The sequence below is a fragment of the Glycine max genome, chromosome 18 (genome assembly GCF_000004515.6).
Source record: "Glycine max cultivar Williams 82 chromosome 18, Glycine_max_v4.0, whole genome shotgun sequence".
Lineage (NCBI taxonomy): Eukaryota > Viridiplantae > Streptophyta > Magnoliopsida > Fabales > Fabaceae > Glycine > Glycine max.
Window position 1 is genome coordinate 56,224,438 of NC_038254.2, and position 139,707 is coordinate 56,364,144.

The following is a 139,707-nucleotide window of genomic DNA, read 5'->3' on the forward strand; positions in this document are numbered from 1 at the left end:
AATCGTCCATGTAAGAGTTGAGTCACTGATATAGATTTATAAATTTGATCAAAATTGTATTGAATCGATCAAAAAATTTAAAGTTGTTTGGTTTGACTTTAACCAAGTATTGAGATTTCAAGTGTTGAAATTGTACGTGTTTGAACTACTAGTGTAATTTCTTACGATATTACTTTCAATTACATTTTTATTTATTTCACCTTTCTTCATATTTATTTTTGCTGTCATATTTGTAATATTAATAAATCATATTTTATTTATTTATTTCAACAAAGCTTATTGCAAGAAATTGATTTGTAAGAAATAATTGTGATTTAAACTATTGTAGTAAATTTCATTGAAGAATATTTTATTTTCATTTGTATTGGCCTATTTTAGAATATTATATTGATGATATTAAATGAATTAATTTTATTACTTTCAGACATTTAATAATATTGTATTAATTATATTGAATATTTGCATGAATCATAATATAAAATAATAGTTCTAAGAAAAAAAAAGATAAAATATAAATGGATAACCGTTGACTCAAACCGAATCAAACTATTTATGAATAAGTTGAATTGGGCTTAAAAAAAATTATAAAAACTAGATCGAACCGATCAAATTTGATTGAATTGGGTGTTGAATTCGGCCAAAACTGACCCGAACCGGCCCATTAACACTCCTAATTTTAAAGTGTTATATGTAGAATTGAAGGCTCATGCTCACGTTATTTTTTAATTTTTACTTTTAAAGTAACTGAATAAAAAAAAAATTAATGATGATTAAGTGTTTTCAGAAATGAATTAAAAAGGCAATATTAAAAATATTTCGGTAAATAATTCTAAGAAAATAAATGAAGTTACTCTTTTTTATGTAAATTAATCTCTTTTTTTGTCTATACAACGTGTATACTACACTGAAAGGTAATCCCAAATTAATCTAAATATGTTATGCAAATGTTTTTTTTTTATTTTCTAATAATTTAAATTTATAGAATCACCAACACTGTGAAAGAGGAAACATGAAGATCTTTAGCTAAAATGACGGTGTATATATTCATCCAAATAATGATTGAACACAACGATTGTTACAAGAAATTTACAGTAGGCCATGCTTTAAGATAAAAACACCTTTTCATAATTCAGTGTGAAGAGGGAACACGAAGATCTTTCGCCTAAAACAACGGCGGGGCACCTATTCACACTAATAATGATTATTGATTAAACACAATAAACGTTACAATAAAATGTTTGATTTTCAGCTGAAAAAGTATTTTCGAATCAAAATATTAAAAGGATCACGATCCTTATTCTTATTTTTATTTTACTTTTATTTGTTGGATTTGCATTGAAACGAACGTATAATATTTTTAACTTTAATCCAAACAAGCATGAATTTGTAGAAATCCATGCTTTAAGATGATAAAAGCAGCAATTACATATTCAATGTATCAAAGATACTGTTCTAACAAGTGTATGTCAGCAAATTAAGAACTTCAATTATTATGCTATGCCATTACAAAACAATGGACAAACACATGATGGGTTGTTTTTTTAATCGAATCAGCTAGTTAAGTGCTTTAATTATGTGATCTATGGTGCTCTAACATGACAAAACTGTGGTCTAACACATAATGGATTTGGTGCGTTATTAATGGAGATACGTGGAAAATAGAATGAAGATGGAATTAATGGTCACTCACAAGGTGGATTAAGGTGAGGAAAAAGAAAAACTTGTGTGGGGTAAATTGGTATAAAATAACTCAGTGGGAGTGGTTGATGGAGGGGTTCTTGTCCTTAAGACTTATGAACAGATGGGGTGAAGAAATTTGTTGGAGGGCCACACAGCACTCACATATTTTAAGTCCACATAAAAATATTTAAATATATGTGACAATGGTGTGATGATAAGATGTCTCAGTTCATGTCTTCAACCAAATACAACCAATTGGAACAAAAAAGGCAAAGATGAGATGGTGATCGGATTTTTTGGTTTGAGTTAAAATTGGAATATGTTCTGTTCCTTTTGGAGTTACGTGAGGCCAGCATTTATTTTATGACCGTGACTTTAAGTGCTTACCAAAGACTACTCTTCCAGAAAATTGATTCACATAAAAAATTTGAGATCAAATCAGAGATTATAACTCATTATTGATGTGTATCATATCTATTGATCTAGCTAAAGGACACAAATGTTATGCTAAAAGTTGAGATTCACAATTAATGGGGAATGTGCACATAACAGACTCAGATTCCATTAAGAAATCATATAACATTACCGTATTGGATACTAAAGCATATTGAATTATTGAAGTACGAATTTCCATGAATCAAGAGTTTTGTAGAATCCTATAGCTTGGTGGAATTTATTTTTGGTCCACATGTGAACCTTAGATTAAAAAAAAAGTGATGCAAATCCTGGATTTCGTCATACATGATCCCAAGGTATTCATTGGAAGTGTTTGCCTTTGTATAACTGAACCTTTGAGCTTATGCAATCTCTGCTATTCTTTTCAATTTCTTTTCTGGTATATTTCTATTCTTTATCCCAATGTAAATATAATGTTGTTAAGTTGTTTGGAGTGTAGAGCCGAGTTATAAATCAAAGTGACATGTTTTGGATTTTGTTGTTGCAGGATAACCAGCGGGACATGCTGCATTTATTATCTCTAAAATGTAATGCTACAGACAAGACTCTTGGTGAGTTGGTGGTGTATCAGACAAAGATCATATAAAAATATTCATGATTAACAATTGTTTATATTACTAAGCAACAACACCAAAGCTTTGTTTCCCTTGATGAGATTAGTTACATGAATTACACAATATTACACAATATCATTTGGTATGATTAAAATTTAACATTTTAAAAATATTATGTAGTTTGATATCTTGCTTAAAAAATCCTTTGACTTCCTTTTTGGTCTCTTTTTCTTTTTACATGACTAAAAATATATGATCTAATATATTTTTTTTAAACTTTGTCGTTGCGTGTTCAAATCATCTTAATCAATTTTTGATATCTTTTCTCAATAAGTACTGAAACATTAATCTTTTCTTGTATATAATAATTTCATATTTTATCTTTTCTTACATGAACATATATTTATCTTAATATTTTCATATCTGTTATTCATACTTTTTTTTATGTTGTCTCTTTAAAATCTACCATTCACTATCATTTTTTTTTTTACATTTACTATCATAAAATTAACTCATTACTGGTATAATAATTTTTTTTGACATTACTTTTTCCTGAGTTACATCCCATTAATATTTTTTTATTTCTAAATAATGCCAATATTTTTTAAATTCACTCAAATGAAAAAAAGAACATTTTCACATTCAAATTTGCTATCGGTATTTGTTAAAATAGTAAACTTATTAGAATATGCAAGAAAAAGTTTATTGACAAAGGTTTGCCAATAAAAAATGAAGAAATTTTCTTTTCCTTTTTCTTTTTCGAGGAAATTTTTGCAAAAAAATCTTTCATTTGCAGTGTACATAAAAAGTGAAATGCTTTGTACGCGAAATATCATATCTATAGGTTTTAAATTCTGATTAATCATATTGATAAAAGCATCTTATTATTTTTTGTAAATTCTTTATATCGAAGTATAAGATTGCTTTAATTCAATGTTTTAAATGGTTAATTTTATGGAAATATTTTTAATTTTGAACTGGGCCATTTTATACTAAAATTAGACGTTTTTATGCAAGTATTCTCTACACAGTGATATATAGGGAATTAGTTAGTTGTCCTGTGAAATAAAGAGAAAAAACGGCAGCTGACTACAGGGGGGAAAAACTCACAACAAAAATCACATCTAAGATGAAAGCATCTTTAAAAATGAGACTTGAGTCTGTTTGGATACAAGACTAGAAGTACTCTACTGAAAAAAAACTCTATATTTCCCGTAGAAAAAATCTCAAAAGCACTTGTGACTTGTATCCAAACAGGTCCTAAAATAAAGTTAAAATAATCCTCGGTTAATATACTAGTAGCATATCAGTCAGACCCAACACTGAAATCTTCTCGGCCAAAATTTAATTTCCACCAGTTCAATGCATGATAAGAGAATAACCAGCCCCCACAAGGATTACAAAAAATAACACTATAGATCACAAAAATCTTCCTTTCATGTTAAGGAATATAATGCGAGGATAAACAGAACTACAGCCTATATCATATAAAGCAATTCACATCACAAGCTGCTGCAAAGCTTGAGTTACCACCAACTAAAATGAACCATTTCATGATGTATAAAATCAATCTTTCCACATATCTGCAAACTCATCAGGCTCCAGAGGATTGGACATCTCGTGCATTTTCCTCCTTGTCTTTGCTTTGACCTTCTTTGCAAACTTTCCGGCCTTCTTCTTTTTCTCCAAAGCTCGAATCTATAAGAACCAGCAACCAATGATGATACATAGTTAGAAAGTGGAAAGCTTGGGAAATTATAAATATAGATGGAAAATATATTGGTAAGTACCTGATTCGGTGACACATAGAGTGGATTCTCGTATAAAGTTGGGCCTCCAAAACTGCCACCAAATATTTTAATTGGGTTCAAGCAGAATCGCGGGCCGACCTAAACAAGTAGTTTACACACAGGTTAAATGAAGATTAGAAATTGACAGATCAAAATATAAATCATTAACCAATAACAATTTTCGGACCTCGATCAATGTCATTTTATCAAGGCCACCTCTAGGTAATTTGTCCGCTTCATTATGATGAACAGAGATCTGCAAGGGAATAAAGATGTTTCATTGCTCAGTAGGCATCAGCAACAGGAAGAAAATGAGACAACACTATGGCGTGGCAAAGTCAGATTCACATGGGGCTGAAACAAGCCTCACAACTCGAAGAATAACAATTGTCCACTAATAACTATTTCACAAGTACAATACAAATGACCCAATCTGATGATTTAGTGTCCTACAAGAACATCAATTGCAGGCTCACACGGCAACCAATCCAAAATCAAGACTTGATACAATCATCACCGATTTGGTAAGACAGACATAATTAAACAAATAAAGTGTCGTAGTAAAATGAAACATTAGTTAGCGGGTTTTGGCGTGCCAACATAGTTGGGATGTCAAAACCTGTCTAACTGCAGTTTAAGAATAAGAAAAAAAAAATGTAACATTACTTGTATTGGATATTACAATAAGGGCTAATGCTACTTCTGGGTGCTTTGCACTATCAGTGAACCATATGGAGCCAGTTATTCAAAACAGAGAATTGGTTGAAAGCTTACCCACAACTCACAAGCTTAGTAAAAAAATCCATAGTGGAACATCTTAATTCATTTATAAGTAAAATGTTTTACGTTGGTAGAAGATCAAATTTAAACTCTTATCATAATGGCCAATTATCCTCCGTGTTCAAAGTTGTGTTGTGTTTAAGCATTCTTATTTAATACTGAAGACTATTGTTAAGAAACCCAAAAAGCTAATCCTTCAAGTTGAAATGTAAAGAATATAAACTTTGATTCTTCAGTAATGTTCATAACAAAGAAAAAGTTTCAAATTTTCAACTCAAACTTCACTTCAATCATTAAGCCATGGTTACCAAAACCAAACATAATTACATTCACAATGTACACACTTTTAGTTTGTTTGGAAGTAGTTGGATTGGATGCCAAAACAACAAATCTCCAGATTTTAATCCATAAATTAATGCAATAGGTTAAGGACATTCTTTAAATACTAAACAAATATAAACCTGGTAATTCCGGAACCATATATGGTCATCAACTATTGAGAAAACAAAAACGTGATCATGGAAAGGCTTAGCCTTTCTGTGGTCCTTTGGTGTTTCAAATATCTGAATAAAAGAAAGAAATAGTATATCAGTAATAATCAAATACAGTACTTGGACAAGAGCATCAGAAATAGAGAAAATTGTAGACAGGAAAACATGCATGGAACATATCTCCACATCTTACTCAATTTAAACTGTCAATAGATGGAATAAAAATAACATTAATTGAATTCTCTCTGATCAATAACAACAAATTAAGAAAATACTCCTAGGCAGATATATGGCAACCATAGTATAAGATCTCAAATACACATCAGGAAAGAGCATGTGAAACAATTTTTAATTAGGCTAGCAAATTCAGAGTGTACAACACCATGAAGCAACAAACTAAGATGAAATAATTAAACTATCCTTTACTATTTATGAAATGGTACATATAAGAGTAAACGAGTAATCAACATGAGGTTTGTTGATTTCCTAACTTTTTTTCATAAGAAACTAGGTGGACAATACTGAAATACCTTACGAGGAAAGAAACCAACCACATACCTGTAACAACATCTCCTTTAATAGTTTCCAATGTGCATCTTTTTCAAAATTTGCTGAAAATGTCAAAATTGGACGGGAACCCTGTAGGTGATTTCCCGTAAGCTTCAATTCCTCCATTGTGTGAACTGGAAAGCAGTGGAGGAAACACAGAAATCAGTAAAAGTACATCAGAAATAGTTGAGAGAGTGAGAGAAACACAAAAAATCATAATCCAACAAGAAAAATGCCGATTAGAGTATACACAAATCAGAACACTAAATCATCATAGCAAGAAAAATGATATTGTATTAACCTTATGACTATAATCAGATGAAACTATTACCAGCACTAACTAGAAATTTTACAGATGGGCCATTGGGGCATTTTGCCATCCAGAGATAAAGATCTTTATGCTTCCTGCACTTGAAAGGGGAGAAGACACAAATCAGAATATAAGATGACAGGACTCGGTGATGACAAAGAATTAGAGTGTCAAATATTACTATACTCAACAGTCATTGTTCAAATTATAACAAGCATGAATCTATAAAATAAAATAAAAATTTAAAACAATCACATTTAATCCAATCAGAAAAAGGAAGTGATCATGCCGATATGAAACTAAAGATGGCCAACAATAACATATCACATAGAAATAACATCAACGACATTTGTGACCAACAAAAGAATTCCTTAAACTATAAGCATGCTTTAAAATTTTCTAATCCAAGAATACAACAAACATAATGCATATACTAATCTAGCAAACAACATCATAACACATCAAACCTAATTTGTAGTAAGAAGGTAAACAAAATACCTCAAAAAATAAACAAGAGGAACAATTTTTTAGCTCAACAAGCTCGTTGAGGGTGGCTCCTTTAGTTTCCTTTGATTCAACTTTGTTATCCTTCTTGCAATGGGGCAAAAGTGTCACCAAATTCAACATCAAATGCCGGTACCTATAAATTTAATGGAAAAGAAAACACTTCACTCCATGAATATCATATACAAAAACAAAACCACAAAACAAGACAAAATTTCTCTATTCTTAAATTTTACACACCAAGAAAGCATTTTGATTATAATTTTAAATTTGTAACAGAAAATAAAGTAATTAAGTAATCGAAACTCGAAACGATTACCTGTAATTGATGCGCCTAGAGCAAGTGACCAATAGCTTCTCTTTGTTCCTAAATATTGGTGAATCAGCATTATTATTATCCTCAACTTGATTCTTATCCTTCCACCCCAAAAGGGTCCTAGCTGGTCTCTCTGGAGCAGCATCTTCCTTTTTGGGCTGTGCCACACTTTGAGTAGTCTCACTGTGTTTTCTCTTCTTCCCCATTATTTTTGCTTCAAAATCTGCCACACCAAAGAACCAAAATTTACAATTAAAAAAAATGGCACTGACCCATTTACCCTCCTTAGTTCCCATAAACACAAACACACATGAAATCACAAGGCTCGTACCTGCGAACCCTTGCTCTGTGGAGTTCAAGTGAAGACAAGAGAAGAAGAATGACTTACGTACGACAATGAGTGGCGGCAAAGGTTTTTTCTCCTTCTCAGAATCCCAAAGAGTTAAGTTGGGTCGGGCCCTTTAATAACCCAGTTAAGATGGGCTTATATCTATTGGGCTTCTTCTGTTTTACTTTGGGCTTAAGCCTCGCTCCAATTGTGTCTTGGGACCTGCTATTCTCACCACCCTCTTGAATGGTTTTTTCTTTATTCCAAGACGCTCTTCCCACTAAATCATGATTTTGTTGACAAAATAAATAAAATCATGTTTCGATTGTGTAAAGGATATAAAAGAAATGCATAACAGAATCAAGTTTTGGTTGTACATTTTTTTTGCGCTCACTCTTACTCAACGAAAACATGTTTCTGTCGTATGAATTAAGCTATATATGTTTTTATCAATTTTATTCCCATTTAATCATAACGTCAATAATTTTTTTTATTATACATAGTTACTGGTACTTTTTTAACTACAAAAACAAAGTTCTTTCTTTTTTACTAAAAGTGATAAAATTCAATAATTAGACTATCAAGTAGGGTATCAATAACATGATGTGATTATCAGCAAAGGTCCACTCAAAGGATTACATAGATGTGATTGGTAAATAATTTTATTCGGTAGGATTACTAGTACTTTAGGAATTTTACAAGTTATTTTAGTACTTCTATTTAAATATATACAAAGACTATAATAACTAGTACTTAAAAATATATACAAAGATTATAATGCAAACTTACTTTTATACTCGTTATTTATGCATTCTTATATACACTTTTTTGTGTAATTAAGTTGTTGCTCCTGGCTGGAGGATGAGTGGGTACTGTCAAAAGCGTAAAGATCAAACCGGGAATAGATAGACCAGCTATTCTGAATAACTAAGATACTATCATAAATGACTTAAGGACTTAATTTGAAATGTGCTAACGGGAATTAATTACACTTGCATTTGCATGTGTTGCTTTTTAAAGTAAGACAATAACCCCCTTTGTCGGCATGTTTTTCTTTGTGCCTTCATATATGGTGGAAACGTGTACCATATTTCATCAATAATATTTGGGACACTTTTGTCACTGTTTTTATGCTACTTTTTTGCTAGAGTAGAAGCTATCTATACACTAAAAATTGTGGACACATATATTTTGTCACATGTTTTTCTTTGCTGCCGGCTTGACCAATTAGCAAGCCGGAAGAGTTTGTGGATCTTAAGAGCAAAAGCAACATATATTTTGGCCATCTTTCACTGTAATTTGAGGCCACGCACATGTTTGCTTTTCTAGGTTGAAGTAACTCTTTCATCTAAAGAACCATTTTCCCCCTTAATGCTATGTACCATGATTATATATATATATATATATATATATATATATATATATATATATATAGTCTATTCTGAGTAGCACAGATGATATGTATATTAAAAATATTTAAAATGAAATACAAGCCTGCCTACTCTATTCTGCGGTATTGAACAATCTGGTTATGCCATTACCAAACATTTGATCTAAAACTTCCAAGATGTTTGGCAAGTAATTCATGATCTTTCAAGGCATGAAACTTTTTTCTCAAAAAAAAAAAAAGTGGAACGAGAATCAGTGTGCTTTTCGTCTTTAGAATCAATTTGGATGGTGCATGTACCTGTCTGAGTGAAGTTTGAAGTTTGAGTGACATGCAAGATCAAACGAAGGGTATCAATCCTTGTACATATGTAACAATAGCCTCCACGAGTTCTACTATGTTCTACTTGTATGTCATGCCTTTCATAAAATAAACAAGTGCAACCACTTTTAAATTGAGGATCACTATATGACTGAGTATAGTGAAGCTATTTAAACTTACAAATTTTATGAAGAAAACTTACCGAGATATAAAACAAGGTTATTTCTGTTATTTTTCTTTTAATAGGATCATCCTAACAAGTATATCCTAAGGGTGCTTTTAAATCTTAAGAAGGTGAAAAATATAGTTGCATAAAGAATATAAAAGAGTAAAGTGACACTACTATAAATACTTGTTACCTGCATTTATGAAGAAAACTTTCTCAAGGTTTCGTTCAATGAGTATTGGTATCTTTCTTTTTCATTGGTGAGGCTTACTCTTAACGTGAATATCAAATTTTTTTACTGAATCTAATATTCCGCGAATGATTCCAACATAAATTTATTTAACAGAGAGTACAAAATTAAAATAAGTGGTATTCTAATTTTTCAGAAAAAAGAGTTATATTAGTGGATTTTAGTGCTGATTTGTCTTGATTCATTGAAAGATGAGTATACTTTACATTAAAATAGTAACGATACTACTTACTATGGAAACACTTACCACTTGAGAAACTTCTGACATAGTAGTGAAAGAATATTCTAATCAGTAACCCTTTGCTTTGCAGTCATGAAATGTGGGAAAGAATGGTGGCTGATATTGATTATTTAAATATTTATGGACCATGTGTCAACCTGAAACTTAAAGCAAAAAGAATCACTTTGATTCAGGATTTCTGATCATTGGGTATATAGCATTCTCATGGTCATGGATGACTCTCCCATAGATTCATTTACTTCTACTTTTTGTCAAATATTCACTCGATCTCCCACGAGGGCCAAAAGTGCAAGGGAACATTGTTATAGCACTTTCAATTTACTGTACGAAATATACCACTTGGGAAGGGGACAAAACATTACCTTTTCACTACGTGGAAGTGCAGGATCATATATATTGATTCCTCTAGAGCTCACTCCTATTGAAAGAAAATCTTATATTACATGTCTTCTATATTTCATTTCAGATGGAATTTCCATCATGGAAATTAAGTGCATGTTTGTTTCACCGCTCCACCAACGTTTTGAGAAACATCTCGTGTTACTTATGCGGTGAAAAGAATGGGAATTCACGCTGCCACAATTAGAACTGCAAAACAAACATAGCTTAAAGCGTTAGCATGATATTTCGTCAACCCAACCTGTAGCCACGGTTTCACTGTAAAAAAAATATTTATTTGTTTCTTCAATCTCTTCTCATTCAACCTCTAGACTAAAATAAAGCTGAAGTTTTAAAAGTAAGTTCATGCATTCTGTATGTGATAAAACCGTCAACAATTGTGCAGAACTTTTCAGAAAGTAATTTGGCATATATGGTCAGAAGACAATCATCTCTTTTCTTCTGTTAGAATATGCTATATTGCTATGAAAGCATATTTGACTTCTCCAATTAAGCATTTACTTAAAGGATAAAGTACACTTACAACAGTTAATTAGAAAATCAACTTTTGAGATTAAATGAAATGAGTCCATTTATAACAACCTCTAAAGCTGTTGCAATCTTAATCATTAATTTTCTAATCAATGAATATAAATGCATCTTTTTCTCCAAAGTAGAACTCTCACATTCATCTAAATCTGCCAAAAACCCTCATGATCACTCGATGATATAGGTGAATTATATGCAGAGGAAAGATGAGCAGTGGAAACATAGATGGTAAGAGAAGAGAAACATAGATATAATTAACATGCTTTGGCCTTTGACCTTCTTCCAAGGGGAAAAAATGATTAAGGAATTATATGCCTTATGATTAATTTCTTCAGTTTTCTGTCCTCTTTTTTACTGTAGTCAGATCAGGATCGTGAGTATATCAACCAAAACTCAAACAACAGTCAAGTTCAGTGTACCAGAATGATGTTTAATGAAGATAATTAGTTTTGGTCCCTTAATGTCAGTTCAATACTTAATTTGATTGAAGTGATTTTACCTAAATGAAATGAACAAATAACGCAAACAGAAGTTTATTAGTTGCTTATCATTCTAGCAATTACACACCATGATAGAAATTGAGAAAATGAAAAATTTTCGAGATATGATTGACTTGACTGTAATTTAATAATTTAATACAAGGACTGTATTTACAAATACAAGTTTCATTCAAAAGACAATAAACAAAATAATAAAGCATCCGATTAGTACAACTGCAAGCAATTAGATTACATAAAAAATACATTATCAGCAGAATAACTTAGTACACAAGTGGTTTCCATTTCTATTAATCATGATCCTCTAGCATCTTCAATGTCTTCTGGCCATTTGTTCTACACAGCATATTCAGAAAGAGGGAACAATTCCATATCCAACTTCTGTAATTAGTGTTGTCGAGAACATCTGATCCACTTCAGCTTCTACATCTGTTCTCTTGGCAAATCGACCTTTTATACGAGGTCTAGTCTCTGCATAGGCCTTCCTTGAGGCATACCTGATTGTCTTCTCAAATTTTCTCATCTTCTTTTTCTCCCTGTACCTTAGGACTCTGGCCTCCCTGTCCATTGGAGAAAAATGGGAAGGCACCTGAATTGGAGGTCCAGAAAATAGGTCAATTGTCCCTTTGGGGGGTCTTGTATGGGCAATTGAGACATCCCTCATTGGTGATTCAGGTACAACACCAATATCCATTGATGAAACTGAAACCTGATTTCAATGAAAAAGGAAACAGATACTAGTTAATAAATATTCCCGAGATCACAAGTTCAAGATAAATTTTCTGAGCAGTACTAGTAGTCATATCCATGATGCTGATGAGACCAATAATTGACATTTTTTTTATATGATTCTAGGTTCTGGTTTGTATATTGGGTACTGAAAATTCTAGCTAAATAAACGACTGATGGAATCAGCTGAACAGGTTGAGGAATTTCTTGACAAAGAAAGAACATATATAGAAGTCAATTTTTGGGGAATCCAATCATGGAGGCTAAAAAATTGATGAATATTTCCCTGACAGATAACTATTCCTATATTTATCACTGCTTGAGATAACAAAAGTATGAGAATCTAGTGGGAAAGCTTTTAAGGCTTTGGAGCAAGTCAGTGACACAACTTGTTAGCTCCTTGGTAAACTAAAAAGCACACAAATTAAGGAATATACTACAGAATAAATTTTAATGAAGGAAAAGCAACTGCATCCATATCAGATATAGAAAAATGATCAAATCTCACTTTGACATTTGGAAAAACAAAAACAAAAAAAGTTTTCAAAGCAAGAAAGCATGATACTTAATTTCCCCATAGATTCCTTCCACTAAAGAGAAAAAGTGAAAAGAAAAAAGGGTAAAGAGAGCAAAAAAGTTGGAGAACGAACCGAGACACCATTTCTGAACAAATTAAACCAAACATGAAACACGAGCTCGGAACAAGTCAAATTAATGGAAAACAATCCAATAAAGACAGATTATGTAGATAAACCCGGCCAAAAACAAGGTAAATAGAAAGTTCAAGTTGGCATTGAACATGCCACGAATGGAAACTACTTAATTGTGAATCCATCTTTGGCAAAAACATGTCATGGGAAGACCAAAAGCAAGAAAACCACCACCCCAAAAGAAGAAACATGTAGTTCATAGTATATAATATTTTCCACATCCCGAGTCAAACCGAAATAAAATGAAAACCACCAATTTCCCCACTTAAGAGCTTGATGCGTGTTTGGTTACATAATACTGATGAATTCAAAATTAATTTTGAATATATTTTGATATGTTTGATTTCATGTTAAAAAATAATTTAAAATTGATTGAGTTAGAAACTTGAAAAAGTTTAAGTAACTTCTGCCGTTGTTGGATCCAAAATTTATACTGATTTTATTTTATTGTAAAAACATCCAATTAGAGTTGAGTGTAGTGAGAAAAATGTTCTCATTTAGAGTTCCCAGTGTTTTGAAAAGATAGAAAAGAGAGAGAGTAAAATGGAATTTGGAAGGCTTACACTTTGACTAACAGAACCATTGTAACTGAAGGCAGGTTTGGAGTTGTCAAACTCCAACCCAAGCTGAAAATGCTGGTGTTGCTGAACCGGAACAACACTGTCCCCAGCATAACTCTTCTGAGAAACACCAGCGAAATGTTGGTGCTGAGCGTAATGATCAGTAGTAGCAGCAGCTGAAGCGAAGTGATTATTATCACCACAAGAGTTACAATTATCAACAAGGTCCAAATACTCATCAACCTCACCGTTATACAAGAACCCGTTATTATTGTTATTGTTATTGGTGTTAGGGACAGTAGCACTCTTGATAGGGTTGAGCAAGAGCCATGAAGCGGTTTCGTCTTCGTCGTCAACGTCAGCAACGTCGTCGTCGTCGTTGTTGTTGTTGTTGGCGGCGGCGATGGGGAGGATGGGGACGCGGTGGTGGCGGCTGGCGAGGGGGTTGGCGGCGTGGATGTCGGCGTCGCAGGAGGCGCAGAGGGAGGCGGCGTCGGCCTTGCAGAGGAACGCCGCCGGGGCGCGCTCGCACGCCTCGCACACCCACACGCGCTCGTGCCACGTGAGAGAGACGTGGAGGCGAGTGTCGCACGTGGCGCAGAGAAAGGCGGTGTGGGAGCGGCAGAAGACGGTGGAGGGGACGGAGCGGCACGTGTCGCACATGCGCGGCCACGTGGGCGTTGTTGCTTGGCCCTCCAACATTGGGGGAGTTAGTGTTCTGAGAGTGAAGAGAAGAAACTCAAGAAAGAAAATGGAACTAAGTTTCTGACTTTGTACTGTTACTTACTTGTGCCAGCGGGAGAATCTCTCTGCGACACGTGGCGGATACTTAGTGGTGTCGGAAAGTTGGGACATTATCTATCTTCTGGGTGGCTGTGCTTTAAGGTGGGCCCTGACTTAGGATTGGAGAATTTTTTTTTTTTAACTAAGGTATGTTTCGACCAAAAGAGTTAAAAATTAATCTCTTTTAGTAGAGAAATAATCTAATCATTTGAAATTTTCTCATGTGAAATAATCTAATCATTTTACCCTAGTCTCTCATTTCCTTTGTCTTTTGGAGATGGAACATTACTGGCCAGTAGTAACAACTAGTTCCTCCCTTAGGTTAACACTAACACGTGTTATATCAAATCTATGTTTCTTAACTTACGAAAGGAATGATAGCAATATAGGATTATTTAATATAGTATTTTTATCAGATGGTTTTTTCTAATAAATATATTAGGAAAAGTGTGTTAAAACTGATAAAGAGGCAGGATTGTTGTTTGTTTGGAAGAGAATGTAAAGTAGGCATGTGTGAGAGTATGTCACTGGTACTTGAATAGAGTTGGAATATTGAAGAAATGGGTCATATCTTCGCTTAGATGCACTGTTCATTGGTCAATCTCAGCATCACGTACCTCCTACGTCACCGGCTTTGTTTTCGATCATTTTTGCCTATCACAATTCCTTATAGTTTTTTTTCATCGGAATAAATTGATGTGATATGAATTTTTTTTGAAAAAAAAATAAGATTTATATATTTTTTCAAAGAAACGATAAAAGTTTTTTCTTAATAATAAAAAATAATATTTATCTGACACATAATAATATTATAATTAAGTAAAAATAAAAATATAAAAATGTAAATTTTTAAATTTTTTTAGAATTTTTTATTATTAAAATAAAATTATGTATGGATTTCTTATAATAGCATGATATTATGAGGACCAAAAAAATATTATATAAACAACAAAAATTAATTTAAAAATTCACTTAAGAAATTCTCAATTAAATATGCTATTACAGCTATGCAACTTTCTTTTTACATGCTATTCATGGTCTAAATTATAAAAAATAAAACTGATTTACGTTAAAAAAAAGTTAGTTAATTGCATTAATTATATCAGTCTTGATTAAAATTTAATTTTTTTTCAACTTATATTTTTTAAAACTTGATATTAGAAATAAAAAGAAATCATTGGAACTAAAACCTCAAGAAGAATATTTTAAAGATAATAATATCAAATAAAATAAAGTTAACTAAAAAAATTTATCTTTAAGAAAAAAAATATTTTTTTATATATTTGAGACCAGATAAGTACATTATAGACTTTTAGCCTTGGTTTGGTTGAAATGAAATTGATGAGAAAGGAGAAACTTTTTTCACTATTTAATGATCTCACACTTTTATTATATTACATTAATTTAAATATTTCTTGTTAATTTTTTTTATTTCATTCTACACAACCAAATAATACTTTTTAGTTTTGTATATATCCGTGTAAATCTAACATTGAAAAGTAGTATTTAAGAACACTAATTAAAAAACTAAAAAAAATCTTGTAGTTTTGGATACTTAAAACATCTCTAATACACATTGCTTTCTGAGTTTCTTATTTTAAACTGTTGCTGCTTAGTTTTTTTTTTTTTTTATCATTGGAGAATATTTATATGTTATGTTGAATTACTTAAAATTAATCTCCAGTTGTTACACTAAATATGATAATTGGTGGTGCTCTTAGCATCTATTTAAAAGAAAGCTTTAATTAAATCCTATAACTTGGTGCATTTATATGTTCCCTTAATTACTATTAATATAGTTCAATTTAATGTCTAAGAGGGGAAATTTCTTAAATGAAAATAAGGGACAGCTGAAAACGTACCTCTTGAGAATTTGTTTTGAAAGTGCTAACGTTGGGTGGGGATGGATTTAATTACATCCAGAAATGAAGATCGTGATGAGACCATAACATATCAGAAGGCTAAAGGGGACGAAGTTTTGCATGGGATGTACGTAGGTTTAAATTTATAATATTTATTTTCCTGATTATAGGTAGGATCTTGGATCTACTTTTATTTATTCAGTAAATCAGCTATAGTGTATATTATTTGCTTTGATTGGGTTTAGAAAAGGATTTGAATCCTGGCCTAGGTTTCATTTTTTTAATTAACCCATACAACTTGGTTGACTACTTTTTGTTGACTTCCATTTTTTTAATGACGCGAGAAGTGAACTTTGTGTGTGTGTAACTTGAGAGGTTCAACACTCTCACTTCACAAATTTTATATTATTTTTCTTGATTGAGTTTTATACTCTGTTGGAGTTCTGCCGTCTTCTTATATTATATTGCTAGAACAGTAGTAAGGCTAGATTATTTTGACGTTTTATAAAGTCGGGCAAATTGATAGGGAAGTGGAATAATGATTTGTAGCATAGTCCATACATTGGGTGACTGCAACACAAGTAGAAGATGATGTTTGGGGCTTGCAAGAGATAACGTCTTATCCAGGGTATGGATAAATGGAGTTGGGAGTTAGTGGTTGGGCTAATTGATATGAAAAATGATCCTAATTTTTTGTAAATAGGTAAGTATATATGTGTGTGTGTGTTAGGTTAAGTGTAGGTATGTATATGTATTACTATATACTACATAGAGTATTGAAATATGTATAGTTTTTTGGTCAAAACACTGAAATGTGGCAAAGATTAATTATGAGGCAGATCCACATGCATGCTGAAAATGTTGATAAAATGTGTAGGTAATTTCAATGACAGAAAGGGATTGAAACAGCACCTACGAAGAAAATGTGGATTACATGTTGTGGAGCTAGCATATAGTGTGAGGCACCTAGGTAAACATAAAAAAATGTGGTGGGGCAACAATTCATACTGAATGTCTTTGCACCCTCAATGGCTAGTTACGTTCAGGAATGAGGGAGGACTAATTGGCGTATTGAAACATAAGTCTGGTGAGGCACACTGTTACTTAATTTTTTTATGTTAGTAATGTAAGACAGTAAGTGTCCAAGATGTGACATAGTTAGGAGCATTCAATGGGAGAATAGAATATTAAATAGTCATCAACTAATAATTTCTATGATTCACTGGGGAGTAATAGTTTATTGGTATTTTGCTTTCTATGTTACAATGACTACTATTGAATTAATTGGAGACACTTGATAAACCATATATAAACTACTTCCCTCCCACGTATTGATTTAGGTTGGTCGTACGTAGTTAGGTACAGTGGAATTAATGAGAAGGAAAAAACCAAGATTTAATAGAAATTGGGTTTGCCAGGTTAGTAGGTGGCCTGAGGGCGTCGCCTGTGGTAGGGCAATTGATTAAGTAGGAGAGGGAAGACACAATTGACAACACAAGTTGGTAGTATTGCAAGATAGAAACTTGCTGGATGTTGTGTAACTATTTTCTTGCCTATCGATGGAGATTAATGTGTGGGAAATAATGAACTTGTGTGACAAAAGGAAAGAGAAATTAAGGCTTAAAATTTTAAATAACCTTTTAATCTTTGTGTAAAATGAAAAAGAAATATATTTTAATGCTTTAAAGATTTTTTTTTATGATTATATTCTTTTGAAGATTTATTTTGTTTTATTTTTGTGTTATGAGGATCTTGTTAGACTTCTAGAAATCACAACTCAGTAAGTTTTTAATATTGTTATTATGTCATCAATTAATATTATTATTGATATGAAAGATTAAATGAATAAATTTTTAAAGGATTAAAACAAAAAAATGCTATTTTATAGGGACAAAAATTCATTTAAACTTACTATTATTTTTTCTTTTAAAAGGGAAACACTTTGTTAAAATAATTTGTTAGTGACATAGTATTTTAACTTATGTACCATTTAAGTTTATTTTTACATAAATTTTTTTTATAATAAATAAATATTTATAAATTATATTATAATAAATAAGTTTAAATATATAATTTTATTTTTAATTTACAATAAAAAATTTAAATTGTGATATAAGGATATTTTTAATTATTGACAATCTCTTCTTTAAAAAACTATAAAAATTCATTTGAAAACAGGGATAGAGGAGGGTAAATAAAAAGAGACTGTTAAAAAAATCAAATATAAAGATAAAGATAAATGAGAGTTGTTTAAGATGGTTGAGTGAGATTTTTTTTTGTTAGTCATGGGAGTAATATATAAAATTCACATCTAGAAGAGAAAATGGAGAGAGTAACTCACTCTGCAAATTGTGTATTTTAATTTTTAATATAGAAGTATACTAATATTTTAGCTTGTACGTACAAGGATAAATACATGAATGATAACAAAATTTTATCTCACTAGATTTAGTCTACTAGCTACCTGGTAGGAATCTCAAATTGTAAAACCAACTCACCTTTAACCTATAAAAAAATGGATCAAATTAGATTGATTATGTTTGATATTGGGTTTAAAATCTCAACTCAAACCAGTTTTGGTTGGATTGTTAGTTGGGTTGACAAAGTTATAAGAACAAAATGATTTGTTAGTTAACCAAACAAATAAATAAATACATATAATTATAATGTCACAATCATATAAATATTATCTTATTAAATTGTTTTGACATAAATGTTTTTTTAGAAGCTATATATCATCACAAGTTAAATATAGGTAGAACAAAATAATAAAATAACAAAATTCATAATAGTTTATAAATTAAATATTATGTCGTCTAAATGAAATAATATTTAACCAAATCAATCCGTCAAAACAACCAAGAGATTTTTTTTAAAACTCAATGGTTAATCCAGCCTAACTTACTAGCTGAGTTGGCGGAATATGTGAATTAAAAGATGAAATCACAAAGTTAACTCTTTTTACATGTGAAATGAGTTAGCTTGATGATTTTAATCCGTTTTGAGATTCCTAATACATGTAACACACACTGTTTTTAATAATTTTTTTGTTTTTTATTTTCTTAATTAATTAGTATATATTTTTAAGAAATTTATTAACGAGTTTCATAAAAAAAAATAGTTTAATTTAAAATTTAAATGATGCCACACCATAAAGAAGTAAATCTCAGTTACTTTATGTTAGTGGATGTAATCTCTTTGATAAAGTGCATCTTGGTTTAAGTGGAAAAAAGTGACAAAAGAAGAAAACTAGTGGTAGCAATTTGCCGTAAATATCTGGGAGTAAATATATATAGTAAAGACACGGTATCTAGCTAGCACATAACAAGGAACAAGGTATCAACTTGAACTTAAGCACAGTACAACACGTCAGCATCCCCAATGCTGACATGTTTCAACTTATTTACCGTAGTTGTCACATGTCAGAGTCTATGATGACGTGGAAGCAACTAAATGCATCGACCACAACAGCATAAGAGATGAGTCAAATAAACTTAGGGAAATTTATAATATCGAATATTAAGGTGCCACGTAGGAAGCCATTAGATTAGGATGCATGTACACCACAAAGGGTTGGTGGTCCTAGCTAGGACGCTGACCCTTATCTATTCTCCTCACATGGCCTGTGGGTCACTCAAGAGGTTGTGTTTTTCGTCAATTGCTGCTCCAACAAAAATATAAAAAAAATAAAAAAATGGACCTTCCTTTCCCTAGTGATCCCAATCACACTCAAATATTTAACTTTGTGGGAAGAGGGGGACTAATTCAAATTTGCTTTGCCTTCAAGTTTCAATCATGCATGATAGACTCTTCAAAGAGATTCAAGTATACACAGAAGTAACACTCCTCATTTTGTATGTGTTTCTTTACTTTCTTTGTATTCTTTTTTCTTCCCTTTCTCCTTTGTTGTTGACTAGAGACTACTCATTTTGTTACCACAGATCACATGCAGCGACGTTTGGCAACTTGGACTAGAAATTCGATCTAAACTAATATCGGTAATTCAAAGTGATTATATATATATAAGTATTACGAACAAATGAGATTAATTTAATTTCATTTGTAAGTTCAAATATAGCTTGCATATATGTGTAAGTAAAATTCGAATGAAGGATTATTTCGTTATATAAAAGTATATAGGAGAAGGTTAGTTCCTAAAATGTAAGAGATAGGATAAAATTCCCCTTACTTTCCTACTTAATTACGAAAAATGTTGTCTCCGGTAGATCAACCATAAATCTTTGGATTTGTAGGAAGATTAGTCTAGAGCATCATGATTCTGAGGACCACATACCAAACCGATCATAGAATTTTACATATGGGAACTTTAATGCTGTAATTTGTCAAATTAAACCTGTTAAAGGAAAAGATTTTCGAAGGTACTCAGTCACGCGTCGTTTAATTTTGACAAAGAAAGCCAAGATAAAATGTTAGTACATGGATATGATGTGATGCTCATATAGGAATATTTTTAACTTTAGAAATTACTAAAAATACAATTTATCAATGTAAAAAGATATTATGTAATTTAAAAAGAGTTAAATTATTAGTATAAACTATAAATGTACACTAAGTATTAATATTTTGCACGAATATTAATTATATATCAATAACTTATACTAGTGAATTATATATTGTTAATTATACTTACAATCCTTATATATACTATCAAATATTTTTTGTTAAATGAAGATTTTTAAAATGGGGAATAGACAAATAGTTTAATACTAAATTATTAGTATTTTTTGTAGTATATACAACGATGTTTGTCCGTGCATGTGCATATATATGTTATGCATAAAAATAAAAATAAAATCATAAATTTGATCAATGTTAATATTTTATAAATTAGTAAATTAATAATATTTTGATATATATTTTACTCTAAAGTATCTGAAAGTATTCAACACTTTCGGACCTCACTCAATAGATGGCAGTTAATCTGAAGTACTGGTGCTTAGGGTTTAATCGATGTCTGCTAGTAATACTTAAACTAGATCGAGATCTTTATTACTATTTTTAATTAAAAATAAATAAATACAAGCAGCGGAAATCCTAGTACGTAAAATATTTTATTTTATAGATAAACAAATACGAATTACTATTAATTAGGATCAGCATCTCATGTCATAGCATCTTGGACTTTAGATAGAGCATGTACGCGGTTCCTATTGTCACTAAAGGAATATTTTATAATGGTTTCTTATTAAGCTGCTTAAATATTTATTTTAAAGTACTAGTATTTAATATTTGATAAGATGCATCGCTAATTGTAAGTCCACACTAAGTGGCTCAATGCCTTTTATATCTGAAAAATACATATCATTTCCAAATTCCAATTATGTGTTTATTATGAGGTTCTGTTTGCATTGTCTGGCACTAAGCACTTGAACAATAAAAGCCATGGATTTGTGTTACTTAATTTCTTTTCAACGCGATAATCATGCATAGCAATTACTACAACGAAAGAAAAACTAGCCATGAAACAATATAAACTTGACCAGTGCAGAATATTATATGAATTGCATGTGAAAATATTGTGGCCCATACATACATGCATGTGATGGGTCCATATAATATCCTTCTTCATGAAAATGAGCCAAAACTTAAGAGCCTGTCTTATTAAGTTGGTGCTACAAAATTAATTTTGAATTTAAAATTGATTTTAAATACATTTTCATATATTTAATTTCACATTAGAAAATAATTCAGAATTAATTTTAGGCTCATAATAGATTGTAAATTAAAATAATTTTGAATATTTTTTGTGTTATATTTAAAATTTTATTCTTAATATAATTTTATACTATAAAATTAATTTCATTTAAAAAATATTTTATCAACTTTGATCGAAACAAACATAAGAAGGCCTGCACCTGCACTTTGAGAGGAATGCAATTAAGATAAGCACTGACAAGTTATTTCTGGGGTTGGGGACAATAAAGACATGCACAGCACGGTCACTGTGTAGATCAACGTGACATGAAATTACAATGACCCTTTTGATAGGAATAGTTGTGAGGACAAAACATGTGGCTCAAAACTCACGAAATGCTATGAAACGTTGAAAGATTGTGGAGATCACACTATTGGACATCGTTTGCAGCTAGATTTGCTTGCTAGACTAAACTTGGTTTTCAATTAAACATACTGCTTTGTTATGTTATCCCACATCAAATCAGAGCCACACACTAACACCAACCATTCCCACTAGTTAGGGATAGAGGGGCTCAATTTTTATCACTGAATATCAGAATTCAATTTTGTAGCTGTTAATTGACATTATGACTGGTCCTTATCTACCTCCTCCTGGGTCGCCTAAATATGAATGTCCCCAACCCCACAAATTGAGGGGGGGAAACAAAATCATATTCTAAAACAGAAGAATTTCACACCAAGTGTATTGCTAATTATGGTATTTCCCTTGTAGACATAATGCAAAACTCTCTCTCTAACGATTATGAAAAAAATTCTATACTATCATGAATCAATTAAAAATAATTTTAAATATGTTAATTAAAACCAATAACAATAACTTATTGGTTAAAATGATACTAAACCCAATCCTAACCTAATCCTCTTGTTAATAAAGTCTTGAATTTGAGTCATCTAAATTTATTAAATTTTTTTTTTTATAAATATTAGTTATCAACAAAGTTAATGAATATTTTACATCAAAATTATAGATAAAAAAATATGTTAATTAAAGTATTTATTATAAAAAGTTAATAATTTTACAATATACTAAAAATATATATTTTTTATTTTGACATTGATAGATTCTCAAGTGAAAACTTTTTAGATACCCTAGCATGTATAGCTTTTTTTTTCTTCTTCTATAAGTATATTTTGGAAACATAACGAAACATTAAATGTGAGCCGCTTCTTTAGTCGAGAAAAAAATACATAGAGCGACTTCAATGGATGATTGAGATGTTTTAAATTTGATTGTGATAGCCTAAAAGACTTATTTTCTATTTTATTAATAATGAATTGTCCAACATATTTTTGTAATTTCTGTAAAGAAAACATATTTTTTGTAATTCATTACATCAAGTGGTTCAGAATTCATGAACTGGCTGTAGGTCTTTAAAAGGAAAATCTTGAACTCTATAATGATTGCGTAAAAGAATTTGATAAGTATTGAACTTCATTTTATGAAAATAACTTTTTCAAAAAAAAGGATACATGTACTTTAAATGGATCAGTTGAATATCTATCTAGCCAATAAATTATATTACTTTTATTGATGAATTATGACTATAAATGAATTAAAATTTTCAATATATTTTTAACAAATAATAATTAATTTATAAATTGTTTTTAACTTATCCATTACAATTGGGTTCCAAATACCCAATCATGCTGCTCAATATAGCTTAATTATTTTGTTTCCGGGTTCTTTCATTTGCCAAGCCTAACTGATATGGGTAAAAATCCAAGAAAGGTGGCCCATTTCCTAACGGGTTATCCGTGTGCAAAATTACCTCAATTCTGGATCCAGAAAAGCCCATGGGCCATGAGGCTGCACCGATTCAATTATCTGTCTCCCTTTCATATAAAAAGATTAAACCATCAATTAAATACTTAAAGTATTACTTTCTTTTCTAAATAGTCTTGAAATAAAATAATTTTTAAATTAATAGAATTAAATAATGTTTATAAAGTTAGAAAAAGTATTAAAATATTGAGTTTATACTAACATGAGAAATGTTTGAACTATTCTTTTTTATATTCTCTTTTTACGCTCTCTTTATAATTATTGATTAAAAATAATTAAAAATCACAAATTTTAGCTGAAATTTATTGACAGAGAAAGTGTGACTACTTTTTTATATTATTATATTTTAAAGGGTTTCAAATTAAATAATATTAATTAGAAATAAATATTCTGTTCTTCCTTTCCTTTCTTTCTAAAAGCCAACTCTAGAACATGCCCTAAGATGTTCTCTTAAGCTGTAAGTTTTGACGCATCTAACTTTGTCCCTAATAATAACCCTACATAATAGCATTACAAACACGTTATATTCCACGAATTTGGGTGAAATGTTATAAGCATCTATAATAATATTGTTTTTTAATCGAAATTGAAGTTTTACGTTGAAAATATACTCTAACTATCCTTTATCAGTTTATCGTATAGATTATTATGATGAAACATTAATTTTAACTGAAGAATAACATTGAAAACATCCATAATATCACACTTAAGCTTTTTCCATGTTTCATTTGAGTTTTGACAGACCTCGTACAATAATACTCTTGAATGCAAAACTAGTCAAAATGTTGTGTCAAGTCTATTATTAATATGATTCATCATTTAATACCTAAAAAAATAGCTAAGTGCATAGAAAATATTCCATATTTTTTAAGAGATTTTCTTTCCTTGGCGCACGAAAATACTTTCTATCAAAGTTGATGATTTTGGGTTCATATGAGAATCAAAGATGGTGGTTGCCTGGTTGGTGTTCTTATGGTTGTCCCCATCCGTAAGGAAGAGATGTGCGTTTGGATTAATTTATTTATATTTAAATTAACTTATAATCAATATCTTATTAATCGAACCTTTGGAAGAAAAAAATAAAGTAAATCTAAACATGTACTCGGCTAAAGGCATTACTCTAGTACTAACATGTATCCATCACATCCTACATTGGAGGATTGGCAAAGAACCAATATTTTGTTGGAAAGTAAAGTAAGTAAAAGGGTGCGTCAAACAAGTTATTTGACAGTCAATTGAAACATGCATGTAACCCAAATCATATTAAGCTTGATTTAACGCATGTTTGAATTGTGGTTCAAACAATTCCAACCACGTTTCCAAAAGCATGACCTTTGATGGCTTTTTTATCCATCATCAGGTGTAATTTTTTTTCTTCAAAATTATCAGAATAGATAATTTTGAATTAATTATGGAAATTGGTAAGTTTACAATGAAAGCATGATTTTACATACGAAAGAAATCGTGCTTAGAGATGAAGAAATCGTGCTTGACGATTTCTGTTATTTAGATTTTTTTACATGATTAAATTTAAATCATGCTTGTATTGGCGAGTTCATTTTATTTCATATTAAAGTAAAATCGTGATTACATTCACGATTTATTTAATTTTAGTTACTAAAGGAGACAGTAAATGTTATTTAACTAAAAAGTATTTTTTAGTACTTGATTTTATGTCATTTATACTCTTTAAATTAGTGGATTTGCCTGCTTAACTAAATATATTATTATCATCATTATTATTGATTTTTTAGTTAATGTCTTAAAATTATATTCTTGTTAACCTATTAACTTATATAAAGAATTAAGGCCATTAAAAATGTAGCTTCATATATTTATTTAAAGACTGTTATAGTAAACCTGAAAAAATAAAAAATAGTAAACCTTTATATAAACTTTTAGATCAAGTAAAAAAAACTATTCCAAATAAATGGGGTTTTTTTTTTTTGGGTGAAATTCCAAATAAGTATGTTAAACCCAAGTATTATATTCAAAATATAGATTAAAGTTATGAATACCTGTTCAGCTAGGTTAAATATTTCGTGACAATGTTAATATTATTTCCCATTCTCTTGTTAAACATAGAATAACTTGAGCCAAGATAAAAGAATGAACATTTTGTTGGGTGGTGTTGGTTAGGGAAATGAGAAAAGAGGTGTGGGTTAACTATGAGAAATTGAACTCACCTCCTACCTATTCTTGTATATATTCTTGTTAGGTAACGTGGTATACCCCTTATCCCAGGCTTTATACGGAAAGCATGACCACTTAAGAAAAGATATTTGGCCATTAATAGAGGACCATTGCACCTTCCCATGGCCATGGGACAAATCTAAATGGATCAGCTACCAAACAGAAAAGGACCGTTGCACCTTATCATGGGACCACTTAAGTGGATCACATCTTCATAAACATGGATTATGAATTTATGATCGTGTCTAATTATTGTTAATGTAGTTTGAATTTTGAAAACCGGGATGTATAGCCGAATTCAACACATATAGCTAAAGAAAACATCATAAGTAACATTGTAAATTTTGAGGTAAGACTCTCGAGTTGTTCACTTTACTCAACCTCTGTATCATTTCCATTTGGGGCATTTAATTTGCATCTTGTTAGCAAAATTTGATTGACTATGGTGGGAATGATTTAAATGGAATAATAATTGCTTAGACTCATCCGAAAAATTTCGTGGTAAGTCGTTAATGATGTTGGGAAGAATCCCAATAAGACGTAGTTGATGACCTTAGCATTCTTCCTCCAATGTTAGGAACATGTCGTCTGGTGATGTTATAGCTTGTTGTGGCACCGTCATGGTATTGGCCCTTGACAGAGCGAGAGCACGGAGATGAAGAACAGATGAGAAAAGAGAAAAAAAAAAAAGAATAAATAATGAAAGAAGGGAAGAAAAAAAATGTTTGTGAGAGTTTTTAGCCATTAATATTTCTATTTGATTGGTGTCATTAGTTTTAGATGGAAGAAATGATTATTTTGAATCAATTAAAAATGAGTATTATAACAATGTTAATATGTTCTAACAAATAGAGAAAATGTAACAAAAAAAACTAGTAGAAAAAACTAGTTGCTTTATACAGAGACATACTAATTTGTTGAATGGTTCACAAATTGGAATCGAGTATATGGACATCAAATATCATGTCCCTAATGAAAATAAGAGGTTTTTTTTAATGTCTTTGGTAAGATTTTTAAGCCAGTATTTAGCTTATTTGTCTAACTTAATTAGGCCTATTTGGTAAAACATCTTATTTTATTAGCTTGTAATATTCAGGTAGCATTCTTTAAAATGTGACTTCACGGGTATTTGATCAAATGGCCTATTTGGTAAAAACAACTTATTTTATTAGCTTGTAATAGTTAGGTAGCATTCTTTAAAATGTAACTTCACGGGTATTTGAGCTTACAAGCACCTAATTATTTGCCCCTTTTTTTATCCTCAAAATTTTATATTTTTTTGATGTCATTTTGTACCAACTAATTTAATAATTAGTTAATTAGTTTTCAGCTTTTAACTTTTAACTAACTTATATGCTAGTTTTGTAAAAAAAAAAAAAAAAAAAAACTCTTTGAACTCACTGATGCTTTGACCTTGTCTTCCAAAATTATAAGAAACTCTTGGTCCAAGTCCAAGGTAATAAATGTGTACCCAAAACAAATTCCAAGGAAGTAAATAATTGAACATTTTAGTCATGATTGCTCTATTTTTACGCGGGATATGTCGTTAATTCAATTTTGACACTCAAACTAGCGTGTCTGGATTATATGCTTGCTCTATTACTATTTGCATTTTAAATAACCAATCAATTAAAATATCACATTGAAGTAAGGTGGGAAATGGAAAAAAGACAAATAGCATTAACAAATTTTTGTAGTGCTTAAGATGTAAGAAGGAAAAATAGAAAACAAAATAAGGCAAGTTGAGATCAATGTTAACACAATCACAGAATGTTTCAGTGCAAAACCAATACAGGCTTCATTCATTTTCAACAATATTACAAAATTTGCATTACAAAATTAACATTCAACGAATCAGATTCTGTACATTTGAAAGTAAACATTACCAAAGCCGTTTTTTTTATCAGCTTCGGTAGATCTCTATCATACAACATTATAATCTTCTTCAAGGGATTTATAACAAAGATTCAACTATCATATGCTCTTGAATTTCATATGCTTTCTTTTAAAAACCTTTAAAACAAAAATAAAAATGTTCTACTAGACAATTAATTCACCTGGGTCCTGATAGTTCCATGGCTTGGACTAACAACAAAGAGTCATCAGTGAGATCAGAATACCTATCTGATGAAGAGGACTCTTGTGGTTTGCACTTTGTTGTGTCAACTCTTTGAGAAGCTTCCCATTTTTCTGCTAGTCCATCACCTTCAAGCATGCGTACCACTTCAGACATTTTTGGTCTATGGCCGGGAAGATATTGAGTACACAAGAGAGCCACTTGAACCATTTCCTCAAGCTCAATTCTGTCATAGTTGTTCTTGAGATCCTTGTCTACTAGCATATCAAGCTTTTTCTCCTGATGAATTTTCTTTACCTGAATAATGTCAATAATATGAGGACTTAGTGACTTAGACTTACCATTTGGTTTGAGATAAAGGGTAAGAGTTTTGGTGAATTAAGGGAAACAAACTCACCCAATCAAGCATGGCTCCTTTGTTGTTAGCTGATTTTCCAAACTCTAGAGCCCTTTGGCCTGTGATCAATTCAAGGAGGAGAATGCCAAATCCAAAAACATCAGTCTTCTCAGAGGATTGTCCTGTGGATAAGTACTCTGGGGCAATATGCCCCACAGTGCCCCTCACTGCAGTTGTGACATGTGAATCTTGGTGATCCAAAAGCTTTGCCAACCCAAAATCTCCAACTACAGCTTCATAATAGTCATCAAGCAATATGTTGGCAGCTTTCACATCCCTATGGATTATCTTTGGATCACACTGCTCATGAAGGTAAAGTAGTCCTCTTCCTGCTCCTAAAGCAATGTGCTTCCTTGTGCCCCAGTCCAGCACTGGCTTACCTGATAATCACCAAATTGGTATTAGAATCAAATCACCGTAGGTGCAATTTGGCTTGAGAAAATGTTTTCTATTTTTATTTCACAAATAATATTAAAAAATGTCGCATTGGGTTTATTTTTGAATATTTGTTACATGGAAAACACTATTTGAAAACATAAGGGTGACATTTTCAATATTCTTTATGAGAAGTGAAAATACATCTCTCAAACTTTGATCTTTAAATGAGCTGAATGGTGTTGTGAGATCCATGTACCTGATCTCACATAGTAGGATAAAACTTTGTTGTTGATGTTAATGAAAAGTTAAAACATAATATGTTTTCCAAAATAACACTAAGTGCATGTTTGGATTTTTGGTCCAAACCTAGGTTTGGGCCAACCTCCGTTTTCAAGAAGCATCCAAATCCTTCCTTTTGTAAAACAGAGCTTGTGGACCATTAGATTTACCTTGAAATTTGTGCATGGCATTTTGAACTGACATCCAAACATACCTTAAATAAGGTAGGCTAAATTTGAGTATGAAACTTTAAAAATGATCTTACCCTTGAGACGGGAAGCAACACTGCCATTGGACATGTATGGATAAACCAAGAGCCTTTCCGTTGGTGTCATGCAAAATCCATACAGTCTGAGGAGGTTTCGGTGCACTGCTAGGCTGATCATTTCAACTTCGGTCTGAAATTGAATCTCTCCTCCAATGGCATTACCATCTTTAAGCCTCTTGACAGCCACAAGAGTGCCATCAGGGAAAACTCCTTTGTAGACATTTCCAAAACCACCCTTTCCCAGTATGTTTTTGCTGCTGAAGTTGTTAGTAGCAATCTGGAGTTCTCTGAATTGGAACCTCTTCAAGTTTCCAAGGTAGACTTCTTCATGGTGCCGGTCTGAAACAGTTAAGAATATGGCATAACTTTGAGGAACTATACCATACTTGAACCAAAATTGTTAACCTTTGTTGCACATGAACATTCTTGTATAATTATGTATATTTGATCTCAAGTTAAAGGTTTGTTAATTGGAAAGTACCTTTAACATCAAAGAATGCTTGTTGATTGTGTTTGTGCCTCCACCAAAGAACAAGTCCAAAACCAAGAACTATGAGGCAGAGACATCCCAAACTCAAGCCAAAGGCAATTGCCATTTTATGAGTTTTTGGTCTGCCTGATTGTAAAGCATCTAGGGAAGCAAAGACATTGCTGTCAGCATCAAAACAATGACTATGCAGTATGTATCAGAGTACACTAGTACATGGGAAAATGACACAAGGCATGAATGAGAAACCAATTTTTAAAAAAAGAAAAGAAAAAAGAGCAACACTGACAAGATCTTACCTTCAGTGTTGTTTAAGTTCATGGACATAGGCATCAATGTCATCCCATGGCAGTTTGGCTCTTTTCCCGTGGCACAAACAAGGGGGTTTCCAATAATGCTGAAACAATAAAAAAGGAATGGGAATAAGAATAATCCTTCAGTTAGTACCCAATTTTCAGTTTTCCAGTCAAGCAGAAATGCACATACACCACTGAGAGAGACAGAGAATTACCTGAATGATTTGGCTAAAATTCTAGGCACCGGACCACTAAGATTGTTGTATGACAAATCACTGAATTACAATCACAAAACAAGAAATATCTTTAGGAATACTTAAACTGGAAAAATATAAACTGGAATAAAGCATAAGACACAATTATACAAAAGAAGAGTTCATGCGTATTACAGAAAATTAAGCTGAGTCATGTTAGCCAGTGACTCTGGGCATTCACCAACAAGACTGTTATTATTGAATCTCCTGAAACATTTTTAGTAACTTCTTAGCATTAGACATCACAACAGATTGATACTGAAAATTGCTTCAGCTCAAGACTCCAAATCTTAGCTCATATATGCTTACAGGTACTGGAGGCTTCTTAGGTGACCAAGAGAGGGAGGAATCCCCCCACTGAAGAAGTTGTTAGAGAGATCAAGCGTTTGAAGCTTTGAAAGTTTGCCTAACTCTGAAGGGATTGGTCCACTTATGTTGTTATTCTGTAGCAGCCTGAAAAGTAGTCCAAAAAACCCTTCTTAGTGAACAAAGAAGCATCCATCTTGAGCGTGGTAAATTAAATTGCATAGAGCTTTGCAATTACTTACACAATCTGAAGGTTGGTTAAGTTGCCTATGCTTGGAGATAGAGTACCAGATAAACTTTGACTTGGAGTGCCCCTGCACCAAAACAACACAACACAAGTTTCAACCAAAGCTTGAAGCAATTTGTACCACAAACTGGTACACCTGCTGAGTGTTTAATGACCAAGTTTAATTAGAAGAATGAAGGAAGACTTACAGTCCAATGACCAAGTTTTCAGAAGAACAAGTGACCATAGTCCAGCTACATGGATCAACTGCATCCCCATCCCAATTATCTAGAACACCATGTGGATCCTCTAAAGAATCTTTTATGCCCATTAAGGCTTGCACTGCAATAAGAGTGAGACCAAATTCAAAACTCTTGAAAAGATATGAAGCTAAAGAATAAACAAAATTTCAAGTTTACCTTCAAAGTTCACTCCCTTAGGAGAAAGCAAAGCATTTGCTGAGCTCAACAACAAGAAGAATGTGAAACTGAGAAGAGCTATTCCTCTTTGAGTCCCCATTCAACTGAACTTTTCCAAGAACAAGATGCAAGTACACTTCACTTGAGGCTTCTAACTTCAAGTGTAACCAACAAAGATGTTAATATGGAACGTTAACAGTCCTCAAATGGGTGTTCGTTCATCACTGTGGTGTTCAAAATAAGAAAAGAAACTCACTTCCTTCTTTCCATGCTAGAGTCTCATTCACCGAAAAATCTTGTGTCAGACCAAGGGGGAGAAAAAAGACATGTTTTTGAACAGCATAAAGGGAACTAGCATGCCTGTCACTGAGTCAGGAAGTTGTAAACAAAATATTATATATAATGGCCTTAATCTTAGAACACAACGGATGAATAATAAACCATATGAAGGTAAAAAAAATTCGATGGCATATGCGGCAGGGAGAGAATGGGAAATTCAATTTGAGTGTGGCTTAATCATGCACATGCACATAAAGCATAAAGAAGTTTTCATGAAACTATATATGCATCAGCAAAGTAGTATATAAAGCAAAATAAAAATGAAAAAAGAAAAAATAAAAGTACTGGCGCATGAGAGATATTATTAGAATTTTTTTAATGAATATTATGTAGACACATTTAGAATAAAAGAAAAATGCCGTAGTGCTTCTATTTCCTTTTTGGGTGCAAAGAACCAAAATCCTACGTGTCAATAGTAGTACTGGTACAACTGTAGAAGAGTATTTTCTTTATACTTTGTTGAATTAGCAAAAGCTTGACATGAGTTAATATAATTTAAGTATGAAAGGGTTATGCTTGCGTGGAGAATCCAAAACTCTCGAGTTTGGCCATTTAGTAAAGTCCTAAAGTTAATTTTTATAATATTAAGGTATTGAGAATGTGAGAATCTCGAGGACATTGGGTGTTCTGGGGGCTCAAGATTGATGATGGATTTGGTGACCCACTATAGATGAACCATGAAAATCTATGTTAGCTTATATAAATAAATTAATAATAATAATAATATAAGATAAGTTGATATCTTTTGTGCTGTAAATGTTGGGTGATGGCATGGGGTGTGTGCTTTTTAGATTCCATAAACCACTATGAGCTAACGATCACACTTGGGTCTCTTTGGTCTATTCCCACAGCAGACAGTCATTACCCTAAAATTGTTCAAAAAGAGTAAAACTTTGAAAAGCAAAAGCTGCCAGTGCCATTCCCCTCTCTCTTTCTGTGACCCACACCATCTTCTTTATGCAAATTATATACGTTTCTTTCTTTCTTTCTTTCTTTTTCTTATGTGTTTATTATATTGTAGTGTGAACATTTAGTAGTTTAACACTAACACTACTATAGTACTAATACTATTGTCCTATATTCTAACTCAACAAACAAAAGCGCGTGCTCCATTATATATATTGCTTTGCTTTGATTCTTGTAGTTGTTACCAAGAAAAAACAACCTTTTACATGCAAGAGAAAGATCATTTATCAAGGAGTACGCTTGTGTTACTGTTGAGGTTAACTTTAGATCTTTGGGAAATTTCTTTTAAAGGATGCGGATTCTTTGCATTTTCAAAAGAATTGTGTGCAATTCCACGTCCAAATTTAAAACATTATGTTTCTTCTTGATTTTTTTTATTGTTTAATAAAACGTTTTAAAGACTGGGGTTTCAAGGATCCTTGTCTTTTCTATTAAATGGATTAAACCAGCATGGAGATATATGTTTTAAATTTTTTAGAAGATTTTAATGGAGAAGTTTAAAAGTTACATTTTTATGTGTTATTCTTTTATAAGGATACTATTATCTCTTATTGATTTATTATGATATTTGTCAATACTCAATACCCACTTATATAAAACATGTGATAAAATATCAATCATTAGTTATTAAGAATATCAATATTTTTAAGAAAAACAAAAATATTGAATGATATATTTTTTATGCAAATAAGATTAAAAAGATTATCTAGAATTTCAATATTTTTTTTATCTACAATCTAATAGCCTTAAATTATCAATTGGAGTGAGATATAACAGAAGAGACTAATTTCCTATAACTTAACAAATCAAGATTCAAATTTTTACAGAAAGAAACTTTCATTATTATTGTCCGACCTTATCTCTCGAACATTATCATTTATGACGGAAGAAGATACACATGAGAAAAAAAACCCTAAAATTTAATAGCCTTATATTTCATTTAAATATTAACTTTATAAGTTTTTCTCCATTTGCAAATTTAAGTTATTATGAAATAAAAAATATTCTATATTTTAATTTTGTTGTTTATACAATTTATAATATTTTCATTAGAAAACTACTTACCCTTACTTCACAAAGCAATTGCAATAAGAATGTGCGTTCATATATTACCTCTGCAATTAACCAAAAGATATTTCTCTCAATTATCTCAAATTACTTTGTTTTTATCTTTATTTGTATATTTCATTTTTTAATTATTTATCTCTTTCAATCTATTTTTTTCTCTAAATTAAATTTCAAAAAAAATTCTTAAAGAAATTTTTAATGATTAAAAATAACTCCTTCGCATATTTTGTTTTGATTTTTTTTTTCTAGCGAACTTTATTCTAAACAGTGGACCTGAATCCAAAATTTAAAGATAACTCGTGCATATACAACCTATTACATAAGTCAAACATTCACTAATAATATAAATGATGCTTTTGAAAGTAGTAATTAAGTTTTGCAAATAATTAAAAACCAATAATTTTTTAAAAATAATAATAATAATAATAAGATTAAGATTGATAACTTTTGTAATAATTATTTTGAAATTCATATATTTAGAGGACTTTCTAATTATTTAAGAGCGTAAGTTTTTTTTTTTTTTTTACATTACCAAGATATGAAAGTTAAATTCTAATTATATTGCCTTAGATCACATTTAGGGTGGTCTTAAGTTTCCAATTTTTGTTTTTAAACTTAAATTTGAAAACAAAACTTGTTTAGATAAAAGAGAGTAAAAAATCATTTTAAATCACTTTTGAGAAGAAAAAAAGTTTTCTAATTATAGTTTTAAGTTTTCAGAATTTGTCTGTCTTTTTTGAAATTTTTCTTTCACTTTTCATCATGTCTTCCCCACCTTTCATTCATTTTTCACTAAAAGTAAATAAATAAGACAAGCTAATTGATTCGATACAAACCTATTTGATGAGTTTTTTTTAGCCGAATTTGATCATACCTTAATCTAGTCTTAGTTGGCAAAAATCCACAAAACTTATAAAAATCAGGTTTTCATCGATCTTGGGATTCATTCTAGAAGCTAAATTGAATTTGACCCTTTTGACTTGTCTCGTTATAGCTATCGACTCAAATTGAGCTGATGTGTGCATCAGGTCTGTTATCATTATTTGCCACCTCTTGTTTTCACCTCTACCACCGTAGGCCGTCATTGCTCCGTTAGTGAATTCAGCTCCCCTTCCCTAACATTCCACCACTTGCATATAGAGCTAGCAGACCCACTAGCTAGTCCTACTTAGTCTACTTGATAAACTGTAGGGTTTGAGATTTAAATTTTCAAAATTAAATCTGAACCTTTTTAGTTCATAATATGTCTTAGCCCAGAGAAAAAAGATTTTCACTGGGTTTGGGATTATTTTGCCTAACTTGTTATAACTCGTAACTTGCATCAAATTCAAGTATTCAACCATTACTTACAATTTTTTTTTTTGGTGAATCCACCATTACTTACATGAACAACTTTCCATAATTTTCTTGATTTTTTTCAATATAAAATTGATAATAAACTTTTAAAACTAAGGAAAAAATAACCCCTAAAACTATATACACGCTAAAAGCTTAAAATCACTAGTTTTATGTATAATAAAAATACATCGTCCATAAATTCCGGGCAACATACATGCCTCATAATTGAAGAATATGTAATAAATAAACTCGACTTACGTTTCTATATATATATTAAACCGACCAATATCAATATTACATTTTTCTTATAGAGTTTTAAATCGAATGTGACATATTTGCGCATCACAAGTCCCACAATAGATTCGTTGCAGACTAGATGCGGATATATTCTACATAAATATTAAGCAGAAAATTCGGGTGGAAGACACGTCATCTAGATTTGTTAAAGACTAGATCATAATACATATATTGCGCATGGTAGTTTACTAATAAGATAATTTTAATGGGTGAATCGCCATTGATCCTGATATGGCAAAGACTAGATGATAATATATTAGCATTAATTAATAGCTTACTAATAAGATAATTTGCATAGGTGATGACACGCCATCTATCCAGTAATGAGAATGTTTGCCACTGGAGTGAAAGATTATGATATGACAAAAAAGTCGTGTTGTATACATGTTTATATATAAATATTGTATCTATAATGAATTGGATGATAGCAATGTATTTGGATGTGTATATGGTTTATATCAAGGGGGATGTGACACACTGCCAATGGTGCTCTCAAACGAAGAATTAATGTTAGGCTATATATAGCTTCGTGAACTGGAGTCTACCTATAAGAGTGGTCGATCAATGAATCTTTCTCCCAAGAGAAAAGTTTTGATATGGTAGATATGTTATATACTTGCATTGATGAACCTTCTGTTATATAGAGATCAATAAGTGTAACGACAAGAAGTAACAATTATTGATCAATGAAACCTACACAAATATCTCAAATTCTCAAACCTTAGTTCTGTTTTTACTATCATGAAATTGTATATGTTAGGAAAGCCAGCAGAATTAAGAATATAAATATGCTTTAAATTGCATGAACTCTGCCTCGTGCACACCACGAGAGGCACGCTCAACATGCGTAAATTCCAATTACTGAAAAATTTCTCCAACATCTTCACCAAGTTGCCCTTGAAGCTATGCTTTACATGTTCTAGCAAAGTCTAAATCCCACTTAGTGTCGTATTTGCCAGGAATATTTTAGTTAGACTTCATTTGCATGTCCTACTGGAAAATCATACTGTATATATTTAGTATGGCAAATTATTTATTGATCTATAAAAATAAATGTATGTACAAGACATGTCTTACCATATTAAATTCAACTGTTATATATATTTGATGTGATAATCTAAAATTTAAAATATAATTGAATTTAGTAAAATATTATTATTTACTTTGAGTTAATAAATTATTTTTAACATATTACACACACACAAAAAATCATGAGGGATCATAACTATCAAAACACATAAATCAATTAATATGGTCAGTTTAACTATTGATATAATGATATCAAGTTCAATTCTTGGGTATACAACAACTAAATATTTAAAGAAAAAATTTATCTCTTATAATCGTCCTAAAAATTAAGATAAGTAAAGAGAATCATTTTTAGTGAAGGATACATATTAGGCGGAAATTACAAAAAAAATGTTCAAAACCAATATTATCAATCTTATGTTTTTCTTACTGCAAACCAATACCAATCATAGAAAGGCATATACAAGAATGGCATCGCAGAATACATTAATGATTTATTAGGTATTAGTCTCATCAAATGTATTATATAATAATTTTTACCATCATGCATGCATATGTCAGATTGATGTCACAAACAATCAGCAAATTTTGTGTAAATAGTACAATTTGAAATACATGCAGCGATATGATGATGATGATCAAAATGTTGAATTCATATTTCCAATAAAGAGTTCATACATATGGTGTCATTAATTAAGCTTATACTCATCTCGATCACGGTTTGCAGGGTGCATTTCAATATAGTTATGGGTGTGGAAAAACAACGTACGATGCAGTCAATTACTAACCGGCATGCTTGATTAAAAATTGAAATAATCGACCCGCATGCATGATATCCCTGATTTCACAAAAAGACAGCTAAATATAAAAATAATAATAAGAAGAAGAAGAAATAGTGTTACATGCAGATAAGGCCTATCTGTATGGTGGATGTTGAGGGCATTGGCCAATTATATAACGCAATAAAGAAAATAAAATTGACCCAACATAAGAAAAGAACACAACACTTAAATAATATAAAATGACAAAAATATCCACGAATTAAGGACCAATGCAAAGTGATAACAGCTAGGATGATATTGTCCTTTGTTCACAAATCACAACTACAGGGAATAATGGCCCTCTCATATCTTAGGACCATATATGTGTAACCTTTGATCAAGTTTAAGTTAACTCTCCATTCGTCTGCATTTTCTCTGTCTTTTCTACTAGTTTTGTCTTTGGCTACAGATATCACCCTGTGGTGACAATGCAGTCACGGACATCCAAACATGACAAACAATCAAAGTATGCCAAGTGTACGTCTTGCTTGGACTTAAGACAGTGGCCTCTTCTAATGAGAAAACTTCTTTACATTAAATTGGACAAGGATGTTACCAGCTGGTTGGTCTAATGCAATGGTAAAGCTTCTTGAAATTAATTTGCACGAGGCCATTACATAGTTGGTAGGAGGTATATTGCAAATGTTATGTATATAAAAGTATTATTATGAGGGATTTTTTCCTTATATATATATATATATATATATATATATATATATATATATATATAAAATATGTATCTTCCATGAAGATAATTCATATCCAATCATATAAAATTATTGTAAATAACAAAATTTTCTTTCAAATTATTCAACTGCATATTTATGACTCAAATTTAAAATTAAGCTCAAATAACTCATATAAGTTGAGTCATATGCGCTTCATAGTAAAAATTTATTTATTTTTCCTTTAAAATAAGTATATATATTAATTACAAGTTGTAATTATATTTATTAAATGATATAAAAATAAGTATATTTGTTTATTTTAAAATAAATTCATTCAAGGTTTTTTTTTTAATTTTTTTCTCTATATGAGAATGCATATATCCGTGCTTAGACCTTTTTACTTTTCTCCCTACCAATTTTCTCAGAGTGAGGCAAATATTAGTTATTTGTAAGTGTTCTTTAAATTCATATGTTTTTCTTATCTTGAACCGAGGTATAATCTTTCCCTTAAAAATTTTGAAACAAAAAAGATCATTTTTCATTTGAAAGGATGCATGCATTTGATTGGAGATGACGTTGCCACTGACTAAACAAGATTTGTTACCATTTGTGTGAAAATTAGGCTATGTATGTTCCACCCCTTTATCATGGTACCCTTGAATAGCTTAGATCCCGATCAGAATTAGTGCACTGCAGGTTTAGCTAGTAGTGAAGTACCTATAAATTTTAGGTATGTTGGTTTGTAACTTTGTGTAAATGAATATAATATAAAAGATACACAGCACAAACATGAAAACCAAATGAGGTAAAACTGTTTTGATAATTTCCAACCTATTTTTATGTTATACAATAGTTGTCAAAGTTTAATTTTTAAAAACAATTTATAATTTATAACAAAGTATTTTTCTGTTTAAGCCTAAAAATGAAATGAACATATAAATTAAGTTGGTTAAACCTTTTATTCATCTAGATAGAATATAAGCTTAATATATTATTCGTTTTATCTCCACTCTCTTGGGACACTTGAAAAACTGAATAAATTTGTGAATATAATTTTTACACTTGATTAAGTTTACAGAACATTGAGTTGGGGAGATTAGAAAAAAAGTGCTATATTTGCATCAAGTTCTTGTTGTCTGTAAGTTGATTTCTTTTGAAAAACTTCTAGTACTCACTCATGGTCACGTGATACTAATTTGACAGTGTTGTTCAGTTAGAAGACAATGCAGAACATCCAAGCTCAAGTTCAGATTTATTGGACCCTATCTGTTTAGACCGAATTTCAAAACCCATTCTGAGAGTCTTTACACTCCTCTCATTGTAGGTACTTGCAATTGCATCACAAACACCACCTCTAGTACTAATTAATTGCCCTTTTCTGATCCCTTCAAATTAATGCCTTCCCACCTTTCTCTTTTCTATAATCTTCTTTGCTTCTTCTCATTCATTTGATTGAAGCTGTTTCCATCATGAAAATGGACCACTTCCTCATCAACTAATGATGCTGCCAAAGTGGATCTAATGGCATGATCACACAATGTCCATTTTAGAGTATTGAAAATGTCTACATTCCCATTGTACTTGTACACATGGTCTTTTGGTTCCACATACATCTAATATACAGTAATAAAATGGTAAACTGTGTATATTCTTCATTGAAATGTATGTTGGATAAATTACACACCTTATTCCTGTAGTTTATTTTTTAAAAAAAATATTGAACTTTTATGCTACTCAGCCTTCCTCAACTTATTTGTCAGTTCCTTTTAAAAAAACTTTAATGTCAGTTTAAAACATTAATTTATCAATTAAATCTAATGGTAATTTAGCATATATATACTTTTTTTCAATTTACCCCAAACTTCATTTTTAGGTTAATAATGTGTAAATGACTAATGAGTTTGTGACTAAAATAGTATTAAATTTAGATTTTTCTTAAGAATAATTTTAGATTTAAGCTTGTAAATAAAAAAAAATGTGATTAAAATGGGAAGCACCATTTTAAAGTTGATGAACCAAATTTTTCAAAAAAATTAATTATTGACAATGAAAAATATCTGCTTAATTTGCTGCCTTTCCGGTGGGAAAAAGAAAGAGTTTTGTTCAAACTTTAATTTTCATTTTAAAAGCATATATACACTGGTGTCTCTTTAGTATATTAAAAATCATTGTAAGTGACTGTTGTATGCAGAGATTTGTCTTCTAAAACATGTTGACGGGTATATTATCCATTCTGTATAACTATATACCATGTATTGGTAAACTTTTGGGAAACAAAATGATTACAATCATGATTGACGATTTTTCAGTCTGTTGGTTTTAAAAATAAGTTATCCATAGTTCCAGTATTTCTCAATCTTTATCAAAGTAAAATATAATTTTCTAATCTAAAGATTTGTTTTTTGAAGATAACGTATAGAAATTAAAGGTAATTCATAGAGATAATTTAGAAGGCACAAAAACCTTTCTGCGGCACATGGGCATCATTTCTTTGCCCACCATTATTGAGCTTCGGCTCCTTTAAGACTTGAATCAGAACTTTTTGACAAGGTGATATACTGTTATCTATGACCCTAATCAAGGGCATTTGAGAGCATGTGAATAATTTACTTCTTTTACTCTTATATTTTTTTCTTAACTAATTTATCTTCCTTTTCTATGTTGGCATTGCAGGTGGCTACATGATTTGATACACTAATGTCAGGTTCAAAAGTCAACCATGTTTCTCATTATCCCTGTATGAAGATCATTAGGGATGTCTGGAAGCCATTGATAACGTAACAACTCAAATAAGTGATACAAATCCATAGCATTGTGTGATAATTTTTTTAAAACACTATCAGCCCTCAATTTGTTTAGTAGCATATAGCTATTGCAATTTGGTTATTTCAATTGATATATAATATTGAGTGTGGTTGAGTAAAAATAATTTAATTAAACGTTTCATTAATAATTTTTTATTATATGAGTGTTGACATCATAAATTTAATAATAAAAATAATTTATTGAAGTTATAAGTCATTTTTATAAGCTTAAATAAGTTCCGTTGAAATTTTTGCACTATCAAGATGGACAGCCCAATTGTTGAAGTAACTAAGTAGGAATTTTGCATTAAATTTTTTCCTATGACAGTCTATAATATATTTTTCATTGTTGATTCAGCAAAAAAAATAAAAAAAAGATTGTTCATTGTTGTACAACCTTGAAATTAATATAATGTATAAATAAAGTCTAGGTCCATTGAATCCCTGTTATAGTTGATTTTATCACCCCCAAGTGTTAATTAATTGAGTAACTGCGGAGAGAAGAAACAAGAGAGCTAAAAACAGAGAAAATTGCCATTATTTTGTGGTTGAAGAGCAGGGAAAATGTGACAAAGGGAGTCTTTGACAGGAAAGTAAAAGTGATTCATATGTCCCCAAGATGAAAGACAGTGATGGAGCTAACATGGTTAGGGGAAGGTTGATTGTGGGAACAACTTGTCCTATTTTCTACTTTTGCTTTTTCCGCTCTCTACTACAAAGTGTCCCATTTTCTTCTTACTTTGTGAGAATGATGTTTTAACATCTTGAAAAGATTGCAAAAACTAATAACCCCACTTTATATTATACCTGTGCACTCCCCCCACAATAATTCACTCTTTGGTCCTTTGCATTATTCATCTTTCACTTCTTACCACATCCAAACAATGATTTTCTCTCCCTAATCCAAATTCACCTTTTTCTTTTTTGCCCCCCTTTGTAAAATAAAGAAAAAAACATCGCCGTCCAAATGTTGATCAGCATAAACATTTTAAGGCCTGCTTAGTGAGTACTAATCATTTTTACAAGAATAATAACTAACACATTACCAAGAGTTGGAACTATAAGAAGGGGTTCATTTCTCATAACGTGTTGAACTATAGTTTGAATTATGGTTGGGAGAGATATCCCAACATGTCTCGAACAAAATTGTTTGTAACAGAAAACACTTACCAGTGAGGAAAATAAAATAAAACTAGGGCATTTGTAGCCTTAGCTTTTTCAAATAAAGACTATGCTATTGTGACTTGGTAAGAGTGTCAAAAGACACATATTCATTGCCTATAGAATCATATTGTATTGTAGTAAAGCAGTTATACAAGAAGCCGTTATCTATAATTATATATGAAGCAATTAAAGTTCTAAAATGCTTTCCACCCACAAAGAAAACTCAAAACCTTTGGTCTCAGGCGACAAGGTTTGAATAGAGATATGATTAAAATTATTACATGAATTCCATTCCAGCAGCACTGCACAAAAGTTGTTAGTGGTCATCTAATCCTAAATCTAGCAGCACGGGTGACATGAATAGAAGGTAATAAATTGACTTTTCTAAATCCAATTAAAGACTGAATGTAATTTTCAGTTATTACAAGAGACTTAACTAGATAAGGTAGCCAAAACCTTGAGTCACATGTATGTACTGTCATTTAGAGTCACATGAAAGTAATATATATTGCCCATTATGTTATTCATAATGTACATTATTAATTAGTTTTTGGTAACATAAACCATCAGTTATCAGTAGTCATGTCAATTGCACCATAGAGTGAACCAAATCTAAAAAGGGGCACTGATAATTGATTAGTTAGCCTTTAGCTGAAATTGAGCCTAACCGTTATTAATATCATTAGTTCAGTTCAATTTATGATGCACGCATTCTTTCTTCTCAGGTTTGGTCCCATTTTGGCTTTGAACTGATGCGCATTAGATTTGGGGGAAGCAATAGCTACTAATCATCACGAGATGATGGTATTTTTTGTCACATTATGTGTAAGAATATAATTGTCTTTTGTTTCTTTTCTATGGTTCTGTAAGTCTTCCCAAAGGACTAAAGGTGCCACTGCACAAAGCTCCAAGAAACATTTCCACTTGGAAAATACCTTCAAAGAAGCACTTGATGCCAAGGTAAATAATTTTGAGGAATAAAAAAATATAAAATGTAATAAGACAGCATTGTGCTGCTTCTTTGGTCACATTCAACTCTTCAGTCATCACGCTTTGTTTGTTGATAAGTCTCATTCAACTTCTTTGGCTATCAGACTGGCAACGCTGTCACGGATTGAGAAATGAAAATGATGTTATGTTTAGCCAAACAATCCAGAAGAATGAGGTATTTTTGAGCAAATGAAGAATATGTTACTTGAAGTATCATTTTCTATATGCTTCTCAAAACACAATAAACCACCTAATATTCATACATCTTCTGTGTGTCACTTAGTCAGGGGTGTGACACATCTTAAAATTGAAATCTCTAGTTGCATATTATTAGGCTAATGATGAGTGTGCAACTAGATGTTGTAATTTAAAGTGCAAAGGAACATACCAATTGCTTTGTCTTTCACTTTTTCGTACTTTCTTTTTGGCAAGCTCTGGCACAATGGTAAAATTATGCCTTGGTGACCGGTTAGTCATGAGTTCAAATCTAAAAACAGTCTTTTTGCATAGACAAGGATAAGGTTGTGTACAGTGACCATCTTCCGTACTTTTGCATAGCTAGGAGTCTTATGACACTAGGGTACGTAAGAATGATATCCTCTGGCCAACAACCAAAGGCTAATCAATCAATGTACTAAGATTCATTTAATGGACTAACCCATTTTCTATACTTCAAATCTTTAATTAGCTACAAAGTTACCTTGTGTGCAGAAAAGAAGATAGTGTTATAAGGCAAAGAGCATCAACAAGCCCTCATGGGATATATTGCAATGAATGAAGCAGCAAATGGGTAGCCAAATGGCATTCAAAGAGCAGATAAAGACCACACGCATGCTTGTTGCAAAGGCAAAATGGAAATAAAAGCGAAGTTTTAAAAATTCCTTCCCTCCCCATGACAGTCACTTTAGCAGTATCAAAGCATGCATGTATAGAACAACAAAAAGTATATGCATGCTTTGGTCCCCCCCCACACACAAACCTTATCTTTCTCTTTCACTTCCTTGGAGGCTTTGATGCAGATAGGAACCAAAATGACCTCCGTGTCTCAAGCAGCATTGTTGTGATCTCCTTTAGGAGAACAAACCCCTACATTTTCATTGTCGACTCTAGAATCATAGTTATTATACACATCATAATAATACATTACAGAATGTTTCATAAGGAATACATCAAAGTTTGAACTTAAAGAACATTGTTTAGAACTATCCCATAAGTCTTTATCAATATGATGACAAATAAATTAAATTTTGATTGAAAGTTAGGGAACTTCTTTCCAGCCACATTATTATTATTATTATTCCATTTGTTTGATTATTGTTACATTTTATTTTTTTATGTTAGGGGAGGGTGCAATGGCCAACCACATTATGCCTTTTATTTTTCTTTCTTGAGAAACATAAAAACACGGTTTCTGAGGCAATGTTGGAGGAAAGTTAAAAAACGAAAAAAAGTGTCACATTATAAACGTTAGTTTTAGACGCAGTGATTAATTGTACTATCTATATATCATACCGAGCCTCAATTTCTGCTAAAAGTATTGGCTACCATATAAAGGGAAGAGTCTTACTTTGCTTTCAAAGAAAGGAAGAATGTGGTTGTGGTTATAACTTAGAACATAGTTTAGGGCCATTGATTTTGGAACTACAAGAAACAGGGTGGTCCGTGGTTGGGAATAAAACAATTAACCACCGAGGAAAAGACACACATATTCACGTCTCTCTTAGTTGGCATTTGACAATAGCTTGTTGATATTTTCATTTTTCTTTTTAAGCTATTTTTTTTTTCTTAAAGGAAATATGGTTGGGGACATAAAAATGGAATTCATTTCGCTTTCTATATTTTTTTTTTTTTTTGTCTAGCTGATGTTCCTAATTAAAGTTCTCTCTTTTGCTTCGTCTAACAATTAATTATCTCTCAAATTCATCTTTCATTTAAGTTAAAAAAAACGCTTCTTGTTACATAAAAAGAAAAAAGTGGAATTGAATACTTCAAATATCGAGACGTGTGGATACACGACCGTGAGATGCCTTCAGTAAATAGGGCAACTATAAAAAAAATATTTATTTCTTAATTAAAAAGCTTATAAAAAAATTTGTTAGGAAATTCTTTATTAAAAATAATTTCTTATTATGTTTTCTTTGTCACCTTAAAGTTATAAATCTATCATCAAAATAATAATTGCTATTATTTGCTACAATCAATTTCTAATTTTATATTTAAACTTTTTTGACATTAATTTATATAACTTTTTATCCCCTCAAAAATATTAATTTTCTAATATTCAAGTTATCTTCATTCTTTCACCATTTTATTTCATTGTTAAAACTCCTATCTGTGTTTAGCTTTCTATTCTTTTGTTGTTAATTTGTCATCTTCCTCCTTAAATCAAATTTAGTATTCACCTTGTTCAATAAGGCTTGATTGTTATTGTAATCAACATTAGTATTTCATATTATTGTCCTATTGATTAGAAAAATTGAACTGGACCATAGAATTAATCAAGTGCATCATATAAGTATTGGAAGTTATGAAGAGTTGAGTGATTTTTTTTGTTAGTCGGAATTAAAGACAAACATGGGAGGATTTACAGTAAGATTTCCAATACATATATTACTCATAATAACTTCCAAAAAATAATACTCAATATTATTCACAATACTACAGCTTTTGCTATAGCTAAACGAAATTTCCAAAATTAAAATTACTAAAATTATATATTAAAATATATTAATTGAAAATGTTGGTAATCATAAAACATTGATAAATGATTTTACAACTCAAATTAAAAAAGAAAAATAAAATTTTATAAACTAAAAATCGACTCCACCTCAAATAGTTTCCACTTTAATGCAAATTGGCATATGATATGACCTTTCTATTACTTGTATGAGTTGTTTCAGTGTCATTCCATATCGGCAAATTCAATAAAAGGGAAAAATTCTTGCTTCCTCCTCAAGAATGTGCTTTTATGTACCCCGTCCCCAACGAGCCGGATTACATCCACCTGATTTTGAGGGATCTACCAATGGGGCCTATTTTTGTGAAGCCCAACATAAAACTTTAACATGAGGACCCGGGAAACCATCTCAATTATTGTAACTAGAATATACAAAAGCAATGGTTAGAAAAAGACATACCCAAAGGTATATTTAAAGTAATGTTCCTAAATCTTAAATAGAATATAAAACGCAAACATCATGAATGTTTTTTTATCAACCCTAATGACAGTTAATAGTTTCGGAGCTGGATGAAAATGAGAGGTAATTTAATTATTTGGTTAACGACTGGGTATCATAAGAAATAACTTTTCCCCTTAAAAGTATAAGCCGTCTTCTCCTGACTTGAGCAAGAATTCAGCCTCTCTTGTCCTCACATCCACCATTAAAATGAATTGGAAATTTTCATGTCGTCTATGATCACGTAACGTTACATAAACCAAATCCTCTTTGGCAATTTGGCATGAAGTTGCATTCATAAAATCCGCGATAGACGATAGTTAGAAGACAGGAATGTTGTCCAATAGTAAAGGCCCATTTGGAAGTTAACGCTAGATCGACCACTATCAAATATCTTGGGCAAAGTGTGGATTTAGAGGAACACGTCATAATTAGGAGTGTAAAGAATGGCCCAGGGCAAGAGAAAAAGGAATCAAGACAGCCCGGAATGAAATTCCATTAATATAACAACTCATAAGCACAGCATGGACATCAGTGATTTCAAAGGACGACGACGACATTGTAATTATTAGAAAATGATCCACAAACTATCGAGTAAAACACAAACAATTTCTATTGTCTTGGTTTAAACAGTACCATACTCTTGTCATCCTCGAATCCATATACGGTTGTGACTCCTCATGGACCAATGTGAATGGTCAAGAAACACAAAAACCAAGCTTAGCAACTACTCTTGATCTTGTTGCATTATCGTAATCCCGACTAGAAACATATTAGTATCATCCCACTATCCTATATGAAAAGGGTTCAGTCCAAGAACAAATGATGAAGCTTGCATAGTATATTAAAGGTGTTACTCTACTAATAATGTTGTTCAAACAACATTGAAGGAAACAAGTATGCCATACTGAAGAGCTGCATGTGCATTTGTGCAAAAAGAATGTGAGATAACACTGAACAGATCCGGAAGTAAATCTAATGCGGAAGGAATTGCAAGTTTGTTGTGTGTAAAATGTTTGCTAATATAGCATCACTTTAATCTACAATGTATATTAATTAAGACAGTGTAAACCAGGATGCATCGAACTACAAAGTCTACTAATTTCAAACAACCAACCAAAGCATTCGATTGGTGTCCATCAATCAATAATGATGCTGTAGAGAAGAATTATGAGGTACATATGTCAAAAATCATAGAATGTCAAAAATTTTGGTTTGTTTGGCATTATTCAAAGCAAAATTCAACTCTCTTTTTTCAATAAATTAGATGAAGGAAAAAAGAATAAGCACTCACCAAAATTTCTGAACAAATGCAATTGCAGATACTTCTGAAGAGTACAACATGAGCCATATTCTGAAAGCTTAAGCAGCCAACATACTAGAAGAAGCAGCTTCTTTAGAGTTCAAGGAACAAAAGAGATTCAAGACATCAGCATGATTGCGGATGTAGCGTGGACATTTCGAGAGGAAATTTTGTGCTTCTTCATGCCTTCTGTGCTTGAAAAAGGCTTCAAACATACGGAGAAACATGGATGTAGATGGAAACCTCTTTGATGTCATTGCCTTGAGAAACAGTACAGCATCATCGCCACTTCCACTCTTTGACAAGTGTTCAATAAATGGATCAGTAAAAGGTGGAAATCCGTGGGTTCTCATTAATCCCAAAATATTCAATGCATCTGTAAATCCTCCTTGAACCAGTAACTTGGTTACCAGTAGCTTGTAAGTAGAATGCCAGGGCTTTAACTGTTTCTCATTCACCAGTCGGCAAAGAATCTTGCTTGCATCTACCGCCCTATTCATTTGGCAATATGAATTCATTAACACATTAAAAGAATAGCCTGCAGAAGCAACCCCCTCTTTCTCAACAATCTCTTTAAAAGATTCAAAAGCTTTATCAAGGTTCCCAGCTACACAGTACCCCTGAATTAAAGATTCCCATGTCTTGCGATATGGATTGGATCCAGACACCTCAATTCTATTCATGAACTCATGAGCTTGTTCCTTGTTACCCGCTGCACCAAGTCTATAGGCAATTTTACTCTGTAAACTACCACCAGCAACAAACCCACAATCTTCCATTTCTTTCAAAACCTTGTTCCACTCCCCAGTCCTACCAACACTGGTCAAAGACTTCAGCACAGCATTAGCCACAGAATCAGTCAACACATTCCCATTTCCAGTAAAAACCTTCAAAACCCTTGAAAACAAATCCGTATCCAACTCTTTCCCAGCAGCAACCTTCCTCAACAGAAAGACACAGCACTGTACCGTAGGCTTATTTGCACCGGCCATAGCAAACTCGTAAAGCTCAACAGCATCCTTCACCATTCTCCTCTTACAAAACCGCCCTAATACCTTAACAAACGTCTCAGCTTCCATCTCAAACCCGGCACTCCTCATGTCACCAACAAGCTTCCAAAACCGATCAATCAAATCCTCCCTCCCCAACACCCTCGCCATCGCATTGTAAGTTCTCCCATCATGCTTAAACAGACCACTCTCCTCCAACCACCGGAAAAATATCAACGCCTTCACAGGTTCCAAAACCAAACTCTCCAAAACTGTCTTAACGACTTCGCTGGAGAACCCAACATTCAAGTCCTCAATCTGCTTCTCAACATCATCACCCCACACATTGTTCCTCACAATCCTACACACTATAGCAATATTCTTCTCTTTGGAGTTATCAAACAAACCCTTCAACTTCGCCACATCACCATCCATTCCACCTTTTTCAAAAGACTCCAACACTCTCTCCTTCACACCCTTGGAAACTCCATACCCTTTTTTCTTCATCACATTAACCAAGTCCCAAAACTCGTCAACGAAACCATTGGTCCCCAAAACGCACAGCATCGAGTTGTAGCACTTGGAGCTCAACCTCTCGGGGTGGTTCTCCGAAACCCATTGGAAGAACCTCCGCGCCGCGTCGACGTTGGAATCGAACTTCCCCAGAACCGCGAGGACCGCGTCGTGGGTAATGGAGACGCGATTCGACCCGAGGAGGGTTTTGAAGTCCTCGGAATCCACAGGCTTGGAGAAAATGTCGGCAACGAGGAGGTGGTCAGTGTCGGCTTGTGCGAGAACGGGTTCGGAGGAAAAACGACGGAAACTAGGGTTTAACGGGAACGTGGAATTGGCGGCGAAACGACGAGGGATGGAAGAGGAATAGGGAAGTACCTGAGAGTGATAGGTAATGCGGGGGCGAGAGCGAAGAAGGTGGTGGAGAAGACGCCATTGATGCCTCATTGCTGCAACACGAACGAATCGAGGGATTGGGATTTGACACGAAATGAATCGAGATTTTGAGTGTGAGAAAGAAAGGTATAGAAACAGTAACTAGGGTTTTAGGGAGATGAAGGTTTTTTTTTTCTTATTGTAGTTTTGGGTTTTGATTTGGGCTTACTAATTTGGGAGAAACAGTATGGTCTGTTGTCCATGCCATTGGGCTTCAGCCTTTTAAGGTAAAATAAAATTAAAAGGAGAATATGTTTTTTAATTTATTTTTGCAAATATTAATACGTTTATTTTTGTTGAGAAGGAGCGTAAAAATCTCTATATAACTCTTAAAATAATTATTGTAAAGCTTATTCCTCAGAAAAACTAAATGTTATAAAACTTAATAATTTTATCACACATAACAATAAATATATGATCATATGATATATATAACACCTAAATTTTAAATAAAAAAAATTATCCTATTCTCTAAATATTAGAAATACCAATTTTATGAGTCTTTCCCATGAACCGACTTATGATTAACCTTTATAGTTCTTGGAAATATATTATCACCGTTGATGATACTTTGGAAATAAGACGAGTTTTTTGCATTTTAAGATATTAATTTATTCATAAAAAAATTCAAAGATAAATTTTGGGATTAAATTGTTTGATGTTTGAAAAAAAATTGTGCTTATAAATAAATATTTTAATAAAAGGAAAGAGAATGTTTTCTCCTTTGCTTTATTTTAATTATTTTCCATGAAATAAATGGAGCAATTGCCGTTTTTGAAGGTTAAAATAAATTGCACTATATTGTTTTTCCTTCGTTTGATGTTATTATATTTAGTTTCAGAAGTTTTTGTCATGAGATTTGGATGAAATTACATAAACCAAGAACATGGGATGAATAGAATAAAATATAAACAAACAAAAAGGAGTTGAGTAGTAGTTACAAGGCACCTTAAGCATGTTTACACAAAGGAATGAGGCTTTTCTATGCAGCACTCAAATTGATCAATATATAATTGCTTAATACAATGATGCATAAAAAGAATACAATAAAATGGAGCCACAACATGTGACTGATCAGAATATAGAAACTCAAAAATCATCAACAAAAAGGTTAGTACTATCTATATCATACATTTTCCTGCAAATCAATATATAATCATATGATATGCAAAAGAAATTTCAACTGAATAATAACATTTGTTGTGTAATTGAATCATCTTTCTAATATCTTCTTGTTAAGGCTAGCTGATAAGGTGGCAGTTATAACTGGTGGTGCAAGAGGAATTGGTGCAGCTGCAGCTAAACTGTTTGCTGAAAATGGAGCACATGTGGTCATTGCTGATGTGCTTGATGAACTAGGCACCACCGTGGCCAAGTCCATCGGCGGCCACTACATACACTGCGATGTGTCGAAGGAAGATGATGTTGAATCAGCCATAAACCTTGCACTATCATGGAAGGGCCATCTAGACATCATGCTCAGCAATGCTGGAATTGGAGGCCCTGAGGGAAGAAGCATCACAACCCTTGAAATGGACCGAGTGAGGCACTTGTTCTCCATCAATCTTTATGGAACAATACATGGAATCAAGCATGCTGCAAGGGCAATGATCAAAGGTAACAACAAAGGAGGATCCATCATATGTACTTCAAGTGCTGCATCCATCATGGGTGGATTGGCCTTGCATGGATATACCATGACAAAAGCAGCAATTGATGGGTTGGTGAGAAGTGCTGCTTGTGAGTTGGGAGAGCATTTGATTCGTGTTAACTGCATTTCCCCACATGGAGTCCCCTCTGAGATGCTTCTCAGTGCTTGTAGAAGATTTGGACATGATGATATTACCCCTCAAGGGGTGAAGGAAATGATTGGGAGCAGGGCAAGTTTGCTTAAGGGGAAAGGTGCAACCATTGAAGATGTGGCACATGCTGCTTTGTTCTTGGCTAGTGATGAGTCTGGCTTCATTACAGCACACAATCTTCTTATTGATGGGGGACACACATCTGCTGATAGCAGAATGAGTTACATGTACCAAGACCCAAAATGATGAGAATTATGTAACTATCGTTTGTAGAGGAAACACAAGAACTTGATGATAGAATATAAAAGATTTACAATAATTACATATATTCTATCACTTGATACTCTTAACTTTATCTACTATAGTTCTTTAATTTCCATTCGAGAATAATATATCGTTTCTTCTTTGGGCCTTAGCATGTCTTTACATTTCTGATCAATTCTTTTGTAGTGTTTTTGGTAACATCATAGGATATGTTTGTGTAACTCTTGTAAACAGACATTGGTAGGAAAAGGATGTTAGCAAAAACATCTTCCCCTCCTTTTGGGTTCAGTTGCTATAGCAAAAACATCGTACAAGACAAGTTGAATGGTAAACCAAACTTGCATTTAATTAGTACATTTTAGTTCTCCAATTTTCAATTGTGACTTCAAATATTATTTATGGCAAACTTTTCATCCATTAAACTTTTTATATATGCAAGTGCACTTTAAAATATAAAAAGTTTCATTCCTTTTATTTTCAGCATTTGTTTGACTCTCCCGCACAATACATAAAGGGCAGAGGTGATTAATCGTGTTAATTTATCAAGTTTCCACTATGCATCAAATTAAGTCACAAAAACACACCTAAACCACAATGAATGCTAAAACCTACCCAACCAACTGGCCACATGCGGATTTAACTTGTGCTTCTCCTTTATTCGTGATGAATTTTTGCTAAGCTCATCCTTCAAGCTTAAAGTGAACATAAAAATGTTTGAACATGGAACTTTTCCTACAACCATAACCATCCCATTACTCAAATACGAAATTTACCACATAAAAATGTAAGCCTTGCTTGCACATTGATGAAATAATTAGATAGCCATTTTCATGATAAAATATATATTCTCATTTTTACAATTATCCCCGGTCATCTCCCTCTCGGCCCTTAAACAAATTAGCATTTAGCACTGTGCTTATACAATTAGATTGATTTATAATGTTAAGAATGTTTTCTAAGGTACAACAGCTTTATCCCTAAGCTGAATGCCATCTGGTGTGGGGTCGTGTGGTCCCTGTGGACTCATGGAAATGCTATTGATGAGAAAGAAGGAAAAGCAAACTCAAATAAGTATGAGCTTTGTTTTCAATCAATCACTGCAATCTGATTTACTTTGGCTACAATGGTCCAAAATATATATATTGACATAAGAAGAGGATTTAAGAGAACGTGTTGATCATCATAATTTAGTAATCTGAGATAAATAGTGATTGATTTTGTAGGAGGCCTTGGCTTTTAATATTAGTTTTTTCGAGTACGATCAAAATGGTTTTTTCGAGTACGATCAAAATGATTCCATTAGTCTTCTCACTGTATGATCAAGGATCGGAATAATTAAACACATCTTTGATTTAGTTTAATTAACTTTAAAAAAGTTATTCATGAATCATGATTGAAATCTGGAGAGTATTAAATTATTCTAAGATAAATTTCATTGATTAATGAAATGAGAGCTACAGCATAGAGTGCTCCTAAAAAGGAGCACCACTCAAAACAAAAACCAAATTAGAGCATGTTCTTACACAATGCCCTGGCAACAACAAGAAATTTGCAAAACAAATAAGGAAAAACAAAAATTAATTGAAACTGAATGATCAGGATCCATCCCTCTTCATTCAATTTTTGTTCATGCCAGTTGCATTCTTCACAGCATCAGCTGCTCCTTGTGCTGATGCCATCACTGTTTGACCAGCCTACATATAACAAGAAAAAAAAAACATATATATAAATGTATCGACTATATAATAAATCAAATTTAGATCTAGTCTAGTAGTCTGGTCTATATATAACTAAACATGCAATTATATTCACACATTATTTCACAGATTAACACAATAACAAAGCAATCAATTTGATGAATTAAAAATTGGAACCTGCTGTGCGGTTTCCTTAGCAGACTGAGCAGCATTGCCAGCCATGTCCATCAAGTTGTTAGTCTTTTCCTGTAATACATATATATATATTGCATATAAAATTTGGAACACCCGAAAAGAAGTACTAAATTTGAGTGAAGAGTAAGAAAACCTGAGCTTGGCCCTGAGCCTGACCAGCCTGGTAGTTCATCTTCTGGGGATCCATATCTTCTGAAACTGTTAAGAACTGAATGTGATGAATTGAATGTATTGAAGATGATCAAGAATGAATGGTTATAGTTTGAGATGAAGATTAATTTCCCTGCACTCTTGTTATTTATATGCAAGTTTCGTAGAGAATTTCATTGCTGGAACTTTTGGCCACCACATGTTTAAGGGGACACGTGGAATTAATCCTAACATTTTCCTTATACTTTGAGGAGTTCTTAGGTTATGCTGGTTTTCAGGAGAGGCTTCAAACCGGTTGACCAGGAGAGCTTTGGAGAACTCATTAGTCATTACTATTTTTTAGGAAGATGGTTGCTGATTTCATGCATGGACAAATTCTTCTTTCTTGTGAAATAGCAAATACACATATACATTATAATGGATGAATTGAAATTTTTGTATAGACTTAATTTAATTATATTCACTAGTCATTATATATATTGACTCAAATGATTTAAATAATTTTCAGCACTCGGGGTTGGCACGTGGTATATTACATGACTTTTTGGAATCCATGAATCCCCTGTATTAGGAAGAAGATCTATGATTTCACTCGAGTTAAAAAGAGACAAAAATTATTCAGATAATGAGCATGGACTTTAAATAAAATTAATATTATATATATTCTACAATAGGAGAACAACTTTGGGATGGATTCAAAGGCAAGCATAACGATGTCTCTCCGTTTTTTTCTTAAAAAAAAGTCATATATGTAGTTTATTTTTTATTAATGAAATGGGATTGATTAATTAACATTAAGTATAAATTATATGAAATTACACAATGTATAACATTTTTTAAAAGGTATATTTTAGTAATTCAAGTTTTAAATCACGTGATAATATTCTGATATATATATATATATATATATATTATTTAGCCATTTATAAACATTTAATCTAATAATAAATAGTATTCTATTTTAAATAACATTATACATGTTAAAATAAAGGGTTAATAAATTTTTAAATCTTATAAAGTTTTATAGATTTAATTTATTTTACAGAAAAAGTAAATTTAGCAATTGAACGAATAAAATTATTTGCACTTAATCCTATTTCATAAAAGTATTTAGATTTAAAATTTATTAATTAATATAATTATGTGTGTTAAAATTTGTTGGTTATACATGATCTGAACTGTTTGAACATAAAATAAGTGTGAAGTAAGTTGATAAAAAAAAAATTGCCATACGTGAGGCTCTCCAATCTTTTGTTCTGTTTTCTAGTTTATTTTCTTATTTCTTTAACAAAAAATTATTATAATGGACAATGCTTAGACTTATATTTTTCCTTTCTTATGTCAGACTTCTTACTATTTTTTCTTTAACTAAAAAAACTTGTAAGGGTCTGTTTGTATGATCTAAATTATGACATTTGTTCTATGTACATCATGAATTCGATATAGGGGCCGAGCCTCTGAACAATTGTGATATTTTGGCTTTATGATATCATTTGTTCGTCTTACTTTCCTACTTGGCTATTTTTGTTTGTGTCATATGTTGAGAATTGAGATCACTATTTATATTTGTTAGTAAGGTTGCAGAGTGTTACTTGTTAGTAAGATAACAAGTTCAGTTCTGCAGCTGAATTAGAAAAAGTTTAGAAGATAGGTACGCCTCTGCTTATAAAAGCAGAGTGAATCTTTCATGAGAAAATTTACTGGTTATTAAGGATAAATAAAGTCAAAAAGAATAATATAAAGCACTTATATTTATATATAGATCATCTTTATTTATGTAGTTTTTATCATTCGAATCAAACTTGAGAATTCAGCCGCTATCTTTTATCGTTAGTTTGTGTCTGTTGCTTGGCCTATAGGCCCTTCAGTCAGCTAAAAATAATAATTTAAAGATTGTGACTTATAAGTAATTCAATACTCACTCCATAACCTTCATAAACAACTCATTAAAGAAAAAATATTCACTTTTTTTATAAACCCCAATAAAATTCATTAATAAAATTGTAGTATTGTAAACCAAACAAATTCATGAATAAAATTTTAGTACAAAAGGTACTCAAAGAAATGCAACCACCATCAGATTTAGACCATAACGCAAAGATCCAACAAAGATAACTCATGATGACCATGTTTGCAAAAGATTTTCCGTAAGCATTTATAAGAAGAAGAAAAAATGAAATGACATTTTTTCATAAGTTAAACTATAACTATAAGGATGCTAGAAGATTCATAACCCAGTTAGCATATAGCTGTAAAAAAAAGTCATTTTGCCTTGTTATAAAACCACAGCCACGGTTGAACTTCAATTCATGCTTGAACCTCTAAAAAGGCCAAATTGTTGCAAACCAAATAACATGTCACTGGAACTTTTTTATCTCCTTAACACCAATATCAATTCAACAATTGTGTGAAGTGCCATTATGCACAACTAGCAGACAATCCAAAATTGAGACGTCACTTTACTTAATTTCAAATAAAATGTGCTTAGTTTAGTGTCTTCCAACTCTGCTTGCATTGGCACTCCTTGCAGCCGCCATCGTGTGAACTCAGAATATATACCTCTATGCATATTTTATACATTCTGCATTTGAACAACTTATTTTTCCAATTCATTAGACCCAAATGAAGTGATTTGTACAGCTGTGTTGATTTCATTAAAGAATGAGGGAGTTGAGAGTGTTACTTTTAGGTCAAAATCATCCAGTCCATATATTTCTTTCAGGTCAATTTTTGCATCAGCGGAGACTATTGAATTCATATGATCATTTGTGTAATTTGAAGTTAACGTTCTCAGGGATATCGATAAATTGGAATTTGAAACTAGATACCCACAAATGAATTTAATTTCACTAGACTTATGGGTGACTTAATGATTACATTTGCTATAAAATGAAATCAACTTATGAAAATGCCCGAGATTAACTTGAGCATATATATATAAAAATCTACAATTGAATCAACCAGGCATGTAGCAATGTCAAGGGAAAACAAATCCAATAAAATGATCCACTCTTCTTCACTTGTTCACTGCATCCTTCACAGCATCAGCAGCTCCTTGTGCCTTGGCCTTCAACTGTTGACCAGTCTACACAAAATAAAATAAACATCTTAGTTTTTTGGTCCATTTTATGCACAAAACTCAAATATAAATGATGTTCACAAAGATGCTAGCATTAGTACACTCTTAATAACAATCTAATAATGTTTCAAAAAGGATACATGTTCACACAAATAAAATTTATAGAACCTCTTGCATGGAGTCTTTTGCTGACTGAGCAGTATTAGAAGCTTTGTCCATCATGTTGCTGGCCTTTTCCTGTAAGCATCTACAATTGTAAGCACTACAACAATATCAACAAGTAATACAAAATCTTGTCTCATTAGATGAGGTACACGAATCACACAGTATCATTTGATTTGGTTAAAGACCAAAAGTTAAAAAAGATTGTCAAATCAAGATTGATCACACTTAAGAGACAAAAAGAGGCAAAATAAGAGAAAGGAAACCTGAGTTTGGCCCTTGGTCACTCCAGCGTTGTAGCTTGCCTTCTGAGAATCCATATCTTACTTTTCTGAAGTGTAACTGAATTGAACTAATGATGTCAATTATGTTTGAGATGCAGATTACTTTCCAAAATCTGTTTAGATTTATTTAGCTTCTCAAACCATTGCATTGCCCAACACGTGTTTTCCTTAATTCTTGGCTGTAAATTAAGATTGAAAATTTCAATGTAGCTCCTTAATTTCCATTATTATAGGACACACACGTCATACCAACAAAGGGGAGTAGAGGAATAAGATTCAGCACTTGTTGACATGCAGAGTGTAGCTCATGTCTTTTTATATCTGAAGGTCTAATGTAAGAACAAACCCAGTCAAAAAAAATTATTTATACGAATTTCAAGAATGATGCTAACCACAATTTATTTTCCTTATTCTTTAATTTATCAAAACCGTGTATTAATCCCACTTATGTGCCTTACTTGTGGTTGGTAAAGTACAGTCAACAGTTTGACAATATGTAATAATTTTATTTTCATGAGTTATGTTTTGTGGTTGTGGCCATGGATGAATGAGTTAGGGATTGAATTTAATCCTAATTCAACCTTATAAACCAACACTTACAAAGTGAGAATTGTTTTTCGCTCCTATAATCTATGTTGGTATTGTTTTTAATTAATGTGAGATTTCATTAATGTAAAAAGGAAGTTGTAAATTTCATTCCTTGGATATTAAACTAAATTAGTGTTTGAATTCTTGCAAATCACAGGATCAGTTAAGAATTAAACAACAAAAACAATGTAATATATAAAATGATTTTGTTGAACAAAAAGTTTATAAAAAATTATTTAAATAAAACTATATGCTTTCTTAATATATTAACTAATGTTTACACATCCATTTTTTATGGTGTTCTTACGTATAATATTTTATTGATTTAATATAAATTTAAATTTATCCCTGCATACTATAACTAAATGTTAGGCCATTCAATCCAGTGCTATAAAATAAGTTATTTGCTATATTCCTAATCCATTCATCACATCTTGAGAAATAAATAAAATATTAAAAGAGCTATAAAAAAGTGTAAAATAAGTCAATGATTGGATGGGTTTCAAAATCACTTTTTATTTCTATTCATCCCCTATATTAATATTTAAAAAATCCATCCACGTCTCACTTGTGTTTGTGTGTGTGTGTTTCCTTTTTTGGCATTTGACACGAAAAGAGCAGAAGACATGAATTAGGAACCCATGTCCAAGCACAATTATTGTTTAAAAACAAATAAATAAAATCCTAAAAACAGCAGGCACCATTGGCTTAAGAAATATCACCGCCAGCATTTGTCACTAATAACTTTTACATTATAATATAATTATATTCATATTTATTTATATAAAATGAAATACAAGTGCAACAGCCTCATATAAGAGTTTCCCATATGAGTTGGCAGTAGAAACGAAATAACATCTGCATAATCACACAAGTGAAGTGAAGCTACACAACAAGTTCATTGCTTCACTCACATCATAACCCCCATATTTATTTATTTAGGTAATAACACACTCGACAGTAAAGATAAATAACAACAGAACATAAAAACCAGAAGTACTTATATCTCCCTCACTTCATCTTCGTTCTCGTCCTCACTCCAGCAGCATTTCAGAATAGACCTAGGAGATGCACTACCATCGCAGCCTTGAACAAATGTTTGGTACACAACTGCACCACCTACTCCAAGCTCTTCAGTGCTCCTCTCACCACAGTAGTATCCTTTGATGTCTAAGGGAAATTTATTAAGTTTCTCACCATGCATGTCAATGTGCAAAGCAACAGAAAACTCTGCTGGACAAAAGCAAGCTAAAATCCTTTCCACAAGTTCACCTAGAGCCATGTCATTAAAGTCATAACCAACAGCTTCAAAACTTGCGTAACTGAAACCATCTTCAGGAGTGACATGGATGGTGGATATAGCACTCCCTTCTATTCCATTCATTGAATATCCGCAAGGGTCAAATTCAAAATCAGATATATCAGACTGTGGAAGGATCTTCCTAATTCCAGAATTTTCGGTCATTGAAGCTGCTGAAGATGTATTCTCCTTGAAAAACACAGAAGCACTTTCCTTGTCTAAACCGGTCATGCACATCTCTAGGCCATAGACAGCTTCAGATGATCCTTTGGTCTGTGCACTTGCAGAGTAGATGTGCCAAATCTGTGACTTTGAAGGGTCACCCATAACATATGCTTTGCTACCAGAACCAAGGTTGCTGAAATAGCTGTCAAGAACAGAAACCTCCTCGGAAAAACTGCGGTGAGGAAAAGACTGTGCCCCAGGGAAAATGAAGCTTCCACGAGTGTACCTCACAGATTTCACAGCTATGTCAAGAGCATCAGCCAACTTGAGAATGACAGGGATGGACAGAAGCAATTTGGTAGTCCCACAAGTTTTGATGATAATTTTATAAGGATAGACGAACAGGCTTGACTCTGACAGAACATAAGAGTCAACATAATCATTTGAAAGTGATGCAACAATAGTGCACTCTGCTGGTTTAAGAATCTCGTCCAATTGGTCTTTGGACAATGCTCGGAGGCCTAATCCTCCGGGGTCAGCAAACACACCATTTTCAAAAAATGATATCTCAAGTCTTTTTTCGTAGCCTTCGAAACCAATAGCTGAGCCAGCCATCTTGACTCAAAAAGAAACAAAGTCTTGCTGTATAGGTAGAGAGAACAAAAGGGCAAGGAAGAGAACAAGAAAAGGGAAAAGAAGAGACTAGAATAATATAGCAGATGCAAGACTACGGGGGCTATGTCGTCACACAACCTAGGGAATCTCAGGATGGCTTGCGGATGCACTGCACCAGGAAAAATATTCAGTGTTAAACAACAACAACGTTGGATACAAAATGTCTCCATTTAATCATCAGAAAGAAATGAAACAGAAACTTACGTTGGAGTAAGCAGCAGATCTGAACTTCTTAATTCCACCGTGTGGTCGAACGTCTTCAATGGTGTAATCGAGAGGAGCTTCGTACAAAAGGGACTTACTACTAGACGACTTCTTCTTCCCAACTTTAGACTCCATCAGATCATTCAGACCTGCCTGACAAAAGAACAAAGCAAAATCAATGACAGAATAGGCTAATAATCGCAATACAAACATGAATTATTGGTTCTTATAGTGTCAGAGGAACAAAAACATAAAAAATTATTAAGGCAAAATGCAATTCTGAAAAAAATCACCATGTAGTGTAACCTCTCAACATCTTGAACAAATAAATACATCACTATTGTCATATTATCATACCAATTCCATAATCAGTTGATACAAATGCGATCAATAAGGATCACAAAAAAAAATGCGATCAATAGGGAAAAATGAAGTATGTTGGCATGCCTACATTGAGTATGTAATGTAAATCAACAGTACTAAAAAGTAAAAAATGTACCCTGCAGACAGAAGCATCATCTTTTCAAGGATAAAATAAATTTTTATCCCTCAAAATATCTCAATTGGGTTTTAAATCCTATAAAAAAAAGTTAATAGGAATTTCATCTCAATATTTTAACTGAAACATCAAACATGAGTCTTTAGTCTGTGATGAGAACTAAAACCACGTCAATTTTATAAGACTAAAACCGTTTCTTGAGATATTTTGAGATGCCAAAAACATACTGAATCATTTTTTTTTTCAAAAACAAATTCCAGAAACATTGAGCATTCTGAAACGGTTATAAAATTGGAGTGAAAACAAATCAAATTTCATGATCAATATTAAAAATCATAACCCGAAATTGTTCATAAACCCTAACAAAATTGACGAACAATAGCAGAACCATTTCAAACCAGGAAAAAGCTTGGAAATAATGCAACAAAGGCCCAGAAAAGAAATTTGAATTCTCTCTCTCTTTCAATTCATTAGTTCATTTAAAAATCGAATCATATTCATATGTATTCCTCCAAAACATAAACAAGAATCTTTAAAAAAAAAAAAAACTGGTACTTACAATTAATGGGAGGCCAATCAACTTCTCCGATATCCCCTCTCGCAATTAAGCTTCGAATCGAAATTAACCCAAATGAATAACAGAAACAGAGCAAAAAATTGAAATAAAGAAAAGGGCAAAATCGCAATGCACTTACAACGATTCAAGGAAGGGAAAGGAATGTACAAATGCTAAAAGGGTGAAATTGAAGAGAGAGAGAAAAGGGCTTCGTTTGAGATTTGCAAATTCGTGGGGTTGTTATGGGGAGGAGAGGGCGACGATTATATAGGCGCCTAGGTAAACTTTGTAATTACGATAACGCCCTCGTAGTTTTCTCCTCCTCCTATAAATTTGGCAAGGATTCTCTCGTCTTTCGTGCCAAACAAGTAAATTAATAGAATGGATTACATTTTTTTAATTGGAAATCGAGAAAAAAGAGGAAAGCAACAATAGCATGAAACAATAAATGTCTATATCTATATGAAATGATAAACCTCGTTTAAAGATGGATAAGAACGTAGTATTTGATTTTAAATTTTCAAATTTAATAAATTGATACTATGATTCTTTTTATTATCTTATTTGAGGAGATTATCAAGTATCACTCGAATCATTAATTTATTGGTATATTTATTTAAGATAATAATAAATATAAGTTTATTTCTTCCTAGAGATATATTCAATATCAATAAAAAAAAATTCTCTCTGTTTTTTGTCAAAATGAAATAAAGGAGAGCAATAATAAACATTGACAATAATGCCTCTACTCATAAAAAAGAATACGTAAGAAAGTATTAATAAATAGAAAAAAGAAAAGAAGAGGTAAGATGCGATTTGGAAAGAGGTGTGGCGGGGGTACGTGTGCGTTTTTGGGAACGATATTCGAAATAATGAAAGTGAATTTGTTTTGGTTCCCTTCGTTTTGAATTTGATCTTTTTTTTATTCTTTGTTCTGAATTGTTTGCATCACAACACAAGGAATCGTCTTTTTCAGTTCTACTTGGATTGGATCCATTCTCCTGTTCACATCTCATGCATTATAGTCCCCATAGTCCACTAGGGCTGAATTTTTTTAAATTTTAGCAAATTATTTTGTCTTTAAATAAATAATAAATCATCAACTATATATGCAAATCAATTGATATACGAATACGAATACTCCACATCTTAATCAATAGTCCTAATTTCAAGTCATAAGAATATTTTGCGTTAAAAATTTGTAGAAAAAGTTTTGTCTATCATCTCCAGTGATGTTACGTAATTGGTGGGACATGAAGAATACAGTATAAAAGTACAAAATTAACTAAATCTTAAAACTATAATAAACATAAACATATTTTCCTCTACATGTTCTTTTATGTTATTTTATAGTTCAGTAACTAATTTATCAAAGATTTTAAATTTAATAAGTTAGCTAAATAAATTTCCAGATTTCAATTACTAATAGCTAGTAGTAACAGTTTTCAATAACTTTCAATAAACTTACTAGCTATTTTGCCAAATATAACCGTTAGTATACTAATACTTAAGAAAATTGGTATATATGCTAAGCATTTTCTACGATAATATTATAGTGACATTTTTATACATTGTTTTAATAACTTTTTTTAAAAATTAACAATCACGAAGGGGGGAAAAATACATAGTCTCTATTTAGTTTACAAAATGTTCTTGTGCTATCTAGCTAGTAAAAATCTATTAATTCTATGGGATTATACAATAAATTTTTATGTTATGACAAACCGTAAGATTTTTTTATTTTATTTTTGTCCAAAAGCAATTGAGGAATTTTTAAACATCATAAAATAATGATAAGCTCTGGGGTGAAAATAGTGTTTAGCATAATATTTGCCTAGTTCTACTTTTCTTTATTATATATTTTGTGAATTAAAATATGTTCTTTTATATTCTTATGCCCTGTTTTGTTTATAAAGAAAATATAAAATAATTTCTTTACGTTATATTCTGTCATATTTTAACACGTTTATCAAATGCAATCTTAAAACAACTAACCAAAGATTATCTAAACTAAATGAAATGGAGGAGAAAATGGAATAAAAAACTGAAGGAATCTACATACAATATATATATATATATATATTGTATATATATATATATATATATAGTTAAGTCATTTTAGTTTCACATGATGGAATTTTGAAGAAAAGATTGATTAATATCTAATATTTTTATACAAAGTGTGTATAACCCACAATTTCAAATGAATATAGAATCTGTATGAGTGTTGGAATGACTTATGATCCTGGTTCAGTTTCCCCGGACGCATAGAATGAAAGTTTTTACTTTTAAAATTCTCCCTGATCAAACCATCTTTTTCAACTTATAATTATAATATTCTTTTTTTTCTTTCGATATACATATTTATCATATTCTTCTTTGAGTTCCTTTAATTTTTGGAAATATATATCTACCAAAAACCAAAGACATATAAGCATGCAACACTACCTCACATAAAACAAATATTACTATTAGATTATACGGGCACTTAATTTTGTCGTGTAAGTTACAGTTTAATCCCATCATGCATTATTGGCCGGGATGTGCATTAATTAATTCCATCGTGCTTTCTTTTATTCGCTATCCAAATTCCCCCATTTTTCAGGGCTCCTTTACGTGTTGGGCAATTTTTATTTTTTTATTTTTTGTGGCAATTGGGGAATATTGTTTAGGATTTCTCAGGCACCCAAATATATAATTTTAACTTTGGGCCGGGGGTGCCAAATAGAGGGAAAGAACAAAAACAAAATGTAGCAATAAATATAAAAAAATCATATTGACGTTGAAAAATGTTGTACAAATGACTGAACTTTTTTTTAATTGTTGGCGTTTCTTTTCGCATTTTGTTTACAGAAAAAACACGTTTTGATTTTCCAGGTTCCACATTGCTGTATTACTTAAGCAGGCCTATTCATTTGTATTAATGGGCCCTCTTTTTATTAAACGGGCAGCCAGATGGCAATTACTTCGTGCACCCATCAATTTTTCTTGTGCACCCAACAAATTTTGTTAAATTTTGAAAGTATCCCTGCTAATAAACATATAGATTCACAATTTGTATGATTTATACAGATTCACAATTTGTATGACTTATACAGATTGACAATCCATATTCCCAAATTTTTTTATAAAAAAATAAAAAAATATATTTTTAATGTTTTTTCAATAAATATAATTATAGTTTTTATAATTATTACATTAACTAGAGTTCTGATTTTGGTCTTATTAAAATTAATTTTGATCTAATAATATTTTTTTTACACATATAAATTTTAAATAAAAATCAGAGGTTTAATAAAAATTTATATATATCAAAAAATTAATTATTAAATCAAAATTAATTGTCATAAAATTTATTATGTAAATTTATATATGAATTAAAGATACATTAAAAATTTTAGTATTATATATAACAATATTAATTATTTTATAATATAATTGATCTATTAATTACTTTTTAAAATGTTGGATGCACCAAGCAATTCTCCAGCAACATCAATGAACAAGCCCATGGGCAATCCTAATAGACTGTTTTACAGGTCTGAGCCCATCAATGCAAACATTTTCTTTGGCAATAACTATAAATTTGACGTAAAAATAATACTAACGTGAGTTAAAAACATGTCCATTGACACACTATTAATTTCTGTCTACAAAATTCGACCAAACATATCAAGTAATATTTATGGAATGAGAACAGTTAGTTAACACCCTTTCTAATATATATTTTTATGATTAACTAAAATTTATTAAAGATAAAAAAAATGTGGGTTAGACTTCTTTTACTTATGATTTTATGACTTTTAATAAATTTTAACTATAATTATGAAAATAGGTTAGAAATAGTACTATGTTAATATAATATATGGCAAGCACTCCTTTATATGAAAATAACATCCCAAATTCTCTAGCTCTATTCTGTTCCTTGTATTTTCAAACTTTCAGTAAGATGGTACATTTTCTAGAGCACTACCAAAATTTATGGCTCGCTTCTCATGCAAATTATTTGCACAGAACTTGATGATAAGTAGAAGTGTCAAAAGAGGGTTGAACTTTCTTGGTCAACCTATCTAACCGGACAAAAATGGAAAGATAGATTAAGTAATTCATCTCACCAACTAATTCTAACTTGTTGCGCATAACTTGTCAATCCAACATGTTAAAGATAGGACGAACTTATCTATTGTATTGACCCATTAGATTGACTTAGCTAATCCAATAGCACGAAGGGTATTCTCAAATAAATTTATACTTCTATATAATTAAAAAAAATATTGTTAATATATCTGTGCATAAAATAAAATAAGCGATTTATTAAAAGAAATCTGTACTTCTCAACCCACTTTCTGCTGGCGAGATAAGTTAAAATGGATTGAAAACATGTTAATGTAGTTCGGAACTACTTATCCCATCTACAAAGAAGAAAGATATCGGTTGTATATTTTAATTTATCGATTAATTGCAACATGTAACTTTTGCATTAGTATTTTTTTGTTCAAATTCAAGAGGACTATACCTATATATATAATTACTAAGATCTATTTTGCTTCCCGGGATGAGTGGTAAGATTTGTAAGGTATATATATATTTTTTTTCTTTAAAAAGTTCAAGAGGACTATACCTATATCTATAATTACTAAGAGGACTTTACCTACATATATAATTACTTATTATTCAAGTAAATACAACTAGAAATATTATTTCAATAAATATTTAATCTTTTATCTAACTCCCACTAAAGATGTATGCTCTTGGTAGGTAGACTCTCTCAAAATTCGCATGTTTTTTTACGTGTCAAAAATCACATGGTTAAACATTGGAAATTTAGAATTTCCTAGGACGTCGGATTCACATAATAAATAAGAACCGCATTCTAAAAATATGTTTCTTGAGCAATTTTAAGGAACAAATTTTAGGTTGTTTCCTTTGCTTTTTCAGTATATTTTTTAGATACGTGGATTTTAAGTTATTCAAATAACAAAATTCCAGCAGGTTAACAGGAGACCGTGTTTTTTTTTTTTTCTTTCTTTCTCTGTTTCACCTTTGGGTGGTTCTCTTTTAATTGTGGGTGTTCTACGTTCAGTTCAGTACTGTCTGCGCCAAAGGCAAAAAATCTGTGGAATCCAACTAAGTAATAGTTGGGATTGAATCTTTAACTTTGAATTCAATTTTAAATTTTATCCTTGGAATTAATAATTAATATGTGTGTATAATTTTGATTGCTTTTGGGCTCGGGTCACTTTCCATGTTAGGAATTGCCGCACTTTTGGCCTTTCCAACCCGAAAATTGGTGTGAATTGAATTTGATACTTGCCCAGTTGTGTTAAATGCTGGTCTATAGCTATTAGCTACCACATAATTATTGTCATGACTTCTGTGATGAAGAAAAGCACGTTTGGACTCTTCCTAGCAAATGGAACTAGTAATTAGCAAATGGAACTAGTAATTATCTTATTTATCTCATCAGCACTTTTTTAAATGAACTGGACAAAATTGATTTGAAAATGATAAGATTAGTATACAAAATTGAATCTGCAACTTGGACAATTGGCTATAGCGATGGCTGATGATAACTATGAATCCATGTTTTAGCTGCTATCTTATTTTTATGTATTTATAATTTTCTAGTGAAATTCACTTGAAATTACCTATTTACTGTATAATTTTTTTAAGGGAAAAAAAGAAGTTAACTGCACTCTTCCTACACAAGGGGAATATGTAAGAGTTAAAACAACGGACACATTTCATTGATTTGAATGCACCATTCAAAGAGATCACAGGATACTCTAATTTTGTACAAAAAATTGCCTAGTGTTGCCTAAAAGACATTATTACATCTCATTAACTCGTCCCATAAAAAAAATTAAAAGAAAGCAGCTTTTAGTCTCCTTCCCAACTCCTTCCTGCACACACAGAAGAACAAAACATCAACATCATGTGCATGATGCCACAATGAAAAGTAGTTAAAATAATTAAAATGTTTGTTTTTGGTTTAGTTTACCTCATCAGTTGCCTGTCAAAGCCCGAGGCAGCCAACATTCCTCTATTCTCCTCAGCCCTTCTCAAAAGATATGGCATAACAGTCTCCACAGGTCCAAATGGCATATACTTGCTCACCTGAAACCCTGCATTGCTCAATCCAAAGGAAAGTGCCTCTGACATTCCATGAAGCTGTGCAAATTCAAGCTTGTGGTTCACCTTTCCAACCCCTAGTTCATGTGCTTTTGCAGCAGCCAGTTTCCCTAATCACACAAACATCAAACACAAAGATATAAGATTGGTCTGATGATTAATAAGAAAGAAAGGAAGAAATGGCCGTGGATTCGATCCCTCCTGCTAATAATAATCTAACGATTAATAAAAACATACATCCTTTCATAATTCATCACATGAGAAAAGGAATACTAACATCCTTTCATGCATTCACTAATTAACTCAAAAATCATAAACTCAGCATGTACAAGGATGGATGTACGTACCTGACTCAACATTATGAGTTGCAAGAACAACTCCACCAGGGCCATTAGCAACCTTCTCAAGCATGAAAGAAGAGCAGTCATTGAAGCACTTGTGAGTGTCCTCAATGGTGTTGTGAATTGGGGACGAATACCCCAAAGACTCAGCCAATTTTGTTTCACTTGACATATAAGCACCCCTCACAAGTTTGAACCCCATTGGGATTCCCATGTTGTCTGCAGCCTCTGCTGCCAGCACCAGTCTCTCCTTGGCATCCTTGAGATAGGTCTGAATGGTCCCAAACACAATGGGGTTATCACCTTTGTTGTGCAAGATGGCAGAGGAGTATGTGAAGTAGTCAATAGCAGGCTGAACAGAAGTGTGTTCTGCATCAACCAGCAAAGGAATGTTGGCTTGCACACACTTTTGACAAAGCTCAAGGAATCTTTGCATGGCAAGTTGAAGGTCACTCTCTTCCTCTCGGGTGAGGGGCTCGGGTCTCTTGCTTGTGTGGTACAAAGGGCTTGACTCGGAGAATATGGGGAAGCAATCTTGCTTCCATGGCAAACTGAAAGAAGGGTCCTTGTGCTGCCATCTAAGCAGGTCACTCATTCTTTCAAGCAGGCTCATGGGACATATTGCAGTGATTTTCACGATCACAAAGCTCACCTGTAACATCAAAACAAATTCATTTGGAACCATTAGTTGCCATCATCATTGCCACTCAAAATAACAACCACTCTCCCACATGAAAAGAAAAGGAAAAAAAGCACAAGCAGCCACGGAATTTGCGTGGTTTACTAGCTAGTGCGGTAGTACCAAAAGGAAATCCACAAGGGAATCACGATGGTTCTAGTAGTAGCAGTAGTAGTAGTAGTCAAGTCCTTGCAAGCTGGTGTTGGAGAAAAAAAACAACACTCCACGGGTCCACCCTACCCCATTTCAAGCACCGTGCAACCGTGACACCAATGAAATGACCAATCTTTGTCCCTCCCTAGCTAGCTAGCTAGTGACATCATTTAATGGTAGTACTAGATTTTTCATTCCTATTCCATGTACGTGGCCACAGGGCTGGCTAGCTCCAAAGCAAAGGTGGGTCCCCAATGATAGATTGCATCTAATCCAAGCCAGCGTTTTTGTTTTCTCATTTCAACAATGCCATTAAGGTAGGTCCCCAATGAAAGCTCGCACCATTCTTTGCCGTCTGTTACATGCAAAAACCCAAGAACAAACAAACAAAAAAACAGACAACAGAAGAAGAAAAAAAAACATTGTTCTTATGCACATGCACACCAAACACTTTGTTAAACAATCTATTGTATAAGAATGGTGCAATAAAAACTGTGGATGTGCTTATTTTATGATCTGAAATCACCAAATGTTTATGATCTCAATCATTCTCCACTCGGACATACAATTAACAGAGTCTTTAACATAACATTTATTAATATAAAGATTCTGCTACATGTCATGTGAAGATTTATTGAGATCATGCAAACATTGCAGAGTTTTAAGATGTCAAGTGGAGATTGGTTAAGATCATACACATGTGATAACATTTTATTTTTTATATATTCTTTCTGAGAAGGGATTTTGATTTAGAAAAGTAAAGGGGGAGAAGGATGAGGAAGGGGTTACCGAAGAAGGGGGAAGCGATCTGCTGACGTCGATGGTGTGAAGAAAGCCCTTGAAGTTGCGGTGGCACGCGTCGTTGTTGTTGGCGTCTTCGACGCCGTAGACGAGCATGCCGCGGAGGCCGGCCTTGTTGAGGTGGCGGACGCTGTCGGCGGTGGTGGTGGCGTCCTCGCCGGCGCAGAAGTGGTCAAAGAAGGTGTTGCGGACGGTGGCGAGGATGAGGTCACTGAGGCCAGGCACTTGCATGAGGTTGGATCGCATGAGCCACGTGCCGAAGTCAACCATGGGCTCGAGGGCAGTGGCGTGGAGCACGGCGGTGGAGCGGAGGAGGGTGGTGGTGGGGACGGAGGAGAAGAGCTTTTCGACGTCGCGGAAGCTGAGGTCGTCGGAGGGAGGAAGCACGGCGGAGATCGGCGGGGGAGCTGGGATGCAGAGAGAAGGAGAGAGAGACGGGGAGAGAGGAGGGTGGGAGGAGTTGAGGGGCTTTGTGGCGGTGTTGTAGCGAAGGTTCCTTAGAATTCTTGGTGGGATAACACGAGTGGCCATGTAACAACGTAAGACGTACGTTGTTGGTGGCGGCGGTGTTAGAATTGTTGGTTGGTTTCTCCCTTGGTTTGGTTTTCCTCTCTCTGGAGAAGGGGTTTTTATAGGCGTGATCACCACGTAGGGTGCACGTGATATTCATAGTCATGATGATGATGGGATTGAAGTAACTAATTAACGTGGTGCATGATCTTTGTCTTGGTTCCTTGATAATAGGTCATGTTAGTTGTGTATTTTTTTTTCTTAGTCTCATGAGCTGAGCGAGAATTCAGCAACTTATCACAACAAACCAAAGCATCATATCTAAGACACATTCGGATCGAACTGAGACACACCTTACTTACGTGTTAATCTTAGTCATGTTTCGGATCATTAATTGCTTTGTGTCATGAGATTATGGTAAAAGATGCTGAGATATGTGATCTCTTGTCTCGCATCATTTAACACCTGGCTACTGTGTTAAGTGTAAATTAATTGTGTATGTCAAATATGGTTATCTAACAAATCAATCTAATAGCTAAAAAAAATTAGGATGTTATGATATATATATATCAGTGCTTTAGTTTAAACTTAGTTCATCATCACTTCCTTTTTTATGACCGATATTTATATTTGAATTGATAGAATGTTTTGTTGCTTTAATTAATTCATTTCTTCCTACTTAATTAGGGTGCTCAATATGTATAAAAACTTTATCAAGCACCATGCTTACATATGATTTCTTTACTTTTCGGCTAGGGTCACTAAATTCCAGCTTAGGAATAGCAACACTTGCCTTTCTACTTTTTATATAGATACACTTTTTATATAGATGTATCTTTTATAAATTTGAGGGCTGTTTATTATTATGCTTGTTTTTTTTTATTTTTAAGTATTTATATTAATGTTATATTTATGTGTGTGGTTTTTTTTTTTTCTCTATCATGTGTTAATGGAAACAAGAGATGCCCATAGCAATCAACACTGATAAGCCATAAAAAAACCAAAGACTTTTCATAAAATAAATAAGAGTAAAATTCTTTTTAAAATTTTATTAAACCCAATCATTTTATATTTGTTAAGTTTTTTATTATCAATATTTTATAATACCTACCGTAATGATATTGTAACATTCAGTATTAACTTAAATTCTAAATAATTAATTACGCTTTAATAAATCAATAAAAGCATTCTATTAATATATCAAGAACAAGAGGTAATCTTCGGCTTTCGCTTGAGCTCATGGTGGCGGTTGGAGTTACCGTGGTGGTCAGAGTTATGAGGAGCGGCATTGACAGCGGAGACACAACCCACAGCTAGAGCGTCCTGTTATTGTTGTTGACATCGAGAAAGGGGAGGAGTGTGAATAAGAGAGGTGGAGTGTCACATGAAATTTCATTTGGGTTTGATCGGGAAATTTTTTAGTGTTTGTTGTGCATTATATGCTATTGTCGAACATTTACGTTTTTAACAAAAATTAAAAGAAATTATCAAAATAAAACTTCAAAAACATAAAGGATAAATTTCAATCACAGTTGCACAATATTCCTTCATCATCAGTGACACCATCCATAATCTTAATCTTAGAGTTCGATTACAATTGGATAATCATTCTGTAAAAGAAATATTTTCCTAATCTACATCTTTGGGTTCATGCAAATAAAGTACTAAAAAATAATATATCTGGAGAGCGAGAAGGCCTATAGTTATTCATCTCAATATCCAACACATAAAAGCAATCTGTGAGAGAGAAAAAGCCCATGTATAACTACTTTCCAAAGTTAACAACCAAAAAAAATCACCAAGTGCTTTTAAGTACAGTGTAAATGCTGTCACTCTATATTAGCCAATTGACAGTAATGTTTCCAAGCCATGTGAACAATGGGAACTGAGCCAAAGCAATGAAGAGCAAGAGATAGTGGTGTTTGCTTGAATCATAACTCCTGACTTCCGCAAAAAGAACTCTCTTCATCGTTTTAACCAAGAACACTGCCATACATATGCAGGTCCACAGCATCAGAAAGTAGTAGGAGTAACTCCATATCATTCTTCCACAAACAGCCAAACACAAGCCAGCAAAAGTGTACCCGGCGTTCGCTATAATGTCCAATAGAGGTGCTTCCCCACTGCCCAATGAAAGTAAGGTGACTTTAAGCAGTGCTGTTTGCATAAACCAACCAACCAATCCCTTAATAAACAACCAGTTCAAAGCTTCAGGACTAAACCTGCCCACAACAAATACAGCATGCATAAGAAATATGACAAACTAGAATGCATGTGGAGATGGAACAAAAATGAGAACTATAAATCAAACTCAATTCTTAGTGAAACTTCCCAAAGTTAAGCTATGGAATTATCAAAATAACAATCATGAAAATGAAACTAGCAATCTTCTAACGTATAAGATCATTACTTGTCTGACTTCCAATTAGGTTTCATATATTTTAGTTGTAAACACAAGAAAAAAATAATTGAATTTTTTTAAAAGAAGACTCATTATAAACACCCATACAAAAAGGGAGGTGCCATTGTTCAACTTTGTTAATATATACAGTAGCATGTTTTTTATAGCACAAGGTAAATAACCATTTGTATTTGCCTTGCCACCACCAGTCCACCACACAGAGAAGCACAAATCCTTTTTACAAATGATTTACAACTCTTCATCACAGAGCAAATAAACTTCATAGCAAAGCACTGTGTTAGGATCAAATTGCAAAGAATGGGATAGTCTCACATTGAAAGTATGGGATTTCATTGATAAGTATGGGTTTATTATATGGCCTTGGGCTCTCCAGCAGTCCAGCTACAATAACTAGCTTTTGTGACATGGTTCCCCAAAGGTTCTTATCAATTGATATCAAATCTTTTCACCAGGTCTCTCAATTGCAAACAAATGGCATGGTTGGTGACGTTAGATTGCAGTGTTCACCTAGGACTAGTGCACAGCCAACCTGCATGGGCATTAGGGATGTAGAGCATGGTTGGGATATTAGGATCTAATTGCAAGGCATGGGACTTGAGTTTCACATTGAAAGTATGGGATTCTAGTGTGAGGATTTTAAGGCCTTAGGCTTTCCAACTACATCAACTAACTTTTGTGATGTGTTTCTCCCAAGGTTCTTATCATGCTGACAAATTAGAAAGAGGAAAATAGCTTTATCTATTCCTTTGCAATTTCTCCAGATCAAGGACAGTAACTTAGTTACTACAAATAGCATTTTCCCGATCCTTAAGTCACTTTTGCAACTCTCAATAACATGTTTTATCATGAAAAGGAAATTTATTCAGCTAAAAATTTATGGTAAGTACCAATCATGATGAGAAAGTATGGAAATCTAGGATGCATCCAATATAAGAAAAAAAAAATATAAGGTAAGCTGAAAAGTTCCCTGATATGCAATGCAACTTACTGATCCCCAAAAGAAAAAGTAATAAAAAAACTGTACAGAAAAGGGGAATATTTTTATACAAACTTTAAATTTGAGGAAAATAACTATAATAACCTCAGTACTACACTGTAGAATTAAGATTAAGGAAATAATAAACTTACATTCCACGAAGACCCAATGAGATGCCAGCAAGAACAACATAGGTACCAAATGCCATTAATGGAATGTACAAGTCAGGAGCATTTATGTCGTAAATTGGTGGTTTATAAGAGAGCCTACCTCCCACTGGTTCAGTAATCCTAGTCCAATGACCCTGAACACGAGAATAAAAAGACAAGGGAAAGCAAGAAGATACAATAAGATAATGAAATGAAAAAATTCAACTAGAAAAATGTGAAAAAGGGTGACATTATTGTTGCTTACCCGGTGCAAGAATGGGAACAACACAACCTTTAATTTGTTCTTAACATAGTGGTCATTCACTTGAAAGTAGTATTGGGGATCAGAGAAATACCGGCTTATCTGTTGTTGAAAAGATAAAGTTATTTTATAATAAAGGAAAAAATTGAATTGACACCTAGGGATAATATCTATAATGAAGTTAAACAAGATAATGAAAGCAATTTAAGATTATCTTTCAGCTGTATGGGTTTTCCCCTCCAAAATCAGTGGAACCTGACCTTATTGACATTAGCATTATTGAAGGGAACGTATAAGCCATATATGAAATAGATTCAAAAGTGAACTACAGAACATTTCAAATTTTCTAAGAAAAAAATTAAATGAGAACACCAAATATTAAAATGCTAAGTTGTATGGTACAATAGTTTCTGATAATCAATAGATCAGCATTGTTCAAATGATATACCAAACAGCTTAGAAACATGGGACTGAAGAGGTTATAAGCTTTCTCATAATAAGCAGTTTTCCACACACAATTTAAACATCACAAGTAAGACAATGTAAAAAAAAAATAACAATACAAAAAAGAAAAAGAGAAACAGAAAAAGATCTAATATTATCAGCCAAGAATTTGCATGTTAAATTAAATGATCCAATAAAAAAAATTATAGAATGATACATACATTGCTTTGGACATACTCGGAGCTTGATCCTAATATTTTTTCTCCATACGCACCCAATCCACCTCGAATGAGTCCAGAACCAGCAGAATTGAATGCATTCCCGAACAGATTAGGTTGTGAGCTCGTTGGAGGTTGAGGATGATGCTGAGGTACCCCCGGTGGCATACCAATATTAGTATACATTCTTACTGCCACATAAAAAGACGTATAATCAATCAGAACTCAGAAATAACGTTTTCTAGGTTCTCGGGAGATTTTAAAAAAAATACTACAACCATGATTTTGGCCACAACATCAAGGTTTTTAGACTCTGCGACCGCAATTGTGGTTGCATCAGCCTTGTCCAAAATTTCCCACAGTATGACGAAACTGCGATTGCAACCGCAATTTAAAACCATGATTGGACTTAAGGGGAAAGTAAAAATGGGAATGTGGGGATTGAAGTTAAACTCCACTACATAACCAGAGCCGCCTAAAGAGTACGAGATATAACCACTTGATTCACTATGGTGTAATCAGAAACAACTTAAATAGGCAGAGAAATCAACAAAATTGAGATAAATAAAGCTCTCATCACATGAAGGAATCATCCAACTAAAACATAATCAGCCAAAGTGATACCAAGATTCATTTCAGTTGACATGTAAAGATGACAATGCACTAATTCCACGGGGGTGACCTTACTCCTCCCAGTCCCAACCCTACCAAGTTCCCAATTTTGTTGATGCTATATAAACCCTGTCTCACCCTAGTTTGCATCATGCAAATAAATAGCGATGCTTAAAAGGTAATAACGATAAAAAAAAAAAATCATTCACTTTATTTAGTCAATTCTTCACGGGGGTTAAGAAAGAACAACACGAACTTCTAATTGCTTCACTAAAACATTCAAACATAAACAAGGTAGAGAAAATGGGGATTATTGATACCCGTTTGAAAAAAAAAATTACTTAAACCAGCACGCTAAGCAATCATCAACAATGAGAAGAACACACGGAGAAGAAAGAGAGGTTCGTTTTTATTTTCATGATAACATAGGGTTGAAGAAAACCAAATAGAAAAAGCAGTGAGATATTGGAGATGCGCGCAAATCAGGGAACAACCCAATAGCAAAGAGGTGTAACGGAGCCAAAATTTCTAAGCTTTAAAGCAAACAAAGGCGCGCAGAAAAAAATAAAAGAAAAAAAAAACGATCTATGATTGAAATGAGGAGAAGGAAGAAAAAAAAATAGAAGAAAGTTAAGAAAGAAGGAACCTGAGTAGAGAGAGAGAGTCAAAAATAGAAACGCGGTTCGGAGATGAATTGAAGAAGGAAGCAAGAGAAGAGACGAAGATCTCACACTGAAAGTGAAAGCTAACTCAACTGCAATCAAATTCAAAGCCTTTGTTCCCTTTCTCTGTTCGCACCGTTTTGCTGCACCCTTCTCCAACTTCTTGCCCAAAATACTACTTACTATCTTTTCTTATTTTGTATAAATAAATAAATAAATATTAACAAACAACATGAATTGAAATTTTTCATAAATTTAAAAAACTAATAGAGGTAATAATATTTTTTCACTAATGATTTTTTTTAATTTATGTACATTAATCTTAAATAACAGTAATTTTGAGGTTAAGGAGTATATTATAAAAACATTAAAGACAAAGTGTAATATATTTCACACTCTTTTGTTTGCTAAATGCTTACTTCAAGTTGTCAAAATGTCATTTTCATCAAAGGAGTTGATAAAAAATAAATTTAAAATATACTAAATTTAGGACTTACCATAAGAATCAAAATAAATTGGACTGTTTATTGCACATTGTTTAATAGTATTAGTTTTATTTTTTTGTGTTGACTTGATTTATATAAAAAAAAGATTGAGAGAGAAAGAGAGACCAAGATGAAGGAGAAAAAAATAAAGAAATTATCATTTCAAAGGTAAATAGAAATAAGATATTCAAAGATGTATAATAATTAAACCATAAATTAAAAATTGTCTCAAGAGATATACATCATTTTCAAGTAATATAATTATTATATAGATCCACAAGTAAAAGAATGACATGTTTGATATATTACTCCTTAAAAATCAAATAAAAAATTACAAATCTAAGTTAATAGAAAAATATCCTATCAATCATGAATGTTTTGCTAAAATTTGCAGCTAATTTGTAAGAGGTAATAACAACCAATACCAATAAATAAGTAATTATCTTATGCAAATAAATAAGATATCTAAAGGTGTAACAAAATTAAACCAAACATTAAACATTTGCTTCAATGGTATTAATATGGAAAACATATTCAATACAATTTGCAAATGAACCATTACAATAATTGATTAACTATAAAGATAAAACTACCATCAACATTGTATTAGGTAATTAATAAAAAAAATAACATGTGATCTAGCATTAAAACATATCACCATAGCAAGTATAATAGTAGGCTAATCCAATTAAAATATGCTGCAAAATTGGTGAATGCCAAATTTTTATATTTCTAGATTCTGAAGCATATTCGTTCATATGAAAATTATCAATCAAGTTCTCTTTTTCTTCTAAAAAATTTAAGTATCATTATAATCTAAATTAAAATATGTTAAAAATAGAAATAAGAATGGACAAGTTTAGTAAGTGTAAGAGAGAAAAAAGTCAAAGACTAAACATGAATTTATTGAAATTAGGTTAAAGTTAGAAACAATCATAAATATTCTCAAACCAACATTGAAGAAACAAAAATCTAAAAGAATGAAGAACAAGAGAAAACAAAAAATAAAGGGACCCTTACCGCAATGATCAAGAGGAGGGTTGGAGCGTATACGATCAAGGATTTCTTTTTAGGCTTTCGAAAAGTCATGATATTCATATTTAATGACCTTGTTTAAAGTAATGGTGCAAGGGACACGAACATAGAAAAGTAATAATTATTTTATATTATTTATTCATAGTTATTTTTTTCTCTACAATGAAAAATATTTTTTTAAAATAATAATAATTATAAAATGTAATATATTTTTAAAATTTTCTAAACCTAAATATAAGTTATATACAAATACAAATATATTCATAATGATAATAATTTTAGAAAAATATTTATTAATCAAAATAATATAATATATACATTAATATTCTAACTATGTTAATATATCTTTTAAATATTTATATGCATATAAACTAATATATACGTATATATAAAATTTTAAAATATAAATTATATAGGGCAGAACACGAGTTATTATATTAGTAAAATACGTTATACAGTTACAATAAATAAATATAAGTGTTAACTAAGTATTTAGTATTAAATATTTTTAAAATTCAATTTTTAGTGTTTAAATAAAAGTTTAATCAGTCAAGAATCTTAACTTTATTTTGTTAAAAATTTTAGTACTAAAAAAATTTGTTCGTTCAAAGTTTTTAAATTTTTTACAAATTTAATTTTTAATTCCTGAAATTTTATTAAATAAATAAAAATAATGAGATTCTAACCTTATAAATGTTTAAAAAAAGTTTAAAAACTTTAATCGATCAAATTTTTATTCTAAGATTAAAATTCTTAACAAAATAAAGTTGAAAAACAAACTTTTATTCAGAAACTAACAACCAAATTTTGTAAAGGTTTATAACTAAAAACTTAGTTCATACAATATAGATAAACTTGAATATCATTTTCTGCATTTTCACTTTCCGTTGATGCAGAGAAGTGACCTCGCTCGTCAAAGCAGGTAATGAAAGAAACCACCTTAGCCAACCATATTTTCACTATTTTTTGTGTACTACTTGCTTCTTGTTGATGAATTTCTAAAAGAGCGTCATAAACTGCTTCATATAATCGCTGCTTTTTTAATGTGTTTTCTGTGGTTTCTTGAGTTGCAAGAGCCCCAGGGGGAAGCCCCACTTTGCTGAATTCCTCAATTTTTCAGGTTTATCTTCATTCTTGTTTGTGTTTTGGTAGATTAGATGGTTGGAATAAGTAGCAAACATTTTTTTTTGCCTAACACTCTCAAATCACTGGACTCTTTCCACATTCCCAATTGAGCCAATCAACTATCCACTCTTAGCTTTTCATGTTTTATGTATTATTTTTTTATACTGCTCTATATGAATTGTAGTTGGTCAAATGCAATATTTTCCCCCCCTTATATAACTACTTTCTGCTAAATTTTCTTTAATTTAATGTCTTGGGTTGCATTGGACTATTTTCATTCACAATATGAGGTCTTCATTTCAAGTTAAAGGATGTGGGAGGTGTAAAGTTCTTAGGATGATCCTATATTATGACACATCATGAGTGTGATTAGTCCAGCCAAATTGTAGCTTCATAGTTATAAGAGGCAAACATTTCTTTGTTATTCAATCATGATTCATGGGCATTGGGGATTTTAGTTAAAGGATTCTAGTCAAAATATCTCTTTTAGTATTGCCTGGAAAAAAAACTACTTGACAGATGCCTTATCAGGAATTTATTCTGCTGCTTGGAGTTGTAATAGTGACCTATGTTGTTAGAGATCCTATACTATCTAGTGATATGACCAAAATAGTGTGTATAAGAGGGGGAGAACCTTCACTTTAAAAGCTAACTTTTGGGGTTGAGATGTTGACTTAGGCTAAAACTCAAATTATAAGATGGTATCAAAACCTATCATATCGGGCCACTCCTTATTTGACCATTATTGGATCACCCTCACATGTATAGTTTTGCAAACTTCATGTTTGAGTTGAGAGGTCCAGTCCTCTGCATGAGGGGGTGTTGGAGATCCTATATCAACTAGTGATATGTTTAAAATAGTATATATAAGTGAGTGGTAATCTTCACCTCAAGAGCTAGTTTGTGGAGTTGAGTTAGGCTCAAACCCTAATTTTAAGAGATGTCATTTTGGTTACAAATTATATATTGATTTTCCTGCAGTGCTTATTAACTTTTTATTATTGTTGGAAACTGATCATCGATTGGGAAGTACTGCTTTAAAAGTCTAGCTTCATGGTTTTTCAGATCACGAGTAGTGCTTATATTTATGGAATTGCATTTTTATTTACTCTTCTTAAATGTAGTTGACTCTGATATGTGTGTGTGCGCGTGTGTATGAAATTTACTGAGTGATTTCTTACTCAAGCAACTCATCAAATCTCAAGTCTTTAACTGTTATGTTAAAAAATTTAGATGGATCAGCATTTTAACATCCTCTGTCATAATTCATGCAACATTTTAATTTATAATTTGATCTTCTGAAAAGTATTATTCATTTCAAAATGTTAACTACTTTCATTTTTCGATGAACCATTTGAGTAATATAGTTACTGACATCATGCTTGGCAATTTTCTCTTGTAAGGAATGAGTCATTTGCAAGGATCTTCTTCACTTAAACGGAAACGACAAGACCTGGCTTTAGTGACGGGGTCTTTGACAGATGGTGAAAGGGTATTGTATAATCTCATCCATAGCAAGAAAGACATGGGAATCTGGACAGGAGACATGAAACGAGAAACAAACCTGCCTGACAGCATAGTAAAAAAGTCCCTGAAGTTGCTTCAATCCAAGAATCTGATAAAGGAGGTTGTTAACATTCAAAACAAAGGGAGAAAGCACTACATGGCAGCAGAGTTTGAACCTTCTAAGGAAATCACTGGTGGGGTTTGGTATAATCAAGGGAGACTTGATACAGATTTCATAAACCTTGTAAAGGACGTGTGCTTGAAGTACATTTTCAGGCAGAAAGTTGCCACACGTGATGGAGTTATGGAGTGGAGCAGAAAGAGTGGTGTCTTCAATGTTGAAGTCACAACACAGCAAATTGATGAGATTTTGCGAACTTTGGTTTTGGATGATGAGATTGTAGAGGTGAAGAGCACTGGATTTGGGGATTTTTCATCTGTTCCTGTTGGAAGAATTTGTTACAGATGCAAAAGCAAAGGTGGCAATAGAGGGGAACAGAAACCTGGTGCCATGGCTTCCATTCCATGTGGAGTTTGTCCACGAATAAACTTCTGTACACCAGATGGCATTATCTCTCCAAGAACTTGTGTATATTATCAGAAATGGTTGGACTTCTGAAGGATTCTGGATTAAAAAAAAATCATAGGTTTGATACGACCCTCCAAGTGTTCACTCTCAGCTTGCAGCTGTTGTGTTTGTATTGTAAACTCATGTATCAAAGCTCCTGTATTAAAATCAAGTGCACTGGTTGGAACTCTCTAGTCAGTATTGCCGGTTGGTGTTCATCCTTATTAGAGAAATCCATCTTTACTAGACTAGAATTTTATGAATCCGTGAAAAAGACGAAAGGAATGAAAAATGAAAAGTTACTCATTCTGACCATCAGACAGATTAAAGACGTATGTTGTCTCTGTAGATTCGTGTTGCTTTAGAATATATTGTAGTACTTGTACATAATCTTTTGTTGAACTTGTTCTCGTTGCCATGAGAGTGAATGTCACTGGATATTCCTTGTAGTACCTTGACCAATTATTAGAGTTTTAATGTGGGATATAGATATATGCTGTAATCATATCATTGAATCCCTGCCTGCAAGAGGGCAGTACATGTAGTAAAAGTACTTAGTTTTGTTCCTATATCCAAATACATGTTTGATTGAGATTGCTTCCTCCGGTCTTGATTACAAGAAAAAAAAAAAATACGTACTTCACACTTATTAACAGAATTGACTAAGTTGATTAAATTGTGTCATTTTCAATAAAAAAAATATTTTTTTCTAAATTAACCTTGTAACTTGATACCAAATATAAAAAGTCTTTTGATCTTATTAAATGAAGATTATTTTGAAGAAAGTCTCATTAAATAAGATATATGTAATTGAGATTTGCTTATATTTAAGGGGAAAAAAATAAAAGACTTTTATTGTTTATATTCGAGACCAATGAGAATATTTTGGAAGAATCAATTACTTGCTTTCAAAAGTTCTCTCTAAAAGTTAATAAAAGTATTATTATTTTGCTTAAATAAATTAAACCAAGGAAATGATTCAAGAATCAAGATCCAGCAATTTTGAGACTGGAAATTGCTAGTTCCTGCTCTGGATCCAGTGTTGAGAGTAGGCATATCAACTATCAAGCAAGCTGATATCTCCCCTGCTTGATGCCTCTTCATGCATGGCCTATTTCTTCAATTAACTTGACCATTGAACAGCAAAAACTCTCACATTTTAACTAGAGAGAGAGAGAGAGTAAAGAAAATAAATAAAAATACGGAGATTTTTTCTCTCACTTGAATAAAAACTTCCTAGAGTTGCACCTAAAAGATTTTGATTTGAGGCAATTTAATTCTTAAATGTTTTAACAAAGTTTCTTCAGCTAATTAAATGGTTAATATTTTTCTATTTTCTTGATTAAATTTCATTTTAGCATAGGATAAGACGGGCTTAAACTTTGTTCTTCAAGTCCTAATTAAACCTAATTAAGAATGAAGTTTATGTACTAGTTAACTGGCATATCTTAAGGAGATACACTCTTTTCCTTTTTAATACCTTTGGATAAACAGTTAGGTGCTTTCTATTTTTAGCAGGATGGATCCATTCCAATTAGCCTAAGTTTTAGGCTTCTAACTAGTAGTGGTTTAACAGTCAATTTCACAAGCAAATAGTAACAGAAGTGCCAGGTCTTAAGCCCAAAATCCTCTCACATAAATGGTGCATATCATTACATGTGTCACCCAGCTGATTAATTTGGTCCACTATATATATGCACCCTACAATGAAGAGTTACATACTTACATTTCACATTAAGTAGTGCTTGCTAAACTGTCTTCTGCCTTTTCAAGACCAAAACAAGGAAACTAAAAATGGATCAATCCCAGAATGCGAGCCATCAAGCTGGCCAAGCCATGGGACAAGCTCGGGTGAGTTGTAGCACTTATACACATGTCTTTAATATATTCATGCCCTTTAATTTTTTGCACATTATCCTCAATTATAGTGGCATAATAGCTAGAAATAATGTTATTACTGATTTAGGAGAAGGCAAGCAACATGATGAACAGTGCAGGCAATGCTGCTCAAAATGTCAAAGAATCCTGCCAAGAGGTTAGATCATATTTATTTGAACAAAATTTAGCTATGCTATGTTGACTTAGATTCCATAGAACAATAATTAAGCTCAAAATTATGGAGAACTTTGCTGATTGATGAAAACTGTTTTGCTGTTGTAGACTGGCCAGCAAATGCAGCAAAAGGCACAAGGGGCTGCTGATGCTGCCAAGAATGCAGTTGGGGCTAACAAATGAATCTAGTTGACTGGATATCCCTCAAAGTGGCTATTTATGTCTTTCAATTTTTGGTTTTTGGGCTTTATTTATGCATTGATATGCTTTTGCTTTTGGCATTTTTTCCCTTTTCATCAGACGGATTAATGTGACTGGTTGTGTACCAGCCACTTGAGGGCCTTGTTTGTTACTAGTAGTATATGTTATTGAAAATCTATTTTCACATTATCAATAAAAATTACACGTTTCCATGAAATTTCTTTCTCGTTTTTTTCCCTCCAAAGTTGATCCTATATAACTATACTCCAATGCTATTAAGAGGAGATTGCAGATTTTATCCCAAACATATGTCAGAAATTATTTGGTTGCAAAGTGTTGGGTCATAAGAAATTTAAATGGTAATATATGTGATGAATAAGTTAATAGCTCATGGATTGAACCTGGAATGACAACAACACACATCGTTCGCAAAGAAAAATCCCTTAATATAATAAATGTTGTTGCCAACATGTGCTATAGTTCATTGAGTTATATAAAAAAAGTTTACAATGGTCCGAGATAAGGCTTATATATATATATATATATATATATATATATATATATATATATATATATATATATTTGAGACTCCATTGTTGCCAATAATAAGAAAATGAATTTAATTAAAAAACTGACGCTGTTTTTTTTTTTACAGAAAAATACTGACACCGTATTCAAATATAAATTGAGATTATTGGTTTCTATAATAATTATTATAAAATTCATATTTAAAGTAATTTTTAATTGGTTGATAATATAAAAATATTTATATTGACATGACTTTTTTTAAAAGAAAATAAGAGTGAAAAAGAATTTTAAAAACATTTATTTTTATACATAAGTAAGTCTTCCCTTAAAAATAAATTTGATTAGATAGAAAAAGTTTAAGAAATAAAATAGCATTTTAATATAGAGATATTTCTATCCTTATATAAAATAATAAATAATATAATAAATTGTTCAAAAATATTATTAAATATTACAACACTTAAATTAGAAATCTATTATCAAAATTAAATAAATAACTTAGTTTATAATCATATTATGAAAAAAGATCTAAATAAAAAACAAACCAGTTATTAGGCTGAATGACAATTTTAATCTATAAATAAGAAAAAATTTAATCACAACTATAAAAAAATGTGAGAATTATGAAGTCAATCTTACAATGTGTGATTGAGTTTGTTTACAAGAATAGTCAATCATATTCTTAAAAGATAACTGATCATTAGATATAATAATATCTAAAAACTTAGTTAACACAATAAAAAATATATTATCATCCAAAAAAATATTTATAGATATATTCCATTCTAAATAAGATGGTTAAATTTATTATATAAAATGAATTATTGATATATTTAAAGTTTTTCAATTATTTATCCGTTAATTTTATAATGACAATTATCTCTAAAATTAGTACATTTTTTTGAGTTTTATATTTTGGTAAGTTAAAACGATAATATATTTTAAATTAATTTGACTATAACTATATTATTATTATTTATACATAAAGCAATTTTAAAAGGAGTCCTTTCTCTCTTTTGAAAGAAAAAGAGAGAAATTATTTTTAAAAATGTTTTTTTTCTTCTGAAAGCAGAGGGCTAAAACACCCCATTAAACACAATGATTATGCACACTACATTGAATCCTTAAATAATACAGTAAGCATGTTTTATTAATCCATTATCAAAGAGTTTGATGTATTCTAATTTTTTACGGCTAGAGGGGTTAGTTAATTAAAAATTATCTTTGAATATGAATTTTAATGTAATAATTAAAAAATAAAATGATGCTAATTAACATTTAATTTAAGTACACTAATAAATAATTTTTATACCATTATTTAATGATATATTATTTTATAATTAAAACTTATTATTGACAAAAACAATTAATTTTTGTAATGATTTCTTGAATGGTATATTTAAAATAAATTTTAATTAATTAAAAATATAAATATCATTACATTACGGGCTTTAAATTTTAATTATATAATATATCAATTATTAAACGTTTTGCTTATAGTTTATTTTGCCATCATGGTTAGTGTATAGAAATATTTCACCAAGGAATAAAAAGATAAAATTCTGATTTATACTATGATTTCATATTTTCATGAAGAGAATAAAGGTTGAAGAATAAAGCGAGCCTCTGAAACTGATTAAATTGCGTTGTCTGTCTTCATTCCTCCATCTTCGTCCCCTGTCATTTGCAGATTCTTCTCTCTGGATCGCTGATATTCATTCATCTACTTTGTAAGGTTACATTTTTATTTTAAATATTATTTTCCATGTTCCTCTTCCTTATTAATTTTGTTGCAAATTCATTTCTGTGCATGTTCACTACGCTAAGTTCAAAAATGGGAGATCGATGCAATTGCACATGTTAAGGTTTGAAACAAATTGTGATTGCACCCAAGTTTCCAATTTGAATATTGAACACAAAACTGAAACAAAGTTCCGATTTTTGTTGATGGGTTTATTTTTTTTTTATTTTTGGCTTGGATTTTATTCCTGTTTTTTAAATTTCAATAGCAGATTTCATAGTTTTTTTTCCCCTTTTGAAAGAAAAAAAAATCATGGTTGAATGTTATTGGTTGTGTCTATATAAGCTGTGAAGCCAAATTGCTGAAAGATAAAATGTTTGTGTGTATGATACTTATTATGCATGCAGGGATTTGGTAGTGAAGACATCATTAGAGTGATTTGTTATTCGCTTTTTAACCCTACCATTTATAACCTGCGGGAAGCAAGGAAAAAAGCAGCAGAATGAGTAGTACACAGGTGCCAAAGAAAAGAGTGGCATTTGTGCTGATTGATGGGTTGGCTGATGTGTCACTGCCAAGGCTTGGATACAAGACTCCTCTTCAGGCTGCAAAACTGCCCAACTTGGATGCCATAGCATCTGCTGGAGTTAATGGACTAATGGACCCTGTTGAGGTTGGCTTAGCTTGTGGAAGTGACACTGCTCATCTTTCCTTGTTGGGTTATGATCCTAGAGTTTATTATCGTGGCCGAGGAGCATTTGAATCCATGGGGGCAGGATTGGCCATGTCACCTGGTGATATTGCTTTTAAGGTTGGTTAAGAATTTTTGTTTTTTCAAAGCTTACTTTTGTTTGGAGCTTTTATACTTTTTTATCAAGTAATTAATGCATGCTACAGAATCATCCCCTTCCTAGATGGTTTAGGGTATTGGTTTGTTTCAGTTGATGCAAATTTGAGATTGAACCTGCATAGATATTTTTCTCAAATGTTGGTACTTGGTATAGTATAGAAAGATTTTTAGCATATACTAAGCCCTATTGACATGTTTGTTGTCTTCTTTCCTTGCTTTCGTGGATGTGATGACTTAAGATCACAATGATCACAACTCCTCATTTCATAAGTTGTGTAAAGGATTCCATGCTCAATTCTAAGATTTAAGCCATTTAGTATGTCAACTGCTCTCTGTTGTAGAAAAAGAAAAACAAGTGGAAAGAAAATTGATCAGATATTTCAGATTTCTGCCAGAAGGTGATTAGCTCTTTCTGTTGATCTCAAATTTTGGACTTAAAGATAGTCACTTTTGGCACATGTATTTATCATTCAATCACCGTTCACTCATTCCTTCATTCAATTTGGGTTTTATGTCTTTTCTCTGTAATTTATGTAGGGGACTGTTTGATGTTGTGGTTTCTTTTTTAATTGAAAATTTAATCATGGTTTCTTTTGGAATATGATGGTGTGCACAATCCTCTAAATTCTTAGGATAGATAGGAAGCCTAACTTTTCATATTGATAATGCTACTTCAAAAGCTAGTCTTTTTGGTACATAATGGTGCTTCTTGTCTTTCCAAAATTATTCTAGGGGAGACTTGAATAGTCTGGACTTTTGCAGCTTTATTGCAATGCTCTGCCAATACAACTCTGTGACTGGGTGGCATCCGTATTCTGACCTAGTGACTAACATTACAGATAAATTTGTTACATAGATTGTGCTTTCTATCTATGTTATATTTAACTTATTACTTCCTAACCTTTTCTACAAGGGGTATATCTCAAAGTTAGGTCTGCATAGTTAATGTTAATCACTCAATAAAATGATTTCCTGCAGTCAAACTTCGCAACTCTTGATGAGAAAACTGGAATAGTCACCAGTAGGAGAGCCGACAGGCACTTTGAAGAAGAAGGTCCCCTACTTTGTGCTGCCCTGGATGGAATGAAGCTGCCATCTTTCCCTCAATATGAAGTCAGAGTCAGGTGAAGATGCCTAAGGTTGCTATAACATTTAAGGGTTAATCGTTAATGTAGGTAACTGCTTATTATGGGTAATGTTAAGTTTTTAAGGGTTAATTGTTGAGCTCTATCTGGCTTAAAGATTTCATTCCAAAATTTTGAAATTCAGCACTCAAGTAAAATTGACTACTAAAAAAATTTACTAGTTTGGGAACTCAAGATTTATGCAGAGTATATTAACAATTCTTCTCTACCAAAAGAATTAGAAGTACTTCATACGTTTTGGCTATTTTTTTATTAGGTATGCAACAGAACATAGATGTGGAGTGGTTGTTAAAGGACCAAATCTGAGTGGAAATATATCAGGAACAGACCCATTAAAGGACAACCGCTTACTTTTGAAAGCAGAAGCTTTAGATGATTCTCATGAAGCAAGGAACACTGCTGCTGTTGTTAACGAGCTGTCCAAGGAAATAACAAAAATTTTGGTTTCTCATCCTGTGAATGCTAAACGTGCTGCAGAAGGGAAGAACATAGCAAATGTAGTCCTTTTAAGAGGCTGTGGCATTCGAATTGAGGTCTGTTTTTTCAGTTTATTTCTTAATTGATACATTTATGTTTCAAGCAGTGAAGTGATGCTTAAAGGAAAAACCAAACTTTGATACTTCTTAACCCATTTATGTATTCTGCTACTTAAAAGGAAAACACATCAAATATATAGCAATCATTTAAGAATCATTAGAAATAAAATAATATAAACTTGTATCTTTTGCAGTTGAGTTTCCTATCTTTTTAGTATCACAGTATGTTGCTTTTTTATTTTTTAATATTGTTGACTTTCAAAAGGAGGCGACTGTGAGGTTTTGAATTTGGCCACAATAGTGGTTTTTCTGTAACTTCAGCTCTCTCTAAAGACTCCCTAAATACTTGGATAAAAAGTTAAATGGCAGTTGGTCTGTTAATTATATGCTCTGTCTGAGCCAATAAGAATAAACTATAATATGATGAACTGCAGTCAGGGTTATAAATGCCAATGTTTGTCCATGTATTAGCTGAATGCATTTATCTTTATAAACTGTATATTACAGGTTACACCATTTATAAATAGACATGGTTTGCGGCCATGCATGGTAGCTCCAACGAAAATAATTGCTGGCCTGGGCTTATCACTTGGTATTGATATTCTAGATGCTCCTGGAGCAACTGGGGACTATCGAACTTTACTAACATCAAAAGCATCAGCAATAGCTAAGGCACTCTCAGCTCCTTTACAGTCCTGTCCCAGAGTTTTTGTTCCTGGAGAGGATGAGCTTAAAGCAGGCCGGTCAGATGGCTATGACTTTGGATTTCTTCATATTAAGGTCATAATTTTATGACTTTTGGTTTCGTTATCTGCTTTACTATTTGCCTCCTAGCTGTTCCAGAATCCCATTTTTAGATGGACAGTTTTCTACCATCTTTTGGTTGCAATACAGAAATTGAGAAATGTTAAATTGTAAATGAATCTCTGGCCTAATGTAAAGGATATGATGCATATTTCAAACAAATGCCTCCTGTTTAGTGCTGCTGTTGCATGCTCCTCTTGAAGAATGGAAGAATAAAACAGTCAAACGATGATATTGAATCCAGGAAAATTAAAATGGACATACAAAAATTAAGCATTTCTAGACTTAGAATACGACACACTGCAATACAATATTAGAGTTAATTCTTCCATCTTTTACTTAGAATGCTGCTCCTTCATATCTCCTTATCCTGTTCTTGCCTTCTAGGCTATAATTATTTATAAATTTTTGGATTATTTAATTCTGATGAGACCTTATATGGTTTTGCAGGCAATAGATGATGCTGGCCATGACAAGGCGAGCATCCTCAAGGTCAAAGCATTAGAAGCTGTAGATAAAGCCTTGGGGCAGTTGGCAAGGCTTCTCTGGGAGGCAGAATCAACAGGAAAGTTTCAGTTTTTCCTTTGTGTCACAGGAGATCACTCTACTCCAGTAGAATATGGAGATCATAGCTTTGAATCGGTCCCGTTCACAATTTGCCGGTTGAAAGACTTTGTTGGTGCAATTGGGGAATCCACCATTTCCAAAACTTCTCTTGACCCATTTCCTATTCCGAGTGTTAAGTCGGGTGAAGACTTGCTTGATGATTTGGAAACAGAAGAGAGAAGAGACAAATGTTGTCAAGCTTATAGTGGTGATTCGGTTTATGAGCTAAATGAAGTGGCAGCTGCAAAGGGATGTCTGGGGCGTTTCCCTGGGGGAGAAATGATGGGAATTGTAAAGAAATTCCTTAACTTAGATGCGGGAACTGCTTAGCTAGGAAGAGGGAGTGTTATGGCAGTTAATATTTTTCTTTTCTCACTCTGAAATCAAGTGATTTCAAGGTACAAAAATCAAATTTTGATTTTCTGTACTATTTGTAGAATAAGAAGCCTTGTTCTGAAAATAACAATGTAAACTCAACTTAAATAAATTTTTCTCTGTTGTTTTTGCACTCTCGTAGGAGAGTCCTAAAGCTTGATATGAATTCAAAAAATTCATTCTATTATGTGTGGCTTGACATGAAAGAAGTGATTATGCCTATTTAATGAATGTGTTCTTTAGAAATCATTATATTATCTTATAAAGAAAAAAGAAATCATTATATTGGGTTCAAGGATTAGAGGTTTTCTCGTCCTCAATCAAACTATTTACAACTCCCCAAGCGTCATACTTAAAAGACAGGCACAAACGTAAGACATGAGTGGTACAAGGAGTTACTTTGATTATGCAAGACAAAAAAAAAACCAAAAAAAGAGTTTTTGTGAAATTAAATGTATTAGTTTTTGGTTATTAAATTTTCTTTATTAATATTATCTCAAAAGATTTATGCATTTGAATGATGGCATCATTCATGTTTCCCATATAAGCCTGTAAATAAGTACATTTAATATGGAGATTTCCCATTCTTTCCACTTCCAATCTTCTATCATCATTCCCATATAAAAAAATTGATCAATAATAAAAATTGTGACATCATTCAAATTGACCTTAATAAATGTAAATCTACTCCAAAGGTATCATCCATGATGATGTTGAATCTTTTTTATCTTATCAAAATGTTATAAGTGATGAACGAAGTCTATTTTATTATTATTATTTTATTTTATACTTGATCAAATTTATATTTTTAAGTAACTCTACCCAAACCAATTTTTATTACTACGTTTATGTGTTTTGTATTAACACGCAAACAACAATATTATTCCGTTTATCAGTTTATTTCCTTATATTCAATTTCTCTGATTATATTTATGGCCGTTAATTTATATATATGGAAATTGCAACGGAACATTTGAGAATTGAGATGCATCGCATGACATGACCAACAACATCACGTGACCTATTTTGAAATCGGAGACAAGGCACGTGCCACCACACTCATGTCGTATTTTCATTTGATTTGATTTGATTTTTAAACCGGAACCGAAACCGAAACCAAAATCCTCTCTTTTTCAATTTTCCCCTTAGTTTTCTTCTTCTTCTTTTCTGAAATCGAATTCGAAAGTAGCAGCCATGGAAGCGATACTCGTGGATTGTGTGCAGAAGAGTCTTCGGCATTTCATGCACGCCAACGCCATCTTCCTCTGCCAGCGTCTCTGCGCCGAGTTCCCCACCGAGGTATTCAATTTCCTTCAATTTGATTCCTCTGAAACTTCCAGAAAATGGAAATAGAAATGGAAGATTCTCTCCCTCCGTTATAAGCTCCGCAAACTGCACCGTCGTGAGCTCCGAGATCGGTTGCTCTCGGCTTCACCTACTATTTTATTTGATTTAAGTCCATTTCCAAGTTTATGTAGTGGTAGTTGAATTTTTTTTAGAGGATTTGGATTTGGATTCAATTTCCTCTTTTAGCTTCTTGTTTTATCTGGACTTCTCAGATTTCTCCCTCTTTCGTAGTTCATGGTGTAGTAGTACGATTAAATTGGGTTCCTGATGGTAATTTGAAGGTCCAAGTTTATTTTTGGCTCTTTGTTAGTTTTGTAAGAGTAGTGGATTTATACGTGATGGTTTTCCCTCTTCCAAGGTTTGAAGTTGCGTGTGTGCACTGCGTGGTAACAGTGAAAATGTTTCTTTTCATGTGAGTGAGGACTATTTACTACGAGGTGTAGTTGTTTTTGCAAAGAGTTGGAAGATATTTTTGTGCTGCTTTATGAAGAGACTTGTACCTTAAATTGCTTGTACCATACAACAAGTTTGAAGCAGAAATCAATTAAATAAAAAATGTCAATATGAAGTTTGGTCTTGGTTCTTGTAATTTATTATGTTTATTTATATTTTATATTTATGTTTATGTGTGTAAGTGTGAAGTCTAGACTTTGTCTGTTCTTCTAATTTATTATAGATGTTGGCTCAATATTTTTAGGCTAAACAATATTTCTGATACTTTGTTTTAACCTGTTCCGAATGGCGTGGTGTGATCCATGTAGTTGACCTCACCTAGTGGGATAAGGCTTTGTTGTTGTTGTTGGCTCAATATTTTTGAATTGATGTGTATTCTTCTCATTTTTTTATCCTTGTTAGTTGGTTCTTCTTGTTCATTAGTGGTCCTTTCTTTAGCTATATATTGAACATCACTTTCTGAAGGATATCTTTACACTCTTCATAGTATTGTTTGATGACTATTTTTCTTGGATATTATACAGACAAATCTCCAATTGTTGGCTGGATGTTACTTGCAGAATAATCAAGCTTATTGTGCATATCATATCTTAAAGGGTAAGTTTCTTTCAATATTTATGTACCAATCAGTTTGGAATCACATTTCCAATCCTGTTAGTTTTAAATATCACCATTCCTCATCTTCTTCCTGAATTTCTTTTGAATAGACAATGTTTTCTTTCCTTTGTTTGCTATTATCTCATTGCTGTGCCTCTCATTATGTATCTTGTTCTTTTTGTCTTTAATGCTTGAAGGAGCGCAAATGGCTCAATCTCGATACTTGTTTGCGATATCATGCTTTCAGATGGATCTTCTTAGTGAAGCTGAAGCAGCACTGTGTCCTGTTAATGAGCCTAGTGTAGAGGTACAAAGTGTAATTCAAAATATATTTTAAATTAAGAATGATTTTCCAAACTTTTTTAATGGTCTCTAGGTGACCCTAGCATTTTTGTCTCAAATCATTGGTTTATGTTTTTATCTTTCTTATTTTTGTGTATTCTTTCTCAAATTTACTATTGTTGAATGCATTATTCTTGTATGACTTAGTTCTAGCATGATGCTCTGCATTAAGTTGTTCTTTATTATAACTTGTCAATACATTTGCTCGGAGAAGTGGAATGACTACTTAAGTTTTGTTGCTTTCTTCTCTATGTAGGTTCCAAATGGTGCAGCTGGTCATTATCTGTTAGGGCTGATTTACAGGTTGCTAATCAGTCTTACTTACCGTCAAGGGTTAATTGGTTTATCTGAAATTTGCTTATAATATTGTTTGAAAGGGAATGATCTGATCCTGGCTAGATCAGATCATCAGATCATATGCATACATATGATATAAACATCAAAGCAGACATGATTAGAAATTTATATTCACATTCTTGCCTCGTTGTGGCATATGCAAAAGCTACAAGTCCCAAGATGCTAAAAGGAGTTATAGTTACATTACATAATGATGGGAAGAAATGTTAATTAATTGTAGTAAAGTGTTCTAACCACAAAATTCCTGTTATGAAGCTTTTTTTTCCCACCTCAAAGTTCAATAGACACTTAACTATTCACTGCATGAGTTATTCTGTTGACGGTTCTCTTTAAAAAGTAAGGTTTGATTTAGACAATTGTCTTTTGCTACCAGTTCAATAGCATCTCTTTAAAACAGTGGTTGTATTGATTATGTTAAGGACTTTTTTGTACACTTCTATGAAAAAATGGATTATTTGTAATCTGACTTTTCTTGAATAGAAATAATCAAATAACTTTTTGTTGGGAGGACTTAATCAGAAATTCCATTTTTGGATTGAAAATTTTAATCATGTAGATCATACCCAGTAAATTTTACATAAATCAGAAACTGTTTTATACTCCTTTTAATAATACATGATTTGTAGTTTTGTACATTCAAAATATATGAAAATATGATCTGTTCGATTACATTCTTATTGATGTTCTAGTTTTTCTAAGGTTGACATGAAAAATCAAAATGATAGATAGTTGTAATTCAACAATTGAATCTGAAAAGACATTGGATACTGTAACTGGAGTCAATTCCATATATTTGTGTGTGTGTGTGAGTACACATTTATGTATATATGTATGTATGTGTGGATGTCATGCAAGCTTGCCACATTTGATAAATCCACCTTTCTAAATTCTCTTTGGTTGTTATTCTCTTTTTCAGATACACTGACAGAAGGAAAAGTGCCATACATAATTTTAAGCAGGCACTATCAATGGATCCTCTAATGTGGGCTGCATATGAGGAGTTGTGCATATTAGGTTTGTATTATGATATTCAACTTGCTCACTGGGCAAGCTTGCCACCCTCCTTTAAATAGACAATGTATGATATCAGAATAACACAATCAGTTATCATTTAAGCATTCTGTTTGGCTGATGGACTGAAAACTTGAAAAAGTGGCCTTGGATCTTGATGCTTTAGAAATTGATTATATTCCCTTTGCTTTTTTGACTCTTGAGATTTGGCAATATATTCATTTAAACATTTATTGATGTTATGTGTCAAGTTTCACCTTTGTGTGACTTATCCTCATCAATTATCACTATACTGTTTCCTGAATATTTAGGTGCTGCTGAAGATGCAACTGCAGTTTTTGGTGAAGCAGCTGCTCTTTGTATACAAAAGCAATACCTACATTGCACGACCTCTCCTAAGTTGCATTCATCAGCTGAGGATTGTAATATAGTTGACACTAGACACTCTGTCTCAGAAGACACAAGTCCTAGGCAACTGAAGCTCATGCAGGGCATGAAGGATTTTCCCGGAAATCATCATGGGGCATCTATTTTGGGAGGAACTGCTCAACCAAATAATAGTGGTCTGTCTAACATATCATTTTATAACACACCATCTCCAATGGCAGCACAGGTAATTGCATCTAATTTTCATATCATGTACACATTAATGTTTATTAAATATTTTGGATAAGCTTAACTATTCGAGTCATAATTTCTGTAATTTTGATTTTTGAAAATAGTTTGCTACGTTCAGAATCAGAAACATTAGTCAAAAGTGTGCTATTATTCCATAAATATGAATGCAAGTTGCTTGGTTTATTGAATATGTATTTCTTGCCCAATTTTCTTTACAACATTTGATATTTTTTGTTCCCCTCTTCTGTAGTTGTCAGGTGTTGCTCCACCCCCTTTGTGTAGGAATGTGCAGCCTAATGGCCAAAATCTGAGCTCACTTAATGCTGACAGTTCTCCTAAGTCAACAGTGAACTCTACCATTCAAGCCCCTCGAAGAAAGTTCGTGGATGAAGGAAAGTTACGGAAGGTTGGGGACCTTATTGCTATAAGACTTATGCTGTCTACTTCCTGTGCATCACCAAATAAACTGAGCTCCTAGCTTGGCATTTAATGTCTTTAAGCATTGATCTGAAAATTGTCTTTTTAAGAGTCTAAAGGCTTTATATTATACAATGACTCACCTAATGTAAGGACCTTGTTGGTGGGCGAACTTTGAGTACCTCTATAAGCACTTGTTGAGCCTTGAGGTATGCTCTGACCTTGGTGAGCCCCTGAGACACAACTCACCTAAACTTTTTGTAAGCAAAAAAGAAAAAAAAAATTATACAATGACTCAGTGGGGCAAGGCTAGGCTGTTGTTGTATAGAAATTGATTTGATTGAGTAGCTTAATGTAATGTACCATGACAATGTTGGATACTCTTTTTCTTCTGTTTGGGCAGTATTGGTACTGATATGTTAGAGTAAAAATTTTGTTAACGATGAGTAAACTTACAGTCTTCCCTCCAAGCATTTAGTACAGACTACGGAGTGCCCTTCATCATAAGAAAGCCAAGCTTAATTATTGAAACTTTAGTTGACATCACAATTGTTTTATTTAGTCATGACTCATGAGTTTTATTAAACTGCATTTTAATTTATCTTTTGATTTCTTTTTACCATTGGTTCTCATTTATGTGGTTGTAGACTTTTAGCTTGTGTTTGGACTTTGGATTAGTTTATTTTGCTTTCAGGAAATAAAATCTTATGATTGATACTCTCAGTTGGATGCTTGAGTTTTATAGATTGCATTTTATTCTTGTTTTTTCACTTCGTACTGTTTCTTGTACTTTTGTTTAATTGCTTCAGATTTCTGGAAGATTGTTTTCCGATTCTGGTTCTCGACGTAGTTCAAGACTCTCGAGTGATGCAAGTGTAAATGCAAATGCTAATGCAACAGTTGTATCTGGAAATGGAACTAATAACTCATCTAAGTATCTTGGAGGGTCAAAGCTTAGCACTATGGCATTTCGTTCCATGGCAGTTCGTAAAGGGCAGTCATGGGCCAATGAAAATGCTGATGAAGGTGATGGGTTTCTATATATAGCATATCACTATTTTACTGTATTCTTGTGTCTTTTGTAATGTTATACTTTGTAAAGATGATTGTTTTGATGCTGTGGTAGTTAATTCTCTCGTGCAGAAATGCAACCCAGCTAATGATTTTGTATTTGTTTCTGCAATTATCTTCTATGCTATTGCCCTTTCAAAATGATTATAAGAAGCAAAGCTATCAATCCTAGATAGCATTTCAGAATGGCTTACCCCAAAAATGCTATAGCGGGATGGTGGCTACACTGAATATATTGGAGATACTAGATAAATAGTTTATATTCTATAATAATCGATAATTACTGAGTTTGTATAAGTATAGAGTATGGATAATTAAATGATTGATATTGATACTAACATTCAATTTTGATATGTTATATCTATTATTAAATAGTAACCTCATGCTATTTATTCTACTAATCTAGTACTGATATTGTACTTACAAGTTATACTAGCTCTACTAACATAACAAGACTCCTAAGTTCTAGGATCTAGCATGATAATATTAATTCCAAATTTCTAATATGATATATTTTTGAACAGCTAATACTTAATGAGTCCTCCTTTTTGTCTTCAGGGATTCATAATGATGTTCTAGATGATTCTCGCTTAAATGTCACATCAACAACTTCTAGTTCTTCTCCTACCATGGAAGCTAAATCTTATGAGCAAAAAGCAGCAAATTTTCCAATTGGTGGACAAATAGTGAGTGGTTCAAAAGTCATATCTGGTGCTTCAGAAATACTGACCCTTCTTAGAATTTTTGGTGAAGGTTGTAGACTTGCCTACTTGTATAGGTGCCAGGTATTAATTAATTATCATTTCTTGGGAAAAAGCATAATTTGTATTTACCTATTCATTATTATTGTTTATACAAAGAAAGAAATAATGAAATGAACAAGATACCTTTGCCCTTAATTGCATTTAGTTTTCTAATATTTGTTTATTTTTGAAACAGGATGCACTGGATACCTATATGAAACTTCCACATAAGCATTACAGTACTGGCTGGGTTCTTTCCCAGGTAATTTTGGTTGCTCAGCTTGCAATTTCTGGTCTTTCATAGGCTGTGTATTAATTTTGCATTATAGTACATTCAGATTTATGATGCTATATTGCAATGTTTTGTTGGCTGTACCTAGAAAAGAAAGATTTTTCCTTGATGGAGTTACTTTCTTCAGTTCCCTACCTGATGTATTAGCTTTTATTTCTAGTTTCCTAGAATTTCTCATCTTCCGTTGTTGAGATTGTGATCTTTTTCTATCGTCTTGTAGAGTATTAATCAAAATAGTTTTCAAATATTAGAGTGAAACTTTTGACTTTTCTATCGTCTTGTAGAGTATTAATCAAAATAGTTTTCAAATATTAGAGTGAAACTTTTGACTGAAATTATTCTCTCTTGTTCATTATCTTCGTCTTCCTTTCATTGTGCATGGCCATCATCATCTTGTTTCAATCAATTTCTTTATTGGCATAGTTCTGCATGGCACTTGAACTGTTTGATATTTTCAAGATTGTCAAATAATGTTAAAATTTGGGGTCTAGTTGGAAAAGGAGTAAAAGAGAATAGGAATACTGATAAATAGTGAAATTGGATTTATTGATAAATACAAAGCTCAAACACCCAGAGTATGTTTAATTTATATTTGATACTTTCAAGTACTAGTGTAGTACTATCAGCATTCTTGGTGGTTATTGATCTAGAAATTCTTTATGATGCATATCACTGACTTTTTGTAATATGATGCTTGGATGTTTTAAGCAGGTTGGAAAAGTGTACTTTGAATTGGTTGATTACTTAGAAGCTGAGCAGGCCTTTGGCCTTGCTCATCAGATTACACCTTACAGTTTGGAAGGAATGGATGTATACTCAACAGTCCTTTATGTAAGTTTATATTATATTTCATCAGTTTCTATTAATATATCATGTATTGTATAGACAATAATAGAAGTTCTTTGAATTGATGAACTTGGAGGGATTCAGGTGGAGAGGAATGAAAAGATAGAACAAACTCTGGGATAGTAGTGGTGTGTAAAGACGTGTTACAAAACACAATATACAAATAATCCTAATCCTAATTAAATAAGAAAATATATATGAAAATTACTCTTAAGAGATCATCCAAGATATCAAAATATACCAAGGTACAATAATAATTATAAAATGAAATTTTTTCTTGATATACTAAGTTTCTAGCATGAACAGAGCATGTAACTTTTTTTTCCTCTGTTGCCTTTGGCTCAGATTTGTGGTTAGTTCTATTAGTAAAGCCTCTTGGTAGAAAAATCATGCCGTTATCAATGATGGAATATTTATGATACAAGGGAACTGAGGATTAAATCCAAAGAGAGAGTTGATTTCACTTATTAGTCTGATGGACCTTTTGGGGGAAAGTATTATAGTTAATGACAGCCTAACCAGTAAAATTACTCCTGAGAATGTTCGAGGCTAAGGCTTCTCTGATGTTGTAGGCTATTTATATAAATGAATTCCTTGTTTTATGGCACTCATCTACGAATTACAAAAGCACCATGAAAATTGATGTGCGGCATAGCCTTCTAGAGCTATTTTACTTTATTGTCTTTCTTTAGCTTCCTGCTTCTATTTCATGTCTAATTGCTGAATACATATCTGCATGCTTAATGCTTGACCAAAAGACTAACTTATCTCTGGTGCAGCACTTAAAGGAAGATATGAAGTTAAGTTACCTGGCTCAGGAACTGGTTTCAACTGATCGCTTAGCTCCTCAATCTTGGTAGGCTTATTATATTGAACTTCTTTTTGATTATTCAATGTACTGATTTTTATGTTTTCTGTTTTAAAATTGTTTCCCTTAAAGTTATTTCTACTTGCTATTGTCCATAATTACTTTATCAGAGTGGTTCAAACTACATGGCTTTCTGCAGGCATGTATGCATGTGTGTGAGCCAAAACTGTGTTGTATGTTTGCAAGTGCATTTGTTGTTGGCTGATGCCACATTCCAGACATCTATATGATAACATTTGTGTCTATATTCTTAACTACTTCCATTTGAGATACAAAGTCTTCCATATCTTGCCCATTTGTGTATATCACTATTTTTCCTTACATGAGCTATCTTTTTTCAAAAACTTTTCATGAAGTATATTTATATCATTAACATTACCTGCTATTTGGCTGTTCTATTCTGATTATTATCATTTTATCTGGGTTTATAATTGTGGTCGAATGCTCTGGCAGGTGTGCCATGGGTAATTGCTATAGCCTGCAAAAGGATCATGAAACTGCACTGAAGAATTTTCAACGAGCTGTTCAACTGAATCCCAGATTTGCATATGCACACACCCTTTGTGGACATGAGTATGGGAGTCTTTTTGTTTATATTACATACATGAGTGTCTGTATGTCACCTTCTGCAACTTTTTATGGTCTTCTAATTCATTGCTACTTACAGGTATGTTGCACTAGAAGATTTTGAGAATGGAATCAAATGCTACCAGAGTGCGCTCACAGTTGATGCAAGGCATTATAATGCTTGGTATGGACTTGGAATGGTATATCTTCGCCAAGAAAAGTTTGAGTTCTCTGAACATCATTTTCGGATGGCTTTCCATATCAATCCACGCTCATCTGTTATAATGTCATACCTTGGTACAGCTTTGCATGCTTTAAAGGTTAGTCTCTTGTTACACTAATTGTAGTTGTACATACAAATATCAACTACATTTGTCTTTGGCTTGTATTTTGTATCTCGAGAATTCTGAAATTATGTTACACTTGCTATATGCTTGACAGAGAAGCGAGGAAGCACTGATGGTAATGGAGAAGGCTATTTTAGCAGATAAGAAAAATCCCCTTCCAATGTATCAGAAGGCAAATATACTCATGAGCTTGGAAAAGTTTGACGAGGCATTGGAAGTCCTAGAGGAGCTTAAAGAGTATGCTCCTCGTGAAAGTAGTGTCTATGCTTTGATGGGCAGGATCTATAAAAGGCGTAACATGCATGAGAGAGCGATGCTTCATTATGGTATTTCTTTAGATTTGAAACCATCTGCAACAGATGCTGCTGCTATCAAGGTGATTGGCTTCTAACAGCAATCGTTTTGCTCTAAAATGGTCAACAAGTTTCACAATTTACAGTTGCTTATCCTTATGCTTTCTGATTGGTTGGGTGAAAGTTCAGTTACTTTTGTATTTCATAAACTGTTGGCTACTAAGTGTTGGAACTTGTCACATTTACTAATTCAACTTGAAACTTCATCTTTAACAGGCTGCCATTGAGAAATTGCATGTACCAGATGAGATGGAAGACAACTTGTAGCTAGATGTATGAAGTGCAAAGTGCTAACTTGGTGTAAATTACCCGCATTTAAACCCTGATAACAGGGACTTGGCTCTGCTTGTGCTTTCGGCAAAATTGTTCATTGAAGCAGCACAACTGCTTGAGGAGTATTTATTGATGCAGCCATCACATCACGTCCATCTAAGCGACGGATCTCTCTTTCAAGTGACCAGAGTTTTGTAGGAGATTCACATACTAATAGGAGGACATGATGTAACAAAGGTGCCAAGAAGTTCCTATACCTATACGAATAGTTGTGTTAACAAAATCTACGTGTATCATTAGTTAATCCATTCATTTGTTGATAAATCACAGCTTCAGTCTCAACACACTTTCATATTTTTAATTATTTTATAAATAAGATAATTATAACTTAATAAATAAGATTATTGATAAATTGTAAGGATGTGCGTTTTTTGTTGGGATCCAGATAAAGGTTATGAGTGAGAATAATCTAGCATTAATTGACTCACTCATTCACATGTCAGACAATATACATTTTACTAGGTGTGAACAAAAGTTGGATTTAGAAACAAGTAGGAATTGAATTGGGTAAAATAAATTGACTTAGGTTAGTTTGGGTTTTCTTTAGTATTTAGTGTAATTTCTATATGAATTGACACGACTTGGTTAAATTTAGATCAAATTGAGTTGGGTCTCAAGCATGATCATCAAATTCTTAAGTTAACTCGTTAATTCTTACTAGTTTATGAGTTTAGTTATTCTTTATGAGTTGACTCGTGTATAGACTTCTTTTTTAGTAGATTCTGGATAGACTCAATAAACTCTAAGTAAATTCGGTAAACTTTCGAGTTTATCACTTAGTCAGTAAGTTAAAAAAATTAGACTAAAACGTAGGTCATTTTAGGTTGTTTTCTGTATGTTTAGTGTTCAACATACCTTCATTTAATGTGTTATTTCTGAATCAAAAAATTTTCACCTCTAATAACATCAAACTCTTTCTCTAATAACATGAAATCCTTGATGAGAATGATCTACTACTACTATAACATTTGTAAGTTATTATCTAGTAGTGATATATTACTAGACTTGGTTATTTAAGTATTGTGAAACTCATGATTTATTATTTTGTTTTATTATATTGAAATGTTTAATTGATATGTTATTTATATATATTTTATTATTATTTTTATATGAAGTGAATTCTCATGAGTTTACAAGTTAAGTCTATGAAGCTCGCACGAATTTACATAAACTCTTGAATTTGATAACCTTGGTCTGAAGTTTACTTAACAAAATTTGGGGAGGGGGGGATTAGGGGGAAAAAATCATATTAGGCAAAATGTAACATCTTTCATGGTCTATTTTTAATTCAGCTTGAGATTTTTCGATCTAGGAAGAAAGACACACAGTGAGAACTTTGACAATATCAATGAAGAGACAAAAGATCTATCAAAAGAAAACACGGAAGAAAATAAAATTTGTATGTACTTTTATATTGATGAAAGATTTGTTGACCTAGAAGACAACTAGATACCATGGTGAAGCTTTGATGGCGGGGCACTACCATTATGACCTATGATGATGACAACAATGTCAATGTGGTGTAGACGACAAAAGATGACAATGAAGCATGAAGAGAAAATTACGTTTTAGGTGAGGTAGGTGTGCACATGTTTAATTATATTTTGATAAAGGAAATGATAATAATAACATATTTAGTTTATTTGTTAGCAAGTCAAGATGGATTGGGTCTTAGGTTTAGAAGACCTAACTCGTAATCCGAATTGATTTAACCTAACTTTCGTTTATTTTCGTTAATGAAAGAGTTTATGTGATTCATTCAGGGATGAATCTGCAAGTGCTTTCTACATTAAGTTAATCTTTATCTTCCTTTTTTTAATCGTTGCAAGTATAATATTAAAATAAATTTTTTAAAAAATAAAAATAAATATAAGTTAAAACAAATATAACAATAAATATGATTAATATACATAATGTGTTTGTTATTATGAAATTTAATAATAAGTATAATATTAATTAATAAACATTAAAAATTTCAGAACAATGCTTATTGATCAATATATTTATTATTATATTTATTTTAATTTATAATTATTTTTTTTTTATTTTTTTGAATGTTTATTGTAATATTATGTTTAATCATGAATATATTGAATACATGTATAAAATGCTGAGAAATTAATGTGTCACCTAATTTCTATCATCAAATGATTAATGAATGAATTTAATTTATTCCACTTTTTTTACTAATGAATACTAGAATTTGAATTTGTCAATGTTTTAGGCATTGGACGAAAGTATATTAACAAATTTGCAACTATACATTGCAGGCTGCATGTGACCAACCTGCTTAATTTCATCATCGGGTTAGGGTTTTTGCAGTTCCTTCATTTCGAAACCCTCCTGGATTCACATTCACGATCTCTTTCTATCCTAAATTTCACGGTACTTGTTTCCTCATTATTCTCCTTCCTTTGTCCAATTCTTTATTACCTAAATTTCGTATTTCTCCTTTCAAATTCGATTCCCTCTGTGCCCTAATTTCACGATCACTCCATTCTCTTCAGCAATGGGGAGCAAAGGCCGCATGCCGCCGCCCCCTCACCTGCGGCGGCCGCACCCGCAGGACCCCGCCGCAATGCCGCACCCGCTCGTGGTGCCGTTTGATTTTCTCCCTCCGCCTCAGGTGATGGAGCAGAAGCTGGCGTCGCAGCACGCGGAGATGCAGCGCCTGTCGACAGAGAACCAGCGCCTGGCCGCGACGCACAGTGTGCTGCGGCAGGAGCTGGCGGCGGCGCAGCATGAGATGCAGATGCTTCACGGGCACGTGGTGGCGCTGAAGGGGGAGCGGGAGCAGCAGATTCGTGCGCAGATGGAGAAGATCGCGAAGATGGAAAGCGAGGCGCAGGGCTCGGAGAGCGTGAAGATGGAGCTGCAGCAGGCGCGTGGGGAGGCACAGAACCTTGTTGTGTCGAGGGATGAACTTGTTTCCAAAGCGCAGCACTTGACTCAGGAGCTTCAGAGGGTCCATGCTGATGCTGTTCAGATTCCTGCTCTTATCTCTGAGTTTGAATGCCTCAGACAGGAGTATCAGCATTGCAGGTATTCTTCTGCCTCTTGTTTGGGGTTAAAATTTAAATGCATAGTACTGCATAGCGCGTAATGGAATGGATTTATCTTAGGGAAATTGTTGCGATTATGATGTAAAATGGACTGCCTATATGAGACCATTGGTTAAATGTTGTTTTCTCTAAAGACATTGCTTCCTGTGGACTAAGTAGTTTGAGATTTTGAATGCCTCAGACAGGAATATCATATAGGGTTAAATGTGTTGTACTGAGCAATTGATTGTCTTAGGGAAAATGTTGTGATGATGAATGTAAGAAGTTGTTGTCTCTAAACTAAAGACATTGCTTCCTCTGTTATGGTATCTGGACTAGCCTACTAGGTGATTTGGAATGCTAGCTGTCTCTGTGGGATGTAATTATGCCCGATAAATTCATGTGTGGCTTTTGTGGCTTTGTTTTAAAGGCTTTATAAGAAGGGATGAAGGGTGGGATTTTGTGGAGATGTGGCTTGGCAAGTTTAGAGGTAGTTGTATCCATTCCTTAACATTTGTCAATATCTAATGGCTAATGAGGGATATAAGCTGATAACTTATGTTTGGAGAAGTGAACTTGCAAATCTGGACCTTACTTGTATGTAACTTATTTGCTGGAAAATATTGTGAAGAATTTGTTCCTTAGAAGAGTAGAGAATGGAGAAATTTGGATTATTGGAGAAGATGAATATTGGTGAACCAATTTGAAAGACAGGTGATGGTATATTGAACTAATGGACTATACAGGTTCTGTCACTTAATCAATAACAAAATGTTATAAATGCTCTCCTTTCTTCAAAATGTTGTTTTGTCTTCGTTTACTGGGATAGAAACATCTCTTTCATATCTGAGGGGTTTTCCTTGGTTTGGAATGGGAGAAAAGAAAAGAGGCCACATGCAAGAGTGGTGGTACCTCACTTATGAGTGAAGCTTTGGCTCCTATCAAATTCTTTCAAAATCCATTACTATTATACAGAGATTATTTTATTCTTAATCATTCCTTACTGGAGCAAGAAAGATTTTTATGCCAAGCTTTGCATCTGGCTGCATGCTTAGTTGGGAGATTCATTGTAGGAATTAGGCCTAAGGTGGATGGAGGCTTGGGTCTTTTATAACATGTTTTCTGAAAATGATATTGTGTATTCATCTAGAGACAGTATTTGTAGTTTGTACCACATTAAGGAATTTCAGGTTTTAAGGATCCGGTCTTTTGCTTGAACGGTGGTGCATGATAAGAATATAGGATTAATGCTAGTAATATGTTACAGGTTTGTAGACCTCCTATTAGAGAAGAAGAATTGCCATTGGTGGAAGCCATGAACACGGCCTAGTGTTTGAACTGATCTCTGATACCATTAGAAGACAGAGAGAATTGGATTTGATTGTGTAAGGAGAAAATTGTATTTGTCACTCTCATGCGGTGTTACTAAGGATTATTTATACTAGACTGTTTAAGCCTTCACTAGTCTCTAACTAACACCCAACTAACTGACAGCTGTTAACACAGCTGGCACAAATCCAGATAGCTATTACTACAGCTGTACAGTGAATGAAAAACTCTTAACAGAGTAAGTCTACTCTAATAAGGCTTCTTCAAAAGAGCTTGAGAGCTTATTTGGTCCAATGAGCTTGTTTATTGTTGTTATTGTTTTCATTTCTGTTGTCTTTATAAGGTAATCTTATAGTGTTTGTATCTGTTGAAGATTAGATAAAAAGATAGAGAAGAGCATATATATTTTCGAAGGATGCATAACTGTTATTCATTTGCTCTTTAAATAGAAATAGAGCCAAATATACAAAACAGGAAATCCCTTATTTTTAGGCATGACTAAAACAATTTCTAATATGATAAAAACAGAATCATAACTCCTAAAGAATATATCCTAAGCAACAGACAATTTTAAATTTTAAAAATTAGCTAAACCATCCACATATGCAGCTATTGTAGGCACAGTTTCAACAGTATCTTTCAGTGTTCCTTTATTGTCATCCTTCTAGTTGTACCCATGACAGAGTCAGAATCGTTTTCTCTTCTAGTTTTCTTTATCCATAAATTGTACTGCATTGAGCTTCTCAAGCTTAGAACATGTGCTCCCTTATTGTATTATGTATACTTTTTTTAATTAATGTTGCGTTTGTCCCTCTAATTTGGAGCATGGTTTGTTTATTATTGGTGTGAGTGTTCTTTCCAATCTAACTGATTTGATGAATGTCTGTGAATTGCACATCAGCTGGGATTAATAATAAAAATTCTTGTTTAAAGAAGTCCCTTTATAGTTTACATTAGCTCACCTTTTAGAAGTGGGTTCTCCTCTGCATCACTCAGTTCTACAGGGTTAATATTTATTCTTTATTCTAGTAGAGTGTAATACTTTTTTCCTTATATATATGCCATATTATCCATCCGCCATCAATCTTGGTTGTGCAGTACAATCAAACCCTAGGTTGGTACCTAATTTCTTGGTTTTGAACTCCCTTATGTTTTCATTTCATTTGTCCATATGACCATATGACCGTATGACAGTGGAGGCTTTTGCACTGGGCTTCCATTTTTGTGTTCTGTTTTATCTAACTTAATCAGTTACTAAAGTTCTACCCTTAGTCTCCCTAATTGTAATTTCCATCTCTACAATAAACTCTTTTCTTTAAAATATATCTATTTCTCATAACTGATTACTTTGGAATTGGATTTCATTAAAAAAAAAAACTAACGTACCCCAATGCTTGAAGGCTCCTCGTTATGTGAAGGTATGGGAGAGGGTCAATTGTATCTGGCCTTACCCTTGCATATGCAAAGAGGCTGTTTCTGGATTCAAAGACATGACCAGGTCACCAAGACACAACTTTACTTCTACTTCAGGGCTCACCCTCATTACTTTGGATTTCATTAAAAATTTATTTTAATATCTTACATTTCTTTAGCTTGAATTTATCCTAGAAACTGTTTAACTGAAAATCCTAATTTCTTGAATATAAAATATGCTTGCTAGACTTCCGTAGTTGGAATCTGTATATTGTGCATTGTGGCCAATGGTCGTTTGTTTTGTTTTGAACTGTAATGAGTGTTTGAAGAATTTCCTTTGGCAATTTGAATCTTGAGATCATTTCCTTGGCTTTTCGATTCAAACTCATGGGAGTCTCTTTAATAGGAACATCATGGATTTGCCAAGCAATCTACTAGCCAGGGCATTTACTCAGTCAAAGAGATACTAAGGCACCTACCTATACTTCCCTTTTTAGGCAGGCATGGTTCAGCTAGGGTGGTCAGCATTTGGTAGGCATACAAGTCGAAAACAGGTCTTGCAGCTATAGGTTCCCATTTTGGTTTATGGGTGAATTTTTCATTCCAATGCCTTTCCATCTGGCATCCCAACAGCTGCCAATGTGACCCTACTGTGACCCTTTAGACCCATTAATCACTTCCAGTTGATTCTTAACTTAGATTCACTTTGTGAACTTTCAATCCGCCTATTTTTACCCATAATTCATTCAAGCAAATCATGAACCCAACCCATTGATTGCTGCTCTCGCTTTCTCTCCTTAAAACATAGTGGCATAGTGTCAGACTACCATGCTAAGTGCCCCTGACAATCTTTTGTTCTGGTCATGCAGGGCCACTTTTGACTATGAAAAAAACTTATACAATGATCACCTTGAGTCACTTCAGGTGATGGAAAAGAACTATGTTTCCATGAGTAGGGAAGTGGAAAAACTTCGAGCAGAGCTCACAAACACTGCTAATGTAGATCGGAGAAGTAGTATGTATCTCCTTTCATACCTGTTTTCTGTTTTAGAATAGAGCCCTTGGTCCTCAATTTTTCATGATTTGTGGATTGATCAATGGTAATAAAATTTAGGTGGGCCATATGGTGGCACCTCTGGAACTAATGAGAATGAGGCTTCTGGTCTTCCTGTGGGACAAAATGCATATGAAGATGGTTATTCTGTTATGCAGGTGTGTGATGCCTCTGTGTTATGTTGTTTTGGGATTCTCGTGGGAGGGAGTGCAGCATTCTAGTTCATTGTCTAATATTATTAATCATTAATTTCCGAATTTGTTTAATAAAAATTAACCTCTGGATGTTTTCTGCATATTTGTATTATTTTTATAAATTCTTTATTTGTAAATATAGAAAATACATATAAATATAATGCTTGCATATTGTAATTGACGACTATCTGCCTCTGGTATCAATAAGTAATGATGTGTTGCTAGGATTATTATACTATCTGCCTGATGAATTTTTGAACAACTAAATGCCTAGCAGTAGTTTATTTATGTCTCCTAAAATATGGAGAAAGCTGTATTCAGAAACTTTAATCTGATTTGTCTATGATATTGTTACTTATGAATCTTTTATGATCACCGTTCTGATGGTACCAATTTAACATAAACAGCAGTTTTGGTTACCATGATAAAGAATTTCAAAATTTATAGGATTATCATGCTCATTGTCATGTCTGCTAGATGCTTTGCATGATAACAATTAGAAGTATTACTTATGTGCAGAGAAGATTGGAATGATTCAGTGGTAATAATAGATGCTTTGTGTTCAATTGTTATATTCTTACATCTGCTCCTCTAAAAACAGTGCAACATATAATGTAATAAATGAAATATTTTAGTTTGCATATAGCTTTGGCACTAATAATTGGTTTTCAAGCAACATGTTAGATTAGTGCCTCAACTAAAATTTCAAATTGATATTAACTTACATCAAAATGTGATATATTCAAAATCCTGAAATTCTATTTGACAATCAGTTATTAAAAGAAAAAGATTATAGCTCATAATCATGTATATATCCATATTTGTGATGAAGGGTAATTGCATTTGTTCCCTCAATTGGGGATAATTATAGTTACCAGAGTAGCTAAAACCAAACAAAAATTCAGGTTCCAATACCGATCTGAAATGTCTGTGTTGTGTATCATGGCATTTATACATTAGTATCAATAATTCAAAACATGAGCACTGGAGATACGCTGATAAGGAAGATTTACTAATTAGAAGGGCCGTGCTCTTGGGTTGAGTCTGTTTATAAGTTCAAATAGTTTGTCCAAGTTTAATCTACCCACTTTACTTTATCTTCCTTTTGGATTGTATATAATGTTCCATTATAAATTTTGTTTGACAGGGACGAGGTCCCCTCCCAGCAGCTGCTGGCAGCGGCGGCGGCAACGCTACTACAATTACTACTGCCGGAGGTCAACCTGGTCCAGCTCCTGCAGGAACTGGTTATGATGCTCCCATAGGGCCTGGCTATGGTGCATCTACAGGTTCCACTTATGATGCACAAAGGGGTGCTACTTATGACACTCAGAGGTTGACTGGTTCCAATGCATTTAGAGGATCTGCTTATGATTCCAAGAGAGGTTCGGGGTATGATATGCAGAGAGCACCTGCTTATGATGCACCTAGAGCTGCTGGCTATGATGCACAGTCAAGAGGGGTTGCTGGTCCTCATGGACATGCTCGGCCAATGAACAATATGCCTTATGGATCCACAACACCGCCTGCTCGTAGTGGAGGTGGATATGAACCTGCTCGCGGTGTAAACCCTGCTAGGAGATGATGACCTTGAGTCTTGAGAGAAGCCATTGATGGCAATCACAAATCAAATCATTCAAATCTGAATGGTTGAAACTTCTGGTTGTCCTACCATAATTTAATGTGCATAGTGGACGAGGGAAAGAAATGTTTATTAAATGCATAGTCGATAATGAAAAATACATTCTCACTGCGTATGATTGTTGTACATGAGTTTGGTAAAACAGGGTACAATCTACCCCTACCGATTAATTGAGTACTTTTATTTGGGATAACTTAATTTTCTCTCTCTTTTTTTTTTAACCTTGTTTCAAATCTAATTTCTCTTTCAATCTAGTTACATGCGTATTCCTAATTTTTTTTTGCGTGTTTGTGAATTTTCATGGCTTTACCTTTTAAATTAGATTTTAGCTAATTTTTCTATAAAGAAATTGTACAGTGCGTGAGATACTTGTGTCATTCAAGATTTTTGACTTACAAGATTGCAATACCGACAATTGCAATGCAATTGAGCCGTTGAAAGTTTAATATGGATTTTATATGTGAATAAATAGCTCGATATCCACAAAGTTGGATACTATATGTTTAATTTTTGTTCCAAAGAACTTTTTTTATAAAAAAATTTTAAAAATTGAGTAGAAGAAAATATTCTATGCAAATGTGAGGTGATGCATTTATAAAAAATCTCTTTTTTTTTTTATTGTAATGCATTTATACATTAGTATCAATAATTCAAAACATGGCTTATCTTGAGCATTGGAGATAGGCTGATAAGGAAGATTTACTAATTAGAAGGGCCATGCTCTTGGGTTGAGTCTGTTTGTAAGTTCAAATAGTTTGTCCAAGTTTAATCTACCCACTTTATTAAATGCATCGTCGATAATGAAAATATTTATTAAATGCATCATCGTCCATAGTGAAAAATACATTCTCACTGTGTATAATTGCTGTACACGAGTTTGGTAACAGAACAGGTACAATCTACCCCTACCAATTAATTAGAGTACTTTTATTTGGGATAACTTAATTTTCTCTTCTTTTTTTCTTAATCTTGTTTCAAATCTAATTTCTCTTTCAATCTAGTTACATGCATATTCCTATATTTTTTCAAGGCCTTACCTTTTCAAGGTACAACAAGGAGTAACCAAATGTTCATTAATTGTTTGAATCTTCCTATTTGATGTATTTGCTTTTGTTTGTCGTATATTTTTGTTAATAGTTTTGAGTCTGACTGCTATTAATCGCTTTGTGCAGTATGTCATCACAATGAATTGAGGTTGGAGCAGTGTGAATTCCTGTGTGAGCATATATCCATTTTAGTTACATCACATTGGATGTTGTTTCATGAGCTGTGCTATATATCATGATCCAAATTCCAACTAAGAGAACATGTTGGTTGAGTCTCATGGCCCCCACTTTCCCAAGAGAACATTCACAATGTAAATGAGTTTCCATTGTTTCCTTGCTTTTCTGCTGGTTCCTGATTTGGCGTTTTTCTGTCTCTTTGCTGATTGTTTTGCTTTAAATGTCTGTTGCTATATATCATGATCCAAATTCCATCCCATGTGATCTCATGGCCCCCATATTCCCTCTAAGTATTTAACACATATTAAGTTAGAATAATTCTACATCAAGTGATCCACTTGTTTGTTGGGTGTTAATTGTAAATAATCAATGTGATACACTATAGGGTGGAGAAAAAATAAAAAGAGTTGTGGAGTGGTATAAGAAAATGCAAAAGATGTGTGGTTATGTTACTTAATAAGTACACTTAATAAGTACACGTTGTCAACTAGTTATTAAAAGAGTTTTAATTTACAAATTTAATACACTTTTTTTGCAGATGTCCAAGACTCAAAATTAAGACCATTAGTTAAATAAAACGACCCTATTTCAGTTATACATGTGCTCTGTAGTTATGTTACTTAATAAGTACACTTTTTATGCCTTTAAGTGTGACATATTCTCTAATAATCTTTTAAAATTAATGCATGCTCCGTGCTGATGTCCTTTAAATGTTAAAGTTTAATTTATTTGATACTATGAAAAATTGTTTATATATACATTATTTTTCTATGTGACACTTGATTATTCAACTAATTTTTCAATAAAATTGATTGAAAATCTAACATATAGTAGTTTTACTTGATTATTCATTCATAATATGTACAATTACAATATTAATATTTCAAAAATTAAACTCTTTGCAAGTGGAAATTAAAGGAGTATTTTGCTGTCTTGCAAATGCATGGTTTAACGCAGTCCCACAGTACTCAATCTTCATTCTCACTTTGTTGTTGACCTTAAAAGCTGAGTGTTGACGGGTAGTTTCTCCTTATCAATTTTTCATCCTTGCCATGATTATGAACAATTGGAATTTCTCAATTTTGTTTGGTACCTTACTACACTATAAGTTTAAAACTATATATCGGGAGCATATATATTAGGATGAGTCTAGGAAGATCTAAATATGCTTTTAAAATTAAATGGTTAAAAGATTATATAAGATATAGTTGATATATTATTATTTTTATTATAAATAATAAGATGTTGACACATGGATAGATAGTATTTATTTATTAGCATCAATTAGGATATATAAATATATTTTTTATGTGAAAATCAATCAATGAGAAAAGAATGAAATTTATATTATTTTTCATTTATCTTTTTTTATTGCTTTGATTAGGTAAATTAGAGTAACCCTAGAATTAGCTTTGTAACATTATATATAGTTTTCCGTTGGGGAAATGGTGGTTCAGTTTGATGAGTTATCTCTTATATATATAGTTATCTATTGTTGGACCTTAGCTAGATCAGAGGATTCTGCCCTCATTCAGCTTATCCTTCTTTTTTGTACTCAAAAAATTGATTAAGAAAACCTACGCAATAACCCCATGTTATACATAGATCGATGTGAATAAATTATATTATTTATCGGTATATGAAGTTTTGTTTGAAATGATTTTTTTGTATTAACTTTAACATTTTACCCTTAAAATCAATTACATTTCAAAAACATACTCTACAATCTCTTGAAAATAAATAAAATAAACTACTTGTAAATCAGATAAAACATGTTGGAAATCGACTTCATGCAAGGCATTGATCTGATTCATAATGAACTTATATATATATATATATATATATATATATATATATAACTCTTGTATAACATATATTCTTTAAACACTATTCAAGAATTCTATATATTAATTTTGTTTCTCAGGTGTATTATGCGTGTATAGTTAACAACAGAAGGACGCCTCTTATAATTAAGTATGTTCAGTTTATCAAAAATGATTATTTTAAAGGTCATAAAACATAATTTCTGATTAGTTTATAGTATATTAATTTTTCTTTACGTTGTATATCAAAACTCTTATTTTTTTAATTAACTACTTAAATGATTTTTTTAAAATAATTAATTATTTTCAAATATTACTGAATATAAAGTTAATTCATTTATACAATAAAATATTTTTTTAATATTTATCTTGAAACAAAAAAATTCAGTTAACTAATATTCAATTATTCATTCCTCGGGTCAAATGTTATCTAATGTCGATAGTATTAAGAAAGCCAATTCTTAGCCATTAAATTTAAAAAGTGCACACCCATTAATAAAAAAATATCGATTTTAACTAATTTTATTTATTATGTATATTTGATTTTATCACAATTATCAATTATTTTTTTTAATCCACAACTGTAATTGTATTTTGTTCTTTAAGGTGCATTCTCTTGTTTTAGAGAAATGAAATCCTTCTTGCACATATATGTTACGTTATTTATTGAGTATAATTTATTTATACGTATTATTACTTTAAAAAAGTTATACTATCAATTAATCAGAATTCATGCTTTGCATAATTTTTACATAAATTATTAAAAAAAAGTCAATAAATTTTTCATTTGTTCGAATTTTCATCTAATGAACATTCGTATATTTTCCAATTTTCAAATCAAATTCATGTGAAAACTCAAAAGCTGTGGATGTTTGCTTCAGATTGGATTTCTACTATTCAAATCATTGAACCACAAATGCACTTAAACATAATAATTTGTAATTAGATTATAACCTAAAACGATAGACTATTTTTTCTTTGTTTATCTTCAAAATATTAAAATTTGTCCTATTCAGAAGAACCAATAGAAAAGAAGCAGGTGAAAGTGACATAAATGCCCTGCACTCTTCTATATATAGGATGGTCCACCCAAAACCAGACCTGATGTTAATACGCAATAAATTTGAAAACGAAAGAAGCTTCAGTGAAAACTACTATCCACAGTATAAACAGAGATATTCCCCCCCCCCCCCCCCCAAGTTTTACTTTTTTTCTTCCCATTTTGCTGCTGTTTTTTTTTCTTCCATTTTTATCTAAGCAAATGGCCTCAAAAAACAAACTCATACTAATTCTGCAAAGTCTTTGCATGCTTCATACCAATCTAAGATAACAACAAAGTTCTAGATTTATATTATACACAACATAATTAGCACTGACTTGGTATGTGGTGGGTGCATAAGATTGATGGAAAGGCTAAGAACCTAAAAGTTAAAAAGGATAAAGCTAATTACCTCATTGAAATTTAAGCAACATATGTATGAAGAGCAGAACCTTTATTATTGAAGGGTTTTACCAATACATACAATTAAACATAAGGTAGCATATGTATACCATCATAAGTTGAAGGTTTTGGACTTAGGTGAATCAGCAATTTTGAGGGTCTCTTCAATAAGCTTTCTGGCCTTCCTGCTTCTTATCTCCACTCTCATGCTGTCACTCTTCTCCATCTTATCGTAAGGTTTCTTCAGTTTCAAAGACCTTATTTTGGATTTTAGAGTCACTACAAGCCTTCCCAAACCCAGCATCACCATTTTGGCTTATTAATTCGCTCAAATTAAACGTTGAAAGCTAAAAACACTAAGCAGTGCACAAGAACAAAAAAAGAAGAAAAAGTTAAAGAAAATACAAGTGAAAAACATGAGGGTGAGGAAGAGAAACAAACCTTGTGGCTTTGTTTTGTTTGGCAACAGAACACTTTCCACTCCCCTTGGTAGAGAATGCACAAAAAATGAAAAAAAAAATATACTTGTTGTAGAAAGAAGAATAAAGGGGTCTATATATGATGGTTAAATAGTATATGTGTGTATGTTAGAGGGTGGGGAAAGGAAACAAGTAAGGACGAGGGAATGAATGAATTGAAGGGGTGGGTGGTTGTGAATGTGTGAATGGGTGTGGAATGGTAAGCATTAAGATCACGCAAGGCGAACCACGCATGTAGCAATGAAGATATATAATATATGGATCCAAGTTCTTTGTAATAATTTCATTCAAGTATTTATTTGGAAATAAGATAGAATACATAATTTAATTGAAAGCAAAGGCCTTCTCTCGAATGGGTAGATGATTAATCTCTTTTATATTTGTTTTGTTTTATTTCTATTGTATAATTAAATTATCAAAGGAATTTGAATATTTCAAATCATTATGCAAGAGGTTAAACTCTTTCAAATAGTGTAGAAAGGAATTCCAATTCTTTGAACACCTGGTTTTAAACCTAAGAATAAAGTAAAAATATTTTTGTTAAAATTTATTTTAAATCTTACTTATCATTGAGCCGAATCTTTTAATAAACTAAGTTGTTGTGAAGTTCTTAATTTTAGAGTTCAACTATTATATATATATATATATATATATATATAAACAAATAAATAAAGCACATTTGTGTTCTACTGTATCTTTAAGATTAGTCTCTCACTTAATTTATGGAAAAATAATTTGAAAACTAAATAATCGTTAATACATTAGTATAACTTTTATCAACAAAACTTAACACATTTATTGAAGAGTTGAGTTTTAAGTATGTCTCACCATGTGCACGGTGAAGACTTCTTTAGAAATGTTAAAACCTAGTTTGAAAAGAATTGCATCTGATTATCGATCGAGAACATTTATGCACACACACACACAAAATCTATTACTTATCAAATCAAATGATGAATTAATAGTCAAACTTTTACATTAATAATGAATTAAATTTTTTTTAAGTAATAGCTTTATCAAATCAAATATTGATTATTTTTAGAGTTTTATTTATAATATTATCAACGTGAAACATTTTTACACACATATAACAAAATTTGAATATTTTATTTTATTTATTAAGATGACACATTGACGTGATGATAAAATAAATATTTATACAAAAAAATATTTACACTAATAGAATATATAAATTAAACTCTTAATTGTATAACCACGATTTTCCATAATTATAAATAAGATATAAAATTCAGTGTGATTTGTGGCTAGCCATTATTTTATTTTTAAAATGTTGAATTCAATATTTTATATGTCGTTAATCATTTTGAATAATAACAAATAACGATGACTTATTGACGTGCAGTCACTTACATGATATATTACGCAGACTATCAAATATGTTAAGTTTTGTTAATTGTTATGGTAAGAAATGAAAATTAAAATATAGACTGTTAGATCATAATTGAATAGTTTAAGATTGTGCCTGTTGTATTAATCTTTAGATCCAATGGATTTTTAGCTCAATCAATACAAATAATTCTGCAAACATCTTACTAACTATTGTCTTAACTCTTAAGGACACTTGTTAAGGAATACAAATGAAAATTTCATTGCAAATCAGGTTAGAATTGCATTAGGAATCATAAAAATGCACTATTATTGCATTTTCTAATTGTTTTTTTACTTTTAATTTTTTAACCAATTTTCTTACAACATTAGTTAACATTTTCCTTTCTCTATATCTAACAGAACTCCATTTGGAAAGGCAAGAAAACTAGCAAAAAGGAAAGAATTGGGAGGAATATACATTTATTGAAAAGATTTTTTCATTTGACATGCAAGAAAACAAGGGGAGAAGAAAAATGGTAGAACCCACTCAAATATTTTTTTCTTCTCAATTTTAAGAGAAAGAGAATAAGATAAAGTTAAATGAGTAGAAAGACAAAAATACCTTTATTTATTATACATATTTTTTATTCCAAATATTTATGCAAATTTATATGCATATCTATATTTTTTTCTTTCACCTAAAATATCATATCATATCATTTTTTTCTTTCATTTTTTCACTATCTTTTGTTTACATTTTCATACCTAAATCAAATAAAATAAAGTAAAGGATCATGATAAGAGGGTGAGTTACAATCATTCTCGTAAGATGTGAGACAACGTAAAAGGCATCCTTTTAACGATTGGGTTGGGCGGGCGGGCCTGAATTATTGGACTTGACCAACATCTCAATCCGGGAATCGCAACAAAAAATATTACATCTTAATTTAGGTGTAAAGCTCAAATTTCTCTCATTATTAGCTTCAGTACCACGTTCCTTCTCAATTATTGCTTAGGAGAAATTAAATATATATATATATATATATATATATATATATATATATATATATATATATATATATATATATTATATTTAAGGGGATTAAAAAAAAACGAAAAGTCTAAGGCCGAAGGTAAACTTTTTAAGTACCTATACGAATTAACTAAGTTTTTAGTTATTAAATTATTTTTTTCAAATAATGAGATTTCAAGAACTAAAAAATGAATTTTTGAAAGGTTTTGAAACTAAAAATCTTAAGAGAAAAAAATTGAGGAATATTAATCAATTAAACTAAAGTTTAAGGACTAAAAATCTAAATGAAAAAAATTAAAAAACCTTAGTCAATCAAATAAAAGTTTAGAAACTAAAAATTGAATTTATAAAAGTTTAGGCAATAAAAATTTAGTTAATCCTACCAATACTTTAATAATATGTCAAATGATAAATTTGACCTTTTGTACTTATACTTCTAATGTATTCATTGGAAAGAATTCGTAAAAGTTTGCTCTCATTCTTAAAACAAACGTCTTTAACTAAAAATCCGTAAACCTTTTAATTTGTTAATTGTTAAATGGATTTTAATTTTTAAAACTATGTAAACGTGGATTAATTTAAGGGTAAGTGCATGAACTCAATTGTAACTTGCCTACGTTACGTTGGTCTTCGTAGGTAGTATAGTTTGTTTGAATGTTGTGTACGTCTCATCTTCTGATTAGTCCCAGTACCCAAATACACGTGTCCAGTTCCATCCAAATCTTGTTTCCTACACTGTCTCCGAAGTGCTGTTATTGCCATCTAAGTAGTGCATGTTTGGATTGCAGGTTCCAACCTACATTTGCATTCAACCTTTGTTTTTAGTTATGAAGCACCGACACCGACATAGATACTGAACACAGCACAGATACGAACACGTGAACACTTATAATGTTCAAAATATAGAACGTAGTACGGGTGTTGTATCGGTATTGGACACTGACACGAACACGTGTCGGACGGCAAAAACACCAAAAAGGGTCACTTTTACATTTTATTTACCAAATATGAGCTGTTTTACAATTATTTACCTGGGGGTCTGTTTTTTTATTACAAAGCGCCCCCCAGACAGGCGCTTCCATGGAGCACGCGACACGTGGCACAGCGCGGCGCACGAGGCAGCAGCAAGGTAGCGTCCCTGACGCGGGCGCGTCTGGTAGCGCCCTACCGCTGGGCGCGACTGGTAGTGCCCAGCGCGTGGGCGCGACTGGTGGCGCCCCTGACGCGGGCACGACCCAGGCGCTGTATCTTTTAAATATATTTTAATAAATTAAGCTGATTAACGATTAAATAATTTAAAAAAATATTTGTCATTTAATTAAGTTTTCTAATTTACGACGAAACTCAATTAAATTGTCATTTAATTAAGTTTTCTGTGGTATAATATGAATTTTATAACTTTATAAAATATGAAATTTCTAGGTTATGATCTTTTGTTTCTTCAAAAAAAAAAGTTATGATCTTTTAGAACTTTATAGCATATAACAGATGACTCATTGAATTGATAAGTAAAACATTGATTCAGTACGTTGGTTGAGTTTAAACGTCTCTTAACATTAAAAAAAAAAAATAGATTTAGACCCACTAAAAAAATACATTTTCTCCCAGACTCAACGGAACTGGGAAGGGGGGCGTGTATTTTTTTTTTAATTTAAATGTTTAATTTTGTTAAAATATAATTTTTGTTCCTCTATTCTCTTATATTTGTACTTTTAGTCCCATTATTTTTTAATGAAGATATTTTATTTTTTACTTTTAAAAAATCAACAATTTTAATTTTTGTGATCAATTTTAAATGTTGACATATGTATTCTATAAACCTTAAGTGATAACTATTTATTTATTATGTACATGTCAAATATTTTTTTAAATTATTTAATCGTTAATCAACTTAATTTATTAAAATATATTTAAAAAATACATAGGTGCCTGGGTCGTGCCCGCGTCAGGGGCGCCACCAGTCGCGCCCACGCGCTGGGCACTACCAGTCGCGCCCAGCGACAGGGCGCTACCAGACGCGCCCGCGTCAAGGGCGCTACCCTGCTGCTGCCTCGTGCACCGCGCTGTGCCACGTGTCGCGTGCTCCATGGAAGCGTCTGTCTGGGGGGCGCTTTGTAATAAAAAAACAGACCCCCCAGATAAATAATTGCAAAACAGCCCTTATTTGGTAAATAAAATGTAAAAGTGACCTTTTTTGGTGTTTTTGCCCGTGTCGAACATTGGACACGACAAGAAGCTGGAATGTCCGTGTTTCATAGGTTTTTAGGAAACATTTCTCTTATTTTTATGTTGAGGTTGTTTCGTATTTCATGCGATAACAACTTCGCCAGCCATCCAAACACGCTCTATTGTTTGGCACAAAGACACGACTTGGACACCATTGATATGAACACATAGCTTCAAGATGAGTGGGCGTCAAAGGCAGTTACAGAGGACACTGAATTGCACTATTGAAGGTTGTTGTGTATTCATTTTCGTGTATCGATTAGTCTCATCTTTCTTCTCTATTGAACTTGTTCTACTGAAAAAAACCTCACAAATTAAAGCAGTCAAACATAATAAAAGAAAAAGCATAAAGAAAACAAGAATTTGCCACCATATTTTTAATCGTTTCTGTTTTCAAGTCATTAAGAAAACACAAAATACGTCTCTTCTTTTGTTTTCAGCTCTATTTTCAGAATCTTTTGTTGAAAATCTTTTCAATTTTTTTTACTAAAAAATTATATTTCTATTTGTTAATAAATAAAAATAAAAGCAGATGACAAATCAAACAATTCTACGATTGAATTCTGCTCATAAGCTCGCGAATTGTCTTTTCGTTAGGTTCTTGTTCAATTAATTAAATATCAAATCGCTTATTAATGTATTAGTCCCCACTTTATTTCACAGAAAACAATAGAAAGAAAAAGGAGAAAGAGATACAAGACCAATGAGCAATGACTCATTAATGAAATTAAATGGATAGGAAAATTAAAGGTAACCTCACAATTCACAAACTAGAGGCAGTGAGGCACTATACCATGAAAAGGCGTTTAATTAGGTCTACCAAACTATATATTTTACTAATGTTAATCCACGTACTCCATTGTAGATGATGAAATCTCATATTTTAATTAAGAAGAAAGAAAATACAATAAGAGATAAAACTTTTGCAATAAAGAAACAATTATAGAAATATATAATTTGAACCTAGCTAGATATATTGTTTTTTGTATATTGATTTGATATGATTTATCAAAATTTAATATTTAAATTAGAAATTGTTTAATGTAAGTAATAATAATAAAAAAAGAATGAAAAAAAAATATGACATATATATACTAGAAATGTCAGGTACACAGCTAGATGTCTAGTACACAAGACCGAACATTACTACTAGCTAGCAGTAACATAATACTAATAATTGGAATTGAAGTCGAATGGTCTCAGCATTAATATTGGTCAATCTTTTACCTAATGTACCCATGGCTCTTGTTTCCCTCCTTATAAACCTGAAACCGGAAAGTACTGTGATAAGATTCGTAAATACATTCATTTATGTGATCATGTTTAACAATTATATGTCTCAACTAAAAAAGTAGTGGCTATTAAAAAACATGAATTGAACATCTATTTATAAGATTCATGAGTTTAAAATTGTTTCTACCATGTCAAACAATAAAAAGCAATACATTTAATTTTAATAAGACTCAATTTCTATCATCTATATAAGGCCTAAATTTATATGCTAGTCTTGATCATGACTTGTGATTCGTACGTGTGTCCTCGATATTCTATGATTGCAGAACAAAGATCAACGAGATCGATCTATTTCTTAGCCATTTCCTCTCTTACAAATCCATTGATGATGTTAGTTGTCTAATTGACCCGTACTAGTATTTGTTATGAAATTATTCTAGAACTAGACTCATATAAGAAGCCGTTGCAATTCATGTCAACTTCCATTAATAAGTTAGTAGCATTTTTTCAAGGCTAGGTAATCTCGGGATAGGAATTTCTCAATATAATCAATGAGTACCTCACATGAGTTAGTAGTAATTTCAAACAAGTCGACCAACAAAATTCAATGGAAAAGATATTATAAACATACCAATAATTAAACTCCAGCTTGTACTATAAAATTGTATTAAAACTTATTTCAAGGAGAATTCGTTTTTGTGTAAAAATGCTCTTTACATAAGTAATTTATAATTACTGTACTTAATTTATACTTCTGGTGTGATGCAGGTGATTGATAGAGTCTGGACTGTCAACTTAGTTAGGATCTCTTACCTTAAAATGATGTTATTGCATGCTTATTACTTAGAAAAATGATTATTAGAAAATTGATGTGATATTACGTATAGTGGTGATATTTTTGTACAGAGTAAACAATTGCGTATAAGTTGTTTTTTAAATTGGTTATACAAGAAATCAATCTAAAAATATTTTTAAATAACTTTTTTTTAACAAAATGATGATACAGAATGTTGACATTTTTTTTAATGTTGAAATCCTTGACTAGATTTTCTAGTTTTTGCTTGTGCGGAACTTATCCGGGAAAAAGTTAGGAGGAAAATCTCTAAGAAAATTCACGGAATACTTATGTACAACCTTTATCACGATTAATTACAATAATATTAAATATTTCATGCAAAATTAATTTCACAAGATAATCTGCAAAAAATAAAAGAAATTCCTAGGGAAAAATTCTTCATATTTTAATTCACAAAAAATAGTCATATATTTGGCAAACTCTTGCAGAATTTTTTTCTGCAAGAAAATCATATATTTCTAGTAATGAAATCCTTCTCTTATTTTATAAAAAACTAGAATAAAAAAATATTTAATATCTTAAAAACATAAACTATACTCAATGAGAATCAATAAAACGATGGTATAAGAAAATTCAGAATTATTATACCAAAAATATATAGAGATCTGGATCTAAAACTCTGACGTGCAAGAGTGATTGTATTCCTGAATATTGACAGTTTTCAATGACAACCTGGGGTCTGAAGGTCTTGAATTGAATCAATTAAGAAATAAATTGCCTAATTTAATTTACCCTTGAATAGAGAACCCAAATATTTACACTTAGGGTTAGTAAGTTTGGTTGTGTAGAAGAGAAAAATAAAATAAAAAAAATTGAAAAAATTATTTGAATTAAAATATAAAAAAATAGTGTGGGATTCATACATAATTTTAAAAACTTCTTTTCATATCTCTCATATATATCTACAATCAAACAACACTTAGTCCCAGATGAAAAGATGATATTGGATGAATGATCACATATCTAGATGTAGTTTGGTTTAAAGTTGACATGTACTGTAATTAATTGATAATATTTTTATATCGTGTATAAAAGTTAAACTCTTTTTCTTTTATATTTAATTTATTTTTAGGAGTAGTAATTTTAATATTCTTAACATTGTTTATTGCTTAACTTGTTACACATTCTTTAATTCTTTTTTTTTTAATTCTCTTCTCTTGTTTTCTACCCGTTACTCCTTAATTCACGAGGATTGAAAATATGACTAGTCTTTGTCTTAAATATAGATTTCAGTTTTATATTAACAAAATAAAAGCAAAACTCAGTGCGTACTAGCATAAGTCAACACTTGATTTAACATATTATAATGACTATCATTTACCTGCTCACTTAATTAATTAATTGCTTACTTACGTACTTTAAGACATTTCAAGACGTCTAATATACGTTGTTATAGAAATAAGCAGCCTGTCCCGTATGCTTTAATAAAAAAGAAGGAGCATCAGTTTTGATAAATTAATTACTATATATATGGAGTATTTGCGTAATTAAGTTTATAAATTATAATAGGACACAGAAAAAGACAATTCCTAATATTTTATAGCATGGCGCAAAAAGCATGGGGGTGATGGATACATCAAGGACAAGCGAAAATCCAAAATTAATTTTCAAAACACATCTCGTGCATGTGTGGGAAAAAAAAATTAACCTAAGGGATATTTAATTAAGTGTAACTAGCTATAGCTAGGAGAGCCATCCAGTTTAGAAAGTCCTTGAGTATGGAGAAACTTCCTTAAGTCCTTGCAATCATAATGCAAATAAATAATAACAAGAAAAAGTTTCTCTAAAGTTAATTTACAGACACAAGATATTTATATAAGCAAAACTCCTCCATTTCCTCCCTACCCCTTTCTTCTTTCTCCCTCAGCTCCTTCCAAAATGAAGTTCCAAGTTATAGAGCTTCTCTTTGGTAAAAGCACCCCAAAACAAATGATCCCAAAAGTGACTTTGCTTGCAGTGTTTGCCGTACTGTTATTCACTGTCACACCACTTTCCTACCCTTTGTTTAGATACTCTTCTTCATCATCATCTTTGAAGAGCAATAAGCAATTATCCAAGAAACCATCATCAGCATTTGATGATCTGAATGAGTCAGCAAGCTTGCCTTCAACTTCCATAAAGAAGTGTGACATTTTCACTGGGGAATGGGTCCCAAACCCAAAGGCTCCGTACTACACAAACAAAACATGCTGGGCTATTCATGAGCACCAAAACTGCATGAAGTATGGTAGAACAGACTCTGAGTTCATGAAGTGGAAGTGGAAGCCAAATGGATGTGACCTTCCTGTGTTCAACCCCTTCCAGTTTCTTGAGATAATGAGGGGAAAATCCATGGCATTTGTTGGAGACTCAGTTGGCAGAAATCAAATGCAGTCCATGATTTGCCTCTTATCAAGGGTAACTCTCTTCAGCCTTACTACTTCGATGAAAATTAGATCATCATGGTTCTATATATCTTTAACTACTTTTTCTTTTTCTTTTTTTTTACTTTTTTCTCTCTTAACATTTTGAACTGACTATAAAATATATTTGCTTTATTGTTTCATAATTAGTATTTTTTTAATCTTATGGTAGGAGTACTCTGAAGTCATTTTTTGATCCGTTGATATATATATATATATATATATATATATATAATATACCAGCTAGCTAGGTTTTTTTTTAATTATTTTAAATAAGGATCTTTTAATTTGAATTTTTTTCATTTATAATTTTAAAAATCTGAATTATTTTTATCTCGGTGTTTTCTAATTAACTTATATAAATAATTAAAAATAATAACTAAAATAATATTGTTGGAAGGAATCTCATTTGAGCGCTTGATCTAGTTTGAGAGATTATTATTTTTTCATCTACCAGACAAAATAATACTTAAAAAGAAAAAACTAAACTTGTAAACTTTAGGATAAACTTTAAAATTAGTTTAGGATCTGATCACATGACAAGACTAAACTTTACCTGAAATTCAGAGCCATAAATATTAAATATCTTAATAATTAATTAATAATACACTCATGGAAATCTAAGGTTTGCAACTTTTTAAATTTTTAAATTTGAAGTGTAGAGTAGATGGGATTTCAAATCTTTGGACAGAGACATAATTACTATTCTTCTAATGACTGTAGACTCGTGAAGATTAGACGTCAATAAGGTTTTAGCCAAAATTACCGATAAATCACTATCTTAACTTTATCTTCAGCATATATATTGTTAAGTTTCACCGATAATTAAACGTTATTATTTTTTAAAGCTATGTAATACACTTAATCAGTACATATTGGGTTTACCCCAAGTGTCTTTATCCCAACTTATAACGATGAGTTGTTATCCATACAATAATATTTTATAACACTTTATAATATCATGATTTTTTCATCACATCAATCATCTTATCAAATACCTCTTCTTTTTTTTGTTCTTATCTCTTTTTTATTGAACAAATTTTTATCAAGGAAAAATATAAATACATGTGCCTTGTCATTTTACTTGTAGCTGGTTAGCTCACCTAAGTCCATTATGATATTCAACTAATTCAAGGATTAGGTAAATGATCAAATGGAAGTAACATGCATGAAAGCATCAAGCATGCATGCCGAGGAAATCGAATCTTTTTCTCGGGAAAATGTGCCAATCACATTCACCGCACCTTGTCCTCCACGTCTGTTTCTACCACATGAAATTAAGAAAGTGTCTACCCTTAAATTAGTGATGGTAAATTCCTTCACCAAAATCATCTAAGTTTATCACTTCAGTGATAGTACTTCGTTTCTCTAAAGAGAAGATCCAGTATTCTATATTGAAATAAAAAAAGGTGTCGGTCTAATTCTTGACCCTTCAAGTATATCTACCTAACTAGACTTAAATTAGTCCAAAATTCAAAACGAGATTTAAAAAAAGAAATTCTCGTATCGAAAAAATTACTATACCAAACTTTGATTTCTCGACTATAATCAGTTGTACTCCCAAAATTAGCCTATGCACGAAGCTACTCTGACATAACTTAGTTTCTGTTGGTGGTAGTAGTATTTTTCTTTCTGTTGGCCTCCGCTTTGGATTATACGAATATTATGAAGAGTCTATGTCAACTTGCACTTCCGTTTGCAATAATTGTTCAAGTCCTGCCAAACTAGCTAGAAAGTAGAAATGGTTGAGAATTGAGCTTTCACATTAAGATGGTGTCAAAACTTAATTATTAAGAGAAATTTATGAAAGAAACTAAATAAAGAATATAAAAAACTCGAAATAATTTAGTATGGCACACATAATATGTACCTAACATGTAAAGAACGTGTTAAAGGGTAAGTAATTAGTAGTAGCTAGCATTTCTCCTGAATGACACAGGGGAAAAGAAAACACTCGGTGCCCCAGCTTCTTGTTGTTTTATGTCAGATTGTCTTTTGACATTCCAACCAATATGCGTAGGGCTATTAGGAAAGTGGTTGTTTGAATAGTAAAATTATTATACTACGTTTGGTTGTTTTTATAAAACACTTTTGAGTTTGTCTTCATCCCTTTTTACAATATTCCTTCTAAATTGTTTTTGACAATAATTGCTTTATTTCTCTATAAAAATATTTTTAAGTAGATATGCATTAGTTAATTAGATAGAAATTAAGAGAATGAAATTTACATAGCTTTTAGCATATATAATTCTAAGGTTATGTAAATTATTGAGGGTCTTGTGCAGAAGAACAAAGGTAATTAACAAAATCAAGCAGTTAGATTTGCCATTATAGGTTTAAGTACGTTGTAACATCAAACTTTATCTATAAGAAAAAGAGAAGGAACAAAAGGTGGTCTGGCTGGAGAGTTCAATAATTGTTGAAGCTCAACCAAAATAATAGATCTGGTTGAGAGGTCACGTATTCTGAAAGAAGAAAAACTAGAAATGCTTTTGTGCACGTCAAATACTCTTGATAATATTATGACTTCGCATTGGACTAAGTCGTTAATTGGTTGAATATGAAATTAATGCCAAATTAAAGCTTGCCCAACCAAATCCATATATGCACGGACAAAATTTCTTATTAGTTAGTGTTTGAAGGGAATCAAGATGAGGAACCTTATGGGACCACTCAATTATTTTATTTACTCCAAATACAAAAGTGAATGTGTCATAATGTATTATTGGCATTAGCGTAATGCATTATTAATGAGATTAGCCATCCATTTGTGTGTCTTTTGCGGAAAAGTTCACATGTAAACAATGTAGCTATGAGCTGGATCCTCCGAGTTTGTAACATGCAGGGTTTCCATCTTTTCACTGGGAACAGATCTAGAAAAACATGACTTAAGATATATAATAAAGGTGGCCAAAAGGAATGGTTCTAAAAGTGATGTTACACATAGAATAATTTGAGAATTTGGACAGTGTTTAGGAGTTTAAAAGTAGTACATATAGTAGTACGAAGATGGCTGAAAGAGAGGACTCCTCACATAAAGGAATATGATTTTGAAACTTAACTTTTAGAAGTGACCTGTTGCTCGACTGCATATAAGTTTGCAACGACTTATAGTATTTTTTTGTTTATCTACATTATATTATTTATTTTATCTCATATTTCTCTTTTTTTGTTGTTGCAAAATTATAGTGAGAAGCTTATGTAAAAGTAGCATTAGTTACTCTTAATTAAATGCATCTGAATAGTTCTTCAAGTTTGAAAATTCTTTTGCAGACAGCGTATATAATTTAAGCTAATAAAAAATTTTGATAAATTATTGTTGTTGTTGTTGTTAGCCAACGAAAAAAATATATCAGTTAAATATTGTATCTCCTCAAATTATTGTACAATAACAAGAATTCACATTTCAAACAAACAACATATGTAGTTTGTTTGGTACCAAATGATGCTTTATTTGATGAACAACCTCACTGACCATTCTTGCTCCTTACTTTTATTTGTTTAGCAAAGTTGCATTCAGCAATCAAATTTTTTTTTTTAAACTTCTCAGGTGGAATGGCCCATAGATGTATCATACAAAAGAGATGACTACTTTATGCGGTGGAAGTACCCAAGTTACAACTTCACCATGGCTGCTTTTTGGACAACTCACTTAGTGAAATCCAAAGAAGCAGATGCAAAGGGTCCAGGCCCAACAGGCCTTTGCAACCTTTACCTTGATGAGCCAGATGAGAAATGGATAACCCAAATTGAAGATTTTGACCATGTCATTCTCAATGGAGGACATTGGTTTACAAGGTCAATGGTGTTCTATGAGAAACAAAAAATTGTTGGATGCCACTATTGCCTCTTAGAAAATGTTCCTGACTTAACCATGTACTATGGCTACAGAAAGGCTTTTAGGACTGCATTTAGAGCCATCAATAGATTAGAGAACTTCAAAGGGACAGTGTTTCTTAGGACATTTGCTCCATCTCATTTTGAGAATGGGTTGTGGAATGAGGGTGGGAATTGCATTAGAACTAAGCCATTTAAGAGCACTGAGACACAATTAGAGGGCCTCAATTTGGAGTTTTATATGATTCAATTGGAGGAGTTCAAAATTGCGGAGAAAGAAGCCAGAAAGAAGGGTTTGAAATATAGGCTATTTGATATCACACAAGCATCATTGTTGAGACCAGATGGTCACCCAAGTAGATATGGGCATTGGCCTAATGAAAATGTGACACTGTACAATGATTGTGTGCATTGGTGCTTACCTGGGCCTATAGACACATGGAGCGATTTCTTACTAGGAATGTTGAAGATGGAGGGTGTGAGATCAGCTGAAGAGAGGCTTCATTTGCATTCAAATTGACAAATGAAATTGATTGCATACATTTATCAATTTTTTACGTAATCTTGCTTGTAATTGTAAACTTCCTTGCGTGCATTGTAAATCTTTTTTTAATTGAGATCAAATTCGTTTCACCCCTGCTTATAATTTTTTTTTATGTCATTGATATATTTTGTTGGTACAAAGACGTCTATTTTTTTATTATTTATGTTTGTTTTAGTCTTCAGCGATAATAATGATTAATTTTTGTTAGAGACATTAACTTCTTCAACTTTTTTAGATTTCAATTTTTAGTCTCTCAAAATTAGAACTTTTATTCTTTCCTTAATTTTATGTCAATAATTTTAGTCCTTTTAATTTTTTTCTATTTTTAATCTTTTATTTATTTTTATTACTCAAAATTAGTTATTATTTTGTCAATTTTTAGTTTCTTGTTTATTTTATATTTGAGATTACTTTTAAAAAATAAAAATAAATGAGAGACAATTTTTTTAGAAAAACTAAAAATGATGAAGAAAACGAATGAAGGGCTAAAAGTTACTAATTAAAAATATTTTGAGGGACCAAAAGTTATAATATGAAAAAGTTGAAAGATTAAAAATTTAATAACCCTCTTATTTTATATGTCTATATATATTTTGTTAAATAACTATTTTAGTATGAAGTCTAATATTAATAATACGGGGACCATTAATCGACTGGTACTGGTGCAATCAACCGATTACTATTGATAGTGCCAATTTTTGGAGGCTAATACAACCAAAAGCAAACCAAGTGGCTAAAATTCAAGCTTTGCTTGATGGTTTCTTATCGTGATCTTGATAATACAGAAAAAGACCCCTTAACAAAAACGTGCATTCACTTGTACTGTCTTTTATGTCATCGATTGAACCCTTTGAAATGCAACAAAAAATACGTATAAAAGCAAAATATTTTATATTTGCTACATCTTTATCATCTTATTGTTTCTAGTAGACAGGTACAAATATGAAAAGAATGTCACTCTAGGGAAATGCGTAGCAAGCTTAAATTTTGCTTTTCCAGGTATAAGTGAAAATAGGTTAATTAAGCTAGGTTTTGCTAGTTTATGTTTTATAATATCTTGTCTTAAGCTTTTTATTAGTCTACCAAAGGCCTTCATTTTTTTGACCTTGCTTAAAATGACCTTTATATATAAGTTTGACTTTTTAGATTTTTCAGGTTTATATAATTTAAAATATATTCATCAACATTAATTTTAAATATTTGGTGAGATAAATTAGATCAGGTTAATGTTGGTGTTTTGGAATTTTGGTGAAATAAAGATATATAAATAAATTCAAAATTTTGTTCTACAATTATCGATATTGGACACGATCGAGGACCACTTAGGTGGCGTTTTGGATTTTCGCTTGACTTGTATATTCCCATGCTGGCAAGCCCACCACCTTCTTCTCAACTTGGATCATGAACCTCTTTCTATAAAGTTTTGTTTATAATAATTAACAATAAGGCAAAGTCATTATTTATATTTGGACCTGCTCTCAGTTGTACTCAAATTAGTTGTGAGTGTAGCAATGCTTATTTCATAACTTAAATCAGTTTGAAAATCATTTTCTTACAAAATCAATTTGAAAGGCTATTTTTAAAATGAATTTTTGTTTTAAAATTGGTTTTAAATTAAACTAATTTTACACTTCATATTATTTTATGTCTCACTACTAAAAAAATAAGTTTTTTACATCAATTATTAAAGACTTTTAACATTAGTTATTAATCAGTGTCAAAACTATCAATATTAAAATATTAACGTTAATATTGGTTGTTTAAAGATCGATATTATTTTACCAAAAAATAATATCAATTTTTATTAAAAAACAGATGTTATTTTCTTCTCACCAATATTGGTTTTTAGAAAAACCAATGTTATAAGTAAACAACAACATCAATTTTTTTAAAAGTCGATATTATTTGTTGGATTTTTTTTATATCCTATATGTTTTTTAATTACCAACATATAATTATTCATATCACAACTTATCATTCTAAGTTGTAAAAAAATTTATAAAATAAGTCATGCACCAAAAGTAGAGGAGACGCGTTGGGTCTATCTTGCGCGTTATGTGTTGGGTTTGTGCGCGCTAAATCAACTATCTCAATCTTCAACTTTTTCTTTAAATTTTTACATCAATTTTCTTTTAAAACACTTTAAATTTTCTTCTTTTAAATCATGCTAGTAAAAATTACAATGATATTAAATTTTCCATTATTTCATTAAGAACAACAATAAAATAGATAAATTTTAATCATTCTTAATCAAAATTAACTATCAATTAAATTCAAATTTTGCATTATGACCCCTCAATAAAATTCTATTCCAAAATCAAGTAGTTTCCAAATTAAATAACTTGATGCCACTTAATAAGCTAAAAATGAATTATATTTTTTCCACACACCTTTTTTTGTTCATACTTTTTTTTGAAATAATCATATCATTAAATATGAATAGCTTTCTCAACAATTGCATAAAAAATAAATAAATAAATAAATAAATAAAAGCTCTCTCGACTTAAAGCACCCACTTCACATCTTCACCCATTCCATACTAATGGCATATGGAAACTAAAACTACATAAATTGACCTGTGATTGCATATGTGGTCCAATTATTATATTTATATATTATTTATTACATATCAATACATCCACGATAAAGTATTTTACGATTTATTTTGTTTATATATGTGTTAATAAATTTTTTAATAATAATGAATGTCGAAAATTTCGCACCCACGCACCTTAATCCATCACCTATCCTGTTTAGTATTTTCATTGGTGGTGCCAAGTGCCACAGGCTTTTCAAGATGATTGCTTTATGCTTATTTCTTTTTTGCTTCAAGAGAACGGAATTAACTGGCTCCTACCACGACAAAGACTGCTGCAAAAGAAACTACTAACGTTTAGCACATGCATGCGAAGTGGGAACTTGAGTTCATTGTTCTGCGTTTTGACACCTTTTATTAACATGTTAATATAAAAAAATTCACATTAAAACGTCACATAGATAGATAGGTAAAGATTCTTTTAGTTTGTTTCAATAAATTTTATGATCAAATTTATGACTTGAACCCTTATTCATATAATAAAAAACTTATTAAATAAATGTTTAATTAAACAGTTTACCCAAACATGCCCTCCATTAAACATCAATAAAAGTATCATTAAGCTTGTAAATGCACATAAAATAAATGTGCAGAAGCTAACATTGGACCATTTTAAGCAAAACTACTAGAAGCAAAAAGAAGTGATAGGATTATATCAGATTATATATATAAAAAAAACTATACATTCATTGGCTTTTTGACTAATTTAGGATAGATTTGGATTTTTTTACGAAAAAATTATTGATTAATTTGGGGTATTTTTGTCACATAAGAAATCTTTCAGCTGATGCTTAAAAAAAATCAGTTGTTCATATGGTAGAACCACACCATTTTACTTATACAAAATATTTTGCCCGTTACAAAAAGATCAAATGTTATTTATGGTTTCACACACACACGAGCCAATCACTCAAGTTATCAATCAACAATGCATGAAAAACTAACTCAGATCTTAAAGACTTTTATCAGAATCCATAATTCAGGGTATTAATCAACAAGAGGCATAAAAATGAAAATAAATATTTCTTTTAATTATTATTCCATTTTTTAATCACCATAATTATATTGGACATTTGATTCTTCAATGAGATCTTAATATATCTTTACAAGTTTCAATCATGTAGATAAGTTATGAGATTAATTTTCAATCTGAAATTTACATTTAAAGTTTATTATCCTTTTTCAAAAATATATTATGCAAAAATTCAACCCATATGAAACATTTGAAAGAATACAAAAAAAAAAAAGAATGATGTAAAATTCGGCCTATCAAGCCTACTAGGCTTTTATTTTTAAAACATGAAGCTTGAAATTTTTACTTAATTTTTTTTAAAAAAAGTCTAACTCTGGCCTTTTTTTAATAAATAGGTCATGAGGTTAGGCTATGCATTATGCTAGCTAAAATGTGAGTCTTAAATAGGTTGCTTGACCTATTAATATTTGTTAATTTATTAATATATATATATATATATATATATATATATATATATATATATATATTAATTTATTAATATTTAATATTATTATTATACATTAATTAATAATAATAAATATAAATAGTATATACTTATTATAAATTAATATATTGGATATTAATAAATATATACTGTGACGCTCTCTACCCCTCACATATATGTACTAATAATAATTAAAGAAGTAAGAAATCAAAATTAATTAAAAGTTTTGAAAATGCATTTAAATACAAGTCTTTCAACAGGTAAGAGGCTCACATTCATCTTTCTAACATCATAATAAAACTTGTCTAAATAAATAATAAATCATCTCGACTCAAAACAAGGTCGTCCAAGATTTCATGCAATTAATATAGAAACCTATACTCTAATGTCACATCCTATCAAAGTATTGTGTTATCGTGTCCTCTCTTATGAGGTTCTTCATAGTCATTCACTTAATTATCTGCTCCCACCAACACAAAGTTCGAGATCATCACAGGATTCAAACACAGATAACACACAGAAAGTGAGTTATCACATTCCTAACTAATAGAGAAAAACCAGACAACATAAAGGTATAAATATCATATAAACAAAATACAACTTACTTAAGCATATCTCACGTTATTTCACCATTTCGTCGCACAACATCACATCACAACACCACACACGTCTCATTCGTTTTCACGACATTCACGTACTCAATGATCAAAACACAATATCACTAAATCAATCCATATCGATCAATACACAGGCGTTATGCAACATATATACTAAGACTCAATCCTATATGCAATGTGGTATCATGTTAGTGAAAAACCTCGTCGGACACCTAGGAGTACATGATAAGACAAACTACACACCAGCAAGTCAGGTCACTCTTACTAGGTAAAATCATAGGGAGACCAGTCAAGGTCACCCTGTTTTGCCAGAATACTCCAACCATATGGAATCAACATAGACTTAAAGGAGCACTCAAACTGGGTGACCCCCAAGGCCTACACTCCGAAGAGTCCGTCAGAGTCTCTCCCTCCTAATTTAGGTCCAACCCAGAAAACATTTTAGCTTATAATGGGATGTTACATATACTATTTTTTTTTTCTAGACCACAAATGTCCTTAATTAGATAGGATCATTATAAACGATAAAATTTTCATTCAAAGTATTTAACTTATAATATGATGTAAATTTACTATATTCATTATAATAATTATATTTTTAATATTTACTATGTTAAATATTTTTTTTTATATCTACTATATTTATTGTATTAATTTTATTTTTAATATTTACTATATTATATATATTTTTATATCTACTATATTTATTATATCAAATTTTTTTTAATTGCATTTACAATATTTTTTTATATTAATTATATTTTTAAATTTTTTTTACAAATTTATCCTAAATTAATTAAAAAGTTTTATATTCATCCCTAGCTAACTTAACAAAGAAAACAAAGATTTATTTATTTATTTTTAACACGTGGTACATCATTATTTGTAATGATTACTCTATACCCAAAACTGTGACATATCATGAATCCATGATATCAATATGCCAATTGCATGCCAAGCCACTACAGAGCGCATTTAGTTGCCGACTCAACTAGGTTTTTATCTTTTACACCTACCACACATGAACATGAAAGTATATGTATATAATAAGCCGGTTCTAGCAAACCTTCTGCTGCAGATTTCATCTCAACCATGAAACTCCCCTCCGTACGACTTCCCAATGGGCATGGGAAGTTGGCGTCAGGAAATATTCTCAAGAGTGTTGTTATTCTTCTTCCATTCACTGTGCTCATCATCTTTTTACCATTTTCTCTTACTAAAATGTTTCATTTTTCCACTCCTGAGATGTATGCCACCATCACCACCACAAGTAGTTTGGATTTTAACGAACCTCGTGAGCCTTCACAATCCAATTCACCTATTTTTTTCTTTTCCAATGATTCAAAAAACAGTTTGGATTTTAACAGTTCCAATGAACTCTCAAAATCCACTTTACCTGAACTTTTCTTTCCCAATGATTCCCAAAAAAGTTTAGATTTTAATAGTTCTTCACCTAAACTTTTCTTTTATAATGATTCAAAACAGAGTTTGGATATTAATGGTTCTCCAGAGCCTTCAGAATACAATTCACCTAAACTTTTCTATTCCAATGAATCGAAACATGTCCAGCCTTTAGAACCCAGTTCACCTGAATTTTTCTTTTCCAATGAATCAAAACAAAGTTTGGATTTTAAGGATTCCGGTGAGTCTTCGGAACCCAGTTCACCAAAACCTTTATATTCCGATGAATCGAAAAAAAGTATGAATTTTAACATCACACAAATGAAACGATGCAACATCTTCTCTGGAGAGTGGATTCCGTACAGTAAAGGACCTTACTACGATAATGAGACTTGCGATTTGATGATAGACCAGCAAAACTGCATGAAGTTTGGGAGACCCGACAGAGAGTTCCTCAAATGGAGGTGGAAACCCGATGAATGCGAGCTTCCACTCTTTGATGCAACCCTTTTCTTAGAGCTTGTCAGAGGAAAGTCCATGGCCTTTGTTGGAGACTCGGTGGGAAGAAATCAAATGAATTCTTTGTTGTGCCTCCTAAGTCATGTAAGTAATCACTAATCAATCAATTGCACCAGTTCTTATTTCCTCTTTTCAAAGCTGAAATTCATGTTGGATTTTTCTATCATACTCATTATTTACACTCAAATATTTTACTTAAAAAAATTACAAGCATGGTATAGTAACTTTAGAGTTCAAAATTAATCCTATTAATTCTACATGAAATTTGCGTACTTTTGATGTGAGACTCAAGTTTAGTTCATTGGCAAATATTGCAATGTTGTCATCACCACTCATGAAGCTTAATTGTTGATGAAATTTTCACGAGGAAGGGTTTTGATACCATTAAAAAAACACACCATAAAAACTACTTAGTAAAAGAGTTCAAAATTTTATAAATCATACACTAGAATGACTTTTTAAATAAAATAGTTTTTATTTTATTTTTAAATCATGCACAAAATATATTTTTTATGACGGTAGCAATTAAGTTAATTTAAATCTATTAAGTACCGTGGCACAATTACAGTTAATCTTATTCTTTAATTGTAGGATAAAAGTATAATTTTATATGTTAAAAAATATTTATTAAGATATGTCAATTCTAAAAGGAATGTTAGTGTTTTGAAATAATCGTCTTTGACTTGCAACCGAGACAGCCAGATTCACCCCAAGTTGAAATCTACCCTCGTCAAATTATGTAAGTTCCTTGCCACTCATCCAACTTGAGACTAACTTCTCCAATCCCAATCAACTACCCAATTATCTTACTTTTAACGTTTACTTTTTTATTTTGTTATGTAGTGCATGAAAACTACTTCCTAACTAACAAGAAAAGTACTAGTACACTAATTCCTTTCTGAGGAATAAAAGCCAGAGAGTGGCTTCGTGTCTCCCTGGGGCAAAGTTGAACAAAAAAGTCCCACTTTTACTCTCTTTCACTTGTTATTATGAAGTAACATTTTGTGGACGAGTTCCGTACATATTACATTACACAAACATGCATGCATCATCTCCAATAAGAAGAAAAGTCACAATCCTAAAAAAAAATAACATGATTCCATGATTTACTCTTCAGGTTGCTCATCCTGAGGACATTACCAAGAGATATGCCACAGATCCCATATATTTCCGAAGGTGGTTCTATGCAGATTACAATTTTACGGTTGTGACACTCTGGTCCCCATTTTTGGTGAGAACCAGCGATATTGACAACAGCCTCACGAAACTGTATCTAGATAAGGCAGATGAGTCGTGGACTAGTGAGGTTGAAACCTTCGATTTTGTCATTATCTCAGCTGGCCAATGGTTCTTTCGGCCAGCATTGTATTATGAAAAAGGACAAATTGTAGGGTGCCACAAGTGTGAACGAAGAAAAATCAAAGACCTTAGTTACTATTATGGATACAGAAAAGCATTCAGAACTGCATTGAGAACCATAGCAAGTCTCGAAGGGTACAGGGGGGTGACATTTTTGAGAACATTTTCCCCTGCTCACTTTGAGAATGCTGAGTGGAATAAAGGAGGGAGTTGTGAGAGGACAAGGCCTTATAGCAAGGAACAAATGAGGTTTGATGGGTATATTTTTGAGACATATAAGACTCAAGTGGAGGAGTTTAGAACAGCAAGAAAGGTTGCAAGGAAGAGGGGTTTGAAGTTTTTGATGATGGACACAACTGAAATCATGTTAAGGAGGCCTGATGGACATCCTAATAACCATGTCTGGCATGCAGTGAACCAAAATGTTACACATAGTGATTGTGTTCATTGGTGCTTGCCTGGCCCTATTGACACATGGAATGAGTTCTTATTCCATATGTTGAAAATGCATAGTAAGAAATCTTTTGTTTCATAGTTACAGAGTTTTGTCTAAGACATCACAGATTTGCCATAGACATATGATTTTCTTTGGGCTGCAATGGGCATAGTATAATAATGTAGTTAGCTACAATATTTGACTGTTGATTCTTTAATGAAAATGCAAAGCAATTTGTGGGTACATGTATAATAATGTTTTTTGGTGGTCCATGTGTGACCATGGATACATATATATCTTATTGTACTAGTTGCACATTGTTATATCTTCGTTATCAAATTGGAAAGTGTTAAGGCCCAAACTCCTTTGCAAGTAAGACATGGCTGTCTTTCAGGTTTGAATGTGGGCTGGGCCAACTGGCATAAGACATTGGCAATTGATACTTCTACCTCGCTCTTTCTTTAATGTACCTCCTTGTTTTTTTTCTTCCAAAATCACTCTTTCCGAAAGTTAGTTTATGGAAGTATTTTCCTAAAATTGTTATGTTTTTTTTTACTTCTTCTATTACAAAATAAGTATTTTCCTAAGTTATTTCATACATAAAAAAATTTAAAAAATAAACTAAAAAGAATAATAGTTTTATAAAATTAATCTTAATCTTAATATTATATTAAAAAAACTAAAATGAAACTTATTAGAGATATTAGTGAAAAAATAATTAATAATACATTAAAAATTTAAATATCACTTATTTTGGAAATGAGAAAGTATGATTTTATTTTATAAATAATGAGTATTCTCTATTGAATCAGATTTTTGTATTATTATAAATCACAAGTATTTTTCATTCGAAATGAAGAATCACTATGAAGAAAAATGTTAATCCGTTTACCTGGATGGTGCATGGCCGAGTGTTGTTTAAAACAAACTCTCATGATAGCTATCAACCCGTTTAACAATAGCAAACTTGTCGTTACAGAATATATAAATCTCCGTTAAACAGTAATTATTCTTTTAGTGAGAACATATAATTTTATGATATTTTATAAAGTTAATATTAAAATTTGATGAAAGTGCACGTTTATATAAATTGATTCTTGAAGGTGTGTGTCAACTTATTTATTTTAAAGAAATTATTATAAAAAATTAAAACTAAATGAGAGCACATGTATAAAACGAATAGGACAAATGTCAAATTAATGGTGAGAAAAAAACAAAACTCCCAACATACACTCGGAAGAATATGTTTATAAACTATTTTTTACATGAACTCTTAAATGTGACGTGAGACTTTTAACATACTGTAACTGTATCAAAACCTTAAATTAAAATGTCTTGGAAAACGTTTAGAATCAGTTTTCCTTTATGTAGCACATGTTAATTCAAATATATATTTGCATGTGTACTACATAATTACAATGGAGAAAAGATAGAAAGAATAATGATATTATTCGTATACAGATGTATATGTTAGAATATACCTTTTTTATAATTTATTTTGTCTTTGTTTACTTCACTATATGGTCCAGCGTCCAACGATTTAATATTTTACACTTCAAATATGTATATAAAACGTACATAATAAAACCTATATATTCTTACCAACTCCAGCTTCCGCTTGCATATATATCATCTTCCATTTTCTGTTTCCTCATAGTTCAACTTCATCGATCGATTTCTCACAAAAGGTGTCACCAGTGCAGTTCCCTACACTGCACCCACCATTGGCAACATTCTTTCTCCAACAAACACTCTACTAGGTGCTACTAATATTGTTTCTGAGACTATCTCAGGTGTTACCAAAACCGTCACCTCAAACACTCTCTCCGAAACTTCTGACCCCATCTCAGAGGTGTCAAAGATCATCTCCCCAGACTCACTCTCTGATCCTTCCAAACTCATCTCCTCAAACCTACTTCAAGATGTTTCTAAGGTCATCTCTGGCACTGTCTCGCATGTTTCTAAAACCGTCTCCTCAAACACTTCTGACATCATCTCAAACACTCTTTCAGAAACTTCCAAAATCATCTCCTCATCAAGCCACCCACTTCAAGATGCTTCTAAGATAATCTTTGACACTGTCTCAGATGTTTCTAAAACCATCGCTTCAGACACTGCTGATATCCTCAAAACGATTCCACGACGTTTCCAAGATCATCTCTAACACTTTTAATGTCTGGTCTCCACTCACTACAATCACAAACACTTTGTTGGATCCCCTCAAAGGTTTGAAAAACTCACTCAATTTTCGTTATATATATATATATATAAATTAGACTAACCAAAATTGACTTTTGTAAAGAAGCTGGTTATCATATATTTATGCACCACACTACTGCATAAATACGAACCAGATACAAGGGTTTATTACTGGGATTGTCTTATTTTTACTCTTGTGTATGGGTTTCGGTATCCGGGGTACAGTATATATATTCATATTTGACTTGCTCATAAAAAAAAATCACCTTGAAATACATTGGAATAATCATTTGTCATGCATGATCCCAATTCTGAATTATTTGTCCATGTCTAACACAGCATTATATCTATCTTTGACACATGATGATAGATGGTTGTAGACTTAAAAACACACACACACACAAATTATACCTTCCTTAAACCAAATTGTGTTATTTTTTATTTTCTCGTTGGATAATCCAAACGGTCGATATTTTTATTTGTACAAAATACATTTTAATATTTTAATTAATTTTCATATTACTTACCTTTGAATATTAATACACACTGTTCTTACGGCCGAATCATATCCGATTAAAAAAAGCACGGTTCTGACTGGAAACTCATCATTAGTTCATGACAGTTTATTGGATCAAAATCTACTTTTAATCTTCTTTATGCATGGTTCCAATATTACTTCCCCATGCATTCCACGAGTGTCATATCCAAATTCTTTAAGGTACTAAAAGTACTATTTGATAAAAAATTTGTTATTTTTTTAGTATTTGACTTTTTTTATTAACAATAACATTAATAATTGAGATTTAATCACATTTAACATTCTTTTTTGTATTTTATGAAAATCAAAATTAAAGTTAATTATTTTTCCCAAATTTTACATATGTTATCAACTGAACTACATTAAATTCTTAATACTTGAGTGAAGATGCCACAATGTAATCATTTTATCAATATGACCAAAATTATTAATTAAATGACTTATGTAATATTTAAATATCGATCGTTCTAGTTCTAGACTAAAAAACTAAACAATATCCTTTTCATAAACTAAATTTTATAATAATAACTATGTCATTTTTACAAAACATACATGTTTGGGGATTAAATATTTCAAGTTGAAGACATAAATATGCATATACATTAATTATTTGGGGAGGATTTTTATCTTCTCTAACAAATAACAATTAAAAAAAAAGTAACACTGTTAAGAATGCATGCTTTGATATGGCGCGGCTGAGAGAATTATTTTGATTAATTACGAAGACAACGCTTTAAATATAAAAGAAATATTAAAATATATATAATTAAGAGAATAAAAAATAAATAAAAACTTAGCGACCAAATAAAATTTGTCACTAATGACATTATTAGCAATTTTATTTTCATTATCCTTTTTAGTCAATAAAAACACATGTAGAGACTCTAAATATTATATATATATATATATATATATATATATATATATATATATATATATATATATATATATATATATATATATATATAAATTTATAATATAAAAGTGAATTTGATTTGATATGATTCCAGAGTCATTAATGACAATTACGAGAGACAAATACATCACACGACCCTAGTACTACCCAATAGTCATACTCAGTTACCCCAAGAGTATTTTGTATATACTAATGCCATTTCCAGTTTCTTCAAGTAGAACTATGGTCCCCCCCACTTCCCATGCATAGCACGAGTATGGAAGAAATAATAGTGATTGTTATAAATTTTCGTTAAACGGTGTATAATTTTTTAGACGGTGTATAATTTTTTAGTAAATCATAATTTTATAATTTATAAATTTAATATTAAATTTGAATGAAAGTGCACATTTGTGTATATATTTAAACTGATTGTTTAAAGTGTGTCAACTATTAATAAGTTCCTTGGGAAAAAAATACTTACTAATAAGTTTATTTTGTCAAGTTATTAATTTATAGAAAATTTTATCTCTAATGCTAATCTGTATAGATGAATACTTTTAGGAACCAAAACAAATCAAATACTACAAACAGGTAGATTAACTAATTAATGGTTTTGTGCCTTAAATGCGAATACTTGTGAGAAAATAACTATTAAAAAATTGAATGAAGAGTTTTACCAAATTGTAATGATTGTACATATGACCTAAATTAATTAGATGACTAATGTAGTATTTAAATATGGATGGTTCTAGAATGCAACAAAAATTAGAAAACAATTTATCCCTTTAATAAATCAAATTCCCCTTAACCAAAAAAAAAAAATAAAATCTGTAATGGCTATTTTTTATATTGACGTTGGACAATACGTGGATCAGATTTTTGTACTAAATTCTTCATTTTAATTATGTGTTTATATACACGTGGGCCAGATTTTTGTACTAAATTCTTCATTTTAATTATGTGTTTATATGCACGTGGGTCAGATTTTTGTACGATAAATTTTCATAGTGGATACCTTTCTCGGCCTTTTGCTAAGATCAAGTGTAGGATACCTTTGAATATTAATATTTAACTTGACATGCTTTGTTTTTTTTTTTCTTTTGCGTTAAGAAGTTGGTCTATTAATTAAATTTTTTTATAGAAAATATAATTTCAAAACCTTAAAGTGTCCTGAAAAACATTTTAGAGTCGATTCAGCTCAACGTAAAAAAGTTTCAACATAAAATTTAAAATTGAGATTATTTTTAAATATACATTTTAATTATGTTTTAGTACTATTTAAAATTAATTTTACTCAGTTTTAAAATAAAGATAAT

General features: G+C 31.8%; 16 protein-coding genes and 3 long non-coding RNA genes across 34 annotated transcripts; 9 read left to right on the forward strand and 10 right to left on the reverse strand.

Moving 5' to 3' along the window:
* Nucleotides 1-1,967: 1,967 nt before the first annotated feature.
* On the forward strand, nucleotides 1,968-2,741 carry LOC121174047 (uncharacterized). Of its 2 annotated transcripts, none has more exons than XR_005889759.1 (2): nucleotides 1,968-2,515; nucleotides 2,624-2,741. It is a non-coding gene; the product is annotated as an uncharacterized lncRNA (long non-coding RNA). The 2 variants fall into 2 exon arrangements; XR_005889758.1 differs by having other exon boundaries at nucleotides 1,968-2,432.
* A 1,279-nt stretch (nucleotides 2,742-4,020) lies between these two features.
* LOC100797218 (ribosome biogenesis protein BRX1 homolog 1) lies at nucleotides 4,021-7,860 on the reverse strand. Its single transcript, XM_003552577.4, has 9 exons — nucleotides 7,762-7,860; nucleotides 7,434-7,653; nucleotides 7,109-7,250; nucleotides 6,632-6,710; nucleotides 6,310-6,434; nucleotides 5,722-5,823; nucleotides 4,668-4,736; nucleotides 4,481-4,579; nucleotides 4,021-4,388 (listed from the first exon to the last, which is right to left on the reverse strand). Exons 2-9 carry the CDS (start codon nucleotides 7,634-7,636, stop codon nucleotides 4,257-4,259), a joined length of 951 nt encoding a protein of 316 aa, XP_003552625.1. The 5' UTR covers nucleotides 7,637-7,653; nucleotides 7,762-7,860; the 3' UTR covers nucleotides 4,021-4,256.
* Nucleotides 7,861-11,644: 3,784 nt separating this feature from the next.
* On the reverse strand, nucleotides 11,645-14,300 carry COL2B (zinc finger protein CONSTANS-LIKE 2). Of its 2 annotated transcripts, XM_041011572.1 has the most exons (3): nucleotides 13,795-14,300; nucleotides 13,550-13,722; nucleotides 11,664-12,256 (listed from the first exon to the last, which is right to left on the reverse strand). In XM_041011572.1, exons 1-3 carry the CDS (start codon nucleotides 14,246-14,248, stop codon nucleotides 11,897-11,899), a joined length of 987 nt encoding a protein of 328 aa, XP_040867506.1. In that variant the 5' UTR covers nucleotides 14,249-14,300; the 3' UTR covers nucleotides 11,664-11,896. The 2 variants fall into 2 exon arrangements, with proteins under 2 accessions (NP_001235843.2, XP_040867506.1); NM_001248914.2 differs by having other exon boundaries at nucleotides 11,645-12,256; nucleotides 13,550-14,285.
* A 13,358-nt stretch (nucleotides 14,301-27,658) lies between these two features.
* Nucleotides 27,659-31,817, reverse strand: LOC100797768 (protein NSP-INTERACTING KINASE 1). 6 transcript variants are annotated; one of them, XM_041012207.1, is made up of 12 exons: nucleotides 31,529-31,817; nucleotides 31,273-31,423; nucleotides 31,063-31,195; nucleotides 30,870-30,941; nucleotides 30,631-30,774; nucleotides 30,457-30,528; nucleotides 30,283-30,342; nucleotides 30,071-30,168; nucleotides 29,766-29,915; nucleotides 29,282-29,623; nucleotides 28,360-28,739; nucleotides 27,659-28,259 (listed from the first exon to the last, which is right to left on the reverse strand). In XM_041012207.1, exons 2-12 carry the CDS (start codon nucleotides 31,370-31,372, stop codon nucleotides 27,939-27,941), a joined length of 1,872 nt encoding a protein of 623 aa, XP_040868141.1. In that variant the 5' UTR covers nucleotides 31,373-31,423; nucleotides 31,529-31,817; the 3' UTR covers nucleotides 27,659-27,938. The 6 variants fall into 6 exon arrangements, with proteins under 6 accessions (XP_040868141.1, XP_014626645.1, XP_014626644.1 ...); XM_014771159.3 differs by having other exon boundaries at nucleotides 29,282-29,659; XM_014771158.3 differs by having other exon boundaries at nucleotides 29,282-29,659; nucleotides 31,273-31,427; nucleotides 31,529-31,807.
* A 15,316-nt stretch (nucleotides 31,818-47,133) lies between these two features.
* LOC100798825 (pentatricopeptide repeat-containing protein At3g02490, mitochondrial) lies at nucleotides 47,134-49,279 on the reverse strand. Its single transcript, XM_014771054.3, has one exon. It carries the CDS (start codon nucleotides 49,182-49,184, stop codon nucleotides 47,295-47,297), a length of 1,890 nt encoding a protein of 629 aa, XP_014626540.1. The 5' UTR covers nucleotides 49,185-49,279; the 3' UTR covers nucleotides 47,134-47,294.
* A 944-nt stretch (nucleotides 49,280-50,223) lies between these two features.
* On the forward strand, nucleotides 50,224-51,220 carry LOC102659763 (short-chain dehydrogenase reductase ATA1). Its single transcript, XM_006602922.4, has 2 exons — nucleotides 50,224-50,282; nucleotides 50,413-51,220. Exons 1-2 carry the CDS (start codon nucleotides 50,224-50,226, stop codon nucleotides 51,218-51,220), a joined length of 867 nt encoding a protein of 288 aa, XP_006602985.1.
* A 1,433-nt stretch (nucleotides 51,221-52,653) lies between these two features.
* Nucleotides 52,654-53,400, reverse strand: LOC100799348 (uncharacterized). The gene is made up of 3 exons (XR_419686.3): nucleotides 53,264-53,400; nucleotides 53,113-53,181; nucleotides 52,654-52,932 (listed from the first exon to the last, which is right to left on the reverse strand). It is a non-coding gene; the product is annotated as an uncharacterized lncRNA (long non-coding RNA).
* Nucleotides 53,401-56,101: 2,701 nt separating this feature from the next.
* LOC102660001 (late embryogenesis abundant protein 2) lies at nucleotides 56,102-57,446 on the reverse strand. Its single transcript, XM_006602923.3, has 3 exons — nucleotides 56,788-57,446; nucleotides 56,528-56,596; nucleotides 56,102-56,365 (listed from the first exon to the last, which is right to left on the reverse strand). The coding sequence occupies exons 1-3, from the start codon at nucleotides 56,839-56,841 to the stop codon at nucleotides 56,297-56,299; spliced, it is 192 nt and encodes a 63-aa protein (XP_006602986.1). The 5' UTR covers nucleotides 56,842-57,446; the 3' UTR covers nucleotides 56,102-56,296.
* An 810-nt stretch (nucleotides 57,447-58,256) lies between these two features.
* On the reverse strand, nucleotides 58,257-61,142 carry LOC100800410 (S-adenosylmethionine decarboxylase proenzyme). 2 transcript variants are annotated; one of them, XM_006602926.4, is made up of 4 exons: nucleotides 60,932-61,142; nucleotides 60,796-60,845; nucleotides 59,738-59,890; nucleotides 58,257-59,642 (listed from the first exon to the last, which is right to left on the reverse strand). In XM_006602926.4, exon 4 carries the CDS (start codon nucleotides 59,471-59,473, stop codon nucleotides 58,394-58,396), a length of 1,080 nt encoding a protein of 359 aa, XP_006602989.1. In that variant the 5' UTR covers nucleotides 59,474-59,642; nucleotides 59,738-59,890; nucleotides 60,796-60,845; nucleotides 60,932-61,142; the 3' UTR covers nucleotides 58,257-58,393. The 2 variants fall into 2 exon arrangements, with proteins under 2 accessions (XP_006602989.1, XP_006602990.1); XM_006602927.4 differs by having other exon boundaries at nucleotides 59,738-59,886; nucleotides 60,932-61,043.
* Nucleotides 61,143-66,517: 5,375 nt separating this feature from the next.
* On the reverse strand, nucleotides 66,518-69,682 carry LOC100799876 (proline dehydrogenase 2, mitochondrial). The gene is made up of 4 exons (XM_003552582.5): nucleotides 68,887-69,682; nucleotides 67,272-67,917; nucleotides 66,794-67,034; nucleotides 66,518-66,695 (listed from the first exon to the last, which is right to left on the reverse strand). Exons 1-4 carry the CDS (start codon nucleotides 69,427-69,429, stop codon nucleotides 66,656-66,658), a joined length of 1,470 nt encoding a protein of 489 aa, XP_003552630.1. The 5' UTR covers nucleotides 69,430-69,682; the 3' UTR covers nucleotides 66,518-66,655.
* A 1,242-nt stretch (nucleotides 69,683-70,924) lies between these two features.
* On the reverse strand, nucleotides 70,925-75,334 carry LOC100801486 (protein YIF1B-like). Of its 5 annotated transcripts, none has more exons than NM_001377333.1 (6): nucleotides 75,138-75,326; nucleotides 74,158-74,251; nucleotides 73,883-74,070; nucleotides 73,221-73,319; nucleotides 72,959-73,110; nucleotides 70,925-71,630 (listed from the first exon to the last, which is right to left on the reverse strand). In NM_001377333.1, the coding sequence occupies exons 3-6, from the start codon at nucleotides 74,063-74,065 to the stop codon at nucleotides 71,243-71,245; spliced, it is 822 nt and encodes a 273-aa protein (NP_001364262.1). In that variant the 5' UTR covers nucleotides 74,066-74,070; nucleotides 74,158-74,251; nucleotides 75,138-75,326; the 3' UTR covers nucleotides 70,925-71,242. The 5 variants fall into 5 exon arrangements, with proteins under 5 accessions (NP_001364262.1, XP_006602993.1, XP_006602994.1 ...); XM_006602930.4 differs by having other exon boundaries at nucleotides 70,929-71,630; nucleotides 75,223-75,325; XM_006602931.3 differs by lacking the exon at nucleotides 74,158-74,251 and having other exon boundaries at nucleotides 70,929-71,630; nucleotides 75,223-75,334.
* Nucleotides 75,335-77,477: 2,143 nt separating this feature from the next.
* On the forward strand, nucleotides 77,478-80,321 carry LOC100783276 (DNA-directed RNA polymerase III subunit RPC6). 2 transcript variants are annotated; one of them, XM_003551744.5, is made up of 2 exons: nucleotides 77,478-77,595; nucleotides 79,202-80,321. In XM_003551744.5, the coding sequence occupies exon 2, from the start codon at nucleotides 79,204-79,206 to the stop codon at nucleotides 79,921-79,923; it is 720 nt and encodes a 239-aa protein (XP_003551792.1). In that variant the 5' UTR covers nucleotides 77,478-77,595; nucleotides 79,202-79,203; the 3' UTR covers nucleotides 79,924-80,321. The 2 variants fall into 2 exon arrangements, with proteins under 2 accessions (XP_003551792.1, XP_014625767.1); XM_014770281.3 differs by lacking the exon at nucleotides 77,478-77,595 and adding an exon at nucleotides 77,614-77,793.
* A 1,267-nt stretch (nucleotides 80,322-81,588) lies between these two features.
* On the forward strand, nucleotides 81,589-82,342 carry LOC100306528 (late embryogenesis abundant protein 1). The gene is made up of 3 exons (XM_003552586.4): nucleotides 81,589-81,723; nucleotides 81,839-81,907; nucleotides 82,033-82,342. The coding sequence occupies exons 1-3, from the start codon at nucleotides 81,667-81,669 to the stop codon at nucleotides 82,105-82,107; spliced, it is 201 nt and encodes a 66-aa protein (XP_003552634.1). The 5' UTR covers nucleotides 81,589-81,666; the 3' UTR covers nucleotides 82,108-82,342.
* A 1,872-nt stretch (nucleotides 82,343-84,214) lies between these two features.
* LOC100800946 (probable 2,3-bisphosphoglycerate-independent phosphoglycerate mutase) lies at nucleotides 84,215-88,897 on the forward strand. 3 transcript variants are annotated; one of them, XM_006602933.4, is made up of 7 exons: nucleotides 84,245-84,383; nucleotides 84,481-84,518; nucleotides 84,802-85,205; nucleotides 86,223-86,368; nucleotides 86,646-86,922; nucleotides 87,433-87,705; nucleotides 88,180-88,897. In XM_006602933.4, exons 3-7 carry the CDS (start codon nucleotides 84,897-84,899, stop codon nucleotides 88,663-88,665), a joined length of 1,491 nt encoding a protein of 496 aa, XP_006602996.1. In that variant the 5' UTR covers nucleotides 84,245-84,383; nucleotides 84,481-84,518; nucleotides 84,802-84,896; the 3' UTR covers nucleotides 88,666-88,897. The 3 variants fall into 3 exon arrangements, with proteins under 3 accessions (XP_014626640.1, XP_003531905.2, XP_006602996.1); XM_014771154.2 differs by lacking the exon at nucleotides 84,481-84,518 and having other exon boundaries at nucleotides 84,215-84,383; XM_003531857.3 differs by lacking the exon at nucleotides 84,481-84,518 and having other exon boundaries at nucleotides 84,236-84,388.
* An 894-nt stretch (nucleotides 88,898-89,791) lies between these two features.
* On the forward strand, nucleotides 89,792-99,536 carry LOC100802544 (cell division cycle protein 27 homolog B). The gene is made up of 16 exons (XM_003552587.5): nucleotides 89,792-90,009; nucleotides 91,035-91,107; nucleotides 91,305-91,414; nucleotides 91,706-91,752; nucleotides 92,723-92,820; nucleotides 93,129-93,430; nucleotides 93,686-93,841; nucleotides 94,662-94,878; nucleotides 95,482-95,708; nucleotides 95,863-95,928; nucleotides 96,670-96,789; nucleotides 97,584-97,660; nucleotides 98,126-98,245; nucleotides 98,340-98,559; nucleotides 98,681-98,962; nucleotides 99,156-99,536. The coding sequence occupies exons 1-16, from the start codon at nucleotides 89,905-89,907 to the stop codon at nucleotides 99,204-99,206; spliced, it is 2,271 nt and encodes a 756-aa protein (XP_003552635.1). The 5' UTR covers nucleotides 89,792-89,904; the 3' UTR covers nucleotides 99,207-99,536.
* Nucleotides 99,537-101,508: 1,972 nt separating this feature from the next.
* On the forward strand, nucleotides 101,509-108,138 carry LOC100783811 (protein FLX-like 2). Its single transcript, XM_003551745.5, has 5 exons — nucleotides 101,509-101,657; nucleotides 101,780-102,314; nucleotides 105,925-106,070; nucleotides 106,170-106,267; nucleotides 107,451-108,138. The coding sequence occupies exons 2-5, from the start codon at nucleotides 101,782-101,784 to the stop codon at nucleotides 107,886-107,888; spliced, it is 1,215 nt and encodes a 404-aa protein (XP_003551793.1). The 5' UTR covers nucleotides 101,509-101,657; nucleotides 101,780-101,781; the 3' UTR covers nucleotides 107,889-108,138.
* A 4,327-nt stretch (nucleotides 108,139-112,465) lies between these two features.
* On the reverse strand, nucleotides 112,466-113,256 carry LOC102661946 (uncharacterized). The gene is made up of 2 exons (XR_419687.4): nucleotides 112,874-113,256; nucleotides 112,466-112,788 (listed from the first exon to the last, which is right to left on the reverse strand). It is a non-coding gene; the product is annotated as an uncharacterized lncRNA (long non-coding RNA).
* Nucleotides 113,257-121,243: 7,987 nt separating this feature from the next.
* Nucleotides 121,244-126,459, forward strand: LOC100527506 (putative GDSL/SGNH-like acyl-esterase family protein). Its single transcript, NM_001250084.2, has 2 exons — nucleotides 121,244-121,985; nucleotides 125,541-126,459. The coding sequence occupies exons 1-2, from the start codon at nucleotides 121,467-121,469 to the stop codon at nucleotides 126,345-126,347; spliced, it is 1,326 nt and encodes a 441-aa protein (NP_001237013.2). The 5' UTR covers nucleotides 121,244-121,466; the 3' UTR covers nucleotides 126,348-126,459.
* A 5,519-nt stretch (nucleotides 126,460-131,978) lies between these two features.
* LOC100784342 (protein trichome birefringence-like 19) lies at nucleotides 131,979-134,999 on the forward strand. The gene is made up of 2 exons (XM_003551746.5): nucleotides 131,979-133,045; nucleotides 134,079-134,999. The coding sequence occupies exons 1-2, from the start codon at nucleotides 132,134-132,136 to the stop codon at nucleotides 134,853-134,855; spliced, it is 1,689 nt and encodes a 562-aa protein (XP_003551794.1). The 5' UTR covers nucleotides 131,979-132,133; the 3' UTR covers nucleotides 134,856-134,999.
* Nucleotides 135,000-139,707: the final 4,708 nt, after the last annotated feature.

What these genes read in the sequence shown, in the direction of transcription:
- LOC100797218 (XM_003552577.4), bottom strand. Translation starts at nt 7,636, where the DNA reads ATGGGGAAGAAGAGAAAACACAGTGAGACTACTCAAAGTGTGGCACAG. An exon ending in TCTAGGCGCATCAATTACAG is followed by an intron (nt 7,251 to 7,433) that starts GTAATCGTTTCG and finishes TTAAATTTATAG; the next exon opens with GTACCGGCATTTGATGTTGA. An exon ending in AAAATTTCTAGTTAGTGCTG is followed by an intron (nt 6,435 to 6,631) that starts GTAATAGTTTCA and finishes ACTGCTTTCCAG; the next exon opens with TTCACACAATGGAGGAATTG.
- COL2B (NM_001248914.2), bottom strand. Translation starts at nt 14,248, where the DNA reads ATGTTGGAGGGCCAAGCAACAACGCCCACGTGGCCGCGCATGTGCGAC. An exon ending in ATGGTTCTGTTAGTCAAAGT is followed by an intron (nt 12,257 to 13,549) that starts GTAAGCCTTCCA and finishes CATTGAAATCAG; the next exon opens with GTTTCAGTTTCATCAATGGA.
- LOC100797768 (XM_014771159.3), bottom strand. Translation starts at nt 31,372, where the DNA reads ATGGGGACTCAAAGAGGAATAGCTCTTCTCAGTTTCACATTCTTCTTG. An exon ending in GAAAACTTGGTCATTGGACT is followed by an intron (nt 30,942 to 31,062) that starts GTAAGTCTTCCT and finishes GTTTTGGTGCAG; the next exon opens with GGGCACTCCAAGTCAAAGTT. An exon ending in TTAACCAACCTTCAGATTGT is followed by an intron (nt 30,775 to 30,869) that starts GTAAGTAATTGC and finishes ACTACTTTTCAG; the next exon opens with GCTGCTACAGAATAACAACA.
- LOC100798825 (XM_014771054.3), bottom strand. Translation starts at nt 49,184, where the DNA reads ATGAGGCATCAATGGCGTCTTCTCCACCACCTTCTTCGCTCTCGCCCC.
- LOC102659763 (XM_006602922.4), top strand. Translation starts at nt 50,224, where the DNA reads ATGGAGCCACAACATGTGACTGATCAGAATATAGAAACTCAAAAATCA. An exon ending in CAAAAATCATCAACAAAAAG is followed by an intron (nt 50,283 to 50,412) that starts GTTAGTACTATC and finishes CTTCTTGTTAAG; the next exon opens with GCTAGCTGATAAGGTGGCAG.
- LOC102660001 (XM_006602923.3), bottom strand. Translation starts at nt 56,841, where the DNA reads ATGGATTCTCAGAAGGCAAGCTACAACGCTGGAGTGACCAAGGGCCAA. An exon ending in TGACCAAGGGCCAAACTCAG is followed by an intron (nt 56,597 to 56,787) that starts GTTTCCTTTCTC and finishes AGATGCTTACAG; the next exon opens with GAAAAGGCCAGCAACATGAT. An exon ending in CAAAAGACTCCATGCAAGAG is followed by an intron (nt 56,366 to 56,527) that starts GTTCTATAAATT and finishes TATTTTGTGTAG; the next exon opens with ACTGGTCAACAGTTGAAGGC.
- LOC100800410 (XM_006602926.4), bottom strand. Translation starts at nt 59,473, where the DNA reads ATGGCTGGCTCAGCTATTGGTTTCGAAGGCTACGAAAAAAGACTTGAG.
- LOC100799876 (XM_003552582.5), bottom strand. Translation starts at nt 69,429, where the DNA reads ATGGCCACTCGTGTTATCCCACCAAGAATTCTAAGGAACCTTCGCTAC. An exon ending in GATCGCTTCCCCCTTCTTCG is followed by an intron (nt 67,918 to 68,886) that starts GTAACCCCTTCC and finishes TTGATGTTACAG; the next exon opens with GTGAGCTTTGTGATCGTGAA. An exon ending in TTTGACAGGCAACTGATGAG is followed by an intron (nt 66,696 to 66,793) that starts GTAAACTAAACC and finishes CTGTGTGTGCAG; the next exon opens with GAAGGAGTTGGGAAGGAGAC.
- LOC100801486 (NM_001377333.1), bottom strand. Translation starts at nt 74,065, where the DNA reads ATGTATACTAATATTGGTATGCCACCGGGGGTACCTCAGCATCATCCT. An exon ending in CCGAGTATGTCCAAAGCAAT is followed by an intron (nt 73,320 to 73,882) that starts GTATGTATCATT and finishes TTTCAACAACAG; the next exon opens with ATAAGCCGGTATTTCTCTGA. An exon ending in TGTTCCCATTCTTGCACCGG is followed by an intron (nt 73,111 to 73,220) that starts GTAAGCAACAAT and finishes TCTCGTGTTCAG; the next exon opens with GGTCATTGGACTAGGATTAC.
- LOC100783276 (XM_003551744.5), top strand. Translation starts at nt 79,204, where the DNA reads ATGAGTCATTTGCAAGGATCTTCTTCACTTAAACGGAAACGACAAGAC.
- LOC100306528 (XM_003552586.4), top strand. Translation starts at nt 81,667, where the DNA reads ATGGATCAATCCCAGAATGCGAGCCATCAAGCTGGCCAAGCCATGGGA. An exon ending in AAGCCATGGGACAAGCTCGG is followed by an intron (nt 81,724 to 81,838) that starts GTGAGTTGTAGC and finishes TTACTGATTTAG; the next exon opens with GAGAAGGCAAGCAACATGAT. An exon ending in TCAAAGAATCCTGCCAAGAG is followed by an intron (nt 81,908 to 82,032) that starts GTTAGATCATAT and finishes TTGCTGTTGTAG; the next exon opens with ACTGGCCAGCAAATGCAGCA.
- LOC100800946 (XM_014771154.2), top strand. Translation starts at nt 84,897, where the DNA reads ATGAGTAGTACACAGGTGCCAAAGAAAAGAGTGGCATTTGTGCTGATT. An exon ending in CTGGTGATATTGCTTTTAAG is followed by an intron (nt 85,206 to 86,222) that starts GTTGGTTAAGAA and finishes GATTTCCTGCAG; the next exon opens with TCAAACTTCGCAACTCTTGA. An exon ending in GCTGTGGCATTCGAATTGAG is followed by an intron (nt 86,923 to 87,432) that starts GTCTGTTTTTTC and finishes TGTATATTACAG; the next exon opens with GTTACACCATTTATAAATAG.
- LOC100802544 (XM_003552587.5), top strand. Translation starts at nt 89,905, where the DNA reads ATGGAAGCGATACTCGTGGATTGTGTGCAGAAGAGTCTTCGGCATTTC. An exon ending in CCTACTTGTATAGGTGCCAG is followed by an intron (nt 95,709 to 95,862) that starts GTATTAATTAAT and finishes TTTTTGAAACAG; the next exon opens with GATGCACTGGATACCTATAT. An exon ending in CGCTTAGCTCCTCAATCTTG is followed by an intron (nt 97,661 to 98,125) that starts GTAGGCTTATTA and finishes ATGCTCTGGCAG; the next exon opens with GTGTGCCATGGGTAATTGCT.
- LOC100783811 (XM_003551745.5), top strand. Translation starts at nt 101,782, where the DNA reads ATGGGGAGCAAAGGCCGCATGCCGCCGCCCCCTCACCTGCGGCGGCCG. An exon ending in CAGGAGTATCAGCATTGCAG is followed by an intron (nt 102,315 to 105,924) that starts GTATTCTTCTGC and finishes CTGGTCATGCAG; the next exon opens with GGCCACTTTTGACTATGAAA. An exon ending in TAATGTAGATCGGAGAAGTA is followed by an intron (nt 106,071 to 106,169) that starts GTATGTATCTCC and finishes AATAAAATTTAG; the next exon opens with GTGGGCCATATGGTGGCACC.
- LOC100527506 (NM_001250084.2), top strand. Translation starts at nt 121,467, where the DNA reads ATGAAGTTCCAAGTTATAGAGCTTCTCTTTGGTAAAAGCACCCCAAAA. An exon ending in TGATTTGCCTCTTATCAAGG is followed by an intron (nt 121,986 to 125,540) that starts GTAACTCTCTTC and finishes TAAACTTCTCAG; the next exon opens with GTGGAATGGCCCATAGATGT.
- LOC100784342 (XM_003551746.5), top strand. Translation starts at nt 132,134, where the DNA reads ATGAAACTCCCCTCCGTACGACTTCCCAATGGGCATGGGAAGTTGGCG. An exon ending in TGTTGTGCCTCCTAAGTCAT is followed by an intron (nt 133,046 to 134,078) that starts GTAAGTAATCAC and finishes TTTACTCTTCAG; the next exon opens with GTTGCTCATCCTGAGGACAT.